Here is a 144,179-nt window from a genome sequence, read left to right on the forward strand (position 1 = left end):
TCTTGTTTTCCTTGTGTGTAAAGTGGAGATAACATGGCCTACCTTACAAGACTGTTGTGAGAATTCTTGAGCTAAAAATTTTAAAGTAACTAACAAAGAGCTTGGTACGTAATAGGTGCTTAATAAATTATGGCATTGTTACACATAAATGTAACTTATTACAGATTGATTTATTCATACATTGGCCTTCTGAGTGTGTGGTCACCTGTACAAAAATTCAGAATGGACAGACAATATTATTTCAAGGAAACAGACAGTGTTATTTCAACATGCACTGTAATACATCAATAAATAATTTATTATGTCCCCATGTATACCCTCTGAGATTCTGAGCATGTAGGGAACTGCTGGGAGCTGAGAAATAATAAGAGTTTAAACATTCAATCAAACGTTTTGAAGACAAAGAACCTATTTTTCTTTGTATCGTCCGCTGCTGGCCTGGTTCAATGACTACACCCAAGAGGTACTTTATAGAGAGATTGTTGCTGTTTAGTCACTAAGTCTCATCTGACTCTTTGTGACCCCTTGGACTGTAGCCCGCCAGGCTCCTCTGCCCAGGGAATTCTCCAGGCAAGAATACTGGAGTGGGTTGCCATTTCTTTCTCCAGGGGATCTTCCCGACCCACGGATTGAACCCCAGTCTCCTGCATTGCTGGTAGATTCTTTACTGTCTGAGGCAGCAGGGAAGCCCTTATAGATAGGATTAAAGAAAGGGATCTTAGAGCTTATTTTGTTCTGTCATCTCCTTTTAATATTAAGAAAATCAGAGTCCAGAGAAGGCCAGTGACTTGTCAAAGTGGCCCAGCACGTAAGTGGCCCAGCAGATGAAGGGCTGGTGCTCAGCTTGCGTGACTGTGAGGTCAACGACTTTCCACCATACCTCTCACAGATGAGGAATGATCTCATCCAGCAGTGGCTAAGTCAGGAGACTCTCATGACGTGAGCCCATACAGGTCTCTTTAATGGGCTCGTTCTGTCTTTCAGAGATTCAGAGGGTGTCCTTGTAGGGACAATACGACAGAGCATGGGTTCTGGAATGGTCCTCTGAGCCTCCTGGATTTCTCTGGGGCCGGCAGTGTTTGCACTGGCCTAGACATTTTCCACCAAACCTCCTGGCAAATATTTGAAGGCCTTGATACAATGCCACACAAATAACCGTATCTAAAGCTCTCCCGTGTAAACAGCCTGGAGTCCTTAGTCAGTCAGCAGTGATCAGAGGGAAAAAACAAAACCAAAACTTAGCTCCTTGAAATAGTTTTTGAAAGGTAAACCTCAAAGACCACCTAAAAGGTGGCACATTTTTGTTGTGGTTAAAGTCACAAATGTTATTTACACTATTCATTGCAAACTGGGAGAGGTGTGTGTTTTCCATGATATAGAAGAAATTTCCTGTGATAGCAAAAGTAGTTTTAAAAAGTAACTTTTTTCCAAATATTTTAACCATTAAAAATTTTTTCTTAACTTTTCATTTTATTTTTATTTTTTTAACTTTTTATTTTATTTTATTTTATTTTAACTTTTTATTTTACATTGGAGTATAGCCTACTCACAATACTGTGATCATTTCAGGCGGACAGCAAAGGGACTCAGCCATATATCCATTCTCCCCTAAACTTGAAAAGTAACTTTAAAACTTCAAAAAACTGTCTCTCATTCTCTCCCAAGCTTTGCATGTACCACACATTAACAACTCCTATCTGATAGGGACAGGGGAAAGACTGTAGAATTAGATTAAATGGAAGAAATTTTTTCTGCTCTGAATTATGAGATGGTTCCTATAATATTTCCCATCTTTGGCAGAGGGGTAAAAAGTTCTGTTTCTTCACATATTAGCAAGTCCCGCAGTAGCACTTAAGCAGCTTTGGACCAGAAGATAGGGAGAAAGTCACGTGAAATCTCAGTACAGTGGTTAAAGTTTAGACCAAAGAAGTCACAGTGGTAACCACCAGTTAGATGTCCCAGGACCATCACCCAGCCTGACTACCTGTCCATTACCACGTACCACTCCTGACTTTTGAAGTCTTCATACAATCATCTCTTCTTCTGTTCTACCTTCAAACCTTGTAAATTGAGAATTCTACTACTTTACTTCAGGTGATCACAGATTAGTCGGATCAACTACCTAACTGTCGTCAGAAGTAGGGAACAAAATAACCTTAATTTATTATTATTGACAATAGTAGCAACTAGCATTTATGAAGGCTCAGTTCGTGACAACACTGTGCATTCTCTAATCTAATCTGCACCAAAAACTGAATTTACACTATGTTATATCCATTTTTACCCATATTGAACTTAGGTCCTAACTAGTCCATTATTATAATTTAAATACATGAAACTTCTTTATAAATAATTGACAGAATTTCCAGATTATACAAACCTTAAAAGATCATATCATCTTATTTTTTAATAATTTTGATTGCTTATTTACTTTACTTTTGGCTGTGCTGGGTCTTCACTGCTATATGGGCTTTTCTCTAGTTGCGGCAAGCAGGGGCTACTTTCCAGTTGTGGCGGGCAGGCTTCTCACTGCGGCGGCTTCTCTTGTTGTCGAGCGCCAGCTCAAACTTGCAGGCGTCAGTAGTTGTGTTACATGAGCTTTGTTATTGCTCTGAGATGTGTGGGATCTTCCCAGACCAGGGATTGAACCCATGTCTCCTGCAGGCAGATTCCTATCCACTGTGCCACCGGGGAAGTCTCATATGATGTTAATCAGTAACTTGTATGTTTCCTTCTCATCACTAATACTTGATTGGGAATAATTCATAAGCTATTACTAGGGTCATACTATAAAAATGTTTGAAACTTTTTTCTCATTTAATCTATTGAAATCTTTCTAAATAAATAAGGACTTCAAAGTGTCAACAGCAGCTATGATTACTGAAACTTGTACTTTTTCCTTTTGCTTTAATTTTTTTACGATCATGATGTATTACCAAGAACACAAAAAAAATAAGAAAATTATGTTCATTCTTGAAAAATAAAAGAAAGATTCTGCTATTGCATGGCCTGTGGCAAAATATTGACATAAATCCATTATCACAATAAGTCAGTAATAATCATTTATACTTGCTTGAGAGCTGTATGGTTTGCAAAGCACTTTTGCATACTATGGCAGTTTAATCCTCACAATAATCCTATGTAATATGAAATATGATGCCCTCTTTCTGGGCAAGGAAACTGAGGTTGGCAGCATTACAGTTTGTATGACTCAAGGTTTCTATAAGGTGGAACTTGAACTTGGGCACCTTGTCTCCAAGTGCTTCACATAATCCACTACCCCAGTATCTTCCTAATATTACCAATCCAAGTGCCTCGGGTCCCAGATATTTTCTGGATACTGCTCTGTCACCTCTTCTTAAAGTTTGCAATATGAGTTTTCCCTCCAAGGATCTACTGTTTTGGAAAGGATATCTGTATTGTAACAGCTGCTCTCGATTGCTGGAAAGATAAAGATATCTTGTTCTTAGCTAGACCGTCTGCGGAAAGATGAAACACATGTTGTAAATAGGCGTTTACCACCTCCAGTGAGGTCCTCCCCCACCTTCCTTGGTTGCAGACTTCCCTGAGCCCTGATTGCTCTCAGAGTCCAGGTCAAGGGAGAAGCTTCCAGAGAACAAGGAATAACAGTGAACCCATTTTCAGATGCAGAAACCGAGCTCCAGAGAGGCTAAGTCCCTTCTCACAGGACGGAATGGGAATTCAGACCCGGCAATCTGTCCCCGCGGCCCGTGGGCTTGAAGTCTCCTCTGGACAGCCCTGGAGGAGTGTACGACAGAAAAGAAGGAACCAGGGACCCTGGTCTGGTTTTTTTTAAGTACACACACAAACACACACACAGACACTCCAGTGTGAGCATGCATGCAGGAAGCAGGTAAACTGAACAGCAAATGCTTAGAGAAAGAGTTGGGGATTGGGAAGCAGGTAGTGAGCAGATAAGAAAGGAGCCTCTCTTTTTACTTTATCCAGTTTTGTTTTCTGTTTTGCAATGTCTGTTAGGTTCTTAAAAATTGTGGTGAAACAAAACGTATCATCTTAATCGTTCTTAAATGTACATTTCAGTGGTATCACCTGCATCCATAGTGTCGTGTAACCACCACCATCTTTCTCTAGAACGTTTTTCATCTGGCCAGACTGAAACTCTGCACCCATTAAACAATCACTGCCCCTTCCCCACTTCCACCACCCCCACCCTGCCTTGAAACCGTCGCTATAGTTTCTCTCTATATAAATTTGATTGTTCTCCATGTCTCCTCTGAGTGGAATCATACAGTATTTGTCCTCTTGGGACTGACTTCTTTCACTTAGCATAATGTCCTCAAGGTTCATCTGTGTTGTAGCATTTGCCAGAATCCCCTTCCTTTTTCAAAGGTGGAAAATATTCCACTATATGTGAACACCACATTTTGCTTATCCATCCATCTGCTCTGGCCACTTGGGTTACTTCCACACTTTAGCTGTTTCTGGTTTTTTTTCTTTTTTTTTTTTGCCATCCTGCATGGTTTGTGGGATCTTAGTTTCCTGACCAGCCAGTGAACCTGGGCCCTCAGCAGTGAAAGCGCTGAGTCCTAACCGCTGGACTGCCAGGGAACTGCCCGCACTGCAGCTGCTGTGAACCTTTGTGTGCGAATACCCCTGCTTTCAGTTCTTTGGGGTACATCCCCCAAAAGTGGAATTGCTGGATCATTGGGTGATGTTTATTAGTTTTGTAACTTAGAAAACAAAAGTTTTTTTTCTTTTCCTTAAGTGAATACTCACATAGATTAGAAAACATGTTTACTAATGAGCCACGGGAGACCACGGTGAAAATGAAGAGCTTCAGGACCAGGGAGTGGGGCTGTTTGGACGCTAGGAGCAGCGGGTCGGGCCGTGCCATTCCTGAGGGCAGGGCTGGCTTGGCAGCCCACTACTGCATTGCAACCCAGGCCAAACACCACACCTGTCTTCTTGTAGGTGCTCAGTACAGACCGTTGTCCTCACAGGATGACTTCACCAGAGCATCTTGGCAAGTGGTAGATCTCGGAGGAGACAAAAAGACAGCTTGGAAAAAGGTGACTGTGGAGCATGGGGCATTGCCACCTGCTTCTGCGCCATGTGACCAGGCACTTCACTTCCTGAGACACCGTCCTCCTTGACTCATCACAGGACTGTCATGAAAATACACCGTTCACTTATTCCTTCACCCAACAAGTATCTCATGCCTCCCCAAGCCAGGGCTAGATCAAATTTGAAACAGAGACATTTCTTTCAATAGATAGTGCTTCTGGCTTCCTCTGGTGTACTTTTGTAAAGCAATTTTGTACTCTTTTTTTCTTTTTTTTTGCTTTCTTTGATTCCAAAGAATATTCTTTTATTCCACATTGAAGTGTTCTCATCTCATTCCTCGTTTTTTTCCCCTAAGTTTTCACTGGGGTAGAATATACATAACTTAAGAAAATACATAACTTTAAGTTAATATACATAGCTTAAAATATACAAAATTTACAGTATTAATCATTTTTTAAAGATTTTTTTTTAATGTGGACCATTTTTAAAGCTTTTATTGAATTTGTTACAGGACTGCTTCTGTTTTATGTTTTGGTTTTTTGGCTGCAAGGCATGTGGGATCTTAGCACCCCCGATGGGGGATCAAACCCACACCCCCTGCTTTGGAAAGCGAAGTCTTAACCACTGGACCACCAAGGAAGTCCCCTAATCATTTTAATTATGACAAAATATATGCTAGATTCCCTGTGTTGTACAGTATATATCCTTAGAGTTTAATTTATGTCTGATAGTTTCTGCCTCTTAATTCCCTACCCCTTTATTGCTCCTTTGCTCTTCCATCTCTCCACGTGTAACCACTAGCTTATTCTCTGTATCAGTGAATCTGATTCTTTTTTGTTACATTCACTAGTTTGTTTTTGTAAGATTGAAATCTATTCCTCTGTTTTTAAAAGCAAATCTCTTATTAAAAAAAAAAAAGTGATTCTCTAAGAGCTGCAGACATGCCTTTGTTCCGATGACTCTGTAACCCAGAAGGTCATCTCCCATGTCTTACGGGAGAGAACAGGTGGGTCAGGAACTTCTGGGAAAACTCGGGTCCCTCTGCTCTCTGAAGGGCCCGCCGGCTTTTCTAATCCGTAATGGTCACCTCCAGCTGCAAGGAGGAGTTAATGAGGTGTGTGGGACAGTGATGGGAAACGGTCAGCCTCTATATCACTCCTGACACCACTGCTGAGCGAGGCCCATGGAGGGGAACTAGCCATCGGGTGAGAGAGATGGACCAGAAAACAACATCCACTTCATTAGCCGGTGATTCTGAATGTGTGGAAAGAGGCCAAGGTCCAGCCCACAGACTGTGACGGAACATTCTTACCAGGCTGAGGTCTGGGCAAAGGCCGGGCGGGGAGAACGCACGCTGCCTCGGACCAGCAGGATCTTAGGGACATTCCCCCTCACTCTCTGTCTCCCTCTATCTGTCCCTCTCCCTCCCTGTTTATTTTTTATTTGCTATTTAATGCCTCATCCCCTGGGGGGATAGGGAAGATAACCAGTTACTGTCTGGGAACCCCGGCCTGTGACTCAGTTCACACCTGGGCACACAGCTCTCTAGCTGCCAGTTCTCCCTTGCCCAGCCACCGGACCAATGCACGCTGCCTGCTCTGAGGCCGTGGAAGTCAAGCCAAGCATCGCTTCCTCCTGGGGCCTCAGCTCCAACCCATGGCAGACAGACACAATCAGCTTGGGTCAGGGATGGCCATTATCATGTCCCTGCAATGCCATGGGGCTCCAGCATGCTCTCCCCACCTTTCTGTGCCCACACCAGGCTCCCTAAGGGTGTCGAGGATGGCGGTGTTTGCCGGGTGGGAGTTGGGAAGAAAGAGGATGGGTGGGGCCTGCAGCTGGAGCCCCGAACCCACCCCGGAAAGGATCTTCCCTGGGTCGGGAAGATCCCCTGAAATGGCAACCCACTCCAGTATGCTTGTCTGGAAAATTCCGCAGACAGAGGAGCCTGGCAGGCTACAGTCTGTACAGGCTACGGGCTCATGAGGAGTTGGACACGACTGAGCATGCACGCACACACGCACATTGCCTAAGGAGAGAGGTTCAGACCCCCGGTCATGGCATCCACTGTTTGCTCATATCAGCCCTCCCTAACTTCCCAGCATCATCATTAGCAAGATCCCTCCATGGTCCAGACAACTCAGCTTGCCCTCTGCCCCCATCACCTCCTCACCTACTTTCTTTCATGCCTGCAAGCCTTTGCTTAATGATTCTGCCTGAAATGTTCTCTGAGTTCTTGTCAAAATTCTACTTACCCTTCAAATGCTCTGAGTCCCCACAGAACTTGGCTGATTCCCCTAGTATTATTGGCATTTGCTTCTATTTATTCATTGTGCCAAGTAGTTTATATATTTATCTTTCCTGCCAAATTCTACACTGTTTTCCTTTTGACCGATGAAGAAACTGAGGCTCAGAGTGGCAGCTTGCCCAGGGTCACATCTGGGAAGCAGCAGAGACAGGTTGCAAACCCAGATCAGCCTGATTCCAAGCCTTACCCTGAGTCTCCTACGGTTGCTGCCTCTCGGCAAGTACAGAAAATGTGTGAAGCTAGGCAACACCAGATCTCAATGTAAATATTGAGCTTTCTGAGCATAAATGGAGAAAACTAAAAGTAGAAGGAATAGTATTATCTCACAGGGCCGTTGTGAAGAATAAATGAGATGCTTTATGCGAAGTGATCAGCACCATGCTTATTGTAAAGCCTGTTCCACCCTGTCTAGCAACAGGAGTGAGTTTATGGAACTTCCCTGGTGGTCTAGTGGCTAAGACTTTGTTTCCACCGCAGAGGACTCGGGTTAGATCACTGATCAGAATACTAGGATCCCACATGTCACACGGTGTGGCCAAAAGCAACATCAAATAATTCAACAAAACATTTTTTAATCCAAAAAAGAGAAGTGAGTGTATATATGTCTATCTCTCCCATTATAAAACCAGCTCTTTCAGAGCAGCAATGGAATCACATTCATCTCAGCACTACTAGACAGCTTCCGGAGTGCCCAGCATCCAGTAGGTGCTCAATAAATGTTTGCTGCGTTGACTCAGCAGCCCTGTGTGCTCCTCACCCTCAGGCCTGGGAGCAGGGTCTGTGTCTAGTCACCTAGCATTAAAGATGACCTTGGTCATCCCTTAGCTGAGGTCCAGTGGCCACTCATGCCTGCGATCACGTCACCTACCTCCTGACCAGACACCATCCGGCAAAGCAGGGGTGTGTCCACCCCACATGGAAGGAAAGGAGACGCAGGTGGGGAAGCACAGGGTGACACGCCAAGTGGGTAGTGGCTTCTGTCTCGTGGACTGGACCCAATATATTTCCTGACACCATTCCAGCTTTCCCATCACTTGAGCATGACCTCAGAACTAGTCAGTCGGTTCAGTTCAGTCACTTAGTAGTAGTGTCTGACTCTTTGCGACCCCATGAATCGCAGCACGCCAGGCCTCCCTGACCATCACCAACTCCCAGAGTTTACTCAAACTCATGCCCATCGAGTCGGTGATGCCATCCAGCCATCTCATCCTCTGTTGTCCCCTTCTCCTCCTGCCCCCAATCCCTCCCAGCATCAGGGTCTTTTCCAGTGAGTCAACTCTTCGCATGAGATGGCCGAAGTACTGGAGTTTCAGCTTCAGCATCAGTCCTTCCAATGAACACCCAGGGCTGATCTCCTTTAGGATGGACTGGTTGGATCTCCTTGCAGTGCAAGGGACTCTCAAGAGTCTTCTCCAACACCACAGTTAAAAAGCATCAATTTTTCGGCGCTCAGCCTTCTTCACAGTCCAACTCTCACATCCATTCATGACCACTGCAAAAACCACAGCCTTGACTAGACGGGCTATCTAGGTTGCTCATAACTTTCCTTCCAAGGAGTAAGCGTCTTTTAATTTCACGGCTGCAGTCAACCATCTGCAGTGATTTTGGAGCCCCCCAAAATATAGTCTGACACTGTTTCCACTGTTTCCTCATCTATTTGCCATGAAGTGATGGGACCAAATTCCATGATCTTAGTTTTCTGAATGTTGAGCTTTAAGCCAACTTTTGAATGGGGGGTAACTCTTTTTACCTTGTCGTTAAATCTTGTATCTGTTCTGGGCTGTGCCTTGTGCTAATCTCATCCTTGCACAAACACAATATTGTGGAGAGGGCTGTAGTCCAGCTTCAGAAGACTCGGGTCAATAGAGGGTGGTATTGGAATCTTCAGTGGGTCTTTTTTCCTCTCTGAGCCTCAGTTTCCTCGTCTGTGAATTGTGAATACTAATGACTGCCTTGTCTTCTTTGTGAGACTGTTTTGAGGACTAAATGAAAGGAGGAAGCTCCTTGCACACCATAAAACACTATACAAATGTTAGAGTTCTTTATGTGGCTGGAATCACCTTAGATAGGAAAGACTTTGACCTCTCTCTCTCTCTAACACATCACAAGATTTCTCTGCCCTGAAACTGTTTAGGGTGCTTCTCTATGCCCTGTCTCTCCCATCCTATTTGGGTTTGGAAGATGCAAAGGAACCAGAAGGAAGGTACTTAATGGAGCACTAGGGAGTCCTTAGTTCAAGGCCAAGGTTCCACTCCTTAACCGTTTGTGGGTCCTTGGGCCAGTTTTTACCCCTTTAGAGCCTCTATTTCTTCATTATTAAAGCAAGACTGATGCTGCCTAGCTCACAGGTTTGTGGGAAGAATACAGAAGAGAGTACCACAAGGATCCCTCACTAACAATTCTTTGACTATTAATCTGAAAACAGATTCCAGGAAATCTTAGTAAAGAGAATTGCCTTTCTTTCTTTTCTGAACACTAGCCTGGCCCATATAGTTGATTCAATAAACACTTATACAGCCCCTGCTGTGCGCTGGGCCCCCTGCCAACCTCACTTTTCATGGGTGTAGTAGAAGGGCTAGATTATTGCTCTAGTGTGAAGGCTGTCTATGCCAGGTGTAGTATTTATTAGTTTAATATCATACTAGGTCGCTCGTTTTTAATTTAATCTTTTACAAGTTCCTGGGAACACCCTATTTCTATAAATGACCCAGCAAGAAGGAGGTGGGTTGTTGAATCAAATGAGAGAAATCTCCGCTACCCTTAGGAGTTTTCCTGGCAAAGATCATCTGATAGCAGCTTGTTTGGGGAAATAGAAGTGCAGAGCTGGAAGGGGCTGCGGTGGTAGGATCTGACATCCTTCTGGAGCCATTTGTCCCAAGCTTGCAGCTGTCCCCAGAGGACTTCACAGGTAGTAGACACTTGGTCGTGTTTGTCAATGAACTTACCCTAGAAGTTGTGCTCTAGGAAGAGGGAAGGAAGGGAGGCAGGAAGGAGCCCTTGAGCTGTGTGCTATGATTGAGAAAGCACTTCATTGGAAACCAAATCCAAGCCCCTTACAAGGTGTTTTTCTATGTTATCTAATTTAATCCTTCCAATAACCCTAGGAGATAGAAATTCCACTATTATCACCATTGACATATGGTGCTAATATAAAGACTCAAATTAAGTAACTTTCCCAAAGCCACACCCACAAACAGCTGCTCTTATTCGACTCCAAATCCAGGATCTCCCAGGTGATCTGTGCTAATATCTCTTGGGAAAGTCATTTCTCCTCCCTGAATCTGTTTCCTCATCCCAAAGACGAAGAAGTGAAGTGAGATGCCTCTCAGTTCTCTTTCAGATATGTAGTTTTTATCCAAGGTTCAGCAAAACTGTAGCCCACAGGCTAAATCCAGCCAGCCAATTGTTTTTTGGTTTTGTTTTGCTGTGTACTGCATGGCCAGGTGGATTTTTAACCACTGGATCACCAGTGAAGTCCATCCAATTGCTTTTGTAAGTAGTTTTATTGGCACAGAGCCACACAATTCATTTGTGTATTGTCTATGACAGCAGAACTGAGCAGTTTTGTCAGAGAATATAAGCCTCAAAAACCTAAAATACTTACTAACACACTGATGTGCTCAGTCGTGTCTAACTCTTTGTGAATCCACGGATGGTAGCCCACCTGGCTTCTCTGTCCATGGAATTTTCCAAGAAGGAATACTGGAGTGGGTTGCCATTTCCTACTCCAGGGGATCTTCCCAACCCAGGGATCGAACCCGAGTCTCCTGCATCTCCTGCACTGGCCAGGCGGATTCTTTACCAACTGAGCTACTAGGGAAGCCACTGGGGAAGCCCAAATGATAACTTAGTAAAAAGCATATAATTGCAAAGTGTAAAATGTAAACAGTGGCAGCCACCTCCTTACTGCCCCCCATTTACAGTTGCTGCATGGCCCTATACATTCTTTCCCATTTGTCATGTATAGTTTATCACCATTGAAACTTACAGAAACTTAGCATTGAAACTTAGCATATTTCAGGGGTGAGCAAACTTTTTCCATAAAGGGCTGGATTGTAACACACTGGTAAAGAATCCACCTGCCAGTTCAGGAGATGCAGGAGATTCGGGTTTGATCTCTGGGTCGGGAAGATCCCCTGGAGAAGGAAATGGCAACCCACTCCAGTACTCCTGCCTGGAGAATTCCAGGGACAGAGGAACCTGGTGGGCTAGAATCCATGGGATCGCAAAGAGTCAGACACGACTGTGTGACTCACTTTCACTTTCAGTGGCTCAGACAGTAAAGAGCCTGCTTGAAATACAGGAGACCTGGGTTCAATTCTTGGGTCAGGATGATCACCTGGAGAAGGAAATAGCAACCCAATCCAGTATTCTTGCCTGGAAAAATACCATGGGTGGAGGAGCCTGGTGGGCTACAGTCCATGGTGTTGCAAAGAGTCAGACAGGACTGAGTAGCTAACACTAACAAAGTTATAATTTATAGCAACATCCACAGATCCTAAGTGTGTAGCCTGGTGATGTATCCACCATCTTGATCAAGATAGAGAACTTTCCCAGCATCCCAGAAATCTCCCACATTACCCATCCCTGTGAATACATCCCCCAAAGTAACCTCAATTTTTTTTTAAGAGGACCATTTTAAAAGTCTTTATTGAATTTGTTACACTGTTGCTCTATTCTATGTTTAGGTTTTTTTGACCACGAGTCATGTGGGATCTTAGCTGTCCAACTAGGGATCAAACTGCACCCCCTGCGTTGGAAGGCAAAGTCTTAACCACTGGATCACCAGGGAAGTCCCAAGTAGCCTCAACTTTCCTCTATCACCACGGATTAGTTTTTCCTGCTTTTTAACTTTATATAAATGGAGTCACACATTACATACCCATTTGGGTCTGGGAAAGGTATTTAAGCTACAACTTCCTTGCTGACAACTTGAAAACTCAAGTATAATAAGGACACAAAAATCTTAATGGTATTGTGCAGGAATGATTACTTGTGCATTTATTCAACAAGGGTTTTATTGAGCTTCTTTTATGAATCAGACACCTCTCCAGACATTGAAGAGTAAGTCATGAGACGGTCTCCATCTTCCTGGAGTTTACTATCCATGGTGTCCCATGTCTAGCACTACTCAGAGTTCCAGCCTGAGCTCATGTACCGTCTGCCCAAAAGTCTGGAAATGGACAACGTGGTCATTCTGGAATTTCAAATCATGGAAACAATAGGGAACTTAAACGACCATTCAGACCAAGTGGTCATCTTTCAAAAGCAGAGTCAGAGAAGGTGCCCAGCCAAGCCTTTTGGGGAGGTGAAGAGTTATCCAGAAAAGAGTGTTGTATCCAGAGATTGAATCTCAGGCTCTAATGCCACAGTCTAGAATGCTCTCTAGACTGCAACGCTGCTCTCTTGACAATAAGGCTTCCAACCTCTTTCAGACTAGGATAGGGTGGTATTCATGCTTAAGTCTAGAGATGCTTTCATTTTGAGACTTTCTGGAGACTCTCCCGAATCAATGTGGAGAGGGGAGCATCAGAGAAGAGAGAGGACTGGGTTCTCCCAGTTGTAAGCAAATCAGGGGAACCGTGGAAAGTAGGAGGAAGACTGTGTGCACCAGTGCAGGAAGGCAGGGCCACCGAGGCTGTGACGTTATGGGAGGGACTGAGTCCACGGGAACCACAAGTGCCATTCTGTGAAATTTCCAAGATGGTGCCCAGAAAGCTTTCACAGGCTAATGAGCCAACTGGATTTTAAATTATCTTGGATCAGGGACTACATTTCCCATAGAAAAATCTTGGGATGTGAACGAGGGGATTCATTGTTTGAGTAGAAGAACCTAATCTGGTCTCCTTAAATTCAGTAACTCAAAAAAGAAAAAAAAAAGCTGGGAATAAAAGAGCCTCCAGAAGATCAGCTGCCTTACTTCTTTGCATGTTTTCATGATGGGCTGTCTCTTTCTAAACATGCCAGACACTTGAACCTGCAGTTACTAACTCATTATTTTTTTACCTTCACAAAAACACAGTAGAGTATTAGGATCATTTTCCACCTAAGGAAGCTGAGGCTCAGAAGTTTATGTAATGCAAGCTTATTCAAGTCACACAGCTGGTTAAGCAGATTGCAGAACCCACATTTAGGTCTGTTTGACACCAACATCTGCCCTCTATTCTCTGATGTGGAATCACAGCAGAATCCCCCCCCCCCCTTTTTTTTTTATTTTTCAGTGGGTTTTGTCATACATTGATATGAATCAGCCATAGAGTTACACGTATTCCCCATCCCGGTCCCCCATCCCACCTCCCTCTCCACCCGATTCCTCTGGGTCTTCCCAGCCCACCAGGCCGGAGCACTTGACTCATGCATCCCACCTGGGCTGGTGGTCTGTTTCACCACAGATAATATACATGCTGTTCTTTCGAAACATCCCACAATCCCCCCTTTCAACTTCCCATCTCCCAACGACGTAAAACTGGAGCCCTTTCTCTTTCATCCTAAAGCCCTACTCAAAAATCCGGAGCCCCAGTCTCAACCCTTCTATTAACTTATTACAGTAGCTCCAAGCCACCTCTTTAAAATGCCCTTCGTCTTCTTTTCCCAGTTCTTTAAAGTGGGGCTACAGTGTCAGTCCACTATTACTTTATCCTGTGTGAAGCATAAACAGGAGTATTTCAGTTATGTTCTGGCTTCCTCTGTTTGGAGGAAGCCTAACCAAAGTGTTTTATGAGATAATTCATTTGGTGAGTGTTTGTAACCCACATCCTGAAGGACCCTCTGCTGGGATCCTTACACTTTTTCTTTCTAAATTTCCATATGAAGAGATAGATGATGGGTCTGCCCACAGATCTGTAGATGCAGTTACTTGGTGAGCATCCATATTGCATCAGGTGCTATATACCGATAGAGCAAGAGGGTTACAGGAAGCTGCTGACTTTGAATAGCCAGATTACCTGGACATGCATAGGAAATTTCCCTGTACTCTGGGCAACGTTCTGTGTGTTTCCATCCGCTGGGGTTGGGGGAAAGAATGGGTTTGCTGACACCTGAATTTTGAGAGATAAGGAAGCTTGAGAGTCAGACGGGGCACACAGCAGTCGGAACTACAAATCAAAGCTTTGTTGTTAAAAGGGAAGTGATGGCTGGTTTTTTAATGGGTTTTCCCAGCTAAACACAGAAACTGATCTTCATTACACTTGACTGCTTCTATCATGATAGCAAGTGAGAGACAGAGAAAAAGCGATTGTTCTCCAGGGACATTTACTCTGAACACTTCATTATCCCTGCTGAGGGGAGCTAGGGAGGCAAAAAATATTCTCCCATTGGGCTGCACTGTGAGGGGCAAGGAGGTGCCATATGTCACAACAAACTCCAAGACAATGAGGTGAAATGAAGAGCCCTCGTTTCTATGAACTTATTACCCCTTTCTCGGGGAAAGACACTGAGATGCTATAAAGGTCACTCAGAGCTCCGTGCATACAACCACCCCTTTCTCGTGGGTGGTCCAGGAGTGCAGAGCAAACCCTGTATTTAAAAACGTCAGCCTAGCTCCTTAGCTGGGCTTGTCTGGTGGCTCAGTGGTAAAGAATCTGCCTGCCAATGCAGCAGACATGGGTTCCATCCCTGAGTCGGGAAAAATCCCCAGAGAAGGAAATGGTTACCCACTCCAGTATTCTTACCTGGGAAATCCCATGGACAGAGGAGCCTGGCAGGGCTTCAGTCCATGGGGTCACAAAAGAGTGGGACACAACTTAGGGACTGAACAACAAACTCCTCAGCAGCCTGACTTGGATCAATCACATCTGGGTTTCAGCTCTGGCACCTGAACCAAGCAGACAGATCTGATGACCCTCCCCATGCCCACTCCTACTGCTGCTGAAATTCCCCTCTTCCTCCTGTCTTTAAAAGATGGGAAAGGGGGGAGACTTTGCTTAGAAGCTCCTTTGCAAATCCCCTGCTCATTCTGAATGTTTGTCCCTAAGCTCCCAGTGCCTCCAAGCCCAGCACTGAATCTGCCTGGTTCTGAGAATCCTGAACCTCCCAAGGGGCCAGATTTTACTACTAGGAACCGGCTTCCTGCCTTCTCAGAGAAGTGTGAACACTGTTCCTGGGATGCAGGGTTTCACAGGTGGGCTCATTCGATGTACACAATACTGCATCCTCTGGGCTTTAGGTTTCAGTATTTCTTAGGTGATGAACCTGAAGCTTAGAGAGGGGAAGCAGGTGTCCTCTGCCCCCAGAAACTATGGGACTGTGAGCCATGGGTCCTAAAAAGCCCCTGCTGCCCTGGGTCTTCTGCAAGTCCTGGGCAGCCTGGAGGTCGGGGCGCACCTCCTGCCTCCGTCCTTCCCCCTGAGCGCCTTGGGGAGATGCAGGTGAAACTCTGAGAGCGCTGAGAGGTTCCCGGCTTCCTCCCTGGGCCAGGCCGGCGTGAACAATCACTTCTGTCCCTCGCTAGCTTGGTCGGCCCCTTCCCAGCTTGGCGTGGGAGTCGCCAGCCACCGCCGCCGTGACCTCGGGCCCGCAGAGATCAGCCTCTGGCCCCGGGAACCGGTGTGTCCTGGAGCTGCAAAGAAGCCAGAAATCAGTGCGCGCAAGACGTGTGGCTTCAATTGTCCAGCCAACTTTCACTGCCAGAAAGGAAGCCCCGCAATCCTGGTTTTGCCCCGAAAGCGAACTTTGATATTCTGGGTTTTAAGCCAGGGGCCCGGGCGCCCCGGTCCCCGCGGCTTGGCCCGGCTGGGTGCTGGTGCGGCCCCGTGGCACCCGGTTAGTCGGCGCCTCCTCTTTCCAAGGGTTCTCCCGGGCCTCCATCCCTCTGGCCTACGCTCTGGGGCCGACAGTTCTGCAAATCCAAGCCGCCAGCCCCGGCGCCCGAAGGCCTGGGGTCGGCAGAGCGGTAACCCAGGTAGAACTCAGCGCCTGCCACCCACCCCGCATTCCACACTCACCCCCGCCCAACACGCCCCTCTTTCCGCGGGTCTCCGCGTCCACTCCCCTGCGGTCAGTTTATTCCTCCGCCCGCCCGGCTCTCCGGGCCCACCGCTTGCAGGTTGGTCGGGACGCGTGCGAGGGCCCCCCTCCTCCGTCTGCTTCTCCCAAGAGCACCCCAGCTTCCTCCAGCCCTCACCTGACCCTCGAGCGCAGTTTCTCCTTCTCTCCGGACTTAAAGCCGAACCCACAGCGGGTGGAAAAGTCCCGGCGCCTCGCACACCAGGCTGCAAGCTACTTGTTTAACGAGTCCAAAGGTCAGCTGAAGTTTGACTGATACGCGGAAGCGGTGCAAGGATCTCTTCAGCCCCCCGGCGTGAATACCCTGGACCCTAGCATCCCCGGCTCTCGGCTCGGGTCTCGGGGCTCTCTCGGGTCTGCCTCTCACACTCCCTCTCTCGGTTCCCCTCCCCAACCCCCCCCCCCCATCCCCGCCGACCATTTGCATCTTGCCGAAAGCCGGGCCCTCCCCGCTGATTTGCATATCTTATATGGCCTAATGGTGGCGATCATGGCAAGTTAGTTTTCTGACTCCTCTCGGAGGAGACTCCGGGACCCCGGGGAGTAACAGGTGTCTGGAGGCTGAAGGGTGGGGGGGGTTCCTGGACTTGGGGTTCGCTTGTGAAACTCCCCTCCACCCTCCTCTCTCGCACCCACCCGCCCGCCCCCTCACCCCCTTCTTTCTCTGTCCTTGGAAAATGGTGTCCAAGCTCACGTCGCTCCAGCAAGAACTCCTGAGCGCCCTGCTGAGCTCCGGGGTCACCAAGGAGGTGTTGATCCAGGCCTTGGAGGAGTTGCTGCCGTCCCCGAGTTTCGGGGTGAAGCTGGAGACGCTGCCCCTGTCCCCTGGGAGCGGGGCCGAGCCGGACACCAAGCCGGTCTTCCATACTCTCACGAACGGCCACGCCAAGGGCCGCCTGTCCGGAGACGAGGGCTCCGAAGACGGGGACGACTATGACACCCCTCCCATCCTCAAGGAGCTGCAAGCGCTCAACACCGAGGAGGCGGCTGAGCAGCGGGCGGAGGTGGACCGGATGCTCAGGTAGGCGCTGGCCGAGGTGCGGAGGGGTGCGCCCGAACACTCGGAGCCCCGGGCCCCGTGGCTGAGCCCCACGGCCCCTTCTGTTGCCAAGCCTGGTTTCCACCAAAGAAGTCCCCCGGGGGGCGCTCCGCTTCTCTCCCAACACCTGGACCCCTCCCAGCCCCTCAATCCGACAGCCCGAGCCCCGAAACTTCGTGAATTCCTGCCCAGCCCAGCGCCCGGACCGGTGGGGCCCTCCCGGCTGGGTTAGAGTTCAGCCTGGGAGAACCGAGCTTGCAGAGCCCTTGCCCACGCGGCCGAAGGTGCGAGTGGGCGCAGTGAAACCTTGGCGATTCCCGGGTGCCGAGGCTCCGGGCCCTCAGCAACCCCAGGCCACAAGCACTCTTCCCGGGGTGCCGTCTCTGCGGAGCCGGCCTGGGGCGCGGCGTCCTGAGGCTCTCGGCAGAGGGACCAGCGGCTCCGGGGCCGGGAAGTGGGGGGCGCCTTCTCCGATGGGCCCTCTCGTCTGCAGCGCCCGCGCAAGGCCCGGAGGTTATCCGGAATCCCTAAAGCCCCTTGAGATCTGCGAAAGGAAATGCTTGCACGTTGTCGGGTTGGAGTGGACTTGCAAGGGGCAATGAAACCGGGTCTTTAGCAAGCGAGGGATCAGTGGGTCCAAGCCTCCAGTTCGCGGTGGATTTGGTGGGAGAAAGGAGAGCGTTCCCGGATCTCGCCGCTGACACCCCGGCGTCCCCGGGGAATCCAGGCAGGCAGACCGCCCGGCGGTCTGTCTCCGGGCCCCGGGTAGTTTGCTAAGCCTTTCCGAGCTGCCTAGGACTTTGACAGCTTTTTACTAATTATCCAAGGAGCCGAGCGGTTCCTCTAGACCGCGCGTCGCTCCCAGCCAGGCTACTCTGGGACCGAGACCCTCGCTTGGCCTCGGACCTTCCAGCGCCGCAGTCCCCAGGCAGGGCCAGGACGGGAGTCGCGCCCGGGACCGGGGCAACCCGGGTCACCCGCCCGCAGTGGCCGTTTGGGATGCGATATGACCTTGCATTTGAATTTGCTACCTGGGGACCCGGCTTACTCTCTAGCAAAACAATCAGGGGAATTTCTAGATTTTTTTTTTTTTTCTAACTTCCCGAAAGTCTGTTGCTACAGTTAGTTCGTAGGGTTTGAGGTTCTTTCTTGCCTGGCGGTTGCCCCCTTGGCGGTGGTTTCTACCCGGCCTGGGCTAGGGGTGCAGGAAGGTGAAAGGGGTCAGAGAGAGAGGCCGGAACGCCGGGGCGGCCCGGAGATTGACCCCGGGTCGGGAGGAATCGCCGATGTCCGGTCGCCCGGCACCGGGGCCCGCGGGGCCTAGGCCCATCCGCCTGGCCGCAGGCACCCCCCTTCCAGCGGGGTTTTGGAAGAAGAATCTGGGGCGTCCCTCGGTACCCAGCCCTGCGCCGGGTTAGACGTGGCAGAGATGTAATATAAACTGAAGCACGTGGAGTTAGGGTGTTATTATTTCTATAAATCATCAACAGAAAGATACACAAAAAGTCGTGATTAGGTTGAACGGAGAGGCGGGTTATTCATTGGTGAAGTTGTAAACGCGGCTTCGAGGGGGAAGGAAAGCAGAAAGCGGACGCGCGGGGCTGTTCGCGGCTCCCAGCACACACGCACGGGCCTGCCCGGCCTTCCCAGGAGAGCCCCCGCGGCGCCCCGAGCCCCCGCGCCAGACCCGGGCTGCCCCGGAGGTCGCCGGCACCGCAGGCCGGAAGGACAGAGAGCCAGGTTCGGCCCTGGGCCCCGGACCTCAGCGCTCTCCGCTGCGCAGAGCTCCGGGCTCCAGGGGGCGGAGAGCCAGGCTAGGGGGCCCAAGACCCCCACCGGAGGCGGGAGTAGGGGATACACAGGACAGGCCCTGAAGTTTCTCCTCCTTTCCCCCAGCGGCTGCTAACTTCCCTCCCCCACCTTCAGGAGTGGTCAGACTTGATTAAAGTAATTTTTCAAGAAATCGCTAGCGGTCCCCAGGTCACTGCGCAGTGGCTGCTACACGCCAGACGCGCGCACTCCCCTTCTGTCCACCCTGCTCTGCTAAGGCGGAAAGAAAAGAACAGGACAAGTCACTTTGGGGAGCGGCTGGCCGCTCTTTCCATCTCCAAGAAGAGCGAGGCGAGAAAAGCAGTTTGGGGCTGCGCGCTGCCGGTTCTGGCCCCGGCTCTAGGCTGGCGCGCGCGGTGAAAAGTTGCAACGCGGGTTGCTCCCCAAGAAGCCCGGGTGCAGGCTTCTTAACGAAGAATCGCGGCGATCTAAGCCGGAGTCCGGGGCCTCTCGGTTCGTGGCATTGTTTGGAAAGGAGCGTGCTGGGCCGACTAGGCGGGCGCCGAGGTCGGGCGCTTGACACCTGTGCCCTGAGGACATGCCCGGCGCCCTTCTCCCGATCCGTGTGTTTATAGGGGTTGCGAACCCCAGATCACTGGCTGTATTTTTGAATTTCAAAACGTAACCGACTCTTGGGGCCCTTCCCGGTGAATCCATGAGAATTCTGTGGTCAGAGCTATAAAGGTGTGACTACGCCATCTTATCCCCAGCTCTGGTCTTTAATGCGGGCTCAAAGATTTGGTATCGTTTATGTGGCTTCCCTGGCCTTTTGTTTTTCGTTTCAAACCTTTCCAGCCGTTAAGCTAATTCACTTTTTCCGCGGAATTATTTACTCCCAGAACATTACACTATTTCAGTTAGGTTTCTTAAACACACAAAATAAATACTAGTTAAAAATTTAAACAAAACCAAAAATGTTAAAGAATCTGTCCAAGCAGCATTACCTTTAAAAACCCAAATACTTATTCTAACTTTCAAAGCTGTTGTTGGTATCTGTGGAAGGTGTTTTTTACCCTAAAAATATCTGTGCAAGAATTTAGCAGAAAGAAACTTTTAAAATGAGTGTTTTAAAATGTTTACACGGGCATGTTCAAAATGTTACATTACTTTCCTCTTACTCAAGGTGAATTAGCCATGTTTGAAATGGACGCAGTTTCTCATTTTTTGTTCCTGTTTTTACTTAAACATTGTTGTATTACTTGGAAGTACCTTTATAAATACTTGAGAAATATATTAAGCTATATGTAATTTTGAGTTTGCATTTATCAAAAACATCTCTATCAAAACTTGTGTTCTCATAAATTTAATATCAAAGACTTGCTAAAATAATCCCAATTTTTCAAATGCTTACAAAAATCTGTTTAATTACTAGGTTAAAAAAATTCATTATACAAACGTGATTTTAGTTGACATAGACATCATCTAGAAATAAATCACTTATTTCATCTTCAACTGTAGCTGTTCTTTGGCCCTCTGTTCTGTCCTCTGAAACTAATTATTCCCTTCACTTTTTTTCATATTTTATCAGGCTATTATATACATCAACATACTGTAAGGGGGTGCTGGGGTTTTTTAAGTTAATGATGTAGCTGCCTTAAACAAATAATATATATGGATATATTGTTCATGAATTTTTTTGTTCTATACTGTGCACTCTTCTCTTAATTTTTGTTTTCAATTAGATCACTCACTTTTAAGCCAACTCTTCAATAAGCAAGAACAGATATTGGCAAAGTTGAAAATATTTGGAATAAATTCAGAGGCACTAATACATTGTTCTTAAAGAGGTTTTTTTTTTTTTTTTTTTGCATTACCTGTGTTTATGAATGATATGAACTTAAATGAAAACACTTAAATGAAAAGTCTAAGTTCTTACCCCAAGCTTGAAATTTATGAGGAAGATTAACTTCCAGACACTCTTACCCTATCCGAGGAGAAATGTAAGACTATAGAAAGAAAGTGGCATTTGGAATCATTCACATCTTTTTCAGAAATCGAAATTATCCATCCGTCTGTGTGGTCTTATTTGGGAGGGGGGTCTGTGAAGAATTTCTTGTTTTAACTTTATTTGCCTCACATCAGTACAGTGATTCCTCAACCCCACAGGGGAGGGACATCATTTCTTAAAAGTTTTCTGAAACTCTGAAAAATTTAACATTTGGCTAAGACGTCCTCCTTGCTTCTCCGGAGGTGGTCACTTAGGTTTTACTGCCTTTTGACACGCAAGAAGCGGAGAGTCCCATCCCAAAGGGAGGTGATGTAGGAGAGGTCCAGGTGAATTTAGAGATGCTACCTCCTATCGTGGGGATCAACCAGCGTGGTTCCTAGCCAATGACACCTCTGCTCTCTGGTCTGCCTCTTCCTTTAAAATCTCTCTCGTTCTAGGGAAGTGAAAGAAAGTAAAACAAACAAACAAAGAAAAACGTAAAATAAAAACAAAAAGAAACACCCAGGAACTTTTCTTTCTGCTTCCAGAGAGAGAGTGCTGGGCTTGCTTTCCTATTACTGAAGCAAGGAAGTCATCTTCCTCTTTATCCTCCCAATCTCAGTTGAAAGGGTTGGAGTACACTATATAGGAGCTTTCATCTCTTTTGTCCAGGTTCTATTTTGGCCTCACCTCTCTCCCCAGGACGTAACTTGGGCAGGAGGAGAAATAGGTAGGGGAAGGTCAGTGTTTTGCAGGGAGTTTAAGTAAAACCTCTAGAAAGAGGATATTTGTCCCCGACCTCTTCCACCAGCATCCTAACCCTCTGCTTGTCTGTCTAGCGAGGACCCATGGAGGGCTGCCAAAATGATCAAGGGCTACATGCAACAGCACAACATCCCCCAAAGGGAAGTGGTGGATGTCACCGGCCTGAACCAATCACACCTCTCCCAGCATCTCAACAAAGGCACCCCCATGAAGACCCAGAAGCGCGCCGCCTTATACACCTGGTACGTCCGAAAGCAACGGGAGATCCTCAGACGTAAGTGCTTTCAACCTGCCTCTGCCCCACCAAGACTGACCTCTGCCCTCACTCTGACCCCTGTGGGGTGCCTCAGCTTCCTTCTCATCAACAAGGGCTGCGTGGCACTTGGCAAATATAAGGAAGCTGTCAGGTGGATTTGGCTGCCCTGCAATGAGCTGGCTTATGTCGTTTTCTTCTCCCAAGATGCCCTAGTCCCCAGCCAGTTGATTTGCCAAGCCCATCGGTGTGTGGCACACCTTGAATATTTTGGTCCCTGCTTCCAACATCTTTCTCTTTTTTGAAACCAAGTAGGTGACAGCAGAATATTGAACCCGAAGTAAGCCAAGCATCTTCTCCCCTTGATCCATGACAATGGATCAGACTTTCCAAGGAAGGCATTTAGTAGCAATCAATAATATTGATCACTGTTATTGTTGTTTTCCTTCTCTCTCAAAGAGTATTAAAAAAATAGAAGGCACTCGTACATATAGATATGTTAGGAACTTGACCCTGTTGTTTGGGAGGATGGGGTGGGGGGTACAGCTGAGTTCTGAAGCAATTTAAGATGCTTATTCACATTTACCAAAATCGGGAGAGCTTTGAGACCCCAGCTGGTGAGCCTGTCAGAGGAAGAGTCTGCTTCTGGCTAAGGCAGGACTCAGTAAAAGCATCTGCATTTGCAACTCTGAGTGATGAATTCTCATCCTTCCCATTGTCTTTCCCAGATTTCCTTTCTGTCCCAAGATTTCTTCAACGCAATAACCCTGAGAGATTTTTGTTTGGAAGGCTAGGGAAGTTTGAACTGCATTTGAATGATAAGAGTATCAGTGACCTAGTGTTTTTATTTTAGGAAAAGTGTACTTTTACATTATATTCTGATTATTTCAATCCAGCCCTCTTTCTAGGAAAATTTTATGTAAGTTTTCGCTCTTCCCACATACTCCCCTCTGGGCTGTGGGCTTCTCTGTCTTTGTTAACATATGAGTTTCCACCACTTTCTGGGCTGAGTTTTTCCCGTCTTGCTAGAGGATTGCTTTTAAAAATCACTCTTGTTTTCTGTCACACACTGCCCTGAAGTGATGGTTTCAGTACTTATTGTCTCAATGTCCATGGGCTGGAAAGGCCTTCAAGATGCAAGGATGTTAGGGGTTCACCTTATATTGCAGTAATTTGCCCTTTTGCTGGTAGCATTAGATAAGTTGGAGCTTCACTGGTGGTTATCAGGTTATAAGAAGCCCAGTGAGAGCTCTTTGCTCCTGAGAGGAAGAGGCCCCTTTTAAACTCTGGGATGATCCACCATCCATGGTGACTATGTCTTTAAGAAATTGTGTGTCTGACATGAAGCAACTCCCTGTAATTCCTGTAAAGCCCAAGAAAAACTTTCAGGAGCCGTAGTCTCCAAGGCCAGAGAACCCTTGGGATATGCTTTCACTCCAATCCAAGCCTCAAGCATCATCTCCCATTTGAGTCACCTCTCTGTATTCTGTGGGACTTCCCTCAGAAAGATGGAGGCAGGAGAGGTCAACCCAAAGCTTCTAAAAGATAGAAGTCCCAGAAAGGTTCTCAAGATGCTTGAGAATGGCATTTTGCAAAAATGTATGACCATCTCTGCAAAGGATTTTTCAATTATTGTTATTATTGTTTTAAAGTCCCATGAGACAGAAAGCTTAAGAAGCATCCCTTCATTCTGTAAATATTATATGGGCACCTATGAGGAGCCAAGCACTTGCTGAGCTGTGAGATACACAGGTTCTTTTCTCCAGGGACTTACAACCTAATGAGGAAGATGAGATGTTTGAATAAATAATGACAGTTTTCTAAGAGCTGTTATAAAAGTATACACAAGGGGCAGCCAGAGGAATTGTTAAATTGCCTAGAGACATCATGAAGGGCTTCCTGGAGGAGGTGTCATTTGAACCAATTCTTGAAGGTTGAATACAAGATATACTAGCACTGGATAAAAAATAGGAAGAGAGATGAATAAAAGAAGGACACAAGTGGACAAGTAACAAGTGGCAAGTAGTAAGAGAGAATCAGGATAATAAAAAAAGACACATGATAACAAATTTTCATAAGCTAAAAGTAATAAATGGTAATATTCATGAGCCTATCTTCACAGATAGAATCTTCTTTTCCAGGCTGGCTCTTGAGCCTATAAAGAGGTTACTGATGCCATTTTCTCCAAGTTATTTTTTATGGGCAACAAACATTTTCTGTGCACCAACCCCCCCCCCCCACCACCACCACCTTACATTAATCTGGAAAGAAGTAGGGGAGATTTGGTGGTGGGTGGAGAATGTGTGAGAGTCTGGCTCTTCAAAAAGGGCAGTCAACAGCCAGAGGCGGCCATCACTCTGTGGGCAGCTGCAAGTGTGCCTCGCACCCACCACAGACAGAACTTCAGGAGTCAGTTGTAGTTGTGTTACCTCCATCCAAGGCCCGTTGGAAGGTTTTGTGGGTGTGTGCTTTGGGTTTGTTTTTAGTGAGAGGTGATGCACATGGGGCATCACCATCAAGGGTTGTAAGTTCAGCGTCTACAGTCTAGGTTCACATCCTGGCTCCTGCCCCTGGCTCTAATTGGTCTGAACCTCAATTTCTTCATCTGTAAAACAGAGATAACAATTCTTCCCAAGAGAAGTGTGAGAGTTAGTTGAAGGGATACATTTGGCGGACTTTGTATAATAACCTCACTGTAGAAACGGTTCATTACATGTTCACTATGATGACAGGTTGGTTATCTCTTCACATCAAATGAGGAACCTTGTATTGATCCTGGGTCCTCGCGATTATCCGTAGTGGCTTTGGCTGTTATTCACGACAACTCCACAGGACCACAGGGAGGAGAGGAGATGCTGAGACAGACACCCTCTGAGCAGGGGACGTCTTTCTCCCCCTCTGATTGTCCCAAACTCCCTGCACTTAGATGGCTGCCGTGAAGACCAAGTAATACAGGAATTGTAAAAGTACTTTGTACAGTAGCACTTCCCTTGAATTTGGGTGATCATCGTTGTCATCACCATCATCCCGACCAGGGGTGCATGTTCTAAAAGACTCTTTAGGGCCTTCAAGTCTTCACCAGGCCCATTCCACAGGCAGAGAAGCCAAGGGACCAGGAATTACAGAACTTGGCTGGGACCCTACATTATCCCATGGAGTCAGTGACTTCCTGCTAGTAGATGTGGCAAAGACACTCTCAGGTATCTAAAGGAATTATTGGGAACTAGTGAAAACAGAGCCCAAAGTGGCCTGAGAATCTTCCAAAGTGGGTGGGGATCCAACCAAAGGTTCCAGTGACATGTTCTGTCTGTCTACCAAGGACGCAGCTCGTTAACTCATCTGATCAATGGACTAGTTAAACAAAGGTCAGCACTACCTGCATCCGGGGTCTAGGCTTGTTAGGGACCCACCACTTCTTGATGGGCCAAAATGGAAATGGATCTTTAGCTTGTTGCAAGTTCCCCATTGCTGGAGGTAGGTAGGTGGAAGGCCTCATGGTAGGGTGTTATGCACAGCATTCAAGCTGTGGCCTGACTTTGGACCTTGAGAGTTTTCTGAGACGTGCAGGGATGACTCCAGGAACCAAGAAAGAAAAACATCAAGGTCCAGAACATGGGCACTGGGAGTTAGGAAATGAATCTGTTATGGGTCCTTGCTCAGCAGGGTGCTTGGCCTCTCTGCTTGTTCATCTGTAAAATGGAGTTAATACTATGATGAACTCTGCTTCATGCAGATATAAGGAAGAGAACAAGGAGGCTGCCTCTTCCTCGAGTAAATATCAAATCTCATGGCAGCCACAGAGGCTAGGGGATCACCACTGGGTGATTTTTGTCTTTCATTCATTCAATCAAAATATATTGAGGGTCATGATATGCCCAGGTCCTGAGAATTGGACTGTCGGCTGCTCCATACCATCTATATTTACTTGTCTCCAACTCTTAAAACATCATTCTTAGGAAAGTCCTGTGTTTGCTATCTCTTGCACTTCCCATCTTTCAAATGTGTGGGCAGGTGTGTAAGACCTTCCCCTCTTGGGCTGTTTCCCTCATAAAGGGACCCCTGAACACACACACACACACACACACACCATTGCCTTTGAGATGATTGAGCTCTAAAGAACTGCTCCTTCTTTTTCCAATACAAAGATCCAGTTATATTTATTTCAAAGCAGTAGTCAAAGGGTTTGGGGTTTGGGGCTTGGGGTTTTACAAAGAGCATAACATAATGTTGATCCCTAGGATCTATGGGTGGAGAGAGCTGTTTTCAGCCTCTGAACATTTTGTCTAAGTGCAAATTGTACTTTTTAGCATTTTTCCCTCTAGACCCGAGACTTGGTGGAACTCATCTCCTTGATATCAAAACACAAGACTTCAGGATTCAGAGTGTTGCTTCATGTCTGAGAGCCAGTGAGCCAATGAAATAATAATAATAATAAATTGTCCTGAGAACAATGGTCAGCCACGTTTGAGCTCCTCCAAAGAAAGGAAAGGGGGTGGCTTTGGTGGAGCCAACAGAAATGGGCAGTGAGGGGCCTGGTGAGCCTGCCGCCACCCCAGCATTCCCACCTGTAGTTAACAGCAGACCCCAAAGCTCAGGGGAGAGACATAAAGGTATTTTTGTCCATTGATCTGTCTGTCTGTCTGTCTATCTGCTGAGTGAAGGCAACAGACTCTATCAAATCTACTCCTTTCTCTTTTCAGAATTCAACCAGACAGTCCAGAGTTCTGGAAATTTGACAGACAAAAGCAGTCAGGATCAGCTGCTGTTTCTCTTTCCAGAGTTCAGTCAACAGAGCCAGGGGCCTGGGCAGTCCGAGGACGCCTGCTCTGAGCCCACCAACAAGAAGATGCGTCGCAACCGGTTCAAATGGGGGCCCGCGTCCCAGCAAATCTTGTACCAGGCCTACGACCGGCAAAAGAACCCCAGCAAGGAAGAGAGGGAGGCCTTAGTGGAGGAATGCAACAGGTAACGCCACCGGAAGCTCCCCCAGAGCAGGCGGGCAGGCACGTGGACCTGAGCTCCACCCCCCAGTCATGGAGTGTTGAGACACTAATGCTTAGTCACTCAGCCGTGTCTGACTCTTTGCCACCCCATGGATGGTAGCCCGCCAGGCTCCTCTGTCCTTGGGGATTCTCCAGGCAAGAATACTGGAGTCAGTTGCCATGCCCTCCTCCAGGGGATCTTCCCAACCCAGGGACTGAACCCAGGTCTCCCACATTGCAGGCAGATTCTTTACCATCTGAGCCACCGGGGAAGCCCACTTATCCAGATAACTGTGGCTAAATCAGGCTTTCCCAAAGTGTGTTCCGCAGAACCCTCATTTCAAGTCATTACTAAGTCAGCCTGAGAAACATCACCTGCATACTTTCTCTTAGGGAGTCACAACGGTACATTCTTATAGTAAAGGCTCTGAGAAGTCCTGCAGTCAAGAAACGCACTTCACTTTGGTGAACTGGTTGTTAACCAGGGGATGTCTTTCCGTGGCATAGCCCTATGAACTATTATCCCAGGGAATGATGGAGAATGATGGTCTAAAATATGCCAGTGAAGGGAGAATCATGCGTTTGATCCCCCTACAGACCAAGGGAAAGGTATTCCTTAGCCACAGACTGGCTTTGGCCTAGACCAAATATGTTGGTTCAAAGGGAAACTAAGCAGGAGAGCAAGAATTGGTCAGAATTCCCTCCACTCTGCCCACGCTGATTAGAGTTGTTTTTGTAGAGTTCATTTGTTTTTAATGACATGGAATTTTTTTAAAGCTTCTATTTTGTATTGGGGTATACCTGACAGTGAAGGGACTCAGCCATACATATATACGTGTATCCACTCTCCCCCACACTCCCCTCCCACCCAGGCTGTCACGTTTTAAAGAAAACTATTTGAAAATCCTCTAGATATCCTTTAGCTTCATTCCTGCCCCATCTGCTCTGATTCCAGCCTTCACTTTAAAAAGAAAAATCTGCTCTTTGCTTGGCTAAGATCTGTGGGTTCTCTCTGTCTCTGGGCTGGACCAGCTCTGGCAGGGAGATGATGCAGCTAGGGAGGTCTGGAAGGGGCCTGGGGAGGTGAAACCATCTGCCCAGACATGTCACAGAGTCCTCAGCTATGCTCTGGCCCCCACTGATGAGAGGGAAGCCCCCCAGTATCCAGTGGTGTCTAAGAATCTCTCTCACACCTAGCACTGGTGTTTCCTCAGCGATGATGACTGGAGACCAGCTATCTCTGCTGCTGTGTCCTCATTTTTCCTCACCCAGTTTGCCCTTTGGAAGTGATTCCTGTTGTGTGAATAAGGAATCTGGCTTCCATGGCACCTTTGCAGGGTGTCTATACCCTGGAAGACCAGAAGTCGTTTCAGAGTGCTATGGAGGGGCTCAAACTAGGCAAGCAAAGGAAGTTGTTTTTTGTAGGACAGGTAAAATAGTCACACACGGTGTCAAGAGGCTCACCTGGACCTTCCGCCTGAGATGCCTGCCCCTCACCTTCCTCTCTTGTTCAGGAGCCACACCAAAGGCTAAGCCCAGACTTCTGGGGCGGTGAACCTACTCAGAACCTGTGTTCCATCCTGCTCCAGCCATCCAGCCATCTCATCAGATAACTACACAGGCTGGCCTTTTCTTAGGCTTCCCATACTTTATCCTTGGCCGCTTCACACTCCTTGCCACTCTTCACACTCCTAACCAGCACCCTCCCTGCTCCATGATAGTATGAGTGTGTGCTCAATCACTCACTCATGTCCAACTCTTTCTGACCCCATGGACTGTGTGTACTTCGCCAGGCTCCTCTGTCCATGGGATTTCCCAGGCAAGAATATTAGAGTGACTTGTCATTCCCTTCTCCCAGGGATCTTCCTGACCCAGAGATCGAACCCAAGTCCCCTGTCTGACAGGTGGATTCTTTAACCACTGAGCCACCAGGGAAGCCCCCCGCTATCGTGTACCTGGGGCCAAATGCCAGCGGGCCTCCCCCCGAACCACCCTCACTCACCGTTTCCCCTCTCTCCTGTTCTCAGGGCGGAATGTTTGCAGCGAGGCGTCTCCCCCTCCAAAGCCCACGGCCTGGGCTCCAACCTGGTCACTGAGGTCCGCGTCTACAACTGGTTTGCAAACCGCAGGAAGGAGGAGGCGTTCCGGCAGAAGCTGGCCATGGACGCCTACAGCTCCAGCCAGACGCATGGCCTGAACACCCTGCTCTCCCACGGCTCCCCCCACCACCAGCCCAGCACCTCCCCTCCAAACAAGCTGCCAGGTAAGCAAGGCTCAGCCCCACCACTTGGCAACCCGACCTTCCGGCTTCTCCCCTAGGGGGTCTCAGGACGTCTCAGAAGAGGAGATGCTTTGGGACGGTCCTAGGGCTGACTTCCTTCTGCTGCTGAAATGTTCTCATGAGAGTAGCGTGCGGCCGTGGTCGAATTTCCTCTGCATCCTTGCTCAGCCTCCAGGGAGCCCTGCTCCCCATTCTTCTCCAGGCTCCTTTCTCCTCTCTGTGTGTGTGTGTGTGTGTGTGTGTGTGTGTGTGTGTGTGTGTGTGTGTGTGTGTGTGTGTGTGTGTGTGTGTGTGTGGCTGCTGACTCAGCAGGTCTCGGCCGCCACCGGATGAGATGGAGCAGCCTGTCTTGTCTGTGTGCCAGGTCCACACCGCCGGCAGAGGGGTCGCCTCCTCCACCCCGTTCGCGTGCATCCCCAGGGCTCTGTCCAGCTGCAGCAGGAGGAGTCCAGGGCCCTCTGGGCAAGGACCCCTCTGCTTGGGGACGTTTGTGCGCTGCCAGAATTAGGGTAGGGTTGGTCACATGAAACCTTGGCAGTGATGAGTTGGTCAAAATCGGCTGAGTACCTACTGTGTGCTGTGTGTGCCAGGCCCCGCCCGGCCTGGATGAGGATGCCCCTGTTCTGGGGCGTGGGCTTGTCGGGAGGAATCCCACACCTTCCTTCCTGGTGGGAGAGCACCCCCACGTGCTGAGGGCTGTGTGGGTCCTTCTGGGAAAGCTGGCTTCCCAGCATGATGTGTTTGCTGAGGTTGGTGTGGTGCCTGTGTAGATAGAGCGTGGTACGGTCTACTGCCTGCTCGGGGAGGGGTTTGCAGAAAGGAGCCAAGCGCCACTTCCAACGCTGGGGATGGCTCTAAAACCACTCCATCCCCTCTCCAGCTGGTTGCCCTTCTGCTGGGAGAGGCCTGAGACCCGGAGCTGACTTGAGTGCCGGGGGCGCTGGCTCAGAGCCCCACCTGAACGAGCTGCAAGCATCCACTCCTCACTGTGCCCCCACCCCCCGCACCGCCGGCATGACCTCCTCGGGGGTCTCTGTCCAGCATGAAGTCTGGGCCAGGGAGGGTTCTTTTCTGGGTGCTGTTGCCACCGAAGGGAAGGGCTCAGCCACATAGGAAGAAAGTTGGGGTCGCTCCTGAGAGGCAGCGAAGCCTGCAGATGAACACTGGCCCAATGGCTAAGTAAGGCAGCCCCTCTGCGGCAGTAATCCCTGGAGTTGGAGCTGGGAGCTGCGGGGGGCGTGGCTGGGGCAAGGGGCGTTATTGAGAAGACAATGGCCATTGTGCTGGGACCTGTGATCTCCACACCAAAGTCAGGGAGCATGCAAGCCAAACAAAGGCCCAGTGGCTTTCTGACAAGCTGGGGTTGTGGTGAGGTCACCACGGGGTCGTCGGCTTAGGCATTCTGTATAGTGACAGGAGACCCAGAGAGGCAGGGCTGGAGGGGCCAGGGCAGGTACTAGGGCCTGGGCGGGGGGCCGGGAAACAGCCCAAGACACCGCCGATCGATCGGTCTCAGAAGGCACGTCCCACTGGAAGTGGATTCCCCGGAGTCCCCGGAAGTTGAGACCATGTGACGTATCAGGGAATGTTAAAACTGGGAGGTACTTGGAAGGAAATTGAGGCCCAGAAAGAAGTAGTAACTTTGCAGAGGTCCGGTCCCTAAGGCGATGGTAGCGGAACAAGGACTAGAACCCAGGTCTATAGAATCTCACCCTGTACCTTCCTACAGCACAGACACAGGTTGAGTGTGGGCACCAAGCTAGTGATGAGTAAGACACGCATCTCTGCCCCTGGGGGCTTCTGGTCTAGTTGGGAGGCTGGCATGGAGCCCCCAGAACTGCCAGGGATCAAGTTTATCTTTGAGAGTTTCGTGCCACTTTGTAGGGAGGAGCTGCTACTTATGGAAGGATCCTTATGGGCCACTGTATATTTTCAGTGCCTACCATTCTCTCTCCCTGAATTTTAACTCAGTTCATCAAGATGATCCACACCCACCAGGGACTGATTCTCTGGACTTAGTTTTGAATCCTGGTTCTAACCCCCATAACCTGCAGCACGGCCAATTCATAGAATTTCTGAGTCTGAGTTTCCTGTCTGTAAAATGGAGATAGGGTACCTCCCACCTGAGGTCCACGTGAGAATTCAGTGAGAGACTGTGTAAACATCGTCTTTCCCAGTAAACCATAACCGTTGTTTGTTGTTGTTTAGTCACTGTTGGGTCTGACTCTTTTGCAACCCCATGGACTGTAGCCCGCCAGGCTCCTTTGTTCATGGGATTTCCCAGGCAAAAATACTGGAGTGGGTTGCCATTTCCTTCTCCAAGGCATCTTCCCACCCAGGGATCGAACACACATCTCCTGCATTGGCAGGAGGGTTCTTTATCACTGGAGCACCAGGAAAGCCCAAACCATGATTACTGTCACCATTATTATTACCACAGAAAGCTGAACAAGTGGTCACGGCAACAGTGAGTTCACTTCAGTTCAGTAGCTCAGTCGTGTCCAACTCTTTGTGACCCCATGGACTGCAACACCCCAGGCTTCCCTGTCCATCACCAACTCCTGGAGCTTGCTCAGACTCATGTCCATTGAGCCGGTGATGCCATCCAACCATCTCATCCTCTGTTGTCCCCTTCTCCTCCTGCCTTCAATCTTTCCCAGCATCAGGGTCTTTTCAAATGAGTCAGTTCTTCACATCAGGTGACCACGGTACTGGAGTTTCAGCTTCTACGTCAGTCCTTCTAATGAATATTCAGGACTGATTTCCCTTAGGATGGAGTGGTTGGACCTCCTTGCAGTCCAAGGGAATCTCAAGAGTCTTCTCCAACTCCACAGTTCAAAAGCATCATTTCTTCAGCACTCAGCTTTCTTTATAGTCCAACTCTCACATCCATACATGACTACTGGAAAAACCATAGCTTTGACTAGATGGACTTTTGTCGGCAAAGTAGTGTCTCTGCTTTTTAATATGCTGTCTAGGTTGGCCATAGCTTTTCTGCCAAGGAGCAAGCCTCTTTGGTGACAGGCAGCAGGAATCTATTTCCTTTTCAATTTCACACATTGGGGCCTTATTGCTAAAAGACAATGAAATGTTCTAGCCCTGGGGCTGGGGTGCAGGATGCTACACCCAAGGAGGTGTCCCCGTCCTCAGCTCCCAGGGCGGGCAGCACAGGAGCAGTGACAGTCTCCAGGGAAGTGGGCCCAGGCCACCCAGAAGACAGGTTGACCCAGCGCTCGGGGAAGGTCTGGTCTGCACTCCTCATGATATACTTACTTACCATCATGGTCCCTGCAACCAAGCTGTGGTCTCTAACCAAGCCCCAAACATACCTGGATGCAGAAAAGAACTCTACGGTGGCCGAGGAGAAACGAACATCCAGACTCAAGACTCGCAACTTCTAGGGATGAGCTGGGGAGACAAAGTCCCCATCCCCAAGCCCCCGCCCTCTTTCCCCTCCAAACTCCAATCCCCGAGCCGGGAGGACAGGAGGCGCCTCGAGACACATCTTCCCTTGACCCTTCTCCCTGGGGAGGAGAGCACCTCTTCTGTACCTGAGCCCCCACCCCCCGGCCATGCTGACAGTGCTGTGGCCCCACTTGCCCATGGTGACCACAGTGTGACCCTGGCCCTGGAATGTCCGGCACAATAGGGGTGGCAGGAGGAGCCCTTTGCCTCTGTCAGCGGCTGATTGGTGACAAGGTGCCCTACAAACACATGGTCAGCAGAATCAGCTGTTTTCGGCGTTGCCCCTCCCGGCTTTACAATCACACGCCAGCATGCAGCCCGGGGTTGTCACGGCTTTGTCTCCCTCTTGCATGCTTAATTGACAATTAAGTTGGGGCTTTGAACAAGCCTGGCTGCCGCTGATGGGCCTTCATCTTTCCAGGGAGTGTCACAGGGGCACCCTTTGTTTGCTCTGCTTGGGGGCCTGGAGTTACTGTAGCCGGCTGCCAGCAGCCATTTATCTTCAGCCGAGAAGGCCTTTATCTGCAGCCCCCCATCCCAGCTCTCGCCAGCAGGAGCTGTCCCCAGTTATAGGCCCTGTGACAGCCCATTCTGAGGCCATTGAGCAGACTCCGAGTGATGGCCCCGACCTCCATTCTGGAGCAGAATCAAGGGAAAGGCCCCCCAAAGGTCAGAGAGCAGGGCTGTGGCGAGGAAGCGGACTGGTTGGAGACTGGTGCCTGTATTGATCCGCCCGAGGAGGAGGAGGAAGTTGGCGTGGGATGGAAGCTGGGCCAGCCTTGGCTCAAGCCCTGGGATCGGCTACATCATCTCTGGTGGCCTTGAGTACTGTCCCCTTTACTCCCGACTGTGGCAAACTCTCCCAGCTGCCTCCAGCAAGGTACCCTGGCCTCCTTGTGACAGCAAGGGAGAGGCAGAGGTCTCCATCAGCCTTCACTCACCCAACACCTGATCTCCTGTATCACCCTTCAAGGAGGTGGAGGCTCATTCTCCTTGAAATAAAGGGAGTCCTAGAGTTGAGAAGAAGCCTTGCAGGATAACCTTTGGATGCCCTGAGCCCCAAAGCCTCTTTACCCAAGAGGAGGTGTGTCTTTCTTTTTTGTTGTTGTTTTGTTACCATCTTACTTCTTTATTTTTGGCTGTGCTGGGTCTGTGTTGCTGCCTGGGTTTTCTCTGATTAAGGCAAGCAGGAGCTACTCTCTAGTTGTGGTGGAAGGACTTCTCTTGTTCCAGAGCAAGGATGCGCAGGCTTCAGTAGTTGCGACTCCCAGGCTTCAGAGCACAGGCTCAATAGTTCCCTGATGGCCCAGTAGTAAAGAAGCTGCCTACCAATGCAAGAGACACAGATTCAATCCCTGATCTGGGAAGATCCCACATGCCGCGGGGCCACTAAGCTCCCTCTCCTAGCCCAGGGGCTGTTCCTGCCCCACCCACGCCATGGTCAGATCAGAGCTAGAGAGCCAGAGAATCCTGCCTCCTGCCTCCCCCTCATCCCCTGTTACTTCTCCTTCTAACTTGCCGGTAGAAATCTAACCCTGGGTCTTAGACTTATCAGACTCTGGGTCAGGACATCCATGTGGTCACTCTGACTTTCCCTGACAGTGAAATCTACAGAATCCAAGGAAATCTCAAAAGTGCCCAGGGTTGTGAGTAACTTTGAATAATCAGAACAGCTAATGCGAATAGAGCCCTTCCTGGATACCAGGTCCTGGGCTATATTTGCATCATCTTATTTAATCCTCACAACTTCGTAGGGTGGACACTGTCTATATATCCTTACCCCATTTTATAATCAAGAAAGGTGAGGTGTTTAGAATGCAAGTACTTTACCCGATTTCCCTGGTGGCTCAGTGGTAAAGAATCTGCCTGCAATTCAAGAGACGTAGGAGACACAGGTTCAATCCCTGGGTGGGGAAAAGTCTCCTAGAAGATGAAATGGCAGGGTTCTCCAGTATTCTTGCCTGGAGAATCCCATGGAGAGAGGGGGCCTGACGGGCTACAGTCCATGGGATCACAGAGTCGAACACGGCTGAGTGAACGTACAGGCACATGGAGTTCATAAGCGGCAGAGGCAGGTTTTGAACGGACTTTCTCTCTTTGCTTTCCGCAGATGCTAAGCGCTTTCAGGCATGGAAAGCAACACTCACAGGATCCTCCTACAGTTCCTTCTTCTCCCACATTCTTACTATTCCTCTTTGAATGACAAAGGGGCTTTAAGGGTGGGGTCTCCTGGGCTGGCTGTTTTGCAGCTTCTCCGCCTCATCCCACCCCCCACTCCCGCAACTGTTGCCCCTGACCAAGGTGGATTCTCTGCCCTGCCCAGGGAAGAAATCAAAGCCCCCTCTTTCACCACCCCATCCCCATCTGGGTGGAGATTTGAACTGCCCTTGCAGTCGGCACTGTCTGGGGCACTAAATGCCTTAACAACTTAATGGGGCTTCGGAGACAGTACAAGCACCTCGGCTCACCTCTGGAGTCCCGCCCACTCCCTGGGCAGCAGACAAGCTGAGGGGGTTTATGAGGGCAGTTGTAAAAATATTCATCTCCACAGCAGCAAACCTCCGCATAGTAAAGAAGCCCCATTGTCCCTCAGTAGAAGATTCTTTTCGTTCAGAAGAGAAGCAAACCCTGCCTTGAGTCATCTGCTATTTTAGAAAACACGTTTATAGTGATGTGGAGTTCCGGCGTGGCCAGGGCTTCAGTGTTCTCCTTGTAGGGACTTTATCTGACTGCCATTTTATCTGTTGAATTCAAAGGTCATTTTATCTTTCGGGTACCACCCCATCGGCTGCCACTAGATTGGGGAAGACAATCAGGATATTAATGAGATTAAGAGGCCCAACCTTCAGAGCATTCTGCTGGCAGCCTCCCCCTGATAGCGGGCCAACCCTGGTCTGCATACAAAGAAGCCCGGCTGCCCAGGTCAGTGGGGCTCCAGCCTGGTCACAAAGGGGCCGAGCAGATACTGGAGTCCTATCGCTGGAGCAGCCCTACCTGCCTGCCTAATCCCCCTGAAGGACCCTTAGGGAATTCAAGGACTCCTTGCTGCCTCCCGTGGGGTCCTGAGGTGGAAGGAAGCTGCCTGCAAGCACATTGCCCCCGCCTGCAGGTTGTGGGAGAAGTGTCCTTGGAGTCTGTTTGTTGAAGGTTTGATGGAAACTGACGAGAACTGGGAGAGAATTAAGCGCCAAAGGTGCAGAGAGAGGCAGGGAGCTGTGCTAGGGTTTCTGAAGCTAACTGCTCGATAGGAAGCCACAATATCAAACATAAATGGGGAGGGGAAAAAAGCATATATAATGTATACATGAATATATGTATATATACATATATGTATATTTGAAATCTAGCCCCCAAATAAAGTCAAACACATTCAGTCCTGGTTATCATCCTAGCTGTTTATAAGAACTCGGCTCCAGAACTTCTCTGGTGGTCCAGTGGTTAAGAATCTGCCTGTCAATGCAGGGGACACAGGTTCGATCCCTGGTCGGGGTAGATCCCACATGCCTCAGAGCAAAGAAGCCCATACAGCCCAATTACTGAGCTCACATGCTGCGGCTGCTGAAGCCCGTGTACCTAGAGCCCATGCACCACAATAAGAAAAGCCACCGCGATAAGAAGCCCGTGTAACACAACTAGAGAGGAGCCCCACTCGCTGCAACTAGAGAAGGCCCACGTGTAGCAACAAAGACACAGTGCAGCCCCTCAGAAAAGAACGCTAGTGTTGAGGTCGGCAAACTTTCTATGAAGAGCCGGATGGTGACTGTTTTAGGCTTCTCAGGTCATACTGTCTCAGTCACAGCTGCTCAGCTCTGCCTTTGGGGAGCAAAAGCAGCCATGGACCTGGTGTGAACAAATGGACATGGCTGCGGTGGGATTAAAATTTTAATTTCCTATGATTTTTGTGTATCACAGAATACTCTTTTTTAAAAAAAAAAAAAACCACTTAAGGATAGAAAAAACATTCTGAGCTTATAAGTCATTCAAAAACAGGCTGCTTTGGCCTGCAGACCACTGTTTACTGACCTTTGTTCTAGGACAATGGTTCCTAAATCTTACCGCACCTTAGAATCAACTGGAGGACTTCTGAAAATCCCAGTGCCTGGCCGTGCCATAGATGCCTGACCATCAACAACACTGACATTTAATATACGCTAACGATATTCCTTGGAGGGAAAGTTATGACCAACCTGGATAGCATATTAAAAAGCAGAGACATTACTTTGCCAACAAAGGTCCATCTGGTCTGGTCAAGGCTATGGTTTTTCCAGTGGTCATGTATGAATGTGAGACTTGGACTGTGAAGAAAGTTGAGTGCTGAAAAATTGATGCTTTTGAACTGTGGTGTTGGAGAAGACTCTTGAGAGTCCCTTGCACTGCAAGGAGATCCAACCAGTCCATCCTAAAGGAGATCAGTCCTGGGTGTTCATTGGAAGGAATGATACTGAAGCTGAAACTCCAATACTTTGGCCACCTCATGCGAAGAGTTGACTCATTGGAAAAGACCCTGATGCTGGGAGGGATTGGGGGCAGGAGGAGAAGGGGACGACAGAGGATGAGATGGCTGGATGGCATCACCGACTCGATGGGCATGAGTTTGAGTAAACTCCGGGAGTTGGTGATGGACAGGGAGGCCTGGCATGCTGCGATTCATGGGGTCGCAAAGAGTTGGACACAACTAAGCGACTGAACTGAAAGATACTCCAGGCTATGGTTTTTCCAGTAGTCATGTACAGATATGAGAGTTGGGCAGTAAAGAAGGCTGAGTGCAGAAGAATTGATGCTTTCAAACTGTGGTGCTGGAGAAGACTCTTGAGAATCCCTTGGACTGCAAAGAGATCCAACCAGTCCATCCTAAAGGAAATCAATCCTGAATATTCACTGGAAGGACTGATGTTGAAACTCTAATACTTTGGCCACCTGATGCTAAAAATGAACTCATTGGAAAAGACCCTGATGCTGGGAAAGATTGAAGACAGGAGGAGAAGGGGACAACAGAGGATGGAATGGTTGAATAGCATCATCGACTCAATGGACATGAGTTTGAGCAAACTCCAGGAGGTGGTGAAGGACAGGGGAGCCTGGTATGCTACAGTTCATGGGGTCGCAAAGGGTTAAACAGGACTGAGTGACTGAACAATAACAAAAAAGATACTCTAGGGAAATGCTGTTATAAATTCAGTGGGCGTAACAACAGAATCATGAGCTATGGAGGTCAACCTGGATTCCAACCTCAACTTGGCCACTCATCAGCTGTGTGACCCTAGGCAAGTATCTGGGATCTCTGAGTCTCAGTTTCTCAATGTGTAAAATGGGGGCATCCACTCATGCAGATGCAGAAGGATTAAATGAGATAATATATGTAAAGCACCGAGGATATAGCAGCCTCTCATAAATGGTACCTGTTAGCAGTCCTTGCAGAGCTTAGTGGTTTGGGTTATTCCTCTTTCCTTCTGTTCCTCTTGTCTTTCGATCTTGACTTTGAGACAATTTGAGTAGTTCTACTAGATACTCATCTTGGTGTTTGCGGCAGACTCAGGCTTTCTTCTTGGAGTAATTGGGTCTGAGGAAGGCTTTCCTGCTTCCAGGAAGGACTGCTCTGTGATAGCCATAGGGTGTTTGCAGCACCATGGGCTTCTCCAATGGCTCAGCAGTAAAGCATCTACCTGCAATGCAGGAGACCTGGGTTCGATCCCTGGGTCAGGAAGATCCCCTGGAGGAGGAAATGACAACCCACTCCAGTATTCTTGCCTGGAAAATCCCATGGACAGAGGAGCCTGGTGGGCTACAGTCCATGGGGTCTCAAAGAGTCAGATGTACATGACTGAGTGGCTGAGCACACATCCAGTGCCACAGGTTTCAGTGAATTGATGCTAAACAGTGAGAGAAAGCTGGGAAGAACCATGGATGGCCATGGGTACAGGCGGGGTCATGACCATGTAGCAAATGGTCAGGTATGTAAGATGACCCTGAATTTCCTCCACCTAATAAGGCATTCCTCTCCTTTAATGAAGGTGGTGAGTACCCTTGCTTGTTGGTAATTAGCCCTGGGAACCTGCCACTTAGAGGGGGTGTGGCGCTTTCCTGGTGGAGGCCAAATCTGAGAAGCTTCGTGACCTTTGTTCTTAGGAAGGAAGCTCCCCAAACTTCAGGCAAAAGAGCGGTAAGAAGGGGTTGGGTGGACACAATTCCCACAGTGAACACCGAAAACCTCAGATACTCCTGAGGGCTGAATTTCTGGAAGCGACATTCCTCTACCTGAGCCATCTGCTTTAAGATACCTCCCTAGCAGCCTCTGGTCTGGCTTCAGCAGCCCTGTCCAAGCCACACCTGTGGGAGTTCAGCCACGGAGGAGCTTGACCAGCAAGGCTCAGTCTCTCCAGCCCTCTAGGGTACTCAAGAGATTTCTCAGGACCTGTACACGGTGTGTCCCTCCCAAGCTGGAGACACACCATGCATATAGATGCTCTTTAGTGTCTATTGACTTTCCTAAGGGAAGTCCACATCCCCTAGGCGAGCAGGTCACAGGCAGCCCCTTTTCAGGACCATGCTCAAGGGGGTGTGTCTGGGTAGCAAGGTGTAGCATCCCAACAAGGTTGGGCTTGAATTGTGATTCTGTCACTCTGTGGTCATATGGCTTCAAATGAGTGACTTAGCCTCTCTGAGCCTTGGTTTCTTCATTTGTTAACCGGGGATCATAACATATATCTCCTTCAGGCTATCATGTGTGGCTCAAACATGATAAAATGCATCCAGCACCCCCACATGGTGCTTGACCCAGAAGGAGTTATTGGGTTGACTCAGGTACCCTCCCGGGCATCAAGAGAGAGGAAGAGCTTTGGTTCTGCCTGAGTTCTGGACAAGGCTGTGGTTTGCAGTTTCACCCTGGAAGAGTTTCCCTTTTCGTGAACCCTGCTAGTCATTTGAGACGTCGGGAAGAATGAAACTCAAATATTAACAAGATCTGTGGTTCTCAGATCTGCTTCCCAGGCCACATCAAAGGTGTCTGGGGAGCTTATTATTATAAAAACTACCTATGTCTTTGGGGCTTCCCAGATGGCTCAGTGGTAAAGAATCTGCCTGCCAATGCAGGAGATGCAGGAGACACGGGTTCGATCCCTGGGTGAGCCCTGGAAGAGGAAAGCCATCTCATCCCACTCCAGCTTTCTTGCCTGGAAAATTCCATGAACAGAGGCATCTAGTGGGCTGCAGTCCATGGGGTTGCAAAGAGTTGGACATAACTAAGCAACTGAAAACATGCACAGACCCCCATCACACCTTTTAGAGTCAGAATATGGAATAAGTACTCAGGCAAGGGAAGTTTCAACGAATCCCTAAGAGATGTGGATGGATAGTCAGGGCTGGACATCACAGGCTAGATGGGGCAAGGCTGGAGTCTAAATGGGTTGGCGGCAGTCCTGAAGGTCTCCTGTCAAAGTAGAAGAGGTGAGAGAGCTGGTCTGAGGGCCCTAGACTAGGATCCAGGAGCCCCAAGGCGCTGAAGAGGAGGGGTGACCTTGGGCCAATCGTTTAACATCTCAGGGATTCTGGCCGACGAGACCTTTCAGCTCTGACAGGTTATTTGGAGATTGGGGCTCCAGGGCTCTGCTGTTTGAAGTTGCAGAGGGAGTTTTGCCATTGTGATATTTTTTTGTTAAGCTCATATCTGTCTCTCTCCCTCTTGGTCACCCTCACTCCCTTTCTCCTTCCCCATTTCAGGAACTGTGTGCCTTCCACCTTTATTAGGGACCATTAGAGCTTTACAGCTCCAGCAGATTGGGTGGGGCCAGTCACAATAAACAGATTTATAATGGGTATAAACGAGACACCTATAACTGCTGAAAATTAACACTTTCAGGGCCTTTGAGTGGCAGCGTGCCTGCCCAAGCCTTCTGGCCCTGCCCACTACAGGGGGCATCTTCTCAGTCGGCACCTGTTGGATCAGGCTGGCCATGAGGCCCAGTGAGTCCTTGCTTAGCAAGGATGGAAAACCTCTGGACAGCATCTCCCATTTGTAAAACATCAGTTTGCCTGGTGGATACAAAATAGGAGCTTAATTTATCTCAGGATGTCTTAGGGATGGAAACAGAAATGAGCCTTTTCCTCCTTCTTTTTGAGACTCGTATTTCCGGGTGGAGTGTAAGGTTTGCATTTCTACCTGTCAAAGACAGAGAAAGATGCCGAGTCAGTCTTACTCTCACCATGAAGAAGGTCATCCCCGAACACGCTAAAAATCCAGTTCACCCAGGAGGGAGAGAGACAGATGATGAGCTTAACATGTATTCCGAATGAGAGAAACATGGGCGGTGCTGACATCTAAGCCCGAGTTGGCTTTTTTCACCATTGAGTTTCCAGCCCACAGCCCCGTGCCTGGCACCTGGTACACCTTCCATGTATTAGTGGACTGACAATATCTCTTATGGAGAGCTTCCTATCCAAAAGCTTCATGCGTAAATGCCTTGCTTTATAAGTCTCTTATTCACTTTCAAGCTGAACATGGAATTACTTTCATTCTATACATAACATATGTACATATTATTACATAAAGCATATTCTCCCCTTTCTAGAAATGATGCCATTCAGCTCCACCTCCATGAATACTGCTTAACTTAAGTATGCTGCTGCTACTGCTAAGTCGCTTCAGTCGTGTCCGACTCTGTGCTACCCCATAGACGGCAGCTCACTAGGCTCCTCTGATTCTTCAGGCAAGAATACGGGAGTGGGTTGCCATTCCTTCTCCAATGCATGAAAGTGAAAAGTGAAAATGAAGTCGCTCAGTCGTTCCCGACTCTTAGCGACCCCAGGCTCCTCCATCCATGGGATTTTTCCAGGCAAGAGTACTGGAGTGGGGTGCCATTGCTAACTTAAGTATACAGTTCACCCAAAAAATCACTCAATGTTAAACACTACCAGGAAGTTTTCAAAGAACTTGTTATTATTCTTTCTCCCTTAAGCTCCTCCTAGTTTGGTGTACTAGATTACTAGTTCAGTTTAGTTCTACTAGATAACTTTCTTTTTAAAAAAACTTGTATTGGAGTGTAAGTTGATTTATAACATTGTGTTAGTTTCACATGTACAGCAAAGTGAATCAGTTATACATACATGAAAAAGTGAAAGTGAAAGTCACTCAGTCATGTCGTGTCCAACTCTTTGCGCCCCGTGGACTATCCAGTCCATGGAATTCTCCAGGCCAGAATACTGGACTGGGTAGCCGTTCCCTTCTCCAGGGGATCTTCTCAACCCAGGGATTGAACCCAGGTCTCCCGCACTGCAGGCAGATACATATCTATTCATTTTTGTAGATTCTTTTCCCATTTAGCCCGCTATAGAGTACTGAGCGGGGTTCCCTGTGCTAAGCAGTAGGTCCTTCTTAGTTATCTGTTCTATATATTCGTGTCTTCGTCAGTCCCAATCTCCCAGTTTATCCCTCCCTCCCACTCCTGGTGACCATAAGTTTGTTGTCTACATCTGTAACTCTATTTCTGTTTTGTAGGTAAGTTCATTTGTACTCTTTTTTTTTTTTTTAAGATTCCACATATAAGTGATAACACATGATATGTGTCTTTCTCTGTCCGACGTATTTCACTCTAGATTACTCCCCTTTATCATCTCTTACCAGCATCCCTTGGGGCAAGAAAGAGCAAGAATCATTCTTCCTGAGTTTCCATTGAGTAACTGAGGTCTAGAAAAGGGATTGGACTTACTGCCTAGCTGTCATCTGGAGAGACAGTAAGGAAACTAAGCAGCTATCAGGTCTTGGGGTGCTCCCTAAGCACCTTACTGGTGCTCCGGGTCAGTGGAAGCCAGTGATCACCCACGTTCCGTGGTCTCAGGGCCCAGCGCCTGCTGCTGCCTCGTCCAGCATCCGCGAGCCTGCTGGGTGATCCGGGGCTGTCTGTCGCTGATGATGGTGATGATGGTGATGATGATAATGATGCTGGAGCTGCCCTCCACGACAGTGAGAAAGAGGCTGGGGTCTGGCCAGGCAAGCTTCCCATAATGAGGCAGTTCTGACACTTGCCAGGCCTCCAGGGATCTTCTTCTCGGGTATCACCTCCCAGTAGGGTCCTGCGTATGAATAGGTCGCAGTGGAAAACCTCTCTCTTCTAAGGCAGTTTTATTAGCCCTTCAGTCACAATACAGATGTCTGTTTATGGGCCCTCACTTTTATGTGGACACCCAGTGGCTCAGTCTGCTGATGACTTTATGGCCCTCCCCATTCCCCAGCCCCACTAGGAGCATCATGATTCTCCCCGTCAGCCCAGCCGAGGGGGCCTTTGTTGCAGCCACATTACCCTGCCAGCAAAGGCAACCTCTCAGAAAGGAAACCCCAGGAGCCAGACTGCGGCAGGCCTCTGTCTGCCCCCACAGCCTTTAGGCCTAACGATGTCCATCGTTAACCCTTCTTAGCTTTACCTTAGACTCCTCTGGAGAAAAAGTCATTTGAGTTACCCAGGTTGCCATGGTAAATCCCCAGTAATTGATCCTCCTGAGCCCCAAATTAACCCAAGGGGCCTAAAACTGGGTTCTAACATGGCAAGACTAAATTTGGGGCTCCTTCCAGCAGCCTGAACCCTTTAGAAATGGTCAGCCCGTGTTAACGGAGGTGCCTGTTCCCACCCTGTTAAAGGCCCCCTGTATATGCTTGGGCCTCAAGAGGTAGGGAAGGATGGGAAGGATGGGGGAGGGAGGGACAGTTAGGGAGGTCGGAATGAACATGGACACACTGCTATATCTGAAATGGAAAACCAGCAAGGACCTACTGTCTAGCACCAGGAATGCTGCTTAATGTCATGTGGCAGCCTGGATGGGAGGGAGTCCAGGAGAGATGGATACACGTTTATGCATGGCTGACTCCATTCAGTGTCCACCTGAGACCGTCACAACATTGTTAATCTGCCATACTCCAGTATAAAATAAAAACTTTTTTTTAAAAAAAGGAAGTAGGGAATGGGTAGGCTCCCCACAGGCATCCCCCTGGCTCTTTCCACTCTGGATAAGGCACTGTCCAGGGTCTCTGGTGGGAAACGAGAGACCTGCTGTGTCATACTTACTCCTTGGCACCCCCACTTCGCACCTTCCAGCATGAAGTTGTTGAAATGCATCAATGCTCTCTCTCCATTTTGATTATATTTTAATCTCTCTCTCTCTCACTCCCCCTTCTTCCTCCTTAAAAATGCATGTGTCCCATCAACCTCAGAAAACGCAAGAGATTCAGAGGAGCAGTTATACCATTGGACTTCTCCACTGCTTGGTCAGGGTTGAAGGGCGGGTCATGCATTCATTCATCATGTCCTCTTATCGAGGGCATAGCATAGTCTGTGCAAGGTTCTGAGGCAGGAGATTGTGGAGAAGACAGACAAGGTCCTGCCCTCATTGGGCTTACGTTCCAATGAGAGATGCAGCCAAGAAACAAGAATTAAAGCAAAGTCATTTCAAACTCTTTGTGCATCATCATGGGAGGCTCAGCGTGTGTGTGTACCCTAGGTCGCTTCAGTTGTGTCCAACTCTTTGCCACCCCATGGACTGTAGTCCACCAGGCTTCTCTGTCCATGGGATTCTTCAGGCAAGAATACTGGAGTGGGTTGCCAAGCCCTCCTCCAGGGGATCATCCTGACCCAGGGATCGAACCCATGTCTCATGTCTCCTGCATTAGCAGGCAGGTTCATTACCACTAGCGCCACCTGGGGAGCCCCGAGATTCAATCTGGGGTCAATGTGTATCTGGTGTCAATGTGTGGCTTTCAGGGAAGGAGAGCGGTCGGCTTTAGAATAGGTCTTCTTTGCTGGGAAATCCTAGGTAAGAGGTGGTGAAAATGACTTCTTCCTCTTTGAACCTTGGCCTTCCACTCTGTCCAGTGGGCATGTGGACCCCACTGAGAAGCAGACCGTGTAAAACACTTAAGGTGTGAGGACCTCTCAGCTTCTCGAGGGTTAGCCCGGGTGGCTTCCACCTGCAATTGCATCTCCAGGCTGCCGTGTTCACTGCAAACCCCCTGGCGTTTGCCGGCAGAAACCCGCTGTCTGCTAAGGGGCAGGCGTGGTGGCCAAGCTGGGCTTCGCTTGGACAGGCGGAGTTCCTGGCGCCCGGTCCACCTCCCCACCTGGGCCATTTCTCAGGTACACATTCGCTTCTTTTCTCAGCCAAGATGCTTTTGATAGAAGCCTTTTTCTTTCCTTGGTTACGTTTGCTTTGATTTTTATAAGAAAACCAGTTTGTGGGCTTCCCTGAAGTATCACTCAACTTTTACTCCTTGAGTTCAAGAATGTTTACCGTCCCTGCAGGTCTATCTGTGTTTCTCCTCTTTTGAATTGGATTCCTAACTAAGCCACCCCGGGGAGAAAGAGATCTGGAATTGAAGCCAGCCCCCTGTTTAAATTGCTTTCATCTTGCCTCGGATTTTTACTCCCAGGCTTTCAGATTTTTAATCTCCTCAACCCTTGGCAAACATCCATCTGTATCCTCGGAGAGAAGAAAATGTTAATGAGAACCGGCGATGGTCCTGTGTGACCAGTGAGGAAACTGAGGCAGCAATGCCAGCCTCTTGGAAAGTTTTCATTTTTTTGAGTTCTCAGTTTCAAGCCGGGGAAATAGTTGACATTCTTTCATCCCCAAGTGAGTGTCTTAGAAGTTCACCAGCCTGAATAATTTGTGTTTCTGCCTCTCTCCTCAAGAAAGGGAACTTCCCAAGACTTCCCTGGTGGTCCAGTGGCTAAGGCTGAGGTCCCAATGCAGGGGACCAGGATTTGATCCCTGGTCAGGGAACCAGATCCCACATGCCACTACTGAGTTCACTTGCCTCAACTCAAGATCCCGCAGGCAGCAACTAAAAATTAAAAAGTTACTCCTCTTCAGGAAAAGGGGGAGAGGGTTTATAAGGATGCGGTACTAGACCCATCAAGACTGGCTTAATTCCTTTCTGTCGCAGCCACTACCCCCGCCAACCCAATGTGTTTTGACTTCACAGGGAAGACAGCTCTGTCTACTTATAATTGATGGACATGGTTGTTTTCTTTTTGGAAGAGCTTTCTGCTCTGCATTCTCGCTCCTGCCTGATTTTTCGATCCCTATTTCCAGAGCCGACAGGGCCGGGCTGCGCTCTGCGTGAGGTTAGGAACACAGGGGAAGAATGTGTGTGACAGGGCCCTGGTCGGTTGAGTAATGTTTACTCTGTTGGTGGCTGGGACGAGCCCTTGAGCTGGCAGAGGTCCACCAGCCAGAGGAACATTCCTGCATTATCAGGGATGGGTGATTGGCTTGGAAATGTCAAGGGTGAAAGGCATCCCACTGGATTCTGGGTGCAGCTCACAGACCCCAGGGAATGGGACCCCCAGGCTTCAGGGTCAAAGGCCACATGGGGGTCAAGCTGAGCCTCCCACTGCTGGGGAGACCCCACCTCTTTGCTTCTTTCTATAAAAGAACAATTCTGGTCATACTTTCTAGACTGACACTGCTCTTCTGTTTGCCCAGCATTTTCTTTTCCAGGAAAACCCAGAGATTCCCTAACTTTATTATTTTGTTTTTCTAACTTCATTTTATTCATTTATCATTCTGGCTTCTGAGGAAGGGAGATCTGTATACCCAGGTTATAGACAAAAATGTTGAGGCCCAGAAATTGATGGGCCTGGAATCATCAGAAAGTCAGAGCAGAGAGATAGAGTGTGAGTTTAAAGTGGCTGGACACTGGTGCCCAGTTGATTTCTAGACTTGTGGGGTTGGGGTCTCAACTGCTCTTTTTTTCACCACTGAAAAAAATTGAAGTGATCTTCCCAGGTAGCTCGGTGGTAAAGAATCTGCATGCTAGTGCAGAAGCTGCAGGCTACACAGATTTGATCCCCAGGTCAGGAAGATCCCCTGGAGGAGGAAATGGCAACCCATTCCAGTATTCTTGCCTGGAAAATCCCATGGACAGAGGAGCCTGGAGGGCTACAGTCCACGGGGTCATAAAGAGATAAACAAGACTGAGGGACTCCGTACACGCGTGCACACACACACACACACAAACTGAAGTGTGAAGAACAAAGTTTTGACAAATGGGAGGACATGGTCAGGTTCGATCCTGCTGCTGAACAGACTACACGAGACAGAAGATGGGGGGCCAAGAGCAGAGAAAGACGGCACTTTGCCCTCGTTCATTCTGAGGAGCATGGAGCACTGGCTCTCTGGAGCCACGAGACTCGGCTTTATGTATCCAGTCCGGACAAGTCCTGCCTACTCTCTTCCTCATAGAGTTGATGGGATGAAAAATGAATCATGGAAGGACTTCGTAAATAAAGGGTACATGGGACAGACAAAAAAAACTTAAGGATAGTTAATTTACAATTTTGTGTTAGTTTCACATGTACAGCAAAGTGATTCAGTAATACATATATATATATTCTTTATCAGTTTTTTCCCCTATAGGTTATTACAAAATATTGGGTATGGTTCCCTGCACTATTCAGCAGGTCCTTGTTGCTTATCTCGTTTGTATTTAGTAGTGTGTGTATGTTAATCCCAAACTCCTAAACTGTTTTTTGAAACTCGTCGAGAACTAGATTACACACAGAGGGCTCTGTGGGGTAGTTCTAAGCTCCTGAAGCACTGGGATGGGAAGTTCCTGTGCTTAATTACACCCTAGGCAGCTCCTCCCCAGGGTCCTCCTGAAGGCAGTTGCATCCATCTTTGAACATAGGGGCACAGTCAGTCCTCTAGAACCCGACATACCCATCATAAAAACCACTGTGCTTTGCAAGATCACACAATAAAATCTGTAGTGCTTATGGGAAAAAAATGGGGTTAAGGGCACAATACTCAAAAACTTCGTCATGACACCTTTTAAAAAAGATAAGAGTCTAATAAAAAAACATTAGCAGTTTTACACCTGTTAAATGCTTAGGAAATACATAAACGCTGTACAACAGTAAATATGGCACTTTACCTTGAGAAAGTTCTGAAGTTTGCCTATTGAAGTGAGTATCGGAAGCGGCGAAGCTGGTGAATTATTGAGGTGGTGGGCAGAGACTTATCTGAAATCGGAAGGAAAGTTGTAACTTCACATGATGTGGACGGATGTGGCTATGGCACATGCAGTGAACTGACGTGTTTGAAGGGTGTGAGAGTGTGTGTGTGTGCACACGTGCATTTAGTAAGTTCCTATGTGAATGGATAGACAAGGCCCTACTGTTTAGCGCAGGGAACTCTATTCAATATCCTGGGATAACCCAGAATGGAAAATAATACAGAAAAGAATGTATATATGTATGTAATTAAGTTACTTGGCTGTATAGCAGAAATTAACAGAACATTGTAAATCAATGACACTTCAATTTAAAAAAAAGATTTAAAAAAGACTGTAGGGTTTTCTATTGTAGCTCCATTCAGCTGGGTGCAGATTTCTGAAATTGATGTTATTTACACTCAAGTTATTCCCTAATATATCAATAGAACTGGAGCCCATTCTTGTGTGTGCGTTAGTTGCTCAGTCATGTCCAACTCTTTGTGACCCCATGGACTGTAGCCCACCATCAGGTTCCTCTCTCCATGGGATTCTCCAGGCAAGAACACTGGAGTGGGTTGCCATTCCCTTCTCCAGGGGATCTTCCCGACCCAGAGACTGAACCTGGGTCTCCTACATTGTAGGCAGATTCTTTACCATCTGAGCCGCCAGGGAAGTCCAGAGTCAATCCATGCTTCTGTTTAATTTGGCCTTGCCACAAAGCTTGCGAGATCTTAGTTCCCCAACCAAGGACTGAACCCACGCCCTGGGTAGTGAAAGCACAGCGTCCTAACCACTGAACTGCCAGGGAATCCCCCCAACCCACACTTTTAGTACCAATATTAGCACTGTATTTTGTCCTGCCAGAAGGGATGCTCCCATGTTTTGGGGCTGGGATGCTCAAAGCACCTGAGGGCTTATTCTGTCATTCAGTGAATAGTCACACATCAGCTGCTTTGCTAGGCTCTGAGGATGCACGAATGAGTAAAAAGTCATCTCTTTCTTTAAGACAGAGAGAGAAGGAAACACATCATCCGAGCATTTCTGTGCAGGTGACCAGCCTCTGCAGTCAGAGTCACTACTGCGTGTAGAATACAAAGGATGAATCAAGGAGAGCTTCATATAAGAAGTGACATTTAGCCTGCTAAAAGGACGGGACATGGAGCAGAAGGGAAGAGCATTTCAGGCAGAGGGAACAGCATAAGCAAAGGCACGGAGGCAGGAGATGGCAGGGTTCTGACATGCCTGCCTGGGAAGTGGTGACAGATACAAATAAGGCAGAATGGAGTTGTAATGGCCCAATCCTGCCAGTCTCAGGTGTTGGGGCTTTTCCAGGAGGGAGTGAAGAGCAGTGGTAAGTGTCTAAACAGGGCAGTGAGATGGTGTGGTTTTGTTCTAGAAAGAAATCCCGACGTGCAGCAATGTGAAAAGTGCCCTGGAGATGGGTGTGGGTGCAGGAATGCAGGGCACGGAAAGTCTGGCTTCTGGAACCATAAGCTTGCAGCCACACTGGATAGAAACCAAGTGATTTGTCTCTGTCCCACGTGCCGTTGGCAATTCGGAAACATCATCATCTCCCATGATGCTGAGTGCCAGGAATAGGCAAGAGTAGATAACTCTTCACCAAGGCCTCAGGGATGTCTCTAGAGACCAGCTTTTTGCTGCTGGACACACTTGCTGTGGTTCTTAGGGCCAGTGATGGGGATGTGGACAATTAACTGAATTGAAACCAGGAACTGAGTGGAAAATACGTGGCCACTTTCTGGCCTTCTCATTGCCCCTGTGGGAGCTCTGTGGCTATCTGCCTGGCACCTTTAGCCAGTCACTGTTAAACCAGAGCATCATATGTTCATTTTCAGAGAAGGAAAGATGCCATTCCACTTCTTACAGGCTTTCTGCCATGGTGCCTCGCACAGGATAGGTGCTCAATGAAGTTCTGAGTTCTGTAAACTCAATCTCCCTAAAAATGTCTTTTAAACAAAGACCATCTCCCCACACGAGGAACAGATGTGTCTCGAGTAACTGTTATATGCCAAACATGATCTGGGTAAATTTCATACCCGTTAACACATCCAGTCTTTTCCCCAGTGACTGAAGAGATGGCAATCGTTAACAATAAAGAAACCGAAGATAAAAAAAAAAAGAAAAGAAAGAAACCGAAGATCAGAGAGGTTAGTTAAGTAATTCCCCCAAGGTCACACAGCTATTATTATGTGGCAGAACCAGGATTTAAACCCCGGTCACCTGGGACCAGAGCCTATTGTACTTCGATTCTCCTTTCGAGCCCTCTTCTGAGTTTGTGAAATACACAAGGACCTGGCCTCTCCATCCTCTAAGAATAGCATATGGCTGGTCTTGCCGGGGTCAGAGACCTTGTGATATACCCTTCACCTCGGCATCCCCTTTTAAGGCGGCTGGCTCAGGAGCCTGAGTGATTGCCAAATCCCTGGTGAGAGAAGCTTCAGGAGGAAAGGTTACAGGTGCCCCTGGAGCAGGTTGTTGCAATATTTGATTATCCATTTGGCTGTTACAGAAAAATCCTTAACTGTAATTGATGTTTGTTGTTGTAATAGTATATTGCCTGTATTTCTACCTCTAGTAATGGGCTTTATGTGCTAGATTTTAATATCTTGAGCCTGGGCAAGTGCACATGCATGGTAAGATTCTTTAGTCACATCTGATTCTTTGCAATACTATGGACTGTAGCCCACCAGGCTCCCCCTCTCTATGGGATTCTCCAGGCAAGAATACTGGTGGGTTGCCATGCCCTCCTCCAGGGGAACTTGCCGACCCAGGGATCGAACTCCAGTCTCTTATGTTTCCTGCGTTGGCAGGTGGGTTCTTTACCACTGTGCTGTGCTTAGTCACTGAGTCATGTCTGACTCTTTGCGACCCCATAGACTGCAGCCCGCCAGGCTTCTCTGTCCATGGGATTCTCCAGGCAAGAACACTGGAGTGAGTTGCCATGCCCTCCTCTGGGGTCTACCACTAGTGCCACTAGTGGTGGAGGTATTTCTACTTCTAGTAATGGGCTTTATGTGCTACATTCTAATATCCTTCAGCCTGGGCAAGTGCGCAAGTCTTTTTAAAAGAAACGTGGTTTCCTTGCACAGAACTGATCAGTTTTGAGAGATCATAAATGCCCTTAAAGTGGTCTTTGTAGGTGTGAAACAAATGGTGAGTCTTTGAACTGGTCCCTCTTAGCAGTGGGTTTCCTGGTGGCTCAGATGGTAAAGAATCTGCCTGCAATGCAGAAGACCCAGGTTCAATCCTTAGGTCAGCAAGATCCCCTGGAGAAGGAAGTGGCAACCCACTCCAATACTCTTGCCTAGAGAGTCCCATGGAGCCTGGCGGCAGTCTACAGCCCATGGGGTTGCAAAGAGTTGGACATGACTGAGCAACTAATGCTTTCATTCTTAGTATATGGTATTGAAATAAGTCTGCTTAATTTATCAGGTCATGTTCCTGCTCTGATTTTATATACTTGTATGTCAATAGACATTGTGATACTTGAAAAAAAATCATCTGCTTCCCACCCCACTTTGCAGTGATAAAAGCCCCTCCCCCCCCCCCCCACCAAAGCAGGCAGTCCTCTGACTGAGAGCTGAAGCGGGGCTGGAGCTCGCCTAATATACAGATGGCAGAGCTGAGCTCAAAACAGAGATTCCCCTAATCCCCAACCAGACACCGTCACTTAACCGGAGGTCCTTCAAGGAGGGCGTGGAGGTCTAGGCCCATCTGCCTTTGGAGAGAGCATCTCCCTGTTACATTTCTCCCATAGTGAAGTTCTGCTAGGGGAAAAGGCAAGGATGGCAGGGCGCCGCAGCCTTGGGCTCTGCCGCCTGGATTCTAACAAATGGCTCTCGCCTCCCTCCTGCCAGGTTCCCATGTAAAGCAGGCTTTTGTTTCCTGTGGATACTTTTGGTTAATTATTTTTAAATAAATAATTATGTAGCCTGGGGGTAGGGGAGAAGTCTCCCCGCGACCCATATTTGATTGTCTGAGGACTGGCTCTCTGTCTTCAGCCAAATTAAATAGGGGGAAGTGAGCGTCTGTTTGACTTGAGACCCAATCGATGATGGGGACAGGCTGGGAGGTGAAAACACGCCTGACTCCCAGCGTTATCACCACACTCTCAGGAGCAGAGCATCTTGGGGAGGTAAATAGCTGGCCAGGGAGTCAGAGGAAGTACGAGAAAAGCAGGCTGAAGTCCATTTTCTCTGAAAGAAAAGAACAAGAGGGCAGGGGCCAGGTCTCCCTCCCAAATTGCTTCCAGGACCAAGCATCAGTGATTACAGCAGAGTCGGTTTCTTTGGGAATGATTCTCCGTGGGAAGGCAATTCCATTCAGGACTTAGAATCTACCCTCCATTGTCCAGAATTCTGGAGTCTTAGTACAAATATCTTGGAGTCCACACCTACACCAGCTCCCTCCCTGCAGGATCCCGAGCCGTGGGTGCTATTTATTTGACATTGTACGAGGCGTTTCCTAGATGTTATTTCTGATCCAGACTTAGCCATATTAAGGAAGCAATCTCTTAACTTTACAAGAGGAAACTGAACCACAGAGAGAGAAGTGATTTCCCCAAGATCACACATCTGTTAAGCGCAAAGTTAGGATTGAAATCCGAGTTTGTCCCGCTACAGAGCACACAATCTTCCCCTTAGCCCCTCTCATTAGAAAACCCTTCCTTTTACTGATTTGAAATCTGCCTCCCCGCTTTTCCGGTGGACCCCGCAGCCTTCTGAGCTCACAAAGTTTCAGATCTCTCTTCTCCTAGGTAAGCGTCCTGCTGGGAACCCAGGGGCAGATATGAGCAAAGCCAGCGGACCTAATTTAACCCAGTGGGATGGAGTAGAGGGTAGTGGCGGTGAGACCTAGGAAGTGCAGATGGGTGCAGAGGCAGACAGACAGGACGGGGCGGGCAACGTTGGTTTGGAGATGTGGAGGTCTTCCTTTATTCCTTTGAACTTCATGGCTCCTGTTCCCCCTAAAATATAGTGCCCCAGCCCTATAACTACTGAATTCCAGTGTTGTCCTGCTGCCGACACCACCCCATCAGCAGCCCCTTGAATCAAAGGAAACAACTCACAGAAGAAGCCCACACACGGAACATGCATCAAACCACTTTGTAACCCAACAAGCTGCTCTTGAAGGTTAGACTCCTGCCCCAGCATGTGTTTGCTTTCTCCCCACCCTTCTTAAGCTCTAGGTCATTTCAGTCTTGGGAAACGTCCTTCGAACAATCCAAGGAAAACTGGCTTGGGTCTCCTCTTGGCAAGCTCCGTCTTGGTGAATTACAGGCTACTGATTATGGCAGCCCTGCCTGGCTCCCAGGGGGACTTTTGTAGCCTCCTTGAGCAGGTGGGGCTCCCCTGGGGGGCTGGAGGCAGGGCAGGGGGTGTGTGGACCAACAGAACTTGGACGCTTGATGCAGTGATGTTTCATCCTGGGGAACTGGGCAGAAGGAGAAATGAAGGAGAAGTTGGCCCTCCATGCCAAATGATTCCTTAGGCATTTGGTCTCTGTCTCTTGCAAGTAGGAACTGGGTCCCCTAAACCTTTCTGTCAAATCCAAGCTCAAGCTGCCCTTTCTCAGCTTTGAGCTTAGGGCAGGATGGCCCAGCTTCCCCCTCGGCTTTGTCTCTGGCTGTTTCACGGGCACATCAAACAGGACTTGAACTCTGCACACTGGACCAAGTTCTCTTCCTCCTTCAGCTTCCTCCATTAGCTAGGTCTCTGCCCAGCACTGCCCCTTTCCTGAGCATAGACTCGCATTTTGGTTCCTGAGCGAGAGGGAGAGTCAGAGCAGCGAGGCTGTACATATGCTTGCTTCTCCCCTCCCTTGCAGACCAAACAGCAGTGGTCTACTAGGCATTCACTTCCTGCCTATGGGTGCCGCCTGCCCCACCTCCGGGCAGACACGCCTTCCCCTGGACCCTGGAAGTCAGCCAAAAGGGACCCCACTGAAGGAATGTGAGTTCTGGGACCAGAGTCCTAGCTACAGCCCTGGCTCCATCCTGCTCTGCTGGTGTCCCCTCGGTCACTGGGGCTTGGCCAGAATGGTGGTACACAGAATGATGCATTTTGTTGTGGCTCTTACAAGGGTCCCGGCTTCTCTGATAGCTCAGTTGGTAAAGAATCTGCCTACAATTCAAGGGACTCCAGTATTCTTGGACTTCCCTTGTGGCTCAGCTGGTAAAGAATCTGCCCGCAATGCAGGAGACCTGGATTCAATCCCTGGGTTGGGAAGATCTCCTGGAGAAGGGAAAAGGCTACCCACTCAGGTATTCTAGCCTGGAGAATTCCATGGACTACAGTCCATGGGGTCACAAAGAGTTGGACATGACTGAGCCACTTTCACTTTCAAGGGTCCCTGGGCCAGTGCCTCTCTGTAAAACCTGTCAGCTCATACTCTGCAGCCCTACATAGCCAAGCAATGCCAGGGAAACATTTCTAGAAGGCATTTTGAAGAGCAAAAGAAATACTCCAGCTGGGAAGGGAAAGCCCCTAAAACCTAAAAGCGCTATGTAGAAGCAACAAGAAGTAGAATCCATTCATTTGTTCGTTCATTCATTTGACATATTTATCAAGTGGCTACCAAGAGGAGGGGTTTCCCAGTTGGCTCAGTGCTAAAGAATCTGTCTGCCAGTGCAGGAGACACAGGTTCAATCCTTGGATCAGGAAGATCCCCTGGAGAAGAAAAGGGCAACCCACTCCAGTATACTTGCTTGGAAAATTCCACAGATAGAGGAGCCCGGCAGGCTATAGTCCGTGGAGTCGCAAAAGAATCAGAAACGACCTAGGAACTAAACAACAACAACCAAGAGAGTACAGCAAGGAACAAAACAATACAGATTAAAAACGTGCTGCCCTCATGGAGCTTCCATTCCAGACTGTAAGCAGAGGCCGAGCAACCTCTGCCCTAGAGAGCGACAGCTGATATGTCTCATAGACAGACAGGGGAAAGAAGGCAGTGTTTTCCCGCGTCGTCTACCCTAGGAAACGAGTGACCCCGGGTCAGGTGGCACTAATACTCCGCTGTTGGGTCTGCCTTGTTTTGCAGGAGTGCGCTACAGCCAGCAGGGAAGCAATGAGGTCACTTCCTCCTCAACAATCAGTCACCATGGCAACAGCGCCATGGTGACCAGCCAGTCCGTTTTACAGCAAGTCTCTCCAGCCAGCCTGGACCCGGGCCACAATCTCCTCTCACCTGATGGTAAAATGGTGAGTACACCTGGGCCATTGTAGCTCTGGAGCTGATAAGATAAGAGGCAAAACAAACACAACTTCTCACAAGGCCTGCCTGAAACAATGAACCATTGTAGCCCCACAGGGGAAAATGGGGGCCGTCCAGAGTTGGAACGGAAAGGTAGAGCCAGTGACCCAGCCTCCGGCGGGTGGAAGAGGTGTTCGGTTTGAACCCAGCCAATAAATCTGACAGAGCCCTGCTCTCATTTTATTGATTGAATGCCTCATAAAGGAGCAAGCCGGGTGGGACCCTGTTTGTTTTGGGGCTGCCAGTGACATTTAAGTTGATAAAATGTTCATTCATCCCCAACCACCCCCCAACCAACCCAGGGCCTCCAAACCCAGATTTTTTAACCCAGAGAGCACCTCACTTTGAAACAAGGCCCCCCCCCCAATCTCTTCAGCACTCCCCTGATGCTGCCCAAGAGGGTGAGTGAAGTCAGGATTGAGTGGGTGGCGGGAGATGGCGAAGCTTCTGGCCCTGGGGTTTTGAAGGACCCTGGGCGGCAGTGAAGATCATAGCACAAAACGGTGGGTGGGGTGGGGCAGTGCTTATTGGGGGTGCGGAGTGGGAAACACCGACTTTGAAGTTTGCAATGACCGGGTTCCAATCCCAGCTCCGGCACTTAATAGCCGTGTAGCCTTGGCCAGGTTCTAAGCTCTTTCTTTCTCGTCTATAAAACGTGGGTAATAACACTAGGGTTGTTGACGGAACAAATATGATAACATGAGAGGTACTCAGCTCTGCGTTTGGGACGGTAAATATTCAGTGAATGACAGCATGCTGGTTCTTAGGTGAATATCAGTATTATTTTCCCCTCAATGACGTTTCCTCTAGCGGTCACCACAGCCCACCCTCAGATGTCAGCTGAGCACCCCGGTGAGGAATAGTCTAGTTGATGCTGAATTTTCAAGGTTCTAAGCCACAAGGGGAGGGTGGCTTCTGAGACAACACGAGCGTGACGACACTGGGAAGGGTAGGACGTGGAAAACTTGATTCTTTGGGTCATGCTCTGTGTTCCAGGGGAGGGAGGAGCTGCGGATTCCTGGCTCCCAAGCCCGAGGTGGAGCCCTGTACCCTCAAGGTGTCTGACCCAGAGGCAGGTGGGGGCCGGGGTGGGGGGCGGGGCAGGGAGCCGATGCCATTTTAGACCTTGACGTGTGCACCGTGTAGGCAACACAGGAATGGTGAGTCACAGGTGATTGAGTCTCCAGCTCCCTGGAGGAAAAACAAAGTGTAGTTTCCGAGGGGAGTGCCAACTCTAGTCTGGGGACCTGAACCCACGGCTTCCTGGTCCTGGCCTCTGCAACAGGAGACAAAAGATGCTCCCGTGGGAGGCATTTTGCAGCCCCCTTGCCCACCCCTCATCACTTAAGCTTCTTTGGCTGCCTCGTGAGACCCAAGGATTGCCCAGACTTCCCCGGAGGAGAGGTGGGGCCTTGAGGAAGAGATCATGTCTTCCCAGTGGAGGACATCTGGAGGGAGACCTCTCCTGTTGCTTGAAAGCCCTTGGTGTTGCCCTGTGAGCCCTTCTTTCCTTCCTCCTGAGAAGCAAACGGCCTCACCCAGGCTGGGGCGCTCCACAGGCAGCCTCAGGACACGCTCCTTTCTTCCTCTTCTGCTCGACAGCGCCCTGATGGGCAGTCTGTTATTGGATTGATGATTGACCAGGACAGCACACCTCACCGTTAGCAAACACCTGGAAGCTTGTTTGCAGCGACCAGCTTTTCACTAGTTTCCAACACCCTGGCTCGTATGTTATGTCACTATCGCTGGATGCCCAAATTCAGGAGTCTGTTTTTGGTTAATATGTAACAAGCCCATCACAGATCTTGGTCCACCAAAGACAGAAGTGGAGAGTATGGTTAAAAATAACCTCGGCAAGGGAACCAGTGTGCCCAGGTCTTGGGCTGTGTTGTTTATCAGCCGAAGGATGGATGTTGCCTAATTTGAGTTTCCTCATCTGGAAAATGGGGGCTAACCATGCCTGCGTCACTAGGGTGATGCGAGGATCGCCTGTAATTCTGCTGTTTGGGGGGTGAGCCCCAGTCAGGGAATGATAGTCCCTTTGTGCTGGCTTCAAGTAGAATGTGCATTTGAAATCATCCCCCAGGGGTTGGTTTTGGAAACAAGGGTGACCCATTTGAGCTTTCTTTCGCACTCCAGGGACTCCATCCCATTCCGGAGTGGTACACATCCGCAAAGCGCTGGCCAGCTTTCAGGTTGCAGTCTGTGCGTGTCAAACCTTGTGTTTTAGAAAAGCCCATGCCAGATGCTCTCACGGCATCAAAGCAACAGACCCGCATGGTGAAAAGCTCAGCCCGAGAGGTAGATCACCCGCTCTTCATGGCCACTCTGCCACTTGCGCACATTTCTTAATTTCTCCAAACTTCCGTTCCCTTGTCTGCAAAGACGGGGTAACAGTATCAACCTCGTAGGCAGTAGGCATGTGAAGCACATAGCAAAGGACAGCAGAAGGCAACGCTGATGCTATCCAAACTCTCCAGATCACCCTGTGAGGATGGTGACTGATACTCTTGGCAGCTCTCTGTCTTCCATCAGTCCTGGAGGCAAAGAGGTGATGGTTGCATTTTATTCTCCTTTAAAATTTTTTTTTTAATATATAGATCATTTTTAAAGTTTTTATTGAATTTGTTACCGTATAAATTTTTTTTTTTTTGACCTCGGGCATGTGGGATCTTAGTTCCCCAACCAGGGATGGAACCTGCAACCCCTGCATTAGAAGGTTTAGTCTTAACCACTGGACCACCAAGGAAGTCCCAATGGTTGCATTTTAGAGTAGGAAGAATCTTGACCAAGGTGACCCAAATAGGAAGGAGATAGAATTTGGGGTCGAGCAAAACTGGGTTTGAATTCTTGCTTCCTTGCTTACTAGTCAGGTGACACAGAGCTACTCTCTCGACTCTTTTGAGGCTCAGTTTACTTAATCTGTGGCAGTGGTTTAGTTGCTCAGTCGTGTCCAACTCTTGCCACACCATGGACCGTAGCCTGCCAGGCTCCCCCGTCCATGGGATTCTCCAGGCAAGAATACTGGAGTGGGTTGCCATTCCCTTCTCAGGGGATCTTCCCAACCCAGAGATTGAACCCTGGTCTCCTGCATTGCAGGCAGATTCTTTACAGACTGAGCCACACAGGAAGCCCTTCTTAATCTGTAAAACAGGGCAGTAATCATAATGCCTTCCTACATGTGTCCTTATCTATTGAGGACAGCCAGTGAAGCACTTCAGAAACCTTAAAGCTGGGGGCGGGGCAGAGAGGCTCAAGAAGGAGGGGCTATGTGAGTACTTAGAGCTGAATCACGTTGTGCAGCAGAAACCAACACCATAGTAAAGCAATTATCCTCCAATTGAAAATAAAATTCTGCTTTACATGAATGATTTAAAGAAAAGAAACACTAAAGCCATACACGCTCTAAGTTGTTTTTATTATTGGCACCCACTTTTCTCTTTCACCATTGAAACCAAACATTGAAATGGCAGAGATTACTGTCACTCCATTGACTTTCTGCAAAAGACTGCATTACTCAAGAGAATCTGAAGGCAGGTCACTGATTTTTTTTTTTTTTAATGACTCTGACGTTTTGAAAAACAAGTCCGGCAAACAAGCTGGTTCTCTCTTGTTTGATGTGGTCAGAATTCCTTCTTGGTCACGTGACCCCTAACTCACAACGTGATGCTTATTTTAAAAACACAAACAAATCTGTTTGGGTTTTTTTCTTTCTTTCTTTTTCAAATTCACTTTGGAAGCTATGGGATTGATCAGAAGGGCAGGCAGGAGATAGGGTCTTCCAGGGGTACTGGTGTGAGAACTATAATCTGAGGAGCTCTGGGTCACAAGGAAAAGGCAACTCAAACATCTGATGTATGTATCCCAACCCTAAGTCACCTGTGAGTATTCCTGGTGCCATCAAGAATGTCTGGGTTAGTTCAGAGTGAGGGGGGAACAGTCCTTTCTTAGTAATAATTTTTAAAATTATGTTAAAACCACAAAAAGTAAGCTACTTAATCATGAATAAAAGTATGTTGTGTATATGTGTGTGTTGTGTGTGTGTAAAACTGAAAGCTCCTTATAATTCATGGGGAAATAGTGAAAGTGTTTCTAATGACATAGAATCAAATTAAGCATGTCTATTACATCTGTTACTGGTTAATACTATTCAGAAAGTTCTAACCCATGCAATATGACACATAGACGTATTACCACTAGCAAGGAGGAGAGACCTTTTTAGCATTATATGCTTGTAATGCCATTATATATACACTTGGGAAAATGGCAGTCATTAAGGAAAACACAGTATTAGGAATAAATGAAAGGATTCAATCCTTAATAAAAGGAATCAGAGTGGCCTTGGATAAAATACACAAAACTCAGTAGCTTTCTCTTATTAATCTGTCATTAAAATATAATGATGAAACAGTGTGGGAGTACCTGGGACCAAGCCTTATTTAGTAGCTTTGTCATTACGATAGTGGCTCCTTGAAAGAAAAAAAAGGGGGGGTTTTGTTTGTTTTTTTTTAATGTATAGTAGAGATTTGGGAAAATTAGAGAAGCCCAATAATGGATAATGACTGATCTCCCCCAGACAGACCTCAGTAATAATTGCAGGGAAAAAGCCCTCTATAAAAAGTAAGAACTTGAATTTTAGAGTCAGACAGACCTAGGTTTGAACACCGGAGGTATTGTTTATTAGGTTGTTGGTTGTTGGTTCTCAGGCAATATGCATGTCTACTCTGAGCCTGTTTTTTCATTCGTGAAATGGGAGTAGCAGAAGCATCTGCCTCACGGGTATAGTGAGGTTTGTGAGTTAATAAATGAGTAGTGTTTCCCAGATCCTATACTCAATGAAAGCTTTCATGCACTCTGGGCCCTAGACCTGGACCCTAATCTGCTACACTTGGGAATCCCAGGGCATTTCTCCAGTTATTATTTGTAGCAATCACATATTTTTAGCACCAATCATATAGACAGCATAGAGCAGAACAGAAGATGCTTTTTTTTCCTTTTTTTATCCATTTTTAATTTTACTTTTAAAACTTTTTTATTTTACATTGAAGTACAGCCAGTTGACAATGTTGTAACAGTTTCAGGTGGAGAGCAAAGGGGCTCAGCCATACATATCCATGTATCCTTTCTCCCCCAAACTCCCCTCCCATCCAGACTGACCTGTGACATTGAGCAGAGATCCCTGTGCAACATGGTAGGACTTTGCTGGTTATCCATTTTAAACAGAGCAGTGTGTACATGTCCATCCCCAACTCCGTAACTGTCCCTTCCCAGCATCCTCCCCTCCTGAAAACCATAAGCTCATTCTCTAAATCTGTGAGTCTGTTTCCAGAACCATTTCCATCATGAACCAGTGACAGTCATATCATACACGTGGGCTGAAGAATCTCTAAGGCAGGCTAGTGACTCAAAGGAAGTCAACAGCAATGCACATGAGGGAAGGGATTATGGTCGATATTACTTACCTCTCTCTCCTCTGTTTCTAGAACAGTGCCTGTCCCTCAGTTGGTGCTTAATAATTGTTAATGAATGAATGCATGAATGCACCAATGAGTTAGCTGTGCCAAGGAATTGCTAAGTGATGTCATTTTGGACACTGCTCTTCGCAACCTGGGTTCCACTCATGCTGCTCTTGTTTTTTCTCTCCAGCAGATCTCGGTCTCGGGAGGAGGTTTGCCCCCTGTCAGCACGTTGACGAATATCCACAGCCTGTCCCACCACAATCCCCAGCAATCTCAAAACCTCATCATGACCCCCCTCTCTGGAGTCATGGCCATTGCACAAAGTAAGCTCTGTTCTTGGTCAGAAAACTTGGGGGCAGGGAGGAGTGCTTTGGGAAATGAGTCAACCTGATTAAAAAAAACAAAAACAAAAACAGTAAAGAAGATATTCTTCCAACTCATCCACCACTTATAGATTTGATTCAACTCATTTCGTTCCTTATCTCTCTCTTCAAGATTTGGACTTTTCAGGCTAAAATTAGAAGAAATTAGGGAATGGAGTTGAATCTGGGTCATAGCTCACCAGCTGTGTGTCTTGGGTCAAATCATTGCGTCTTTATGAGGGTCAGTCTTCTCATCTGTAAAATGGGTTATTGGGACAAGCCAATGACTGGATATGTAGACATGCTTGTACGTTGATAAAGTATGAATATGTATAATATTGTAGCTTATATTTTTGTCCAGTGTTTGTTCCTATCCCTGAGTATGTGGTGGGTTTTCCAGGAGGTTGGGTTGTACTGATTTTTCTTTGTGTTGTTTGAGGTAGAGTAAGACATGAGGTGGAGTAAGACTTGATGAAAGTGAAAGAGGAGAGTGAAAAAGTTGGTTTAAAACTCAGCATTCAGAAAACTAAGATCATGGCATCTGGTCCCATCACTTCATGGGAAATAGATGGAGAAACAGTGGAAGCAGTGTCAGACTTTATTTTTGGGGGCTCCAAAATCACTGCAGATGGTGATTGCAGCCATGAAATTAAAAGATGCTTACTCCTTGGAAGGAAAGTTATGACCAACCTAGATAGCATATTAAAAAGCAGAGACATTACTTTGCCAACAAAGGTCTGCCTAGTCAAGGCTACGGTTTTTCCAGTGGTCATGTATGGATGTGAGAGTTGGACTGTGAGGAAAGCTGAGCGCCGAAAAATTGATGCTTTTGAACTGTGGTGTTGGAGAAGACTCTTGAGAGTCCCTTGTACTGCAAGGAGATCCAACCAGTCCATCCTAAAGGAGATCAGTCCTGGGTGTTCATTGGAAGGACTGATGCTGAGGCTGAAACTACAATACTTTGGCTACCTGATGTGAAGAGTTGACTCATTGGAAAAGACCCTGACGCTGGGAGGGATTGGGGGCAGGAGGAGAAGGGGACGACAGAGGATGAGATGGCTGGATGGCATCACCGACTCAATGGACGTGAGTTTGAGTAAACTCTGGGAGTTGGTGATGGAAAGGGAGGCCTGGCGTGCTGCGATTCATGGGGTCGCAAAGAGTCGGACCCGACTGAGCAACTGAACTAAACTGAACTGAAGACATGAAGGGCTCCCTTCTTTTTTTTTAGATATAATATTTAGTAATTGATTGATCTTATTTTGGACATGCCCCCATGACATGGCGTGTGGGATCTTAGTTCCCCAACTAGGGACTGAACCTGTACCCCCTGCAGTGGAGGTGCAGAGTCTTAACTGCGGGACCACCTGGAAAGTCCATGGGCTTCCTTCTTAATGGGGAATTCTGTATGGTCAAATGAGACCTCTTTGGCAGGTGGTGAAAACATACTGAGAAGGAACTCTGCAGGAAACTGTCATAGCATCTCTGAGCCTTGACAGATTTAAAGAGAAATAGATTTTTTATGCCCAGTCCTGTAGATAGAGCGAGGCATCAGGTCCTTCCCCCCCTGGGGGCTCACCTCCCACAGCCAACCTGTCCCTATCCATCACAGATGGGCCCTTGCAGCACAAGAAGGCTGCCATGGGTGTGCCTGTGGGTGCCACTCTCAGAGTAATGATGTTGAGGCGTATTCAGTTTATTTTCTGCCTTGTGTTGACAGCTCAGGCCAAGTCTTCCCTGTGATCCAGGGAGCATCCATGAGAGGTTTTGGGGGAGAGCTATGGGAGGTACATTTCCCATCTTTCTTCTACCCTGGGGATCAACCGCTGTCTTTGTGGCCTCCCTGTGTCCAGCGCCCACATGAACCACTTATTAATTTGTTCCTGCCTTTTTCGCTTCTCTATCCACTCTCCCTAAACCTTATCTAGCCTCAGATCACTTCTGAAGGGATGGACTTATGTGCTCCTTGAGGGCAAAACAGAGCCAGGCCCATAGGAGTCACTTGAATTTATTGAATGAGTACATTTGGCCCCCTCTCTGTCCTCAGCTGCTGGGAAACTGATGCCCTCCCCACTTAGCTTTATAAAAGGAACCTTTAGAGGTCTCACAAAATAAAAAAGGTGTTTTAAATTTGCTGCCTTTTCATGGGGCCGTCTCCAGGAATATGGTAACCACACTAAAACCAGGGTTTGAGAATGAGATCAGATTCCTGAAATCAGCTTGCTTGACTTCTAGGAGATTTTACTAAAAGGCCCATGGATAAGATATTGCATCTCTATTTCTACAACCAAAACTATACACAAACTGTCCCACTTACCATCTTTCTTCGCACCTCCAGCTTTGGCTGACACACACAGTTCTATATTTTCTTAGGCACTATGTGAATTAAAATTTTCCCTGGAGCTGTTACACATTTTTTTTCATTTTGCTCCTCCTAATTTTTCACACCTATCATTCTCTACCTTCTCACAATAATCTTATTCTCCTATTGCAGACAGCCGATACCAGAGTGTACTGACCTTAGATGGGTGTGTGTGTGTGTGTGTGTGTGTGTGTACTTGGAGTGCGGAAAGCACGAAGCATGATGAGAGGGTCACCAGCAAACATTGCTGAGACACACAGTCCTACCCCAGGGAGTGTCAGGATGAAGAATCGGTTATGGAGTCCAAGCTTGTTCTGCTCTCTGCACCACAGGCCAGTAAATCGAGAGATGAGTTGTTGAGCAATAAATAGCCAACTCCTGTCCTGTTGAGTGGGGCTTCCCAGGTGGCGCTAGTGGTAAAGAGCCTGCCTGCCAATGCAAGAGACATGAGACAAGGGTTTGATCCCTGGGTTGGGAAGATGCCCTGGAGGAGGGCATGGCAACGCGCTCCAGTATTCTTGCCTGGAGAATCCCTTGGACAGAGGGGCCAGGTGGTGGGCTGCACTCCATAGGGTCGCAAAGAATCAGACACGACTGAAGTAACTTAGCACGCACATCCTGTTGAGTATGTGGGCCCTGCTTGGTCACTGCAGAGGTCCAAGGAGAACGTGATAACAGACTCCCAAGCAATGCCAATTCATCATTCCCTACTCACCTTTTGGACTGGATAACATGCTTCTTAAGCAGGAACCAGTGCCCAGAAAACAGATGGGGAAGCCAAGAGTCACACTCCGCAGGAGCTCAAATGACATCAGTGGCTTTCCATCCTGGAACTGAGGCACTTTAGGGGCACAGCCTGTGTTGAAAATAAAATTCCTGGGCCTCACCTCCAAAGGGTCTGACTCATTCTGTCTTGGGTGGGGCCGAGGAATGTGTATTTCTTAAAGGGCTCCTCAGGAAAACTCAAAAACAATAGGCTGGTTGCAGAACTAGGTCCTCCAATGTCATCCACTCTAGATGGCATCATTTGCTTTTCTAGGCAGAGACTTCCTGAAAAGAGCAGTGGCGATGGGCTTGGGGAGAAAACAGCAAATCCATGGGGCTCCCTCGGAGTCTGAGACCTCATGGGAAAGTTAGGAAACAGGAGATCAAGGTGTCAGGCCTGGAGGAGAAGCTGAGCCCCTGGGGAGTTAGAGATAAGTTGTTCTGAGTGATCAGAGGACCCCCTCCTTCCCAGCCCCACCCAGGAGAGCCAGGTGGGGGCTTATTCCCCTTCCCTTCTCTGCTCACCTTTTAGGTTTCTGATAACAGTATCAGCTAAAGCTCTGCGCAGGCCATTGTTGAGGCCTCTGTGCTATCCCCACGGAGCATTGCCCCCTCCTGTGAGCCTGCTTATGGAACCCTCTCCATCTCAGGAAAGGCTCTTAGGCGTCTTTTCCCGCATCTGCCTAGAAAAGAGATCTTTTTTCTGGGTTTCCATCTTCAGCTTGTTCTACCCCTCCCCCCCACTATTTCCCAGAAAAAAAGTGAAACAAAGTGGAGTCACTCAGTCGTGTCCGACTCTTTGCAACCCCATGGGCTGTAGCCCACCAGGCTCTTCTGTCCATGGCATTTTCCAGGCAAGGCTACTGGAGTGGGCTGCCATTTCCTTCTCCAGGGGATCTTCCCAACCCAGGGATTGAACCGGGTCTCCCTCATTGCAGACAGGCGCTTTACCATCTGAGCCACCAGGGAAGCCCCCCCACAAAATGAGGTCAAATCAGGAACCTTGGCAACGCCAAGAAAGAAGTTGGGAGTATCTTTCCCCTCATCCTCCCATCCCCAGCCCCACCCCACTTCAGCTACCTGCCCCAGAATCCTGCCCAGGGAGCCAACGGAGGGTGGGTACCAGGGACCTGATCTTGGCAGCACTGGCCCCAGTTCTAAAGAGACCTCAGGATACAGACACAATACAGAACCACAGAGGTCCCCGTCCTCCAGAACAGAAAGATGGCAACACCTACTGTAACCACCAGCCTTCAACTTATTACTTCCTCCTTCCAGTAACATGGTCCTTCCATTGCCACCAGCCCTGTGCTGCCAAATAAGACACACTCACTTCACAAACTGGCTGAGTCGCTGTGTTTTATCCCCTCTCTGCTCTAGTTAAGAGAATGAGCATCTGACCTCTCTCAGGTCATTGCACAGCCAGCCGAAGGAGGGTCTTCAAGCTGCACACCTCTAGGACTGTGGAGGTTTTGTTTTTTATCAAAACATGGGCCCCTGCACACTGCTGCCCCCTGCTGGACAGACATATCTGGGCGGTAATCTGTACCTTAGAGTGGACGCCTTTAACTCAGTCCTGAGTGCACCAGGGCAAGCCTCCCTCGGAGCCAGGCATGGATGAAGTGGGCAGATACGCTGCTGTGGTTGTTCAGTCGCTCAGTCATGTCCGACTCTGCAGCCCCTTGGACTGCAGCACGCCAGGCTTACCTGTCCCTCACCGTCTCCCAGAGTTTGCCCAAGTTCATGTCCACTGAGTCAGTGATGCCATCCAACCATCTCATCTTCTGTCATCCCCTTCTCCTGCCTTCAGTCTTTCCCATCATGAAGGTCTTTTCCAGTGAGTGGGCAGACACAGAATGCTGCAACCCCAAGGGGGCTAAATTTGGGAGTTCAGAGGACAACTCTGGGGAACCTTCAGACCTCAGTCAGGTCTGTTGAAACCCCATTTCCATCTACAGCTATCTGTGGAATGTGGGCGAGTCACCTTATCTCTCTAAGCCTCAATTTTTCGGTCTATAAAATGGGTCTATAAAAATCACTTCCTGGGCAATCGCTTATGTAATAGTCTCAACCCAGTGCTGGCAAACAGCCGGAGCTCTGTTGCTGACCGTTCAAGTCTGTTCGCCTTTGCTCACCCCTGAAGCCGTCTCTGGTCCTTCCTCTCGTTCCCACAGGCCTCAACTCCTCCCAAGCTCAGAGCGTCCCCGTCATCAACAGCGTGGCCGGCAGCCTGGCAGCCCTGCAGCCCGTCCAGTTCTCCCAGCAGCTGCACAGCCCCCACCAGCAGCCCCTGATGCAGCAGAGCCCCGGGAGCCACATGGCCCAGCAGCCCTTCATGGCTGCGGTGACGCAGCTGCAGAACTCACACAGTAAGGACCCGGGCATGTCGGGGAGGGAGCGCCAAAGGGCCTCAGCAGCCAGCGTCTTCACTCTCTGGGTCTGAGTCATCTTGGAAACTTCCTGATTTGGTCACTTTTCCCTACCTGTGATCAACCAAGACAATTTCTTTCTTTCATTTTTTAAAAAATGTGTTTGGCTGCACTGAGTCTTCATTGCGGTACATGGGCCCTTCAATCTTTGTTTCAGTACATGGGATCTTTAGTTGCAGTGTGTGGGGATCTAGTTCCCAGACCAGGGATTGAACGTGGGACCCCTGCATTGGGAGCACGGAGTCTTAGCCACTGGGTCACCTGGGAAGTCCCAAGACAATCTCTTAAGCACAACTCTTACACGATGCTGTGCCTTTTCTGGTCCTCTTCTCTACCCCTGGAATTCCCAGGAGAGATTTTGCAGAGAACAGTTAAGGCCGATATGGGAAGAGAAGCTAGAGATAGCGATCTGGGGAGGTAAGGTAAATGTGGAACGAACCCATGGCCCCTTTCCCACCCTGGTTCCCATGAAAGAGATCCTCAGGCAAGCACACCCCTTTTCCCAACGAGCCTCAACTTAGCCTTTTCAGTCCAAAATTCCAGGCAGCTGTTATCAGATGATCAGACTTGGCATATAACTTGCCTCCTAACTGTCTTCTCTGAATTTGAAAAATCTTCCGGAGTCCCCACACTCTCCGATTTCCACACCCTAAACATGTCTAATCGAGAACCATCAACATGGGTGGAAAAAACCACCTGCACATGGAACATTAGAGTTTCTGCCCCACACAGAGAGGCTGCTTCCCACCCCCGATGTTTTCACCTCCCCTAAGACTACCTTTCAACCATTTAGCTTTGGGGGTGCTTTTGCCATACTGAGCAGCATGTGAGATCTTAGTTCCCCAACCCGGGATCGATCCTGTGCCCCCTACCTTGGAAACATAGGATCTTAACCACTGGACCCCCCCGGGAAGTCCCCCTTTCAACCATTTACCTCCCACCCACCCCTAGCCCCCATTTCTCCCCTCCTGAGCCCCAGAGCCCCAGCCCTCTGGCTATGTCAGGCTATAGGCCCTTGCCTCCGAGTCTGGGGAGAGAGCATGGGGAGGATGGTTTTCTGTCTTCCAGCACAACCCCATGGACACACTTGGGCTGCCTCTGGAATAGAGCAATAGTCTTGCATCAGACAGGCTTAGGTTTAAATCGTGTCTCTGAGCCTTAGCAGCTATGTAGCCGGTGGTAATTTCCTCAGCCACTCTCAACTTCAGTTTTTTCATCTTAAAATGGAAATAGTGTGCATGTGGAGTCACTATGAAAGTGAAACAAAAGGAGGTATGAACTGTGTTTGGTAACCATTAAGAGTTCTTAAAATGTGGACTTCCCTGGTGGTTCAGTGGTTAAGACTTCATGCTTCCAAGGCAAGGGGCGTGGGTTTGATCCCTGGTTGGGGAACTAAGATCCTACATGCCATGTGGCCAAAAATTTTGAAAAATAAATATTTAACAAGAGTTATAAAAATGCAAACAGTTATTTATTAAGGGTGTCTAATAGGAGGAGGCAGGGGTAGGAAAGAGGATTTCAGTTTCTCTTCTGGCTGCGAGTCTGAGGGGCAGCGGCTAAGTTCAGCCTCCTTTTACGCTCGGGGCTCCATCCCGCCCCAGGCCTGCAGAGCTGGTTTCTACGTACCATCTCACATTCCAATCACATTTTCGTGGCTTTTAAAAAATCTGCCACAGCCTGCAGCAGAGCCTGGGACCACATGTGTTACACTGTCCTTCCTTCCCGGTCCCGACAGCGTGCTCCCCCCGCCTCACCTGGGCAGGATTCCTCAGCGGCGAGGCTCGGGTGGGACAGTCAGAGAGGGGTCACCAGCGACCTGTGGACTGCCAAGGCCCTGCTGTCCTGGCTGGCTCTGAAGAGAGAGCTCGTGGGGCCCCAGACCAGGAAATAACCAGCCTCCCACCAAGGGAAGGACAGGCTGAGACGGCAGGCTGTGACCTTCACCCCCATTCCCTACTGGAGGACTCCTTGGTAGAGCAAGCTGGTCCCTCCCTCAAGGCCAAACATCCACATGCTTTCTGGGTGGGTCATGTGACCTGGAATTTACATGAATCTTGTGGATGAACCAGCATGAGTCAAAGGTTCCAGATCTGGTGGACACATACTGGAAAAACAAAAAGTGAAAACCACATGCTTCTGGAGCTTTTATTGGAATCTAGGCTCAGGGAGCTTCCCTAGTGGCTCAGACGGTAAAGAATCCGCCTGCAATGTAGGAGATGTGGGTTCAGTCCCTGGGTCAGGAAGATCCCTTGGAGAAGGGAATGGCAACCCACTCCAGTATGGAGAATCCAATGGTCAGGGAAGCCTAGAGGGCTACAGTCCATAGGGTCATAAAGAGTCGGACACGACTGAGCGACTAACACTTTTGTCCATTGTACTTCATTTGTGTGATGTCATAAGGCATTTTAGTGCAAACTGGGACAGCCCAAAATCATGCAAGTAACGACACCCATGTCTACTTAACAATTATTAATCAATCTACAATTGCTAGCGTGAGACCTGGGACTTGAGTCACTACAGAAATAGTAAGCAAACAGGCCAGCTCCTTCATTTTGCCAGCTACTAAGAACTTTTTCACTTAAATTCTCAGCTGCACCACATACGCCCCAGTATCAGTTGTGTTTTGGGGTTTTATTTGTTTGTTTGTTTTTGAATATTTATTTATTTATTTGGCTGTGCCGATCTTAGTTGCAGCATGTGGAACCTGGTTCCCTGACCAGGGATCGAACCCTAGCCCCATGCATTGGGAGCATGGAGTCTTAGTCACTGAACCACCAAGAAAGTCCCAGGATTACTTGCTGTAACCAGGCATCCAATACTTTGAAAGTCAGGGGGAAAGAAGTGCTCCCACCACAGAAGCACTGTCCACCTCTATGTACCAGGCACTGTGGAAACCTATCTATTTGGTAAAGTGCTTTAAACATGGTCTCTTTTAATCCTACAACAGGTATCATTCCCATTTTACAGAGGAGGAAACTGAGGCTAACTGAGTTGATTAAGGAGCCAGGATTTAAACACATGGCCATTCTTTTTGATCACATCACACTGCCTTGCCCAAACATAACTACCGCCCACCACCACCCCCCTTTTACCTGCCTGGGGAGAAAGGAACAGTAGTGTGGGATGAGGGATGGTCTGTAGCTGTGCTTACAGTCTTGCTCCTTGATCTTGTCTTCACTCTCTCTGCAGTGTACACACACAAGCAGGAGCCTCCCCAGTATTCCCACACCTCCCGGTTTCCATCTGCGATGGTGGTCACGGATACCAGCAGCATCAGTACGCTCACCAGCATGTCTTCCAGTAAACAGGTAATGCCGGCAAGAAGGTAGGGGCAGGGAAGGGATGACTATGACTACTGATGTGCAGAGAGCATGACGAGTGTGGACTCAGCCTCAGTGTGGTCCTTCTGAGGCTCCTCTGGTACTTTCTAAAAGAATCCCTGAGGTCACAAGGCAAAGAAGATGGGCCACAGGCTGAAGGGGCTTATTGTTCCCCTAGCATCCCTAACAAGAGCACAAGAGAAGCAAGTGCAATCAGCTGCTGGAGACTGGATTATACAGAGCCTGTAGGCAATGAGGTTGAGGATCCCCAGTGGACTGGTCATGATCCATGGACAGGGTGTTTCCGAGGAGGACTCAGAAAGTCAGACCCTCTGGAGTCTCATGCTTTGCAAGAGGGATCCTTGAGGATTTCCCATCAGTTAACGAACAGAGAAAACGAACAGTGAGTCAGAGGTCCCGAGTCTGATTCACCCAGTTCAGAACTCATCCTGAACCCCCAATTGCTGTAAGCTCCAGAAAATGACCCAATTCTGCCAACCCCCAGGGACTCCCCAGTAGACAGTCTAGCCTTACCAGGGGCCCGTGTTCACTTGGTGCTTTATAGAGAAGCTCAGAATCAGTTTCCTGGTGCATTGAAAGTGGGGAATCCAGAGGCTTAGTCACCATTTCAGTTGATGACTAATTCCCACCTCCACATACCTAGAGGGAGGGGATGAGGGTTAAGATGACCTATGGTGAAGCCACAGCTTGGGCAGCTGGACTCAAACGAGACGCTGAGAGTTAGGAAACAGGACAAGACGTCTGAACACAGGTCGCAATTCCAGAGTAACACAATAGGACCTTTTAGTAGCTGGGGTCTGTGCAGCGTGGGAACTGTTTGGCCTTTATTGATCGCTAGATAAGTTGGTGACAACCTTGAACTTCATGTCAGAGGCTCTCGGCAGCGTTTGGTCCTGTGGATGGTCTTTTCTTTCCCCCATCAAATCACACTTCATCCAATGCCATGTGCTCCTGAGCAAGTTCTTTCATGGGCTCAGCCTTCTCTGTTCTTCCTTTGCCCCCATCTCTTCCTGGTCCTGTAGTGTCATGAAATAGGTGGATTCAGTTCCTGGCTTTGCCACTTGCTCAGTGACCTTGACCTCCCTGAGCCTTCACTTTCCTCATCTCTAAAACAAGTCGTGGCATCTACTTGTTCTGTGAATTTGATGATGCTGTGTAGATTAAGTGCCTGGCACATCTTGGGTGCTGAAACACACATGACCTAGTCCTTCGGGCTGTAGAATGAGATGGGGTAGGGAGGGAGAGGTGTGTGAGACCCACTTTGCTACCCTTCTCTCACCCATTGGAAGATGAAAGGACAGCCCCTGTTGCCCTGCCCTTCGACTCCCATGCGATTTCCCACTCTTTGTAGTGAGCAGGGAAAACATTTATCTGTGCTCACCAATCTCAATCAGGGGGGCAGCCAGGCGCAGCAGCCCTGCTTGGGAATACCTTCCCCTTTGAAAGGTTTATCAATCCATCTGCCGCTTGGGCAGCCCTGGACGGGGCTGTGATTAATGATTCCTGTCTTTCCCAAGTTGACTTTGATGCTTACTTGTTGAAACAAGTCCTCTGCATTCAGGAAATGGCCTCTTAATCAAAACGCTTCGAGATGCTCTCTGAGATGCTGTACCAGCCCCCAAACGGGACCAAGTGGCCAGCTGACCTTGATGCCACATGAATGACCCTCTAGAACTACTGTGAAGTCATCTCGAAACCCCCAGACGTTTCAGGAGTCTGACGATAGACTCACAGTTCTATAGGATGATGACAATGACTTTCAGTAAGGCTGACACTCTTCATGTAACGCTGTGTGGTTTATGCTTCTCGTGAACATTATCTTGTTGTTTTCTTTTTGCCAAAACCTCCTAAGAAGTACAAAGAAGTAAACCAAGGCTCAGAGATGCAGGGTAACCTGCCCAAAGTCACAAGAGATAATATGCTGGGACTGAGCTTCCAGACTTTTGGCCTTAGATTCTAAATCCTGGACTTTTCCCACTTAAACAGTACTCGTCTTCCAATACCGATCTTTCTTAATTTTCCCTGCACTGGGTCTTCATTGCTGTGCACAGGCTTTCTCTAGTTGCAGCGAGCAGGGACTACTCTTCCTTATGGGACAGAGGCTTCTCGTTGAGGTGGCTTCTCTTGTTGCAAAACATGGGCTCTAGGGCTCATGGGCTCTGTAATGGAGGCGCAGGGACTTAGTTGAGCCAAGGCTTGTGGGACCTTATTTCCCAGACCAGGAATCAACCCTGTAGCCTCTGCATTGGCAGGCGGATTCTTAACCACTGGACCGCCAGGGAAGTCCTGGCAATACCCGTCTTTAAAATGCCCATGGTAATCACTGCTCTTGTGGTATGTAACAGTCAGGAACAAGAGTAAAAATTAAACCTACATAACTATATTCCAGTCAGGAAACTTTCTTCCTTCAAACAGCAGGAGAAGAGAGGCTAGGAAAGATGGAATGAAATGAGGAGGGTGAAGATGCTGCCTCCTCCTGGCAGCAGGAGGGACCCAGGGTGAGGAAAAGTTGTACAGGCTCTGTTCTGAAGGCAAAGGGTCAGAAGTGAGTTTCAGAAGGGAATTGGTGGCAATTCTGCTTTTTTGTTGTTTGAAAATAGTCTTTTCCAAAAAGAATTTCAAGACTATTGCTAGGAATCAGGGGCCTATGACGTAAGGAGAGGAAGATTCCTTGGCCAAATGTGTTGTGGGAATAGCTGGGTTTAACAGAAACCCCACAGGACAGGACTTCTCAGAATCTCTCCTGTGCCAATGTGGGCATTGAACCGGGTCCCATCCCGGGCAGGGCTGCTTTAGAGGCATCATGGAATGCTAGGAAAAGCCAACTGGTCTGAGCCAATCCTGACTCCTTCATACCTGCTCCATGACCTTGGGCAGTTAATTCAGGGCTGTGAGTCTGTTTCTTCATCTCTGAAGGGGAAGCTCCCCCCTCCCTCATACAGAATATTTAAAGTGCCTGAAGATCATGCCTGGTACTGAGTCATGTGCTCGAAGTGACAGCTTCCTCCCTCTTCCTACCCCTTTCTGTCTGTAATCCCTTAGAAGGCACCTTCCATTAGCTCCTTCAGTATTGAACTCACTGCTTGGTCTGCACGTGGTCAAAGGCGGTTCTGACAATAACATGTCTCAGGGTTAGGACCATCTCTCTGGCGCATCCTGCCTCCTGGGCCGGGGCTCCAGATCCCTGCTTCCCACTCTCCTGCTGCACAAGGATGCGCTTTCACCCACCTCCCAGAAGGTCCTGGGAGGGCCAATCGTTCAGGGCCTTTCAAAGCACCCAAGCCCTTCGTGTATGGCCAAATGCCTGGGCTTTAGTAGATGTTCAGTAAATATGAATGAGTGAGTGAATGAATGAGTGAATGAATTCAAATCTAGCATTCTTTTTAGTACCTCCTATTTGCCATGTAGCACTCCAGGTGCTTTTCCATCTTACCTTTCCTGGCTAACCCTCCTGCAAGGTAGAAATTTTTATGCCTAATTTACAGAGCCAAAAACGGAGGTTCAAAGATGGGGCGGAATCTGGCTAAGCATACAGGATGGTAAATCTGGAGCTAGAGTTCCAGTCTTTGGTTCTTCTCACTCCAAATCCACTCAACGACACTCACCTTCTAAGATCCATTTTTAAAGTGCTCATAAAAATGACTCAAGGTTATGCTGACCTGAGGGTAAAGCCAGGATTTGACCTGGTCTCCCAGTGTTTTCCAGCGTCAAGACAGGCATGCCGCAAGACCTTCTGGGTCATGTTTCAGAAACCTCAGGCTGGAACTTTCTCGCTGGGAATCCTTGGCAGCTACTGCCCTCTGTCCTTTCCAGAGCCTGTCTCCCGCCCCCACCCCCAATGAGTCCTGGCGAGTTACCCTCTGAGTGGATCTCTGCCTGAGCCTCCTGCAAAAACAACAGCCCTCCAGCCTGGAAACCAGACCACAGCAAGCACCAGCCTTGGCTAGAACAAGTGTGGGCAGGCTGTGAGCAGACTCCTGTTTCCACAACTCTACCCACCGCTCCACTTCCTAGTTTATATAGAGAGAGGTCAGGAGAGGACCACCCCCTCACCCCACCCTCTGCCCAGAGCAGTCACCCATCAGGGGTGCTGATGAGAAGGAGGTGGGCAGCTTCATCATAAGTCCCCTGAAGCTGCACCCACCCTGCCACCCCCTCCTACCCCTTCCCCATCCACTCCCAACCTTCCCCACTGGTGTGAGGCAGTGTGGGCTTGATGGTGAAGAGTCAATGTGGGAATTAGACAGACCCCATCCCCAGCTTCTGCCACTTTCTACCCATGTGACCAAAGGCGAAGGTCCAGCCTCTCTGAACTTCAGTTTCCTTACCTGTAATATGAAGATAACGATTCCTCCTTTGTGGGATCATTGAAAGGGCAAAATGCAATAAAACTTGTAAAACACTCAGCTCAGTGCTTGACTGGGAACACCCAGTCTGTGGCAGCTGGATCAACGTCGGCTTTCCCTGAGGGTAACCTTGGGTTTCTCTCGAGCTTAGGAAGGAGGATTTTAAAAGGCAAAGGGCATTTATTTCCCCCTGGTGTCCCACTCAGAAGATAAAAGGCAGTAATCTTACATAGTGGGTTTTCTGTTGAGACATCCTGGGCAAGTCACTTAAAATCTCTCTAAGCCTCAGTTCCCTAATCTAAAACACTGGAAGTATAGTCATTACTTGTAATGAACAGAACTATCATTAATCTAACTTAATAGATTATTAATAATCATCTGTATTCACTGTCTCCACTTCCTCACTCCCATTCTTCTTATTTTTATTGAGGTATAGTTGCTTTATTCTTGGAGTTTCAACATAGCAATTCACAATTTTTAAAGGTTGTACTTCATTTATAGTTATTATAAAATATTGGCTGTATTCCAGTATCCATGCTGCACATTAGATCCTTGTGGGTTATTTATTTTATTCATAGTAGTTTGTACCTCTCAATCTCCTCTCTTGTCCCACCCCTCTTCCCTCTCCCCACTGGTAACCACTGGTCTATTCTCCATATCTGTGAGTTTGTCTCTTTTTTATTACATTCACTAGTTTGTTGTATTTTTTAGATTCCACATGTACTGACACAGTACAGTATTTGTCTTTCCCTGTCTGACTTATTTCACTAAAACATGATGCCCTCCAAATCCATCTATGCTGTTGCAAATGGTGAAATTTCATTCTTTTTTATGGCTGCATAGTATTCTATTGTATATACCCAGGGTGGGGGGCTGGTGTACAGAGACCTGTACACCCCCACAGTTCTCTCTTGAGAGCATTCCAGGCTGGCTTTTGTCCCCACATTCCTGAAACCCCTCTTGTCCAGCTCATTAATATCTCCACGTTGCCAGATCCAGCGGTTACTTCTCAATCTCTATCTTTGACATAGCCAATCACTTCCTCTTTTTCACTCTTGAGTCTTAGAACATTACCCATTTTTGGTTCTCCTCCTGTGGCACTGGCCACTCCTCATTTCCTTGGCTGCCAGCTCATCTTTGCAACATTTACTAGTTGAGGGGCCCTGGGACTCATCTTTTGTCTCTTCTCCTCCATGTTTATTCCTGGGTGATCTCCAGTCCCATAACTTTGGATCAGATGTACACGACCATGGGTCTTATCATTCTATCTCCAGTACTGACCTCTCCATTCAGGGCAGATTCACAAACCCGGTGCCTCTTTGGCATGTACAGGTGCATGCCTAATATACCTCATCAGCATCTCGGATCGAATCTGCCTAACACAGCAGCTCTTCATTTTGCCCCAGTTTCTCCTGACTCAAATTGCTTTCTGCTTGGACTTGTCCATTTCCAAAAATGCCATCAGTTATTCAGGTGAGACTCCTGAGAGTACCCGCGATCATTTCACACCCCGCATCCCACATCCCGTCCATCAACAAGTTCTGCTAAGGGTCCTTTAAAATGCATCCTCCATCTGACTGCTTCTCACCCACCCCATTGCGCTCCTGCAGGAACTCCCCATTCCTGCCCCAATGGGATGGTTGTGCTCTGTTCTCCGCTCAGTGGTCTCTGAGAAAGGAAAGCCCATCATGTCACCGCCACCTCCCCGCCCTGTCAAAAGTCTCCACTAGCATCTGGTTGTAACCAGACTGAAACAGAGACTTCCAAGACCCTATGTGGTCACACTGAAGCCTCTCCTTCCTCTGTCCCCCGGCTTCAGCCAAACCAGAGCTGAAGGGCTCCCACCACAGGACTTCTGCCCCTGCGGTACCTTCTGCTGGAATATACTTTAGTGTGCATCTTTGCATATGCTTGTTGCATTCAGCTCAAATCTCAAAGAGTGGGGGAATCACTTCTCGACCCCCCCCTACATAATTTCTTCCCTCTTTCCTCTAGTCTTTGTGACCTTTTACCTTGATTATTTTTTGAGAGTGTTCATCTCTTCCTAAACTTTTATGTTATGCATTTCTTAACTCATTCATTGTTCAAAACGCTCACTAAAATGTCAGCTCAGTGGGGGTGGGGACAGAGTCCTGTTCACAGCTGCATGCCCAGCGCCTGCGAAAGTGCTGAGCGTAGGGAAGGCCCACAAAACCGTGTTAAATGAATGAATGACTATTACCTGCCTCAAAGGCATGATGTGAGAATTCTGTGGAATGATGCATGTCAAGGCGTTCCTTAGCAATGCAGCCTGACACACAGTAGGACCTTGGTGAGTGTCAGCTCTTCCCATTATGGATCAGATCTTCTTAGGGCGAGGACGTCCTTAAGAATCCTCCAGCCGCCCCACCCTCCGGACGGAGGGCTCTGTAGTCACTCAGGGACCCCCAGGCAGGGTCCCCACGGGGCTGGCTGAGCCGGGCCCCTGTTCTGAGGGAGCCCAGCGCACCCCTTATCAGATGTTTGTGTTTAGACTCTGAAGGGGGCAAATAACTCTCGTTCCTTTGACAACATTTAGGGCTCTGCCACCATTTTATTATGTGAGCAAACACTTGATAGCTGGGAAGCCCATCCCTAATGACAGGTCATAGAATCTCGCTGGCGTCTGCTTATCTGTTCTTGGTGTTTGCTCTTCCATTGAAACCTGTAAGGTCACAAGCCGTTTTCTCTCTCCTCCACCTGAAATCTGAAAATTGGAAAAAGCTTGATAGTGAGGAATAAAGAGATTGGAGAGAGCAGGGGTGGGTGGAGGGAGGAAGAGGAGGCAAAGGATATCAGAGGACCCTGCCCAGGGGCTCAAGAATGCAGAAGGGCCAGAAACCTGTCTCTGCACATGGACGCAGCACTCAGCCCCATTCTGAGGAGCACTGGGGGGTCGGGGGGTGGGGTGGGGGATGGGGAGCAGCTCAGACCGGGGCACCCCAGGCAGCTTAACAAGGACAGTTGTACCAGCACCATGGGGAGGACGGCATGACTAGCAGCCCATCTAATCCCTCAACGACCTTCATTATAAAGGTGGGGAAACCAAGGCCCAGAGAAAGGAGTTTGGACAAAAGCAAAGCTCGTAGGGACTTTTCCCTAGAGGTCCAGTGGCTAAGACTCCACACCCCAAGGCCAGGCGCCCGGGTTTATCCCTGGTCAGGGAACTAGATCCCATGTGCTGCAACTAAGAGTTCGCATAATGAAAAAAAAAAAAAGAGTTCGCATGCCGTAGCTGAGACCTGGTGCAGCCAAATAAATAAACATTAAAAAAAAAAAAAAAGCTAATAGAAAGTTCTTAACCTCGGTGTAATGTAAAGAACACCAGCTGGGAGGTCTCCCAGAATTGGTTTGAAACTCTGGCCCCACACTCTCCTAATTCCAAAACCTTGGGCAATTCCTGGTCTCTCTTTGACTTTGCTTTCCTAATCTGTAAAATGGACATAATAGCAGCCCCATACAAGGCTATGGCTGGGAGAACTGGTTAATGGGATAATAGTGGGATAAGAGGCCTTTAACAGTGTGATAGATGTGTGAACATGTTGTGTGTGTGTGTGTCTGTGTGTGGAGCGGGGAGTGACTGAGGGGGGGAGTCTTGAGAAAATGAACCGTTAAGTCAAAGGGCAGAAGCTTCCTCTGAGGTGACAACAAAGGGGAAAGGGAAGAAAGAGAAGCAAAGCAGGGGAGAAGGGACTCCCCGGAAGGAAAACGCGAGCTCTAATCTTCCATGATAGTTGAGATGAGCAAGGCCCATGGCTCTGGGAGTGGAGGCTGCCCCACATGGGGGTCTGGCTCTTCTCAGGGACTCCTCCACGCTGGGTCTCCTGCCCCAACCTACCCAGAAGCCTGGTTTCAGAGGCCTTTAGCCCTTAGATCCCAGTCCTCTGATTTCTTGTCTTGCTAGTAGCAAGCATTATAGAAAGCACTTTGCAATTTCCCACACTTCTTCCGGGTGTAGTGTTAGTACGTGGTGATTTTCTCTTGTGCTCTGTGGCCTTGGGGCTGATCATAGACCGGCAGCATCAGCCCAGCCTGGGAGTTGATTAGAAATGCAGGTTCTTAGGCCCACCCCCTGCCCACTGAGTCAGAATCTACCTTTTAAAAGCATCTCTGCTACTCCATTTGGGAAGGGGTCTGGGGGACCCCTGCTCTTAGAGGTCTTAGGAAGAAACCCTTACTTCCTTCAAAAGCAAAAGCTCCCCATCCAGCTGTCATTGCCACCAAATGAGCAATTTATAAAAAGCACTCTTGCAGGAAGAGGAGTCCCATTTCAGGATAAAGGTCGGCAAGTTATGACTCTTTCAAGGCCATTGGCAATTCACTTCTCTCTTCTGAAGTGGCCAAGGAATCCGGCTCCTAGATGTTTCTAAAGGGTGTGTGTTTCAGAACCAGCCCTGAAGGACTCTGAGGGGACGGGGTCCCCACATCTCCAGCCTCCAGCTCTCTGCTGCTTGAGTTGGGTCTCAGCTCCCCCAGACAAGCCAGACGCTAGGGGCCTAGGTCCCCGCCAGAGGCACACAGCTGAGCTGTCTCTCCTCTCTCTCTGCAGTGTCCTCTCCAAGCCTGGTGATGCCCACACATCACTTACTTTGTGCACAGCGACAAGGACCCTTCTTTTCCACACCATCACCCTCCGGGCAGCTGTCATGGAGAAGCGCAGCGACCCGACACGCAGCATCTGCGAGAGGTCCCTGCTCATCTGCTGTCCTGCCGGCGCCTCGGACGCTCGCTCTGAGAGGCGCAGCCCCTTCTATGCAGTATTGTCACGATGCCTCTCCCAGGAAGTCGGGTCTGTCCTAGAGGCAGGAGACAGAAGCGGCGGAAGAGGAAGAGAGAAAGCCGTAGCGTCTGCATCACTCTCTTTCATCGAACAAACTGAAGTGAAAACTTGAATCTGTTACTGAAATGAGAAGAGGAGGACAAGTGCTGTTGAACTGAGCCAAACACTGTAAATATCAGCCACCGCCCCCTGTCCCGCCCCCCTAATCCCGGCTGATCTGGAAATTTCTTTTAAAGAAGTAAATTTGTCCAATGGGTGTAAACTATAAACTACTGTAATTAAGTGCAATTTCCACCCTCTACTTCCTCTCCCCTCTGCCCTGAATATAATACTAAAGCATCTATCAATTTTCTCTGTAAAGGTCAGAGTTGAATTCTCAAAGTGATTTGCCCCCTCTCTCGTCCCCCACGGAGAAATACCTAAGGCAGAAGTGAAGCCCTTGACCCACATCCTCGGCCCTGGACACACACAGAGACTGTGTAGTTTGGACTGACTGCCAGCTCACTCTGATCTACTGATACCAAGACACACCTCTGGGTCCCCGGAAGGGCTGAACAGAGTGTCAGAGTAGTGTCTTCGCTTCCGGAAGAGTTGGGGGACCAGCCAGGACAGCCCCAGGAAACCCCAAGGCTGGCTGTTTGATAGCACAAAAAAAGTTGCCCTTTCAGAAAACCTCCCATTAAAACAATTTATTTTATCATGGCCCAGAGTCTCGTATTTCTACCTCTGATGCTTTCCCTGCCTTGGTTTCTCCAAGAATTCCTGGCCCCTTGTCTTCTTGGAATTTTCCACTTACTCCACGGGGCTCCCTGCTGCATGTCCCATTGTCTTTAGGCCGGCCTTATTGCTGAGGTAAGAAGTTTTTTCCCCCAGTCAGACTCCAATACTTTGTCTTTCTGTGACTCATCAGAGTAGACATGGAGCCAGCTCTCGGTGACTGTTGGTCACAGGAACAGAGGAAAAAGTAGGAAGTGTGGAATCACCATCATAATCAACATTGTCAGCTTCATTTTAAACATGAACTCCAACCTTTCTTCCCTCCCATAGGGCTGTTAGTCAGGAGAATGGCTCCTGTGGGTATCACCTCCTGCCTGGGTAATTGCCTCCAGTGAGGATGCTAATGAAGACAAACAGTCCAAAAGGTGAAAAGCCTAAACACTCTCCAGCAGGGGCTTTGCCACAAATAATCCCGCGTTGACTCTAGGAAGAAGGAGGCTGGACCTTTCCTCCTTGCCGTCTCCAGCATAGACCTGCCAGCGTGTGAGTTCTGGCTTCTAGACAGAGCAGTTCCCAAGCTGGCTATAAGCGAGGGCATCATGCTGAAGAGGTCCCAAGCAACAGGTTTTTCAAAATCTCAAAGTAGTAGAAGATGCAGTTCTTAGTGAGCCAGGCAAAGGTACTGAGAGCCCAGGGCAGGGATGGAGACTGTTAGAAATGATGACCTCTTTTGGCTCCTGGCTCCCCTCCAGACAATGTGATTTGGGCTAAAGTGGTCAAGAGAGAATTCATGGACGGGTTGAAAAGGGCCGGGGTCAAAGCCGAGCACCTTGTGTCAAGAGAGGCCAGGATTTGCTGACTCTGGTGGAGATGTCTTATTGGTTGGCTCCTGTGAGTTCAGGAAGAGGAAGGGAATCTAGGTCTTGAACTCCAGCCTCATGGACTAGAGCCCTATGTTTGAATTCATGTTGTTTCTGGAGCAGTAAGTATCTGCATTTGATAGATTTTATGTCTTGTGTTATTGTAATAATCCTGAAAATCCAGGAGATCTTAATCACTCAAGAAGTGGGAGTGTAGAGGACTTAGGGAGGGGTGGAAATCGCTAGGAATTTTTTGTAACTAGACCCTATGTGCACCAATACTCATACAAGGTGACTCTGGTAGCTGAGAGCACCTCCCTCCTAAATCAAATCTCTCTTCTCACTGACTCTAAGAGAGGGAAGGAGGCCCACTGTGCATGGATTCAGGTGGGCATTACCCACTCCAAAGATTCATCTGCAACTAAAGGCCCCCATACCTTCTTCCCTTATGGACCAGTCCCTTGGGAATTCCTACCCCAAGCAACAGGTTTTTCAAAATCCTGGTGTAGTGGGAGTTGCAATTCTTAGTGATGCAGGAGTCTCAAATGCTGTCTCAACCAGAGACAGCAAATCTTGGTCCCTTTTGACACATGGTACTTGGCTTGGCCCCAACCCTTTTCAACTCAACCATGCGTTATCTCTTGAATGCTTTAGCCTCAATAATATTGTCTGGGGGAGCCAGGAGCCAAAAGATCAGTTCTTTATGGACTAACATTTCCAGAAGATCTCTTTACACCCTGAGCTCAGGCTAATAGACAATTCTGTTTTCACTATGACCTGCTGTGGTTTCTTGCGTGAGCTCTGGGGAAGGCAGATTTAACTTTCACATTGTGGATAAGAAATGAAATCAGTCATGGAAACCTGCCTTAAAGTGGATTTGAATTGTCCATGCCAAACAGTGAATTATTCCCCGCAAAGGCAGAGAGAACTGGAGTGTTAACTACTGGATTCAGGTGGATAAGAACACAGTGTAGACAGCCAGGGAATCTGAGCTCTTGGGTTGGGGGAAAGGTCTTTGATGTTCTTTTTTGGAGCCAGAATGCCTGGATTAGAATCTCCAACATCACCACGTAACCCTGTCCTCATTGTCCCCCTACGGAAAATTGGCTGATTGTAGTAGTACCTACAGTATAGGATTGTTGAGTAAATGAGTTCATACTTGGTTAAGTGCTTGGACGTGGGCCTGGTACGTGATGAATACTGTGTGTTAACTATTCTCTCATCCCAGAGCGAGTGATAGTTGCTCAGTTCTCTCCAACTCTTTGTGACCCCATGCGATGACGGCCTCCTCTGTCTGTGGAATTCTCCAGGCAAGGATAGTGGAATAGGTTGCCATTTCCTTCTCCAGGGGATCTTCCCGACCAGAGATCAAATACAGGTCTCCTGCATGCAGGCAGATTCTTTACCATCTGAGCCACCAGGAAAGCCTATTATTAAGAGACATTTTTAAGCGTAAAGACAGGTCAACTTAAAAAGTATCATCAGAGACATGCTTGACTTTTTCTTATAATCTATAGACAATACATGAGAATATGTAATGAATCCATACACCTTTTCTAAAGGAATACCTGAGATAGAAGTAGCAAGAAGGTTATAAATGACAATTCCAGAGTGCCTTCTCATATATTCTCTGGACCTGGTTGATCTTTCCAGATACCCTCATCACAAATGTGATGTTTGGTAAAGAAAACTGCCAATAATTGGTGAAATGATTTTGCTCATGTCTATGGAACATGTCCAACCAAGCAGTGAACCAAGGATGAGTCAGGTAGAAGAGGTCTGAGGAGAGAGAGGGCAGGCTTGACTGGGGAGTCTGTCTCTTTAGGGGAAGAAGAAGGTAAAAGGTGGGGATGATCGGGAGGAGATGACAGAGAGCCAAGAGGATAGGACTAAAGCCAGCTACCAGCTCCTGAAGGTTGAGGGTGTTGGTGGGGGGGGCGGTGGTCATGGAGGGGAAATACAGGGATCTAGGAGCAGTGGGTCAGGAAGAGGCAGGGGTGAACTTTCTCCCAAGGACAGAGCTGAGGTGTCCCCTTTGAATGAGGAAGTAATTCAAATAGATGCCACTGAAATCTGTTCTGGACAGATTGCCAATAATGGACCACACAGTGGATTTGCTACACAGTGACAAATCCATGTTTTTTAAAATACTTTAAACACTTCCCAGTTGTTTCAAACAGACTGAATGTTTACAAGAAGTTGCAATCAGCTAAATAAAATGTCTATAAAGCCCCTCCCTGTCTCCCTCCTTCCCTCCTCTCTGCCTCTCTGTCTCTCTCTTTCATACAGAGGTCATTCCAGCTGGGCAAATACTAGATTGTCAGATAAGATTTATAACATGACAGTATTTTATTAATGAATCTTCGGGGTATGCAGACCTTCACACAGGCCTGGATGACCAGTTTTTTCCCTTTCTTTTCAAAGTCGCTCAGTCGTGTCTGACTCTTTGCGACCCCATGGACTATACTGTCCATGGAATTCTCCAGGCCAGAATACTGGAGCGGGTAGCCTTTCCCTTCTCCAGGGGATCTTCCCAACCCAGGTCTCCCTCATTGCAGGCGGATTCCCACTTTCTAAGGAAGAATGAGCAGAGCAAACATGAGGGGGATGGCATCAAAAGCAAAAATCATCAAAGCAGGTTTTTTGCAGCCTGCATATGTATGTGTATGTCAACAGACCACCCAAAATTTCTTTGCAGTTTCCACACACTTAATTTTCTCACTAGATACATACTGGGATATCCTCCAAAGGCTGGTTTCCTTCCTGAGCTCTATTGTTCAGACATCCTTAATAAATCAAATATATTAAATGATTTCCAATTAATTATGAAAGGGATAAAAAGATAAAGTTGGTTTTTTAAAAGACAAAAAAAAGTCACACTCTAAGGAAAGCATGCCTGATTTCCTAAGCCATTATAAAGCCTCTGTGTAACCCTTTGCATTTGGAAACATCATCTAATCCAAAATAATATTTCTCATTTATATATTCAAGAAATACTTACTGGGACTTCCCTGATAGTCCAGTGGTTAACGCTCTGCAGTTGCAATGCAGAGAATGCGGATTCAGTCCCTGGTTGGGGAATTAAGATCCCACATGCTGCATGGCCAAAAAATAAAAAAATTTAAAAACAGAAAAGAAATACTGACATCCACTGTGTGTGTGCCAGGCACCATTGTTCTAGACACCAAGGATACATCAATGAATCAAATAGATAGAAGTTCATTTCCCCCTGTGAACTTCACATTCTGGTTAAGGAGACAGGCACTAAGTATGTGAATGTGAGTATGGTCATGTCAGGTGATTTTTTAAATCTATGAAAAATGCAGCAGCGAGACTGGAGTAGCTATAGAGCTGAGTGAGAGGGAGCATGGGGGTCAGGGTATGAGCCGAGTGCTGGGTGGGGGTGATGACCAATGACAACGCGTTTGTCACCTTTGTAAGGACTGCTATAAGCTACTGGAAGGACTTATTCTGAGGGAGCTGGAGGCCATCAGGAAATTGTGAGCAGAGCAGGGGCAAGATCTGTCTTAGGCTGTTTTGCTTTTTTTTGACTGTGCTGTATCTTCATTGCCATGCATGGGCTCTTAGTTGCAACATGCAGAATCTAGTCTTCTGACTAGGGATCAAACCCCCGGCCCCCTGCATTGGAAGTGCAGCATCTTAACCACTGAACCACCAGAGAAGTCCCTGGCTTATGCTTTAAAAGGATCCCTCTGGCTGCTGAGTTGTAGAGAAGGCCCAAGAGTGACAGCAAGGGGACCGTCAGGAAGTTGTTGCATCACTGGAGCCTGGTACCAGGGGCTGGTGGTGGAGGTGAGGAGAGCCTGTCTGATTGTGGATATAGTTTTAAAGGGAGAGGATCTGCAGGCACTAGGATTTTCTGATAGTTTATATGTGATATCAAAGAGGATTCCAAGGTCAGGGGCCTGAACAAAGCAGGAAATAGAAATTGATGCTACAGAAAACAGTATTACCTGGACAAGACTCTGTGCCAGGCGTTTTGTATACTGGCACTTTAGGAAGCATCTGGGGAGTATGTCATGCTGTGATGTCAGGGCTCTCCAGGTGACAGTAACCTGACATCTGATATGCATCCAACAAACGTTTACTGAGTGCTTATTACGTACTCTTCTGGATATGGAGAGAAAAGCAGTTTAAAAAATGTTACTCTTCCCATGGGGCTTAGAGTCTACTAGGAGGGAGCCAACAATAACGAAATAAGCAAATTAAACAATATGCCAGATATTGATTGATAGGGAAGGAAGAAAACACAAAGCTGAGAGAAGGAGGTGGAGGTGGGAAAGGAGGTGGAGTCCTTTTGGTGGGGGGAGTCCCCTTGCTTTCCAAGACAGGGATTTCTTGGAGGCATCTTGACTAGAAACAGAATGTATGTTTTTTTTTTTAATTGAAATGTAGTTGATTTACAATGTTCTGTTCATTTCTGTTGTTTAGCCCAGTGGTTCAGTTTTTGTATTCTTTTCCATGATAGTCTATCACAGGATACTGACTATAGTTCCCTGTGCTACACAGCAGGATCTTGTTGTCTATCTCATATATAGTAGCTTCCATCTGCTAGCTCTAACCTTCCATGCCACCGCTCCCCCAACCCCGGCCCCTGGGCAGCCACAAGCCTGTTCTCTGTGTCCATGAGTCCGTTTCATTTGCGTCATATTGAAATTATTTGTTTATTTTTGACGGCACTGGGTCTTTGTTGCTGTGTGCAGGCTTCCTCTAGTTGCAGAGACTGGGGGCTCCTCTCTATTTGCAGTGTGCAGGCTTCTCACCGTGGTAGCTTCTCTTGTTGTGGACCCCAGGCTCTAGAGTATGCAGGCTTCAGTAGTTGCTGCACGCTAGCCCAGCAGTTGTGGCTCCCAGGCTCCAGAACACAGGCTCAACAGTTCTGGCACATGCATGTGGCATCTTCCCGGACCAGGGATCAAACCCATGTCTCCTGCATTGACAGGCGGATTGTTTATCACTGAGCCATCAGGGAAGCACTGTGTCGTATTTTAGATTCCACAAGTCATGTCATGTAGTATTTGTCTTTCTCTTTATAACTTACTTCATTTAGCTTGATACCTCTAGTGGCATCCATGTTGCTGCAAATGGCGTTATCTCGTCCTTTTTTCTGGCTGAGTAGGATTCCATCATACATAGGTACCACATCTTCTTTATCCATTCATCTGTTGATAGACATTTAGGTTGCTTCCCTGTCTTGGCTATTGTGAATAGTGTTTCTATGAGCATAGGGGTTCATGGATCTATTTGGATTAGAGTTTCATCTAGATATATGCCCAGGAGTGGGATTGCTGGATCATATGGTAATTCTATTGGGTTGACCAAATAGTCACTTGAGTTTTTCCATAAAATGTTATGAAAAAGCCAAATGAATTTTTTGGCCAACCTCAAATTTTTAATTTTAAAAGAGAGCATAATTCTGAATCACCTACACTGGTGGTCAAAGCTTTGTTCTCCCTGCTGTCTCCTTCTCTAGAAGAACTGTATTAGTTTCCTGTGGCTGCTCTAACAAATGGCCACATGCTCAGACATATATACTCTGACAGTCTGGGGCTAGAAGTGTCAAAATCAGTGTCATTGCACCCAAGCCAGGTGTTGGCAGGGCCACCTCCCTCCAGAGGTTATAGAGGAGAATCTGTCCCTTGCCTCCTGCAGCTCTAGCATCCTCCTGGTTCCCTGGCTTAATGGCCACGTCACTCCAGTCCCTGCCTCTCCGGTCACATTGTCTTCTCTCCTGTGGTCAAATCTCCCTCTTCCTCCTCCCTCGAAGGATGCATGTCATCACGTGTAGGGCCCACCCAGACTATCCAGGATATTCTTCCTTCATCACATCTGCCAAGACTCTTTCGTTTTAAGGTGAAGAGTCCTTGACAGTCCTTGACAGCTCCCAAAGATTCACACCTGATGTTTTGGGGGAGTTGTTATACAGCCTAATGGGCTGCCCAGGTGGCTCATGGCTTAGAGAATCTGCCTGCCAATGCAGGAGATACAGGTTCGATCCCTGGGTCAGGAAGATCCCCTGGAGTAGGAAATGGCAACCCGCCCCAATGTTCTTGAATGAACATTCCATGGACAGAGAAGCCTGGCAGGCTGCGGTCCATGAGGAGCCACAAAGAGTCGGACACAGCTGAGCCACTGGACACATGACATGCACACACACACACACACACACACACACACACACACACACAGAGTCTAATACAGACTTTACCACAAACCCAGGAAAAGAAAACTGAAGGTGCTTGTTTCTTTGGCACAGCTTTATCAATGATAATTCATGATTACGTTTGTAAAATAGCTTGCCTTGCCCAGGAAACACAGATGGTGAGGAGAAAGATACTTCTTTCTTCATCTTTATGAAATCTGCTTTCTATGGAGTCACACTTTGGAAAAGCCTGACACAATTAGTAAATGAAAAATAAACATGGTGCTCACGTTTGTATCATGGAAGCAAAACAACAGGCTGCCACTGTAGTGATGGTTAACCATTCATCCAGCCCTTTGTTCAACTGGTAAATATTTACTTCTGCCATGCAGAGTCGTGATGAGGAGCTCAGACTGGGCGAGTCAGGCAAATTGAAGTTCAAATCCTGGCTCTGCCACTTACCAGCTGTGTAATCTTGGGAAAGGTGCTTAACTTCTCTGAGCCTGTTGCATTATCTGAAAATGGGGTTGTTGTAGGGATTAAATGAGATACAAGGTGGGTCAAGTCCTTCACCTGATACATGAGAAAGTCTGCAGTAAATGTTAGTTATTTGCACCCAGTTTTTCTGGACCATGTGAGAGAGAACACGATGTCCCCCATCCCCATTGTCAGTGAATGCCTGCCCCTAACAAAGTGTAAGTTCTGTGATACTGGGGACTTAAAGTTTTAGTCACTGTTTTGTCCCCAACGTCTAATACCTGATATGCATTAGGTGCTCAGTAAACACTTTTTGAGTACATGCATGTGTGTATCTATGTCATAGAGTTTACTCGTTGTATGCCTGGAAAATGACCCCAGTGTATACCTACCACCACCTCTGTCTGGGCCTCCCAAGCTTCAAAAGAAGGAGCAAGTTCATTGTTATTACTGTTATAAATGGGGGCCACAAAAAAGGAAAGAGATGAAAACAGAGGTCCTAGGTAATGTCTCATGGCCAGTTCAGTATTAGGGTTAGTTAGACCAGCTTGGAACCCATTTTGGCTTCTGAGCTGACACTCAAAAAGGAAAACCAACAACAAAAACAAACCACTTCTGTCTACGTGTGAGTCTGATCTCTCTACATGCATGTGCGCCAAGTCGCTTCAGGCATGTCCATTTCTGACCCTTTGGACTATACCCTGCCGGGCTCCTCTGTCCATGGGATTCTCCAAGCAAGAATACTGGAGTGGGTTGCCATGCCCTCCTCCAGGGGATCTTCCCAACCCAGGGATTGAACCCAATTCTCTTGCATTAGCAGGTGAGTTCTTTACCACTAGCACCACCTGGGAAGCTCTCTGATCTCTATACCTTTGGCAAATATTCCTATCACCCAAAGAAATATAACCAAATTGCAGATTTCTCAAGGACAGAAGATTATGTCTCTCTTTACTGGCTTGACCCAGAGTTTCATACCTTTGACTATATTCTTTATACATGCTCCATATACAAAACATCTTAAGTGTGGCAGAGAGATACACAATAGATGCCCATTCATTCATTCATCCAACAAATGCCTTTTGCACATTGACTTAAGCTGGGCACAGTAGTGGGTACTGCAGATTCCAAGATGTCTTGAAGGAGTTGCCTGCCTGGCTGGGGAGACAGAAAAATTAGCAAGTTATCGTGACCAATGTCAGTGTCACTATGTCAGTGTTAGAAGACAGAGTGGTAGGACAGTGGAAGAAATCTTGTTTGGGTGGAAATCAGAGAAGTTTCCCTGGAGAGCACTTGAACTGCGTCATGAGTGAATGTCAGTTCACCAGGCAGATGGTGGACCAGGGGGCGGGAAAACACCTCAGACCGACGGCCCAAAAAATGCAAAAAGAAAGTCCAGATCTGTTTCAGTATGGTCTCAGCCCAAAACTTCTGTCTTCCATGTGCCCAAGTCCCCCCTGCCTGAAATTCTCTTGCCCTGGCTCTGCAAATCGTGATCTGACACAGTGAACTATGTTCTCCAGGTTGCAGGTCCTTGGGTCAAGGTAATGGGTCACTAGCCAGTCAGTGCCTCTGAGAAATGAACTAAGGCCTAAGAATCAGATACGTGGGCCCCACATCTCAGATGAGCAGAGCTGAGGCATGGGGTAAGGCATGTGATGTTTACGTTCAGAAACTGCAAAGCCACTAGCTTGTAGAGTGTCATTACGTCTGCAGGTGGAGGGTAATTTTCCTGTTACTCAAGGACTCCTGATCAGGCTCTGATTGGTCTCTGGGGAATTGTTTTATGACCCAGAGCCAGGCAGCGCTAGATAGGAGATGTGGTTTGCTGGGCAGAAATTTACAAGGCAGGAAATTGCTTCACTGGGCACAACCATTCATAAGAAACACCTCTGGGAAAAGGAGCCCCGGCTCCTGGCAGGTCTGTCCCAGGCCATTTGTTTACATCAGCAACAACCCGTGTTCCTGGTTACACAATGTGGCAGCGTCACTTTGAGTGGGGGATCTTTGCCCCTTGGAAGAATAAACACATTCCTCACTTGCAGGGGAATTAGCAGACCTCACAAAACTTTTCAGTGGCTCCCCTGGAGGTCTTAATGTCATAAGAAGGTGACTCTACACATGATTAGCTGTACAACCTAACTGACTCTGGATTTGGTTGAATTGTCCTTTATAGGGCAGTGCAGGCTAAGATGCAGAGAATCTGGTGTTGAAGGGTGTAAAGTGTGGCAATCCAAGCAGCTGCCAAGGCCACAATAGATTTCTTACGAACAATCCAGGGGTTTAGGGGTCATTGGTCAGTCTTCAGGAAGGAGGGGACAGACTGTGGGGTTGTTTAGATGTATTCCAAAGTCCAGGTTTCCGTTGTCCACCAGCTCTTGGCCAAGTTCTAGAGTTTAGAGCTTTTAGGATGAGAGCCATCAAACCTGAACAGGTCCTTGGGAGAAAAGATAAGCGTCTGTGGTTAGAGTCTCCATAACTATGGGCATCTGTCTGGCGAGTTATGGGAGGTTCTAGTCCAGTGCTGTAAAGTACAGTCAAGAGTCATGATTGGGCCCCACTCACCTCCCCATGTAAACCCCATCCCAGGCCTGGCCTGGTCAAGGGGGCTTCCATAGGCTGCATCCCTTCTCCAAGGCCTTGGGGTCTGTGTCTGTGACATGGAGGAGAGCCTGGTGCCACTTCACGTGGCTGCTCTAATGAGAGGATTATACGAAACCATGAGTTTCCTCACTCTGGGGTGTGTTTCACACTTAGGGTTGGGTGCATTGTCTCTGGGGCAATTGGGCAGGTCAGGAAACTTGGAGGGAAATTTCATTTTATGTTTTTTTAACCTTCCTAGGAAGAGTTGCAGGCAATTTACCCTTACTCCGACTTAGTTCCAGACCGTCTCACTGTATCCTTATGCTGTTAGTGTGACATCCAAAGCCAGTGGCAGAAACCCTGGACTTGGTCCATCTGAGCTCATTCTACTTGCTTCCTGGAGACCATTTTGTTCTGTCTACCACCAGCAAGTTCCAAGAGGGCCCAGACCATGTTGTTCTTATTTACCACCGCACCTCCAGTACCTTGTGTGGTGACTGGTACACAGCAGATTCTCTGTAAAGGCTTGTTGAATAAATAGCAACTTCATGAATGAATAAATAAATTAGTGGCACTTCTTTTGAAAGTTGAAATCCATTGATATAGTGAATCCATGATAAGTCTACTCTGAACTTGAGATCTCCTAACTTCTGCGTCATCACGTAAGCAGGCAGCCTTGATTCCTAGTTTCCTTGTACAGTGGAGCAGTTGTGTCAGGGTAAGCAAAGCCTACCAAGGCCATTGCAAGGACAGTCCCTAGCCAAGGACCTTTTAGATAATGAGTTCATTAAGGATCCATTTTACTAGTTATTTTCAACCCCGCTCAGGATCTCATATATACTGCCCTGCTCTTGCTCTGTGAAGGAGATTGCAAAAAAGTTTAGAGCCATTGCCTCTAGACATCTGAAGAATGGGGTTACTGGTCACCATATCTCCAAATTCTGCTAGAAGGACCAGGATAAATCCAGAGGTGAAGGGATGATCCCCCAGGGTCAGACTGGAGGAGTGTGTGAATGGGGCAGCATAGGACAAACCCAGGATAGTGGTTTGGGATCAAGACTGTAGGCCATCCCAGTGTGTTAGAGGTCCACTTTGGGTTGGAACAGGTGTCTGGGTCTGATGTCCTGAAAGGCATCCTTCTTCTCAAACTGGGAGATAGGCCAGTAAGTCAGGGGGTCCAAGAAGCGATAGGAAAAATAGCTCATCTTGGAGTATTCATTTTTTATTCAGAGATAAGTAATTTTAACCTCAAAGGTCATGGTAGAAAATACAAAAGTTACATGCATTTTTAAGATCAAATATGGGGCATCAAAAAAATTTCCTGTTTCAGTGACCTAAAGCCCCAGGCCCGATAAGAAGTGTGAGGTTCACTTTTCTCTGCCACTAATGTTACTTGAATTGAACTGTTTCAGAAACACTAGTGTAAAAGAGTCACACAGAAAATGCCACCCACTGTCCCTGCACACTGCTAGACCCTCAGTCCATGTGGTGAAGATGCCCTTGATGAGACAATGGCATCAGTCCAGCAATGGGCCCTCACATTGTCTGGCCCCTCTGGGACCCCAAGAGATTAACTTGTCCTCCCAGGCTCTTGGAGATATAAAGTCCTCTGTCCAAGAGGAGGAGTCATAACCCCACTATTGTTTTCTCTTTTCTTGGTGGCCAGCACAGACGTGTAGTGTTGTGTTGTTTTGGGATAGCCTGAACTCCAGACTGGTGCCTCCATCTCCCCCTTCCTTTCTCCAGAGGGCGGTGGCAGCTCTGGCCTCAAAATCCCTGGGGAGCTCAAACCAAACAACACAGGCAGAGCTCACAAGTGTGGCTGTGGGTGGGGTCCCTCGGGGACAAGTTTCACTTCCTTGGTTCTCAGGACTAAATGGTTGAGAAATTCTTCCCAAGTAGAGACTCTACTTTTTAGGTATTATTCACTTGTTTGAGACAAAGTCACAGAATCACATAGGGGAAAGTCAGACATGTAGCTCATCGGTAAGGGAACAGCTCCACTCTGGAAAATACAGAGATGCGCAGTGAATGGTTATCTGGGTCTGGGGGCATCCACAGTAAGTTTACGTTTTGGCAAAGTTTGGTGACCAGATTCCCTGGGGTCCCCAGTTCCAGCCCCTGCCCTTTACTCTGACCTCCTAGCAAGTGAAGATTCTCTGGGTCTCCCTGACTCTAGCATAAACCCTGGGAGTGGGAATGAGGTCTCATTCATCTTTATACCTACTACTGCTTAGCGGAATCACTGCACAGAAGTTGTCCTCAATAAATATTTGCTGGTGATGAGTTTGACAAGCATTAGGTTAAGTCACTTACTAAATATTTATGTCATGTGCAGTCTGCTGGGCATAGGGATTTGGTGATGAATAAGAAATCATCTCTTCCCTCAGGGGCTCGTGACTTAGCAGGGCAGGCTAATATCAAAAACGATGACTGTGCGACAGAGCAAACCCGAGCGGCAGCATCAGTTCCCCCTCCACATCCCCAGACAACGAGGGTGCTGTGTGCTCTCTAGCCGGTGGGCTCAGTGGCTGAAGGGAGGTCTTCTAAGTCCACTGAGGTGGGCTCGGCCTCCTGCAGCTGAAGTCGGCAGGGGGACCAAAGGGAGGGTCACATCTGAAGGTGGGTTTTTGCAATCACAGGAATGCCCGGGGTGGGGGGGCCCGGAGGTGACCTCTCCATCACCCTGTAGAAAAGTGAGGCCAGGCTAACACCTGTTGAGACAGGTAACTCCCATTTGCTCATTGTCCCGTGTTTGCAGAAGAGGAGCAGGGGGCTCTGGGGAGTGAGAGGGGATGGGTCACAACCGGGTGAGCGGTGGGTGGCACCACCAACATTAGCATGGAGATAGAGTGGCCATCCTGGAAGGATTTATAACTCCAGATCTCCAGGTCTTATCATAAACAAGCTTTTTCTCAATCTCCACATGTCAGGGGTTGGGGGAGTGGGGGGGAGAGGCGGGGAGGGGCAGGCAGGTAGGGATGGACCTGAGAGCAGTGTTGGAAGTGAAACTCCAGCAGACGGGACCCTTTGGCTGTAGCAGAACAGGGGCATTCAGAAGGAAAGAAAGAGAGACAGAAATGGAGCTGTTGGTGACTAATGGTGTATTGGTCACTGAACTGGTTAATAATAATGCTTAATTTCTTGTCTCGTTCCCTGTGGCTCAGGCCTGAAAGGTCACAAACATGCTTTGGAAATCCTAAGGCAAGCCCTGAGAGTCAGCCCAGTGGGAGCATTGTGTTGCCCAGGCTTCTAGAAGCTTCTCCCCCTCCTCCCACTGGAGTTCCTCACCCAGTGCATTTCGTTGTTTGCAGGAGGAGCTGGGGGGCAGTGTCTCTGGTCATACCTAGAGTTTCTGAGGCAGGAACACAGCAGTGCTGTCCCTGAGGTGAGGGCAAACTAACCCCCTGTACTGTTTTCGGGATGGGGGGAGAAAGGGTGGGGTGTGGTAGGGGGAGTCAAGGAGGCAGTTGGTGAAGGATGAAGATGGGGAGAAGGAGACTGACTGCACGTGGGACCCTCAGGTCTACGGCTACTGAAGGTACCAGTGCTGCCTCTGTCGTCTCTTTCTGCAAGTCTCCCCTGGCCATTCATTCTCACCTCCCGCCACCTGAAGAGAGGTATATGGGCTTCCCAGGTGGCTCAGTGGTAAAGAACCCGCCTGCCAATGCAGGAGACAGGAGTTCAATCCCTGGATCGGGAAGATCCCTTGGAGGAGGGAAATGGTAACCCACTCCAGTATTCTGGCCTAGAGAATCTCATGGACAGAGGCACCTGGCGGGCTACAGTCCATGAGTGTCGCAAAGAGTTGGACACAACGACTGAGGGACTAAACAACAACCTAGATAGATACAGCACCCAAGGGAAGCATCATCCTCTGCCTTCCGCCCTGGACCACACCCTGGCAGCCCACCTTGCAGGGAAGGGCCTGGGTATTCCCCTCCATCACAGGCCTTCCCCTGTGATGGCTCCTCTGGACTCAGGCCTGGTCTGCATTCGGCTCAAAGGCAGGACTGCAGGCTCAGCAGGAGTTGAAAGCTGTCCCTCAGAGGATGCCTCGGCATGCCTCCCTCCTGCTTCCCCTGAGACATCAAACACCCCAGGCCTGGGCAGCCGGGCTGAGTTAACAAACACAGCCAGGCTCAGGGGAGGCTTGAAAACCTCTCCTTCAAGCTCCCCACTCCAGCCTAAGCAAATCCCCCGCTGAGACTTCAAAGCCAGCTGCTTGTTTGCCCGGCCACAGGGCAGCAACAATGCTTTCCCTTTTGACCTAAGACAGCATCACTGCGGAGGAAGGCGGGCTAGGCGCCGACCTAGAACACAGGACCCTGCGTAAGGGCTGTGATGTGGGCACTCAGCAACCCGACCCGCCAGTCCAAGAACGAGGGGTAGGAACTGTCCCCAGACCCCTGGATGAGCCTTTGGGAAGACTGTCCCAGCTGGGACTCAGTTCCAAAAAGGCAGGCTCCACCCCACTATAGCAGGGAGTAATAGGCCACATCAACGAACTGGGGGAATGGAGACCACAGAACCCATGAACTTGCGGCTCCCCAAACGCCCACCTTGTCTCCCGGGTCTGCGCATCATAAATGTGGTGGTGTGATGTGTGTGCTTGTCTGGGCCATGTGTGCACAGAAATATACACGTCTCTGTTCCCAGGCACCAGCCCACAGTTCTCCAGGAAGCATGCCCCTGACTCGAATTCTGAAAACAAATTCTTATGCTCGATCTAAAAGCAAGAGCAGAGAACAGTGTATGAGAAACAGGAAAAATTTTTATAGCAAAAATTATGAAACTTTATTCAAAGATGTATGCATATATTTTTGAAGTCTAACTGATGTACAGTGTGGTGTTAGTTTCAGATATACAGCAAAGTGATTCAGAATGTATACATATATTTTATATATAATATATATATCATTTTTCTCATTCTTTTCCCTTATGTGTGTATGTGTTAGTTGCTCAGTTGTGTCCAACTCTTTGCAACCTCATGGACTGTAGCCCACCAGACTCCTCCCTCCACGGGATTCTCCAGGCAAGAATACTGGAGTGGGTTGCCATTTCCCTTGTGGGTTATTACAGACTATTGAGTAGAGTTCTCTGTGCTATGCAGTAGATCATTATTGGTTATGTATTTTATGGATGTGCCATACCATGCTTAGTTGCTATGTCAGACTCTTTGCGACTCCATGGATTGTAGCCCTTCAGTCTCCTCCATTCATGGGGATTCTCCAGGCGAGAATACTGGAGTGGGTTGCCATGCCCTCCTCCATTCTACATATAATATTGTGTATATGTTCATCTCAACCTCCTATTTATCCTTCCCCCCACTTTCCCCTTTGGTAACCATAAGTTTGCTTTCTATGTCTGTGGATCTAAGAGAAGTAAATTGATTCAACCCATCAGCTCCAGAGATGAAGAAACCTGTCTTAGGACTTATTTACTTACTTGGGCTTTATTTACCCTTCAGTTTACTTCTGCCAGGTCAATGATGAAACACTCCCATTTTCAAGGACCCTCACTTTCGAAGCCTGAAAAGTGATCCCAGATTGTCAGGTTCAGCACCAGTTGTCATTATCATTATTATGATAGAATCAGTTGTCGAGCTCTGCCCAGAGTTCTGAAACATTTTATTGTCTGTAAATTACACTTCAGTATGAATGAATAATGAAATGGAAAGAGCATGTGGCATAAAGGAGCTTCAAAATTAAGTTTTGGATAGAAACTCGTATCACTCTGTGACCCTATCGTGTCCATAATGTAAAGCTCCACTGTGGGTTGGAGAGCCAGTGTTCGTAGATGGTCTATGTGTCTAGTGTATTTTCATCCTTTTATCTGCTTCCGAGTCCATGTGCAATGGTACTGGAGTGATGGTCTGTTTCAGAACTCTGGGCAGAGCTCGACAACTGATTCTACTAAACTACACAAAAGTTAGAAAGAAAATTCGCAGAACTCAGACCTCATCTTGGCCAACTACCAACTGATCCATGAATGTCCCTCCCAACATTCCTGATGAAGGGTAAACCAGCCAAGTGCCTGAGCGCCTGCACCGACAAAGCACTCTCTCCTTCCCAGGAATAATAATGATAATGACAACTGGCATTTACTGAGTACTAACACTGTACCCTGCAACTGCTTTAAGCCTTTTGGATATATTGACAAGAGTCAGCTCCTTCCAAATTTGGAGAGCCTTTCAGTAGAAGCTTCAGACAGGACTCCAAAATTTCCCTCCGATCCTCACAGCTTTCTTAACTAAGAGGGAAAGAGAATTTTCATCTTGGAATGGGTTGCCCATGAAGGAGAAAGAGTCGATATTCATTGTGTTATGTGTTTATCACCATAAGCGCAGTCTATGCTGGGCTCTGAAGAAATAACAATAGTAATAGTTAACATTTATTGAAGCATATGCTCACCTTACATGCATTTAGCTCACTTAATCCCCATAACAACCCTGTTTTTCTACAGATGAGCAACTTGCTGCCTTGAAAGTTTAAGTAAGGATTGTAAGGTCCCAAAGCTAGCAGCCAGCATTCTAGCTCAGGCTGTCTGGCCCAGAGGCTGAGCTGTTAACCAGTCTGCTCAGGTTTTCAAAGTTAATAGGTTTCTGAGAAGGATGTCATGGAAAAAAAATCTCCAGCCCAGGAGGGAGAAGGCCTGAGCTCTGCTCCCTCCTCTATTCCTTTCTCTGCGAGTTTGAGCAAATTGCTTTCCTCACTTCCATGAGTCTGAAATGAGAGTTGGACTAGGTGATCCCCGAAGCCCAGACCTAATTAATTGCCTGTGATCCAAGCTCAGGGTGGATCCTTTCTCATCTTATGAATGTGCCCAACATAACATTTCCTAGGGCATCCAATTAACATATGGAGATAATGATGACAATGATGATGAAGGAGGAGGAGGAGAGGAAAGAGAAGGAGAAGGGGAAGAAGAAATGCATGCATGCATGAATGAGTAAAGTGGAACCTTCAGCATTTTCCTTTGCAGAAGGAAAAAGTGTTCCTGGAAAAGGAAAGAAGGTCCTTATCTCACTTGCTTTTCATTGGCCTGGAATCTCGGGACATAAAAAAAATACAGCCAGCTTCCACCCTGTCGCTTTGCCTCCAGGCCCGGCTGTAGGCTAGAAGCAGAAAGTGAATATGCACAGAGTGGCCAATTAGTTCCCTGAGTGCCCTCCTGACCTCTGACCCCCGCTGGGCCACCCCATCCATTAGCTGTCCTCTTCCCCCCTCCACCCTCCTCTCTCTCAGTTTGAATCGCTGTCCGGCCATTCTCTTCCAGCAAAGAAACATGCTCAGGCATTCAGCCAGCCGCTGCCACTTTCTGTTCTTTTGTCTCCTCCCCCTGTTGCCCTTGTTGCTAACCTGGTCACCACTCCTTGACCCTAGGCTGGGCTCTCTCCCCTCCTAGGATGGGGAGCGGGCAGTAACTGGAGGCAGGGCTGGCTGGGAAGAAGAAGATGAGCTCTGGCTTTTCCTTTTCACCGGGGCTTCATTCCACAAACTTGAATTTTAGTCCAAACCTCATCATAAGAAAGTCCCTGTAATACTTTCTCCAGGATGATGATCTCTTTCAAAGGCAAGCACTTTGAAAATTTCATGTGGGTGAAGGCAGTATTCTGTTCCTTTGAGATGTTAGCTATTCCTCTATGAGGTTGGAAGATCAACAAATATTTATATTCCATTGATGAGGAAGGGAAAGGCTAGTTCAAGATTATGGGTGTGTGAGTACATATTTGTGAAAAAAAATACAAAGCGATCACCAGAAGAGGAAAATAAAGAACTTTTATTGCACAGAAAAGGGGCTTCCCCGGTGGCACAAGTGGTAAAAGAACCTGCCTGCCAATGCAGGAGACATAAGAGATGCGGGTTCAATTCCTGGGGTGGGAAGATCCCCTGGAGGAGGGCATGGAAACCCACTCCAGTATTCTTACCTGGAGAATCCTATGGACAGAGGAGCCTAGCGGGCTACAGTCCCTGGAGTCGCAAAGTGTTGGACATGACTGAAGCGACTTAGCACACACACGCACACATTGTAACAGAAACAACCTTCCAAGTGTTGATTACATCTACTAGTTCCTTAGAATTCTAGCTCAGAGAGCAAAGGAGCTGGTGAGTGAGTTTAGCAGAAAAGGGTAAGCACTTAGGAGTCAGAGCCATCAAATCCAGGTCTTGTCACTTGTCGATTGGGTGACTTTTGGTAATAAGGGTGACTCCTGTTTTCTGAGTGCATTCCTTGTGCCAAGCATTTTACACACATCATCTCATTTAATCCTCATAATAAGCGTGAAGCAGAAATTATTAGCAATCATCATCTCCATTTTACAAATAGAGAAATGAAAGCTAGGAGAAATCAAATTATGTGCTCAGGGTTGTATACATGATAAATGGCAGAGAAGGAATGTGAATGAGGTCTATTTGACTCTAGAGTTTTTAAACATACTGCCATACTTCCTCCAAGTTATAATGTACCTAAGTTATTAAATCTTGAGCTTTGGTTTCCTCACCTATAAAGCAATCATCTGTGAAGCACCTAATAGTGATGACAAACAACTCCTGAATGCTGACTATATAGCCAGGCAATTTCTAAATGCCAACATACCTCATCTCATTTAATTCTCCCAGTATCCTAAAGAATAGGAACTATTTTTATCCCCATTTTACAGAAGAAACTGAGGCTTAGCTGTGCTAAGAAACTAACCAGGTCACACATGGCTATTGAGTAGCAGAGCTAGGATTCTGATTTGAGCCTGGTTGGTTCCAGAGTCCAGGCTTTTTTCACTTCCCACTCTATGTCAGCTGCATCAAAAAGGCCTATCAAGGGACTTCCCTGGTGGTCCAGGGACTGAGACTCCATGTTCCCAATGCAGGGGGCCCAGTCTGGGATCCCTGGTCAGGGAACTAGATCCCACATGCTACAACTAAAGATACTGCATGCTGCAACCACAACTAAGATCCAGCACAGCTAAATAAATAAATCAGATAAACATTTAAAAGAGGGGTGAAAGGCCTACCAAGAAAGACACACAGTGCATGCACAAAGAGAGGGCTCCAGGGATGTAGGGAGAGCTGAGGATGTCAGGGTTGGCTTTATGGAGAATGTAGAGGAGACTGACTTGATAGAAATTTATTTGCATGCCAGAAAGGCTCAGAAGTATTTCTCTTTCACAAAGTGAAGCACGCACCTAATTATGTACCAGCATTTATGCTGAAGAAGGGAGCAGAGTCCTTGTCATAACCATGTCCAATAAATAGTAAGTCAGGGACTCATCCTGGTCCTACTTCCCCACTCCCCTCTCCTCCTAGCCTGATAGCATCTAGAATGGCGCCTTGCACACAGAGGGCACTCACTTGATGGATATTTCTTAATGAAGAGTGGATGATACCTCAAGAAGGATTTGGCTGGGGATAAATGGCTTTCCCAGGTCCACAGGCTGCTCTAGCCTACTGCTGGAAGGCTCTACTCCCACTCATCTTTCTCCTTGCAGCTCCCCTGACAAGCCCACAGGCTGAGGGATAAGGGGACCCACTGTACCAGAGATGATTTATGGTTCTTTGTTAGACAAATTCTTTCACATTCCTCCCCCATCTACTTGTTGTAGCCAATTCATCATGATATTTAAATGAAACTTTAGATAGTGAACTATGGCTCATAGTCATGAAGACAATTGTTCAGGACACCCAGACGATAGACCTAGTATTCAGATCTATAAAAAGACCACTTCGCCATGGGCAATTATCTTAGATTTCCCTGCTTTTCCCAAGGACCCAGGGAAATGCCTTTATTTCTATCTTAAAGAATCCCAGATAAAACAGATAACTAGTGAGCACCTACTGTATACAGCAGGAAACTCTACTCAGGGCTCTGGTGACCTTAAATGGGAAGGAAATCTAAAAAAGAGGGGATGTGTGTATATGTATAACTGATTCACTTTGCTGTACAGTGGAAACCAACACAACATTGTAAAGCGATTCCACTCCAATTAAAATATAAATTAAATAAATAGACAAAGTAAAATAGCAGAGGCCCCAAGGAAGATATTTCAGTTTGGGCTGCAGAATAACTTTGCAGAGACACCTCAGTGGTATTTCCCTCAATGCTCCAGGAACCCCAGATTTGTTGAGTCAATCTGCCATTGAAATGAAGATGACAAAGTGAAATGAAACTTTCTTTGATTCTTTAAACTGTAACAACGAGCTGAAGTTACACTAATCAAAATGAACCCTTTATCGTGGCCATTGGAATAAAACAGGAGTAAGCATTTCCTTCCATCTGTTATTAAGCCTATTTTCATCATATCATTCATGGGATACACTGGCATTATCTTAACTATGAACTTCCCCTGTGGTTCAGCAGTAAAGAATCTCCCTGCAATACAGGAGACCCAAGAGACGTGGGTTCAACCCCTGGGTCGAAAAGATCCCCTGTAGTAGAAAGTGGCAACCCACTGCAGTATTCTTGCCTGGGAAATCCCGTGGACAGAGGAGACTGGTTGGCCCCAGTCCATGGGGTGAAAAAGAGTCAGATATGACTTAGCGACTAAACAACATCTTCACTAGGTCAGTACAGTCAATAGAATCGAGACTTAAATTCTTGGACAACAATCACATACACTAACTCTTAGTACAAAATCTCGTGGAACTGGGCACTTTAGAATTTTATTTATTGATTGTTATATATCGTCACCTTATTGTGAAAAGAACTATAGTTGTTAGGTAATAAAATGCCAGATGCGATTTTTAACACGATTTTTTTTACAACCCAAATGAGTAGGAGATGCCTTTTCATTCCTGAATCAGTTCAGATCAGTTCAGTTCAGTCGCTCAGTCGTGTCCGACTCTCTGTGACCCCATGAATCGCAGCACACCAGGCCTCCCTGTCCATCACCAACTCCTGGAGTTTACCCAAACTCATGTCCATTGAGTCGGTGATGCCATCCAGCCATCTCATCCTCTGTCATCACCTTCTCTTCCTGCCCCCAATCCCTCCCAGCATCAGGGTCTTTTCCAATGAGTCAACTCTTCGCATGAGGTGGCTTGAATACATGATGCTAAATAAACTCACTGCTTCTCTCTGTATGTCGTTTCCCTCTGTTGACAATTAGGAGATGAATTTTTACTTCCTATCCTCCTTAAAAGACAGAAAATTCAAAATGCATGCTTTCTCTGGTGGTCCAGTGGTTAAGAGTCTGCCTGCCAATGCAAAGGACGTGGTTTCGATCCTTGGTCCAGGAAGATTCCACATACCCCCAAAGCTACTAAGCCCATGTGCCACAACTACTGAAGCCTGTGGACTCTGGAGCCCCTGCTCCACAACAAGAGAAGCCACCGCGATGAGGAGCCCACACATGCCAACTAGAGAGTAGCCCCTGCTCGCCACAACTAGAGAAAGCCCATGTGCAGCAATGGAGAGCCAGCACAGCCAAAAATAACCAAATAAATAAAAATTTTTGAAAAGAAACTCAAAATGCAACATAAACAGCAGACATATTTTTTCAACTAATACGCTAAAAAAATTCAGCATTCATTTTAATATCAGTGAACCACATCATGCTTTAGATGTACCAAGGAATCTTAAAATAATACTCTTGTGTAAAATAACACAAGATAAATATTGTGTAAAATAACACAATATACCCCTGTATAATGGTTTAAAACATTCAGGTTTTCAAGTAACAGATTTGCTTAAGAGAGAGGTTCAGTTAAACTTGCAAACTTCCTTGAGTTCACTCTCTGTGCTTGGTAGCATAAAATATTTTTATTACATATATTATCAGCTAAACCATTTATCATGCACTGTCCTTGCTCCCCACTCCTTAAATGCCAGCATTTACCTTTGACCTATATGATGTGAACATTTTATTGTTCATTCCAGATGATTCTGTTTCTGTTTTGTTATCTGCAAAGTAGAAGTCTATGCCTTATAATCTATAAAAGTATTGAATCACTATATTGTATGCCTGAAGCTAATAAAATATTGTAATCAACTATGTTTCAATAAAATTCTTTTTAAACATTCTATCCTAAAGCAGTCAGATATAAACAAAATAAAAAACACACATTGAAGAGATACATGGGGAACAAGATTTGTAAAATATCAACTCTTTCTTCAATTTGATAATGTTCACACCACTCTGATTTTGATTTTCCCCTAAGAATTTTTGTCTGCCAAACTGAGTAATAATTCTGTGTTAGATCCACAGTTCTCAAAATATGCCCCAAAGCACTGTAGAGTGCCATAGCAGCAAGTTAATGTGGCAACATAGAATATTTTAGTTTCAGGGGCAACACAGTGATACTCAACATCTGTTTGAAACCATGTGAACTTCTAGTACACCAAGATAGATCATGGTTCCAGCATTAGACTATTATCCTTTTGATAATGGCATGTCTTTTCTTTTTTTTATAATTTTGTTTATTTATTTTTGGCTGTGCTAGGTCTTCGATGACCACAGGCTTCTGCAGTTGTGGTGTGTGGGCTTGGTAGTTATGACATGTGAAATCTGGGATCTTAGTTCCCCAACCAGGGATGCAACCTAGGGCCCCCCCACCCCCGCCCCGCAGTGGGACTGAGGAGTCTTAACTACTGGACCACCAGGGAAGTCCCAGTGATGTCATGTCTTTGAGAAGTTGGATTTTCTGCAGTTGTGATGAAAAGCAAGTACTGCATGAATATCAGTGTGGAACAGGAAATGAGTGTGGCAGTGTCTGATCTGAGCTCAAAGTTTTCAAAGCTGGTCAGAATCTGCCTGCCAATGCAGGACACCCAAGAGATGTGGGTTCAATCCCTAAGTCAGGAAGATCCCTTGGCGTAGGGCATGGCAACTCACTCCAGTATTCTTGCCTGGAAGAAGAGCCTGGTGGGCTACAGTCCATGGGGTTGCAAAGAGTTGGACATGACTGAGTGGCTGAACACCCCCCCCCCCACCCCCCCGCCACACACAGCACTCAATAGGCTCATCCATCCCATTAGCAATGGACATGAGTTTGAGTAGGCTCCGGGAGTTGGTGATGGGCAGGGAAGCCTGACGTGCTGCAGTCCATGGGGTCACAGAATCAGACACGACTAAGAGACTGAACTGAACTGATGATTATTTAACAATAGAATAAGAATATATTTTCTCTTTCAGTTTATATGTATTTTTAATGGCTACTAAGTGGTGAAATCACAGAGAGATGTTAAGATAGTGCTAGTGGACAGTGAGTTGCTCAGTCAAGTCCAACTGTTTGCGACCCCATGGACTATACAGTTCACGGAATTCTCCAGGCCAGAATACTGGAGTGGGTAGCATTTCCCTTCTCCAGGGGATCCTCCCAACCCAGGGATCAAACCCAGGTCTCCCACATTGCAGGCAGATTCTTTACAGGCTCAGCCACAAGGGAAGCCCTGGTGTTCAAGGGAAGATGCTAAGATAGTTGGCCCTAACAACTCTGTTAATGGAATTATTAGGTATTGGCCTGAGTTGCCATGAAAAAACTACTGAGACACTAAGAGCACAGTTAATCAAGAAAGTTTGAGAACCTTGATTTTCTCAATTGTAAACTGAGTCTAATAATAGTGTTTCCTGCTCTATTAGACACTATTAGACAGGGTTGCAGTGACATTAAATGGATTATTAACACATGAACAATATTTAGAACAGTGTCTAACGAGTCATTGCAGTAGTAGGATTTGTTTAGGACAGTTCTTTTCAATGATCTTCGACTTATCTCTGTGTGATAGAAAAAAAACAGTTTGGGGGTATGTCTCTGCATCAGTAACATCAAAGCTTTATAAGTGCCATCATAATCAGAAATCTCTATTAAATCTGGGAAGAGAACAGAAATTACTTCATTCTAAATGCCTTAAAATCTCTTTATGTTTCCTGGAATTTAAATCTGCGTCTAGTTATTTAAAGACTAGAAAAAGAATTTGTCTCTGGTACATAGTAGAGAGTTTTAAATTTTATTTATTTAGTTTTTTGAACATCACGATTTTTATTTCAGTTAATTACCAGCATTTTAGTGTGCTTTTCTTTTTATACAGTATTTTGCGTAGTAGTCTTTAAATGATTATAAAATTCTCTTGCTTAGATTTTAAGTACAGAAAAGCTTCATTTTTAAGTAGTTACATATTTTATTATTTTATTTTATTTTTATTGAAGTATAGTTGACTTACAATGGTGTGTTAGTTTCGGGTGTACAACAAAATGATTCAGCTATATATACATATTTTTAATGGCTATCAGAAACTCTTTTTCAACAGGTTATATTATTTCAAAAATAATTTTTAAATATCACTCAAGGGAACATCTAATAAAACTTTTGCCCTCCTGCCACACCCTGCTGCCCAACAATGACTTTCCATAAACTAATCTGCCAAGGAGGCAAGCAGAACTAACTTCCTATATACTGATTATTACCTTTGTCTTGCTATAGCCTAGCAAACACCTCAAAAGTGCTTTAATTACCTATTCTAACCTTTTATTTTTACATAATCTCAGACTTACAGAAAAGTTGTAAAAAATAGTACTCAAAATTCCTGTGTATGTCTCACCAAGATTTCCCAAATATTGTTATTTTATTAATTTGCATTATCATTTACTTTGATCATTTTGTTAACATGGTGTCTGGCAATTTCTCCACTCTAAATTCACTACTTTTCTCTTTGTAATTAATAAAATCTTGTGATAACATACTTTGTCATGTAAATGTCCTGTTTCTCATCCAAATTTCACCCACTCTAAACCTTACCATCCATCAATGATTCGATTATTACAGTGACAGTTGCCAAATAGTGATTTTTTTTCTTTTGTGTATGTGTGATTTTTTAAATTCCATCATTCCTTCTATGTTTATTAGCTGACATTCTACTGGGACTCACTTTATCTTCTTCTACATTATTTACTCTTTTCCTTTATTTATATGTTGATATATTCTTATTTTACTCAGTGGGTTATAATACCTGACTTTCATTGTTTATTTTATGTTTAATTGTCCCAGATTTGGCTCGTACTAGTCCCCTTTGGTATAGCTCTTTTTTTTTCTTTTGCCTTGAGGCATGCAGCATTTTGGTTTCCTGACCAGGGATCTAATCTGAGCTCCCTACATTGGAAGCCTAGAGTTAACCACCAGACTGCCAGGGAAGTCTCTCTGTGTAGCCTTTTTTGTCATTCTGATATGTCCCACCATTTTTTGAGCATTTCCTAATTTACTCATTTAATACAATGAGTTCAAGGTTCATCTTGTTCTTCGAAATTTGAAATTCATTGTCCATAAATATTTACCCAATCTCAAATACACCAAAGGTAGTTTTAGAATTACTACCAAAAAAACCCCAAACAAACCCAATCCCCAACCATTGCAAAAACCCAAGCAAATTACAGTTTAATATTTAGTTACAGTTCATTTTGTCTTTAATCTGAGAGCATGTAGCAAAAAAATGTATTCTAAATTCCTTGGGTTCAGTTAATTTTCTGTCTCATATTCATACACCTGCTTTTCCAAGTGATTGCATTATTCATTTAAAACCATTAGAGTGATTTGTTTGCATTCCATTTTAGACTTTTCCTATATTTGTGTGTGTGTTCTTTCCCAGATCTAGCTCTAGAATCAGCCAATCCTTTAAGGAGCCGTGGATCTATTTATTAGCAAACAGAATTTAGAAGCCCAGTTGCTCCTACGGTGACACTGCCTCTGGACTTTCTCACTGGAAGGGATGTCATGTTCAGTTCTGATCCAATACTATAGAATTCATTCTACTCTTCTTTCTTTCCATATTTGTAAAAGTCTTTTCTCTCAGTGAGAGACTTGAACTCATTGTCCATAAAATATTTATATGTTTATTTATTTACCCAATCTCAGAATACACAGAAAGTAGTTTTTTAGAATTCCTACCAAAAAAACCCCAACTGTTGCAAAAAACCAAGCCAATTACAGTTTAATGTTCATTTACAGTTCATTTTTTCTTTAGTCTGAGAGTATATAGCAAAAATAATTATATTCTAAAGTTCCTTGGGTTCAGTTAATTCTCTGTCCCATATATATACACATGTTTTTCCATGTGATTATTCATTTAAAACCTAGGCTGAATTATTTGTATTCCATTTTTAGGCTTTTCCTCTTTTTGTGTGTATATGTGTTCTGCTTAATATATGAATCGTTAACATTGCTCCAAAAGACAGAACTATACAAAGGGGAATATTCAAGAGAAATATCACTTTCTGTCTTCTACTCACTGTTTCGACCTCATTCCCAACCACTTCCTATAAGTAACAGTAATCTCATTAATTTCTGGTTTATCCTTCCTGGTTTGCTTCTTGGTCAAAAAAGTCACCTGTGTATTTTCTCACTTCCTTTTTTTTCTTACACAAAAGGTAGCATATTATAGATACTGTTTTGTTCTTTGCTTTTTTTTCACTGAATTATATATCCTTGCAATTTTTCCTTGTCAGTTTATAGACATCATCTTCAGTCTTTCTCACAGATATAGAACATTAAATTTTGTGTTTGTGCCAATAGTTTATTCAATCTCTTTCCTCTAATGGGCACTTACAGAGTCCCATATTTTGCAAATACAAACAGTACTGCAATGATTAATGTTGTGCATTTGTATTTTCATATTGTTAGAGATGTATATTTAGGATAACTTTTTAGAAGGAGAGTTATTGGACCCAAAGTAGACACACCTTTTAAGTGTTTTAGGTGCCTAGCAAGGTTTGAATATAGACATTTAAAATAGTTTTTGTGATGGTATTTATTACGCATTTGTTAGAATAGGTGTTTTGTTTTAGATTTTGAGTTACAGACTTTTATGTCCTAACAAATATATTCTAGTAACTATAAGCAATCAAATAGCAAAATTCTTCCTAAGTATTATTAGATTTTGCATGTAATTACTTAATTACATTTTAGCTCTGAGAGTAATGGGCAAAAATAATGGGGTAGGGGAGGAATCCGTTAGGTCTGAAAAACAATACTAATACACAGATGGGTCACATTCCGCCTGTGGGAATGATCAGGGAAACAATATTTTTACATCTCTAAGGAGGAGGTATTTCCTACCAGCAGAGCTGATGATCTGAAGTCACTGGAAACGTGATGAATAGTGAAAGAAGCTGGTCGGCTGGTGCTACAGGGCTGGTTAATTATACTGTAAATCATGCAAACACTGACACGTTGAACAAAAAGCTTCTCTGAACATCTTTTCCTTCTCCCTAGAACAGCTCTTTAAAGGAAAAAAGAAGGAAAAAAAAAAAGCCAAGCAAATTGGTCATTCTATTAGGGTGATGATGTACAAAATGCTCACATTAACCCCTAGAGAGGCAGAGAAGCTTTTTGGCTTTGATGTCCATAAGGCATTTAAAAAATGCTGTATAAATATGATTGGACACTCTTGATTAAGCATTGTAGGAGTAAGGACAACTAACTCCCACCTCTGCTGTCTATGGTCAGTACAATAATATTATCCTGGAGTTTTATTATTTGTGTCTTTCACTTGGGAGTCTTCCTTTATATAGTCTAGGATTCACCAATAATTCTCTACCCCTTAGAAAGGTAAATATTTCATTTGAAAACTTTCGTGGGATTTGGGCTTTCACAGATGAAGATCAAAGATAGAAATCAGTCCTCTCCTCCACTGCTGGCCAAACAGGTCAACAGCTCCTCCCAGGACCCTAGTTTTTGCCCCTGTGAAAGGAAAAGAATCTCTCTATGGCACAAATACTGGTATTTTACTGCATGTGCTTTCTCATTTCTACTTCACGGTCTCAACATACTGGCTAGATTTCTCCACTGTAAATTTGCTATTTTTTGGTTTATAATTAATAAATTCCCCATGGGACATATTTCATGACTATGTAAGTATCTCTTTCTTATAGGTGGTGAAGAGTTTCAGGAAGAAGCCTCAAATTCACAATAGGGATACTCACTGTGTGTGAATGCTCGGTTGCTTCAGCCGTGTCTGACCTATGCAAACCCATGGACTGTAGCCCTCCAGGCTCCTCTGTCCATGGGATTCTCCAGGTAAGAATACTGGAGTGGGTTGCCATGCCCTCCTCTAGGAGATGGTCCTGACCCAGGGATCAAACCTGTGTCTCTTGAGTCTCCAGCATTGGCAGGTGGATTTTTTACCAACTGAGCCACCAGGGAAGCCCACCAATACATGTAGCTATTTATTATCAATTATTATTACATAATAATGAAGATATTATTTTGGTTAGTTGTGAACCCTGGTGAAATTTCTTTTTTGGATGGAGACCTTCTACCATATTATACCCTATGTGCTGATCCAACCTTAGATCATAGTGGATTAAAACACACACACATCCTTCCCTGTAAATTCTCCCAGAAAGTTTAACTTTGAGGTCTGTGGACACAGAATTTATGCCAGTTCTTTACTTCAGTGTGGACCGTCCACTTAGAGGTGAATAGGATGATGCCAGAGCCCTTTACTCCAGTAAGACTGGAGTGCCACCATGAGGTCAGCTTTGGTCCTGGCAACACCTACTTGAATTCTGGTCTGATTACAAGCATATCTGAGTGCTCATATTTACACTGCCTTTACTGTCATTAAAGGGCTTCCCTGGTAGTTCAGCTAGTAAAGAATTTGCCTGCAATGCGGGAGATCCTGGTTCGATTCCTGGGTCAGGAAGATCCCCTGGAGGAGGGCATGACAACCCACTCCAGTATTCTTGCCTGGAGAATCCTCATGGGCAGAGGAACCTGGAGGGCTGCAGTCCATGGGATCACAGAGTCGTCCGGACACGACTGAGTGACTAAGCACACACATTACTGTCGTTAAAACCTGAAAAGTACATTCCATTCTTTTGATTCTTAACATTTTGTACATTCAACTCGATGGCTAAACAGAAATGTAAAAAAGTGTAAGAATCTGGATCTCTTAAGCCCTCGATTTGGATTTCTAAAGGACTAGAGTATTGGTCAGTCTTGAGAATTTGATACTGAAAAATTAGCCCCGGGGAAATGGAGATTTTTGTCTGAGTCTGAAAGGCTGCAGGTTTACCTTAAAAACCTGAAGTTGTGATCTAGAAGTTTCTAACTCCCTTTGCAAAGAACTAGTAATTCCTGTTTCCAAATGATCATTAGAAACTCCACTTAGCTGTTTCAGAGAAATCTCAAACTCAATTGTTCTCTAAACTTTAGGACTTCCCCGGTGATACAGTGGATAGGAGTCAGCCTGCCAGTGAAGGAGACACAGATTTGATCCCTGGTCCAGGAAGATTCCATGTGCCTCAGGGCAGCTAAGCTCATGTGCCAGAACTATTTAAGCCCATGTGCCTAGAGTCTGTACTCAGCAAGAAGAGAAGTCAATGCAGTGAGAAGCCCAAGCACCACAGCTAGAGGGTAGCCCTGACTCTCTACAGCTAGAGAAACCCTGGGCACAGCAACAAAGACCCAGCATAGCCAAAAATAAAAATAAATAATAAAATAAAACTTTATTTCTCTAGTTGTGACAAATGGGGCCTACTCTCTAGTTGCTATGCACAGGCGTCTCATTGCAGTGCCTTTTCTTTTTTTTTTTTTTGCAGTGCCTTTTCTTGCAGGCTTCTTGTTGCAAGGCTCTTGGGCGCACGGGTTTCAGTAGTTTCAGCACATGGGCTCGATAGTTGTGGCACATGGGCTTGACTGCTCTGCAGCATGTGGGACCTTCCCAGATCAGGAATCAAATCTGTGTCTCTTGCATTGGCAGGCAGATTTTCTACCACCAGGCCACCAGGGAAGCCTTACAATAATTTTTTAAAACATTAAACTTTACTCTACACTCTACCATGTGTGAATAGACAGTGGGAAGCTGCCGTATAGTCCAGGGAACTCAGTTCGGGGCTCTTTGATGACTTAGATGGGTGGGATGGGGGCAGGGAGGTCCGAGAGGGAGGGGATATATGTGTACATGTAGCTGATTCACTCCGTTGTGCAGCACAAACTAATACAACGTTGTAAAGCAATAAAAATAATTAAATGTAATTAAATTTTCTAAAATTAAACCTTACTATATTGCTCTTACACTATCCTAGCCCTCCACTATTTCCCATCCCCGTAAACAGAGCCCCCCTCACCCAGTCACCAAAGTTCGAGACCTGGGAGCTGCTTCTCTTTCCCTGTCTTCCTACATCCAGTCACTAAGGGCGTACGATCAACATCACAACCTTCACGTCCTTTTGATCTGCTTTCTCCTCTTCCCTTTTGCTACGGCCTTCTTCCCTCACTCGACTATTACTGCGATGTTCTTCTGATCTCCCTGACTCCAGACTTCCATGTTGCTGCTAACGTGATCTTTTCAAATTAATACGCTGTTTATATCACTGATTTGACATCCTTTAAGGACTCTCAGTGCCTACAAGATCAACTCCAAACTCTTTGGCGTGCTCATAAGGTGTACAGGAGCTAGTCCTTACCCCCCTGCTCGGCTCCATCTCTTGCTGCGTCATCCACTTCTGGTTTTGTTGAACCACTAGTAGATCCCCAATTTTAGTAGATCCTAAAATAAAGCTTTACTATATTGCTCTTACACTATCCTAGACAGTGTATCTAGTGGAGCTAGATCTACTAGTAGATCCCCAAACACAACAGGCATCATCATGACCCCTTACATTTGTTGCTACTGTTCCCTTAATTCAGAAGAGCTTTGCCTGTCGTCTTAACTCATCAACATCCATTTTTTAAAGGGTTGGCAAGCTTTATCTCCTCTACAAACCTTTCCTAGTTTCCTATAAAGTCCACCCCGTCCTGACACCACAGCCCAAACACTCCCTTACCTCCTATAACTCATATTACAGTGCTTGCTCTGTTTGAAAACAGGTTCTAACAGACTTTAGTCACTATCCTTAGCAGACTTTAAGCTACTTGAAAACAAGAACTATATCTATCTCTGCATCTCCAGACCCAAGTCCGTGCCAAGCACACTGTGAAAACAATAGCAAAGTTTGTTGAATGAGAAGCAGGGAGTGGAGGAGAAAAAGATTTTCAAAAACATACTTTTAGGGCAGGCAGTGGTCACTCTGTCCAAAACAACAAGATATCCCAACCAAATCCACTGCAGTGTTATACAAAGTTTGTGTACTCACTTGCTACAGCTGAGAAACCATGTGTGTCTACCAGTCAGACCATACTGGTTTTTGGAGAAATTCCAGTTATACAAAACCATGATTCAAAGTCCTTACCACTTTTATTGACGATGGTTTCTAATTGTTTTGTTTTTTCTCAAGAGGAAATGGTCCTTTAATGAGTCAGCTGGACATTGTCACAGTAGAAAATGGTATCAGTCTGACAGTTTTCATTTGACGTTATTCACTCGCTCAGTCACAATTTATTACAAACCACTAAGCAAAAGATATAGGCTCTTTGCTGAATCCACAAGATTGGCAGTTTCAGGAATCTTTGTCTATTTTATTTCACTTCATTCATTCAATAAAATTTATTGATCACTTCAGGATGAAACAGTATCTATGGTAGGCCAACATATTATGAAGATAAATAAGATACAGGTTCAGTCCTCAAAAAGCTTACAGTCTGGTATGTGATGACGTGGAAAACATCTACAAAGTGGCATAAGAACTCATAGAAAGACGGACTATGTCAAGAAGGGGACATTCAAGGTAAGCTTCTTAGCAGAGAACACAAAAACTGATTTTTTAGTTGACGTATAGTTGACTTACAGTGTTTCGGGTATATAGCAAAGTGATTCAGTTTTATATGTATACACACACACACGCACACACACACACATATTCTTTTTCAGAATCTTTTTTTTTTAGTTTTTTTTTAACATGGGTCATTATAAGTCTTTATTGAATTTATTACAATGTTGCTTCTGTTTTATGTTTTTTGGTTTTTTGGCCAGGAGGCATGTGGAATCTTAGCTCCCCAACAAGGGATGGATCATGTACCTCCTGCATTAGAAGGTGAAGTTTTTTTTTATTTCTTCTAGGTCTTTGTTAAACATTTCTTGCATCTTCTCAATCCTTGTCTCCAGGCTATTCATCTGTAACTCCATTTTGTTTTCAAGATTTTGGATCATTGTAAGGTGAACTTTTAACCACTGGATCACCAGGGAAGTCCCAGATTCTTTTTTATTATGGGTTATTACAGGACATTGAATATAGTTCCTTGAGCTATACAATAGACCCTTGTTGTTTGTCTAGTTTACATACATATACAGTATATATATATATAAAATACATGTTAATCCCAAATTCCCAATTTATCCCTTCATGCCCCCCCACCCCTCTGGTAATCATGAAAGTGAAAGTGAAGTTGCTCAGTCGTGTCAGACTCTTTGCGACCCCATGGACTGTAGCCTACCAGGCTCTTCTGTCCATGGGATTTTCCAGGCAAGAATACTGGCGTGGGTTGCCATTTCCTTCTCCAGATCTTCCCAACCCAGGGTTTGAACCCAGGTCTCTCACATTGTAGGCAGACGCTTTACCGTCTGAGCCACCAGGGAAGTACTGGTAATCATAAGTCATAAAACTGAATTTTGAAGATAAGGTGTTCACCATAGTTCAAAAAGAGAGAGGACATTCCAAGAAGAAAGCAAAATAGGTACAAAGGTTCAGAGTTAGAAGAAGCATAGCTGAAATTAGATGATAAAATTAAAGCTTAGAGAGGATAAGTAACTTGCCTAAGATCACACAACTAGCAAGTTAAAGAACTGGAGGCAGTTGAACCCAAGGCAAAGTTATTTATGGGAGTGTGTCATGTGTCCTGAGTGTTGAGAATCACTGCTCGGGGCCTAGCATACATGCCACACGAGCTCAGACCACATTCAGTAGATGACAGGAAATCATGAGAAATCTTTATTTATTTATTTATTTATTTTCAATTATTTTTATTAGTTGGAGGCTAATTACGTCACAACATTGCAGTGGGTTTTGTCATACATTGACATGAATCAGCCATGGAGTTACATGTATTCCCCATCCCAATCCCCCCTCCCCATGAGAAATCTTTAAAACTGGGTTTATTTATTTTTGGCTGTGCTGGTTCACATTGCGGTGCTCGGGGTTCCTCTAGTTGCGGCGAGTGGGGGTACTCTTTGCCGCAGTGTGCGGGCTATTCTTTGTGGCGCTGAGCAGCTTCTCCGTGCTGTGGCTTCTCTTGTGAAGCACGGGCTCTAGTCTAGGTATGCAGGCTTCAGTAGTTGAAGCAAGGAGGCTCAGTAGCTGCGGCTCTAGAGCACAGGCTCAGTAGTTGTGGCACACAGCCCAGATCAAACCCGTGTGTGATTGGCAGGCAGATTCCTATCCACTAGACCACCACAGAAGTCACGAGAAATTTTTAAGCAGAGAAGCAACATAGTCTCACTTGGGCTTTAGAAAGATGACTCTAGCAATGATTCTTAATCCTGACAGCAATTAGATTCACTTCAGAAGCTTTCAAAAATTACAGGCCAGAGAGCTACTCCAGAACAATTAAACCAGTATTTCTGGGGATGGGACCCAGTTTTTTTTTGTTGTTGTTTTTTAAGTTCCTCAGGGTATTCTCCTGTGCTGTTAAGGTCAAGAACTATTGCTTTAAAAAAAAAAGAAAAAGAAAAAAAGAACTATTGCGTTAGGAGAATGGACTGCAAGAAAGATAAGGACTGATATTTATTAAGCATCTACTGTGTTTGAAATTTTGTTCCAAAATCTTTATATAATAAGACACACATATATGTAATATATATTCCTAATATAGACAAATATAGATACATAACATAGATAAATAGACAGGTATATAGAAAGATAAATGATAGATGATTGACAGATACATAGATAAGAGAATCCTGAGCCAGTTCTTACCATTTTAGCTCTGTGTGGTGAACCAATATTACTCCTAGCTTTCAAGGAAGGTATTATAATCCTATAATCCTCATTTTACCAGTGATGAAATTGAGGCACAGAGCAGTGAAATAACCTACCTAAGAAGATCAAATTATTAAATGATTCACAGTCTTTCTGACACCCAAAACCCATGCTCCTTCCACTATATACCATGCCTTATGAGTGCTGCTTAATCTTCATAACAATTCTGTCATAGGTTTCATGATCCTCATTCTACAAATGAGGAAATTAGACCAAGAGAGATTAATTTGATCAGGTCACAGCTAATAGGCAGAGAGGCTGGGAGGAATTTAAACTTAAGACTTAACTCCAACTACGTGCTTATGAAAGTAAAATACATATACTCAACACTCAATACAACTCTTTCCTCTGAAAGAAGGGAAGCAAGTTAGTTTGTTAATATAAAGCAGAGTATTATTCTTAATAAAAGAGACCCATGCCTATGCACTTCCCCTTCCTTCTTGGTTCTCAGGAGGTCAAACCTTTGTTGACTATCAATCCCAAGGGACTTTTGTTGGCGGAGAGGGAGTACAGGGTTCTGCCATAATCTTCTACCACATACACCTGAAAAACTTTAGTCCTGGCTAAAGCCAGCAATACAACTTCTTCACACTTTCATCTAAGCAGCTAAATCATGCTGATTAGTCTCTTTTTTTAATTCATTGTCTCCAACTCAAATGGGCCTTCTCTGCCCAGAGGTACTATGCTTTTCCCCAGTAGAGAAATCTTCCCATTCTTAGAGAATGCTGCTGCTGTTGTTCAATCCCTTAGTCGTGTCCGATTCTTTGTGACCCCATGGACTGCAGCATGCCAGGCTTCCCTGTCCTTCACCATCTCCTGGAGCTTTCTCAAACTCACGTCCATTGAGTTGTTGATGCCATCCAACCTTGTCCTCTGTCGTTCCCTTCTCCTCCTGCCTTCAATCTTTACCAGCATCAGGGTCTTTTCCATTAGTCAGCTCTTCACATCAGACAGCCAAAGTATTGGAGCTTCAGCTTCAACATCAGCCCTTCCAATGAATATTCAGGACTGATTTCCTCTAGGCTTGGCTGGTTTGATCTCCTTGCAGTCCAAGGGACTCTCAAGTCTTCTCTAGCATATTTCAAAAGCATCAATTCTTCTGTGCTCAGCTTTCTTTATGGTTCAACTCTCAACACGCATACTCTCACATTCATTCATACATTCAAAAACCATAGCTTTGACTACATGGAATGTTATTTCATATCACTTCCTCCTCCTTAGCCCTCCTCTACTCCCTGAAAAAAATCACATCCCATGTCCATCCCATTATTCTCCTCTTCTCTGTTCCATCAATAATTTCCATCTTTTCACTGCATCATTCCTTGCAATTTACAAATTTCCTTTAGCACCCATCTTTAAAAACACTGAACACAAAAAGCAAAACTTGCTTTTGAACCCCTATCTGCCTCTAGCTACTACTCTACTCCTCTGCTTTCCTTCTCAGTTAAACCTTTGGAAAGAGCTGGCTTCATCACAGTCTCCAGTTCTCCACCTCTAGCCACTCATTCATTTCCATCCTCCCTGCCACTGAAATTATCAGGTCACTTAGTGACCGCCATGTTGCCAAATGCAGTGATCTTTTTTGTTCATGCTCAGCCTCTCAACAGTTTTTTAAACAGCTGATCACTACCTTCTTTCTGAAACTTTTGTCTAGCTGCCAGAATACCACCTTGTCTTCCTACATCACTGACTGCTTCTCAAATTTTTATAGTTACATTCTCCTCTACCTGATCTCTAAATGTTGGAGTACACTAAAGGTCAGTTCTGGGTTCTCTTCTCTTCCCTATTCACAGAATTTAAGTGATTACATTTATGATCACGCTTTTACATATAGGTTTGTCACCACTTACACAAAGATTGGGTTGTAAAGTCAGCTCATAAAGAAAAAACTCATTAAATGTAACTATTCTTGGAAATTTCTTAAATCACACATAAACTACAGCAGTTGTGGTTTCATACAAGTTGATTTTACATATATGATTGTGGCCATATTTACGTGCCAAATTGAAGACCAATACTCCATTTCCTAAAAACTCAGTCAATTTGTTTCCCCTCCTGTGCTGAGATAAATTGTTTTCATTGAGCAATAGATGAAAAAAGTACTTGAACTTTCACATTTCATGAAAAATACTTATTTTTAAAGAGCAGACACAACTGGAACAACAAGCTGCTCCTGCTATGAGAGAATTAGGGACCAACTCCATCAGAGGGTACAGCAGACTCTCAGCCCTCATCTCCTCCTTACTCCGCATTTGCTTTTCTTGAATGTAAAGGAGCCACACAATTTAAAGTATTTCTCACACTCTATGGTTGAATATGTATACCTCAATTAATAAGTTAAATGCTTGTTTGATATGATCCCATTGTACCATTTACATTTTGATGACTCCTAAATTTATTGTCCTAGCCCTGACCTTTTCCCCTGAGCTTCAGACTCATGGAATCAGCTACCCACTTGGACTTAACCACCACTTGAAATCTATGAGGCATCTTAACATACCCAAAACATAACAATTAATTTCCACCTTCCATGCCTCATCCTCACACAAAATAGCTGTTCTTTCTTCAGTCTTTCCTAGCTCAGTAATCGGCATGTCACTTACCCCAGATTTTAAAACAAAAACCTAGGAGTGATTCCTTCCTCTCACTCACATGAAATTCATCAGGTGCACTTAGATCTGCCTCCAAAACATATCTCAAATTTACCCATTTACTTCCATCAGCTCAGATACCACCCTAGTCCAAGCCACCACCATCATTTCTACTTTGACTGACCTCCCTGTTTCCATTCTTACCCTTGTCTCATATCACTCTTCTGATTCAGGAATTATTTTGCTTGATTGTTAACATCTTCTATCTCCACCAAAATGTAAGTTTCCTGAGGTGAGATTCGTGGAGTGTTGTTTACCAAACTATCCCTAAAAGTCTAGAACAGTGAGTGCCTGGCATAAGAAGATCTGGATAAATATTTTTTTAATCAAACAAATAACATCAAACCGTAAGTCAGTAAACCCTCCAGACTTCTCACAGCTAGGAGGCCCCGCCCTCTCCCCGAGCCACTTCCGCTCGCCCTAGGCCTTCTGGGAGAGGAAGTTCTCTGCGCAGGCACTGTGAGACCGCGGAGCTTTCTGGGTAAAGATGGATGCTCACGATCTGTTTCGCCGGCTCGGCGCGGGTGCCAAATTCGACTTGAGACGCTTCTCGGCGGACGCAGCTCGATTCCAGGTATTGTGGGCAGAAGCGCGAGTAACTGAGTAAGGAGTGGGAGCCGGAGAAATTGCCGAATGCTGAGGGAGTCCTCACTCGGAGACTCCGAGGCCTGGTTGTGGGGCATTTCCCCTCCTTTGGCGTTCAACTTAGCGCAGCCTTCTGAATGAACCGTTTACCTGTCCTAGACTTGGTTGGGTGTAGCCGGGAAACATTTCACCTCCACTCAGCTGCCCTGGCTGTTTTTCTGAGTTTACTCAAAGCACCATTAGAATCTTACTTTCAAAAATTATCTTTTCTCCAAAACTGATGGAAGAGAATTTGAAAAACAGCAACAACCTCAAACGGAGAGAACAGATTATTTCCTGGTGATTTTCCCGTTTGTCTTGACTTGCGTGGGCATGGTTCTTTTTATTCCCGCTACTCCACGGCGTATTAAGTAATGAGAAGAACGACTTGAAATGGGCGCTCTTACAGAGGGAAGTAGTGAGTGATAAATCGAGAGAAGTTGGGCCCAGTTGTGGAAAATCTTGAATATCAACTTTGGTATTGGGACTAGAGACATTTTTGTGTGTGTGCCTCACCTGTGTTTCTTCTTTCTCTGACGGTATAGTGTAGTTGTTAAGAGTTTGAACTCTGGAACCAGATGATTAAAGTTCAAATCCTGGGCCTTCCAGTTACCAGTTTTGAGACCGTGGTGAAGTTAACGTGTTAATGCCTCGATTTTTCTCATCTGTTTTGCTGTTTACCTTGTTAGGGTTGTTGAAGGAAGGAGGAATTTAATATATCTAAACATGCTTAGAAATCTGTCTGATTATGCAGTGTTAGGATTATGCAGATTAAGCATAAGTGTTATGCCTCTAGGTGTTAGTTGCTATTATGATTATTATTATTACTGTTAGAAGGTCAGAAAAGGTATCATCTTGGATTCCATTTGCCGGAACTCTTGTCAGCTCAACAGATATTTGGTGAAAGACAAAAAAGATTGGGGAGTCATTGTACCCACATCCTTATTGTCAGTGCTGCTAGAGTGATAACAATGCCAAATCTGTCCATAGATTTCACTTAAAATTTTTTTGGTTTCAGATAGGAAAAAGGAAATATGACTTTGATTCCTCGGAGGTGCTACAGGGACTGGACTTTTTTGGAAACAAAAAGTCTGTCCCAGGTGATTGTGGAGCATTAAGAACTCATCAGGAGCTACAAGATGAAGAGAAAAAAGAAGAGAGCCAAATTGAAAGGAAGAGGGAGCAGAACAGGAAAAAGAAAAAGAAGATGACTTCAGGTTAGGGCTCGATTTATGGTTTTTGTCTTTAATTTTTTTTTTCATTTACAGAAATAGTAGAAGCTTATGGTTATATGTCAGACAATATATTGCTGTTTGTCATTTGATAGCATTTAAGTTGTTTCAAGGTATTTGTGATTACAAATATTGTTACAGTAAAGATACTTGTAAGCATATCTTTTTATACAGGTGCTGTTATTTCTGTAATTAGCATCCCCAAAGTGGATTCAGTGGGCCAAAGAGCACGCACAGTTCTTTCTTTGAACAGATAACTGCAAAATGACTTCCCACAGCCATGACAATGATGAATACTGTTGGTCTTTTTTTTTTCCCTCCCTATTCTAATGAGTGAAACGTTTTTATTTATATTTTCTTGATAACTGGTGAGATTGAACATCTTTTCATAGTCTTTACTGGATATTTACATTTCACGTTTTGTGACTTGTTTGTACTCTTTGGCTATTTTTCACAAGGTGGTTTTTTTTTTTTCCTGTACTCAACTGTAGGAATATTTGTCTTTTTCCTTGTTCATCTATTAAGTTTCCCAGCCATTTTACCTTTTTGGTAAAATAAATACTTACACATGATTTTTAAAACTTATTTAATCAGTTTCTTAGATATTTTTATAGAGATAGTCTATTGACATGAATTTATACCTCCCTTAAAAAACATGAATGATTGCATACTCTATGTGCTGTTCTTTTCTGAACCTTCCTTCCCTCTACCCCCTTTATAACAAGATATAACAGTATATCTTGGAATTTGTTATGAATGAGTAGGAAATGCGCTGCCTTGTTCATTTTAATACAGCATCTTATCCCATTATACATTCCATTATTGATTTAACAAGTTCCTGAGTGGTGGGCCTGTAACTTGTTTCTCTGCTTTTGCTTTTACAGTGTTGCAGTAAATGTTATTCTACTTTGGGTGTATGTGTGGCTATATCTGTCTGATAAATTCTTAAAAGTGGGATTTCGCAGTTAACAGATAAACTTATTTTAAATTCAGATATTTGGGAATTGTCCACCAGAAACGTGGTATCATTAGGAAGTCTACTGCTTTGTTCATTGAACCATAGCATAGTATACTGTTATATGTTGTAGGGATGTTCCATAATTGATTTGACAAGTTTCTGTGTTAGGAACATTTACTTTGTTTCCATACTTTTGGTGACAGTGTTGCAATAAAAGTCATTTTACTTTCCTGGCTACAAGCAAGTTTAATAAAGCTTTCCATCAAGATGAATTCTAAAAAGACCTGACACTAGCTTAGGAAAAAGATTCAAATATTTGGCAACCAGAGACACACAGATATGTCCTGTAAGCATTTAGTAGCAAGTGCGGATAGACATAAAGAGTTTTAATTGGAGAATTCAAGGTCTTGTGGATTTGTAATAATTCAGGTCTGTTAATGCCAACTGTCTCCTCATAAAAGTGAGCATAATTTTTTATATTTTTAAAAAATCATTCCAATTGGTGATGCCCACCAGCAGTGTATGAGAGTTTTCTTTTTCTGTTTTTATAATTTACCTCCTCAGGTAGTATTGCACTTTTTTCTATTATACTGTTCATCTGTTTCTTCTTAATTTGTTAGAGAAATTAGCTCTAGTCTAGCATACTGTGTTTACACATATTTTCTAGCTTATCCTGTCATAATCTTATTTATTTTTGCCGTTTTATGTGTTAACTGTATCTTTTCCTTTGTAATTTGCTTTTGCTTTTGTGTCCTAAGCATTAAGCTTAATTTTTTTTTTATTCTCCCATACTTTCTTATTTGTAGTTTCATTTTGTTATATTGAAATCTCTGGCCCTCTGGGATTTTATTTGGTGTAAGGAGTGAATAAGGAACTAATTTAATTTTTTTTCCAGATGTCTAGCCGATTATCTTAATATATTGATAATCCATCTTCTCCCCATTGGATTTAGATACAGCTTTTATTGTAACTTATTTCCCATATATGTTTGGGTCTTTGGGTTCTGTTCTATTGCATTTACTTCTGATTCTATATTCATAGACCAGTACAAGCTTGTTTCAATTAACGTGGCCTTATGTTATAAATGGGCTTCCCTGGTGGCTTAGACAGTAAAGAATCTGCCTGCAATTCAGGAGACCCGAGTTCAATCCCTGGATTGACAAGATCCCCTGGAGAAGGGAATGGCAACCCACACCAGTATTCTTGCCTGGAAAGTCCCATGGACAAAGGAGCCTGGGGGACCAGAGTGGTACACAGCTGAGCGACTAATACTGTGTTATAAATCCCAGTAGAGTAGTGTGGCATACCATGTTTATTGATTGAGCAACTGGATCCTTTCTCCCTAAAGTGAGCTATAGGATCAGTGCAAATCCAGTTAAAATTCTAGTAGGCTTTTTTGGTAGAAATTGAAAAGAATTAAAAAATAATAATAATAAACTTTCACTTACCATGTGATCCACCTGTTCTGCTCCTAGAACTTACCCAACAGAAAGGAAAAGCTGTGTTCTCACAAAGACTTGTATACTTGTGTTCATAGCAGCTTTGTTTGTAATAGCCAAAACTATGAAGTGACCCAAATGTCCTTGGACAGTGGAGGATAGACAGATTGCATATCCATAGAGTAGGATACTCCCTGTAAATAAAAGGTTTAAAATTATCGACATATGCTCCAACATAGATTGGATGGATGAATCTCAGGATAACTATACTAAGTGAAAGAAACCAGACTAAATTTAGTACATACTATATGATTCCATTTATATAAGATTCCAGGAAAAAAATTAATTAACAATGAGAGAAAAAGGTAGTTGCCTAGGAATGGAGTAATGCATTATAAGGGGCTACAAGGAATTTTGGGAACTGATGAAAATGGCCTTAAATGTGTTGATGGTTTAACAGGTGTATTGTTGCTGTTTAGTCACTCAGTTGTGTCCAGCTCTTTTGCAACCGCATGGACTGTAGTCCGCCAGGCTCCTCTGTCCAGGGAATTTCCCAGGCAAGAATACTGGAGTGGTTGCCATTTCCTTTGCCGGGGGATCTTTGCAGGTCAGGGATCAAACCCATGTCTACTGCATTGCAGGTGGATTCTTTACCACTGAGCCACCAGGGAAGTCCAACAAGTACATACATATGTCAAAACTCCTCAAATTGCATACTTTAAATATATGCAGTTTATTGTGTCTATTGTGCCTCAGTGAAGTTGAAAAAATTTTCAAAAAATTCCAGAAGTAGTCTTTACTAATTACTATTCTTAGAATTTTTTAGCTATTCTTACATATTTATTTTCCCAGGTAAACTTCAAAGTCAGCCAGGCCAGTTACCAAAACTGTCTAGTTGTATTAACTGTTACATTTTCTTTCAGTGTGAAGGTGTGGCCTATTTGTGCCACCTAAGAATGTTGCAGTTAAAATCTTTTAATTTTTTAAAAAATATATTTTAGAAATTACTTCTCAAGAAGAAGTTTCTACTATACAGTGGATATCATCTGTGGAAGCAAAGATTGAAGATAAAAACATTAAAAGAGAAAAGAAACTAACTTCAGGAAAGTTAGAGCAGCTAAGAAAAGAAAAGGTGAGAAAAATATTTTCGCCCTAATAGTTTTTCTGGCCTTGTGCCTTTTTCACTGTGCTTGGGTTTTTCTGTTCATCAAAGTGAGTATGATTTTGTTAAGATAGAAAGTTATTTATAGTAGTCTAGATTTTACTTTAATGAAAATTTAAAGTAACCTTTGTGCTGTGGCTGAAATTTTTAAAGTTTAAAATTCTTGAAAGTATCTTGAAATCTTGAAACTTAAACAGGGTCAAATTTGATAATGTGTTTAGAATTAAATTTTTTAAATTTCTCATTTCCCTTTAATAAACATAAAATTGGCCCACTTTATCCTTTATGTTAAACTCCCTGGTTTTGAAGAATTTCACATGACAGGGATTTGAGAGTTGGAATTCTTAAGAAACCTGTTTTGTAACTTGGGATTAGGAGGAGTGGAATTCAGAAGAGACAACAAATATGCCATTGTCGAGTTTGCTGCACTCCTGCCATGTTGCAGATGAAGTATCGTTCAGCTCCCTTGGTAATCCCGAATCCAGAATTTGGCTGTCTGGATCAGAGAGTAGGAAAAACCAAAAAAATAAAAAAATCAACATCACTTGACTTTTTTAGTGGCATTCAGTCTTAATAAGTAGAGTTTAGGGTAGATCGTTAAAAAGCATTGGCTCTTGTGTGCCAAGTGCCATATAAAGCAAATAGATTGATTCAGTGCCTGTCTTCTAACAGTTTATATAAGATTGTGACTATGACAGTAGCACATGTATATGAATAATGTTATTCATGGCATTGACACATTAAGTGTGGAAAGTGTGGATAGATAGGTTTCATTGTTAGGAAGGTCATCTTTCTACGAAAGGGTGGAAATTGTTTGTAGTGTCTGTCTCTTTTAGGGCCTGGATTTTAACTAGATGGCTTCATATGCTACTAAAGCTTATTTGAGAAACTTACTACTGCTTTACAACTTCTGACAATGTATTTTACCAAATCCCTTTGTTTTACTTTCAGCTAAACTTCTTCCGGAATAAACATAAAATTCATGTCCAAGGAACTGATATTCCTGACCCAATTGCTACATTTCAGCAACTTGACCAGGAATATAAAATCAATTCTCGACTGCTTCAGAACATTCTGGATGCAGGCTTCCAGATCCCTACACCAATCCAAATGCAAGCCATTCCAGTTATGCTGCATGTGAGTGTGTGTGTGTATTCATTCTCTTTCCTCTGTCTTTGAGATCTTCCCGTCTGCCTTATTTCCCTTTGTTGAAATCCTTGCCATCCTGTAAACTCCATCCCTAATGCCTGTGCCTCCATACAGTTTGTCTTGATCACTACTGCTTGATGTGATCTTTTTCATTTACCAACAAGCACTCTTTCCCCTAACACCCAGTTCTCCATGTGTTTTCTTTTTCTTGCAACATTTATCTTACACTTTATACTACTGTGTATTTGCACTAACTACACTTACATTTTCCATTTAACGAAAAGTGTTCATCTTCTGAGGATAGGGACTATGTTCTGTTTATTCATCAATGATTTGACTTATAATATCTAAGAAGTATTTCAGAGGTACTGAATTCTTGTATATAACTTGACTTTGTTTTTAATCCCAGTGCTTTAAAAGTTTTTGGTCGCGCCATGCAGCTTGTGGGATCTTAGTTCCCCAACCAGGTATTGAACCCACGCCCTCAGCAGTAAAAGCACAGAGTCCTAACCACTGAACTGCCAGAGAATTCCCATATCCCAGTACTTTTTATTATTGAACTATATTTAAATACTAAAAAAATACATAGATGTCAAGTGCACAGTTTAGTGAATTTCAGCAGTTTCATACCCTTTCCCTTCGGTCCCCACCCCACCCTCACCCAGAGGTGAGCACTCTTCTGCTTCCTTGTGTTGTTTAATCTCTCAGTCCTGTCCGACTCTTTGCAGCCCCATGGACTGTAGCCCACCAGGCTCCTCTGTCCGTGGGATTTCTCAGACAAGAATACTGGATTGGGTTGCCATTTCCTTCTCCAGGGGATCTTCTCAACTTAGGGATCAAAACCACGTCTCCTACATTCCAGGTGGATTCTTTACTGCTAGCCACCAGGGAAGCCCTGTTCTGGTTCTTACCGCCATGTATTATAGAATTATTATATAAGTGGAATCATTCATTATGTATTCTTTTTTTTTTTTTTTCTTTTTTTTTTATTTATTTATTTATTTATTTATTTATTTTTTTAAAATATTATTTTATTAGTTGGAGGCCAATCACTTTACAACATTTCAGTGGGTTTTGTCATACATTGACATGAATCAGCCATACAGTTACACGTATTCCATTATGTATTCTTTTATTTTTGGTTTCTTTCTTTCACTCTATGTACCTTTTTTGAGATTCCTCCATGTTGCATATATCAATTTGTTATTGATATATGATAGGCTGAGTAGTATTTTCTTACATGAGTATACCATTATGTGTTTATGCACTGTTGACAGAAGTATGAGTTAACTTAGATTTTTGAAATTAAGTTTTTCTGAGTTTCTTTTTGTAGTGGTGAGAGCTGCTTTTTTGTCACCACATAACCAAGACGGCCTCCCAGTTCTAGTAGCCAAAGGGTATGAGTTACCTCCCATCTCATCCATATTAATCCTTTTCATTTTCTTTGGGAACTGAAATAAGAATATATTTGAAGGATGTTTTTGACTGATGTTATAGCAAATTTGCTTTTAATTTTCATTAAAGTGTTGTATGTGTAGTGATCTTAGCTGAAAGTTTTAAAAAGCACAGTGACTTTTTGAAGATCGTCACCTATAAATGATTGTCATTGGTGTTATCACCACTTTTCATTTTACTTTTAGTCCTTTAGTTATTTATTAAAATTTTCCATAAGGATGGAGCAATGCAGATATCAGGACCAAAAGTTGGTTTTCTGATTTTGTTTTGATAAAGAGGTTTAGGGAAAAGGAAAATAGAAATAATGGGAATATGGTTGTGAATTATCTTTGGATTTTAGTTATCTGCTTTCTTTACCCAGTTCAAATTAACTTTAGTGATAATGCTCAGAAACTCCATTGGGGTGGTGGTAGCAGAGGCGGGTGGTGTTAGAAAAGCAAATATCGTGCAAACCAGAAAAAGAGACACAGATGTGCAGAACAGACTTTGGGACTCAGTGGGGGAAGGCGAGGGTGGGGTGTTCAGAGAGAACAGCACTGAAACAAGTAAACTGTCAAGGGTGAGACAGATCACCAGCCCAGGCTGGATGCATGAGACAAGTGCTCAGGGCTGGTGCACTGGGAAGACCCAGAGGGATGGGATGGGGAGGGAGGCGGGAGGGGGGATCGGGATGGGGAACACATAAATCCATGGCTGATTCATGTCAATGTATGGCAAAAACCACTACAATACTGTAAAGTAATTAGCCTCCAACTAAAAAAATAAATGAAAAAAAAATGAAAAGAAAAACAAATATCGGAGAAGTTAGAAGAATGATGGGAATGTGAGTGTCTGAACTTATTATATATGATTTTATTTTTATGGCTGGTAGTGTTATTTGACTGGCACTGGAAAATGTATGTACTCTTCCTTGTACTTAATATACTCTGTTTTTAGGGTCGAGAACTGCTGGCTTCTGCTCCTACTGGATCTGGAAAGACTTTGGCTTTTAGCATTCCTATTTTAATGCACCTGAAACAACCCACAAATAAAGGCTTCAGAGCCCTGGTTATATCACCAACACGAGAACTTGCCAGCCAGGTATAACCTGTAGTTTCTGAAGAGAATGTGTTTGTGTTTGCCAGTCATCTTTCTTATTTGAGGGTAATAGAAAGGTCCAGAAGAGTAAGGCCCGTGTCTTTATCATGGTCAAGTATTGTGTACAAAGCACACTTCTTGGTGTCTTATTGCATAAAGTCTTACAGTTTTCTAAAATATGATGATCTTAGCATTTATAGTTTGGTATATGCTCTAAGATCCTTGTAGTTGGAAGGCTACTGTAACATGTGTGTTAGTCACTTAGTCAAGTCCAACTCGGCAAGTCCGTGGTCTGTAGCCCACCAGGCTCCCCTTGTCCATGGATTCTTCAGGCAAGAATTCTGAAGTGGGTTGCCATTCCCTTTTCCAGGGGGTCTTCCCGAGCCAGGGATCAAACCTGGGTCATATGCATTGCAGGCAGATTCTTTACTGTCTGAGCCACCAGGGAAGTGGTCTGTAATATATAGTTCCTCTTTAAAACTTTTTTCCTCACCTAGAAAAAAGAAACCTCATCTCAGTTTTTGAGAAAGTAAAACTATACTGTGATCCATTCGACTCTCCCAGCGTGAGAGTGGGATGTAAATACATGTAAATACATGCCACGTATGAAACTGTTTTGAAACTGTACTCTATTCTTAAAAATAATACAGAGTTCAAGAGTTTTGATTTTTTTCTCTTGGAACTGGTTTACTAGACCTGAAGAAACTATGAATCTTATTTGGCATTGGAGTTCCAAAATGCCAGGATTCCAGGTTACTTTCAGTTATTCATGGATTGATACTAGATTTATTTTATAAATACTAAAAAAGTGAGTATACATCTTATCCAAGTGTTTCAGCAGCTGATGTTTTTTATCATTTCTGTTTTAGATTCACCGAGAGTTAGTAAAACTATCCGAGGGAACAGGATTCAGGATACACATGATCCACAAAGCAGCAGTTGCAGCCAAGAAATTTGGACCTAAATCATCTAAGAAATTTGGTAAGGGATTACCAGGTGGCACCAATTGTAAAGAATCCACCTGCCAGTGCAAGAGACTCGGGCTCGATCCCTGGGTTGGGAAGATCCCCTGGAGGAGGAAATGGCAACTGACTCTAGTATTCTTGTCTGGAAAATTCCATGGACAAAGGAACCTGGCAGGCTACAGTCCCTGGGGTCAGCGAGCCTGACACAACTGAGCATGCATGCCAGAGGATGGAAGTTGTAAATTCAGTTCAGTTCATGCTTGAAATGTAAGGGATTTGGAAATTACAAATATCTGAATTGCCATCTAAAAATTCTTAAAGTGTAGTTAGTTTGATTTTTAGAAAAACTGAAAGAGATCTCCTCTCACTCATAAATAGTTACATAATAGTTACATAAATAGATACCAGGGGTTCTCTACCTCACCCTCCACCCCAAGGATATTAGGCAGTATATGGAGATACTTTGTCACAGCTGGGGAGAGGTGCTACTATTGGAGGGATAGAAGCTGGTGATGCTGTTACACGTGCTGCGATGCACAGAACAGCCTCCTACAGCAAGGAGTTGTCTGAGTCAAAATGTAGTACTGAGGCTGAGAATCCCTGCTTTATTCTATTGATGGTTAACCTGCCATGGGAATATTCTGCAGATCAGACTGGCTTACATCCCTGCTCTTAACATCCACCAGAGAAACTTTTACTTGGCTTTTATCTTGAGCTTCTGAATAAAGTTCCATTTAAGGAAAGTATTTTCCTGAAAAACAAATGAATGTTTGAAAAGCAGACTGTTGGATTATTATATTCCTGCCTCTTAGAGGCCAAGAAGGCAGGTCAAATAGAAGGAGAGTAAGGACTTAGTAGTTTGTGCTATGATGGATTAAAAATATATGTACATTAGTTTGTTGTGTTATTGGTATAGTGCATATCAGCACTTCTCCCCACTTGAGGTTATTAACTGAAATACAGGAGGCTTAATCCTCTAGTTTAAGACGGATGAATGTTGTTTTGCAATTTGTACCATTTGTTTTTCCTTACAGATATCCTTGTGACTACTCCAAATCGACTAATCTATTTATTAAAACAAGATCCTCCAGGAATAGACTTAACAAAGTATGTTACTTTAATAATGTCTTTTATGTGTGTTTTTCATTAAGTTGATTATATTTTGTCTTCAACTATAATATAATACTTGTATTATTGCCCTTTGGAGCTTGCTACCTGCCAGCTTTCAGTCAGTGTTGGTGCTGAGAAAAAAGTAACTATCTGGTCTGGAATAAAGTTAACAGATTCTGATAAGCAATTAGTATAGAGTTCCCCTAGAAATTTTCACATCTTTCAGCAGTGGTGATGGAACTCCATCACCAGTGCCAGTGGAACTTCTGTCGTTGTCAGTGGAACTTCATATCCTTTGGGGTAATGGAATAGGTACATTAATTTATGTTGATCTTCTTTTACCTTTTTATTGCTTATTTTTCTTGTACCTTTTTCTGGTACAGTATGTGGATCTGAGAAGCATCATTGTGGTTTGACTTCTTCATGTGTCCCTGCAGCTTAGTGACATGTCCTGGATCTTTCAGTTCAATAAACCACAAATTTTTGTTGTTGTTTCTTAGTGTTGAATGGCTGGTAGTAGATGAATCAGATAAACTGTTTGAAGATGGCAAAACTGGGTTCAGAGACCAGCTGGCTTCCATTTTCTTGGCCTGTACATCCCACAAGGTGAAGAGAGCTATGTTCAGTGCGACTTTTGCCTATGATGTTGAACAGTGGTGCAAACTGAACTTGGACAACGTCATTACTGTATCCATTGGAGCAAGGTAATTCCTCTTCCATTATCACACTGATTAAAAAAAAGTCATTATTTTATTTTATTTTATTTTATTATTTTTTTTTAAAGTCATTATTTTAGACTAAAGGAGACAGGTTGTGTGGCCTAAGATTAATAAAAGAGTTTTACTGAAAGAAACATATTCTTTAAAGTCAAGTTTGATTAAGGATATTCTATGTTAGAATAATCTAAAGGGACATTCTCATATTGTCATGCAGATATTACTATCATCATGCATTTAGTTGATTTTTCCCTTCCATAAAGTATTGCCATGAGTTCTGTGGCCACCCAGAGGATTTAATCTCTTTGATGGCTTAACTCAGTTGGGCTGAGAGAAGGAAGCTGATGTTACTGAGCCACTTGATTTGTAATTCCTTTTTAATAATATTTTGGGGTACATTTATGCTAAATGCTAGAAAAAAAGTTTTATGAAATTATAATACTGCCCCTTGATATACTGTAGTGCAACCCATGAAATGGAACGGAGCTTCCCTGGTGGCTCAGCAGTAAGGCAGGAGACCTGTGTTCAGTTGCTGTGTTGGGAAGATTCCCTGGAGAAGGGAGTGGCAACCCAGTATTGTTGCCAGGAGGATGGAAATAGTAAAAGTGAAGATCATAGCTGTAGAAGAAGTGCTTGTAATACCATGTTAAGTAAAAAGCCAGATGAAGTTATAAAGAATATCCTATCTACTTCCAACTTAAAACTCCTGTGTATAAAAAGAAAAATAGAACAGGTTCACCATAAATATAATTTTGAAGGAAGATAACAGAATGGAGAAAGTATTTATACATAGTGTAGTATATTACACTGGCTTATACAGTGTTAATAAAACCTGTAGATACCTCACTCCCAACTGTCTTGTCTATAAATAAGCCTTTGCTAACATTATGAAAAAAATTTAGCCATATGAAGCAACCTTTAAAATGTTCTCATTTTACTCAGTAATTTTACTTTTAGAAAGATTTTGTAAGGAATTGGAAACATGAAAATATATGACTGGAACACAACAAAATATCAAAGTTTATTGTAAAATGGTAGAATTGTGGGCAGCTTATTGTTTACGTCTTTATTTTTTAAATTGAAATAACATTTTAATAATCGGAACAGAACATTTAAAGACTTAAATAGACATTTCTCTGAAGAAGGCATCCAGATGTCCAGTAGGCACATGAGAAGATGCTCAACATTACTAATTATTAGAGAAATGCAAATGAAAGCTACAATGAGGTACCACCTCACACCAGTCAGAATGGCCGTCATCAAAAAGGCTACAAAGAATAAGTGCCGGAGAGGGTGTGGAGAAAAGGGAGCCCTCCTGCACTGTTGGTGGGAATGCAAATTGGTGCGACCACTACTGAGAACAGTGTGGAGTTCCTTAAAAACTAAAATTAGAGTTGCCATGTGATACATCAGTCTTACTCCTGGGCATATATCCAGAGGAAACTAATTTGAAAAGATACATGCACCCCAGTGTTCATAGCAGCACTATTTATAAAAGCCAAGATGTGGAAATAGCCTAAATGTCCACTGACAGAGAAACGGAGAGAGATGTGATGTGTGTGTGTGTGTGTATACACACACACACAATGGAATGCTACTCAGCCATAAAAAAGAATGAAATGCCATTTGCAGCAACATGGGTGGACCTAGAGATTATACTAAGTGAAGTAAGTCAGAGTAATAAATATGATATCGCTTATGTGTAGAATCTAAAAATGATACAAGTGAACTTATTTACAAAACAGAAACAGACTTATGGACATAGAAAACAAAGTTACAAATACCAAAGAGGAAATTAGGGGGGAGGGATAAAGTAGGAGTTTGGGATTAGCAGATGCAAACTTCTAAAGGGAAAATACATAAACCACATATAATTACCTATAATGGAAAAGAATTTGAAAATGTGTGTGTGTATGTGTGTGTATATATATGTATGTATATATATATATATATGAAACTGAATCACCAGAGACTTTGGCTTAAAGCTCAACATTCAGAAAACTAAGATCATGGCATCTGATCCCATCACTTCATGGAAAATAGATGGGGAGACAGTGGAAACAGTGTCAGACTTTATTTTTTTGGGCTCCAAAATCACTGCAGATGGTGATTGCAGCCATGCAATTAAAAGATGCTTAGATAGCATATTAAAAAGCAGAGACATTACTTTGCCAACAAAGGTCCGTCTGGTCAAAGTTATGGTTTTTCCAGTGGTCATGTATGGATGTGAGAGTTGGACTGTGAGGAAAGCTGAGTGCCGAAAAATTGATGCCTTTGAACTGTGGTGTTGGAGAAGACGCTTGAGAGTCCTTGGACTGCAAGGAGATCCAACCAGTCCATCCTAAAGGAGATCAGTCCTGGGTGTTCATTGGAAGGACGGATGCTGAAGCTGAAACTCCAGTACTTTGGCCACCTCATGTGAAAAGCTGACTCTTTGGAAAAGACCCTGATGCTGGGAGGGATTGGGGGCAGGAGGAGAAGGGGACGACAGAGGATGAGATGGCTGGATGGCATCACCGACTCAATGGACATAAGTTCGATTATACTCTGGGAGTTGGTTATGGACAGGGAGGCCTGCTGTGCTGTGATTCATGGGGTCGCAAAGAGTCGGACACGAATGAGCCACTGAACTGAACCGAACTGAACTAAAATTTAAAAACTTTGGTATAACACAGGGAGCTCTATGACAACCAAGAGGGGTAGGATAGGGAGGGAAGAGACATGTGTATACTTAATTGATTCACGTTGTTAAATGGCCGAAACCAACACAACATTGTAAAGCAATTATTCTCTAGATAAAAGTAAATTTCAAAAAACTTTGTCTTTAAATAATTAGGTAGTTATATTGACAATGGAAAAAGTCATTCTGTTGGAGTTATGTATAAAGTTTTTCATTTATTTAAAATTTATGGGGAAAAACAAAGATTGGCTCTCACAAACTGCAAGGTATGTTTTTTCCCTCAGGAATTCTGCAGTAGAGACGGTAGAACAAGAGCTTCTCTTTGTTGGTTCGGAGACTGGAAAACTACTTGCCATGAGAGAACTTGTTAAAAAGGTATATTTGGGCTGCATTTTCAAATTTTGATGAAGCTCACCAAGCCTTTATTACTAACGGGACGCTGAGCACGTTTTCCTGCATCGTGTTTAGTAATCCAGTGGCAAATCAGTAAGAAGCACGTTGGAGCAACTCGTCCCAAATGGGAGAGGCTCACCTCTTAAAATAAAGTTGAGTTTTCTGTTCCCAGCTCAGGGTAGGCTAGGAAAAGACCTAACTGATGTCCTGAAAGCCTCCTTTTTCCACACCTGTGAACTGGTAGACCTTAGAGATACTGGGCGTTCAGTTCCAGACCACCACAGTAAAGCCAGTATCATAATCAAGTGAGTCACAGGAATTTTGGGGACTTCCCAGTGCATAGGAAAGTTGCATTTACACTGTGCTGTAGTCAAGTGTGCAATGGCATTGTCTGGAAAAAAATAAACAATGTACACACCTTAATTAAAAATACTTCATTGCTAAACCTGCTAACCATCATCTTCATTGTGTTGTATCAGTAACATCAAAGAGGACTGATCACAGCTCACCAGGGCAAATATAATAATTATGAAAAAGTTGGAAATATTGCAAAAATTACCAAAATGTGCTACAGAGACAAGAAGTAGGCAAATGGTGTGGGGAAAAAAATGGTGTCAATAGACTTGCTTGAATATAGGGTTAGCCACACACCTTTGATTTATGAAAAACCCATTATCTGAAAAGTGCAATAAAATAAGAGTATGCCTATATATTGAAATCTCCCCCCACCACTCTGCTGCTTTCATGTAGAACTGTGGCCTTACATGAGTAGGACACTAGAGTGGGGTTTTTTGTTTTATTACTGAATTAATATAAATATACTACTTAGAATAGTGCTTGGCACATTGTGCTATATTTGTTAGTTTTGCTAATAATGATATCACTTGGCAATAGGAAATGGAAAGTTTTCACAGATACTTACGTAGGATTATACTCCAGGGATTTTTAGCCATGTATGAACTTGAGTTTTGTGAATCTTCTGAAATTGTGTGAATGTCTGGTTGCCTATTAGACAGCTTCATATCTTTCATTAGATTCTGAAAGGATGTGTGGACCATAATAACAAGGTCAAGTCCTAATGCTGACAGTTGAAAATAGAGAAAGCTGGTTTGAGAGAGAAACAGGGTTTGATGATACAAAATGTAAAAATCATTTGCTTAGAGTTGGTAGTTATAACTTAAATTTTGTCTAACTTGATAAGATAAAGATTATTTTGACAGAACTGAGAACCAGGGACTAGGCTTTGGGGAATACCCACAGTCAGGATAAATAATGGATTAAAGTGACAATTATATTTTAAGAGGATAATAATGGATTAAAGTGACAATTATATTTTAAGAAGAAACAAAAATGTTCTGAGGCACAGAAGCAGCCATGATTATTTCAAGGAGTGGACATCCATTGCTGTAGAAAGGTGAAGGAGGATTAATTAGACAGGAGTTTTGGAATGAACAAAATGGAGAGTGCTGCTCACATTGAGTAGGAAAAGCCCATTGTAGAGAATGGGTGCTGAGGAAGACGGAGGCAGACTTAGACCACAGGTCCGAGAAATTTGGCAGTTTCTAAATTGAAATGAATGAAAATCTTATGAAATGATGCAGTTATACTCTTAGTTATGGGTTATGTGTGCTTTCTTTTAGGGTTTCAATCCACCTGTTCTTGTTTTTGTTCAGTCCATTGAAAGGGCTAAAGAACTTTTTCATGAGCTCATATATGAAGGTATTAACGTGGATGTTATTCATGCAGACAGAACACAGCAACAGGTAAAGTCAAATGTAAACTTCGAAAGCAACAAAGAACAACTAAGCATTGGCATTTATGAAGCACTTGTTTTTCATTCCCAGACTGGTACTAAAACATTTGTTGTATGTTCTGTTGACCAGAGAGATAATACAGTCCACAGCTTCAGAGCAGGAAAAATCTGGGTTCTTATTTGTACAGCCTTGCTGGCCAGAGGGATCGATTTTAAAGGTGTGAACTTGGTTATCAACTATGACTTTCCAACCAGCTCAGTGGAATATATTCACAGGATAGGTGAGTCATGTGTCCCCACCCCCACCCCCCACTCATCTGTCTTAGCATGTCTACCAGAGTCCCTTCAGCATGTTCATTTTCAGTACTGTAAAAGTCCAGTGACTTGTATATTTGAATCTTGAAAGTCCCGTTCCCCTCAAAAATGAGTTTTTTTGTTTGTTTTTTAATGGTCTGATTTCTCTTAGGTCGAACTGGGAGAGCTGGGCATAAAGGAAAAGCTGTTACATTTTTCACTGAAGATGATAAACCATTATTAAGAAGGTAAATTAGGAGAAATAGCTTAGCATTAAGCTGGCAAAATTGGTTCATTATTCTTATACACAATTAATAGATAATTACAAAATGGCTGTGTCCCAAATTCTGTTATTTACCTAATGGCTGTGTCCCAAATTCTGTTATGGTATTAGTCAACCAGATGTTAGCCATGAAAGAAAAATGATCAAAAGGCTTCCTTTTTGTCCTTCCATTGTTAGATTTTGGAAGTATTCACAAGAGAATATTCATTTAAGTTTCAGACTCACAGAATTGTCCCAATAACATCACTTTATATTAACCACAAGGTTATATTAAGGTTTTTGGATTAGTGAATAGTTAAAGTTAATCCCTGAATCTCTTACGTTACAGCCTAATCAAAATGATCTCTTAGCATGGTGCATTCTCCCATTACTCTTAGGGGCAGATGGACTTTTATCTTTAGTCTCAGGTCACCTGTCATAGAGGAAAAACTGTTTTAGTAACACAATCCAATATTATTCAGTTGTAGCCCCTTGAAGCTGGGTAACCTATGATAGATACATTTTTAGAATCTCATCTTAATATAGCCCATCATCATAGAAGTTAATGTAAAGGCTGAGTTATATTTCCTGCACTTGGGCTGCCTACAGAAATGTTAGGCTGATGATAACTGACAGCAGTTCATATTTCTAACAGATGAAATCAAGCTGTGGATGGAGGTGGTTTGTACATTGACCTGTTTCTCGGTTGTGACAGATTTTGATTTGTGCCTTCTGAGCCTTGGCTCTGTCAACCTTGGTTTTGTCGTGAGCAGACTTTCATGTGATACATAGGGGACTATTTCAGCAGCCTTGATTCACCTGAGTTTCCTCAGCAACCCTAAGCATGTGACTCTGATGACCCCGCATGTCAGTGTGTGCACTTCAGTTTTCTTTTCCATCTGGGAAATGGGAATAATGATGATATTTACTACAAAAGCTTGTAAGGATTGAATAAGTGACTGTACATGAGAAGTTCAAGTCAGCCAAGCCCTGTGATTTAAGAAATTTAAGTGTGACTCTGACTTCAATGTTTCCTCCAAGACTGGGCTGTGTTGGCTAGGGCTTGGGGCATGTTGCGTAGAAGCAGCTGCTATTAAAATTATTCATCAGTATGTTGGTTTCAGTCCAGCAGACTGTTCTCTCAGTAGTCCGATATGATTGCTCCTGGTAATAATTGGTAATAATTTACCAGAACACTTCACTGGATTACTTTCTTGTTTGTGTACTCTTAGTTCCTCTTCTATTGTGCAGAGGGTTTAAGTACATAAACAACAGTTTGACAAGATACAAATTTATGTTTACCGGTACCTTTTTCAGTGTTGCCAATGTCATCCAGCAGGCTGGATGTCCTGTCCCAGAATACATAAAAGGTTTCCAGAAACTGCTAAGGTACAGTCTTAAATTTACTTGGGAGTTTGTCTCTCTTTGCATGTACATTGTTACTTTCACACTGGTACATTATAGTTCTATGAACGCTACTATTTTAGAACATTTTAAAGTAAAAACTTTCCTCTTAAATATTTGTGAATACGGTGTGTTCTTTCCCTGTCAGTTTTTCATCCTTGAAATTTTAAGTACTCAGATTTTTAAAATATTATTAAATGTGAGTGAAATATGCTTAGATTTTAATTCATAAAGCTAGTAAAAAGTAGTTAATTGGCCAGAATGAGACTCTAGTGCTTATTGGCAGAGACAATATGAGAATGACACATATTTTAATCATAATCAGTGCCTTTTTAAAACTTGGTTGAATTTATCATCTCTCTGGATTAATGCTCTGGATACTATTAGGTAAACTAGTATATTAAAGTGGATACAGTGTTGTCACTGTAAACCAGTAAATAGATAAACAAATTTTGTGACCAAGAACCAAAACTAGTTTTAGTTTTAGCTCTCTAAAGTAAGTTGCACTTAATTCAGTTCTTTCTTCTCTTTGTAACTTCCAGTAAACAAAAGAAAAAGATGATTAAGAAGCCCTTGGAAAGGGAGAGCATTAGTACAACTCCAAAATATTTTTTAGAAAAAGCTAAGGATAAACGGTAAGTATATGGTAAAAGTTAGTTTGACTCTGTCATATTCATATAACTTGGGCATTATTTTTCCTTAGGATAGATTTTTAGAAATAAAATTTGATAGGTCTGCAGTCCATTATGGAGAAGGAAATGGCAACCCACTCCAGTATTCTTGCCTGGAAAATTCCATGGACAGAGGGGCCTGAGGGGCTACAGTCCATGGGATCACAAAAGAGTCGGACACGACTGTATTGACTTAAGACACGTGCATGCACTGTCTCCACACAGCCTGCATCTGGACACACTGCTGAGGCTGCTTGTTAGGACTGTCAGCTCACATCAATGGAGTCTTTCTTGAAGCTTTGTATTCTGGGCAGGATTTCAGTAGGATTTATACTGAAGCATGTTGAAACATCTCTGAAAAGTATGATTTGGGTAAATTATAAATTTATTTATATGTAAATTATAAACTTATGATTTACATATTTATATGAAATTATATGCGGATTTATTTATATTTCTTTTTTTTTTTCTTACAATGTACACAGGACTACCCTTTTTGCCTGTCACTACTGGGAAACCATGATCTCTTAGGGGTAGACTGAAATATTCTCCATAGTACTATTCTTTCCACTGTTTAAGGAAAAATGACACTTTACATTCTGTCAGTACAAGTTAAGATATAACATATATAAAATATGGGAATTTACCAAGTACTTACTGTCCATCTTTAGCCTTACTGCATATATCTGTATTATATATGTACTGCATACATAATATGTAGTAAGGTGTACAAAGGATGCAAAATGAGACCCCTTTCCTGAAGTTGGTGGCTCAGAGGATAAAGCATCTGCCTGCCATGCGGAAGACCTGGGTTCGATCCCTGGGTTGGGAAGATCCCCTGGAGAAGGAAATGGCAACCCACTCCAGTATTCTTGCCTGGAGAATCCCATGGACAGAGGAGCCTGGTGGGCTACAGTCCATGGGGTCGCAAAGAGTCGGACACTACTGAGCGACTTCACTTTCACTTTCCTGAAGTTAGGGAAAGGAGATTAGTATACATGAAAAAAATAGTTAGAAAATATTTTTAAGTAAAATAGAAGCTAGAGAAGGGGAAAATCATTATGAATTGGTCGTTTACAAAAAATTTTACAGAAGTAGAATTATCTTCAGGGATAGGTAAAATTTAGGCACGTAGAAGGAACAAGGTGAACCCAGGTGAGAAGACTGACCTGCACTTTCTTTCTGAGTGAAAGAGTCAGCCTGACATTTTGTATTAATTATGGGAAGTCATGTTCAACCCCAGTGCATGGCATGTAAAGAGTGTCCCAAGGGTTTAGTGGTTTTAAGCTTTAGTAACTTGGGAGGAATAAACGTTACAGTCTTACGAAAATACATCACTGGAAAAAATTTGTACCTAATCAGTTTTGTGCCTTCTTGATGCATTTTGTATTTTTCGTCTTTGTGGCAACAGTTCCTAGGTGGATTGGTAGAGGATTAGTAGACCAGTGCATTGCTACAGGAGGTTGCCCTGCTTTGTCACCTTATCTGTCTCACTGGACTTTTTCTTGCAATGAGCTGCTTCTGAATTGTTGCATGTACATCAGAACCTCATTCATGGGTGATCGTAAAGCTAGGATTGAAAGTGCAATCCTTTCAGGTACTGACTAGCAGCTGAGGAAAGTTTTTACAAAGACGGAAAATCAACTAGAACATAAGATCATGGCTCTGTTGAACTGTAATAAGAAATATGGATATTTTAAATTATATTTTAATTGTTGATTTTTTTATGCCTCCAAGTTATTAAAACTTATGGCTGCACTAAGACTTTGAGGACACTTGGTATAAATCTGTCCCTAGCCCCTGCTTAAGATGCTTTGGTTGTCTTATTTTCTTCACATTTAAAAACCATACTTCTTAACATAGCCTACACACAAGAGCTGATCTGACACCAGCTTACCTTTCCACTACAGATGTTGCTATAATGATCCTACCCACACCTGTGGCCTCAGCTCTATGCTGATTACTCTTAAGTCCATATCATCAGACCCTGCTTCCCAACTGAGTAATAAACCTAAATCTTGTTACCCAGTGGACCTCACTTCAGGCACTGCAAACTCACCCTGGTGTAGTAGAGGGTGGAGGAGACTGGATTTGGAGCAAGAAGAACTGGCTCTAATATCACCTCTTCCTGTGTGAGTTTGAACAAATCACATCTTTAAGCCTCTTTCCTCCTCTATATAATGGAAATAAGTATATAAATAACAACTCTGCCACTCACTGTTGGTGAAGGATTAAGTGAGTTGATTTGCATTACTCTTCTGTAGTATGCAAATGTTGTTTCTCAAAAGTTTTTTTGTTTGTTTTTGTTTTCTCAAAAGTTTTTTCTTGTGTTGAGTTAATTGATGGCATTCACCATTCGCCAAGCTCTAAAATCAGAATATCGGAGTTCAATCCTAATATTATCAGTGTGTGATGATCTGCAAGTTACTCAACCACTCTACCTCATTTTCCACATCTGTATAATGAGGATACTAATAGAATCTTCTTCCTAAGTTAGAAGATCTGAGTTGATACATATAAAACACTCGTAACAATGTCTAGCACTTAATCAATGTGAACTCTTTTTATTGGGTCAGAATCTTTTATGCCATGTTGTAATGTAGTTTATTGTGGTATTTCTGTCTCACTTAGGCGGATATGTTTTTCTAAAGGGCAGACACAATTTTGTGTTCCTGATGTCTCACATACTTGATTATGAAGATTTCAGTAAATGTTTATTAAACTGGTAGAGCTTTGGAAAGTACATATATTTAAAATTTCTAATTCAGCTTTCCTTTCATTGTCACAGGAAAAAGGTCACTGGTCAGAACAGCAAGAAGAAAGGAACTCCTGAGGACAAAAGTTAAAAACAGACTTTTAAAAGAACTATATCACAAATGTAATTTTATAATTTCAGCATGAATTTTTTTTTCATGGCACCCGTACCAAACATTTGAAGTCAACCATAAGAACGTGGGACTAATGAAAAATGATCCTAAATTCTCAGTGTATCATGTCAAGTTTTAATTCATAGGTCATTTTTAAATGATTATACAATGGAAAAAACATTCATTGACATCTGTGTGGTTTGAATCCAGAGTGATACTTCTTATAGAAGAACCAAAGCTTATACTAAAAGTCACAACACCCAAATGTGGTGAGCTGGATTTTTCCCTTCAAGTGTGAAGGAACGTGTTGCATATGCTGTGGAGAGGCATTTGGAACCACATTGCAAAGTAAAGTCTTGAGATTGAATTCCCCTTCCTACCCACTTTTTTTGGGGTGTGGTGGGAGGGAAATGGACAAGAGGCAACACAAGCTGTCTACCAAGAATAAACCTACTCATCTCTCTATTTCACTGTTTCTAAATTTGTTGATGGCTTTTTGTAGTAGGAACCATAACAACGAGATTCCTTTTTTCCTCCCATACAGCAAATTCCCACTGGCTATCTATTTTACATATGGTAATATAAATTTCCATGATACTCTCTCTGTACATCTCACAAGCTCCTCCCCTCTCCCCATGTCTGTAAGTCTATTCTCTATGTCTGTTTCTCCTTTGCTGCCCTGCAAATAAATTCTTCAGTACCATTTTTCTAGATTCTGTATATGTGTTGATATATGATAATTATCTTTCTCTTTCTGACATACTTTACTCTGTATGATAGGCTATAGGTTCATCCACCTCATTAGAACTGACTCAAATGTGTTCCTTTTTATGACTGAGTAATATTCCATTACTCAGAACTGGACATGGAACAAAAGACTAGTTCCAAATAGGGAAAGGAGTATGTCAAGACTGTATATTGTCACCCTGCTTATTTAACTTACGCTGAGTACATCATGAGAAATGCTGGACTGGATGAAGCAGAGCTGGAATCAAGATTGCCAGGAGAAACATCGATAACCTCAGATACGCAGGTGACACCACCCTTATGGCAGAAAGTGAAGAACTAAAGAGCCTCTTAATGAAAGTGAAGGAGGAGAGTGAAAAAGTTGGCTTAAAGCTCAACATTCAGGAAACTAATATCATGGCAACTGGTCCCATCACCTCGTGGCAAATAGATGAGGAAACAATGGAAACAGTGTCAGACTTTATTTTTCTGGGCCCCAAAATCACTGCAGATGGTGATTGCAGCCATGAAATTAAAAGACTCCTTGGAAGGAAAGTTATGACCAACCAAGACAGGATATTAAAAAGCAAAGAAAGACATTGCCAACAAAGGTCCGTCTGGTCAAGGCTGTGGTTTTCCCAGTGGTCATGTATGGATGCGAGAGTTGGACCATAAAGAAGGCTGAGCACTTAAGAATTGATGCTTTTGAACTGTGGAGTTGGAGAAGACTCTTGAGGGTCCCTTGGACCACAAGGAGATCCAACCCATCCATCCTAAAGGAAATCAGTCCTGAGTGTTCATTGGAAGGACTGATGTTGAAGCTGAAACTCCAGTACTTTGGCCACCTGCTGTGAAGAACTGACTCATTTGAAAAGACCCTGATGCTGGGAAAAATTGAGGGCTGAGGGCAGGAGGGAATGACAGAGGATGAGATGGTTGGATGGCATCACCAACTCAATGGACATGAGTTTGAGTAAACTCTGGGAGTTGATGGACAGGGAGGCCTGGTGTGCTGCAGTCCATGGGGTTGCAGAGTCGGACAAAACTGAGCGACTGAACTGAATATTCCATTATGTATATGTACCACAACTTTATCCATTCATCTGTCGATGGACATCCAGGTTGCTTCCTTGTTCTAGCTATTGTAAACAGGTTGCAGTGAACAATAGCATACGTGTCTTTTTCAATTTTGGTTTTCTCAGGGTGTATGCCTAGGAGTGGGATTGCTGGGTCATATGGTGATTTTATTCCTAGTTTTTTTTTTTTTTTAAGGAATCTCCATACTGTCTTCCATAGTGGCTGTATCAATTTATATTCCCACCAACAGTGCAAGAGCATTCCCTTTTCTCCACACGAGATTCCTTTTATGTGGCTGGTTATTCAAGTTCCCTAGGGTTTTAAATTCTTTGGTCAGTTAAATATCTTTTTACTTCATCAGTAACAGCTCAGACCTTACCTGTCACAACGTTGTAGCTACCAGAATATGGTCAACTTCTCCTTTTGTTACTTCGTTTTCTGTCATTTAACCATGTTCTTCGCTGTCTCTTTCCATTCAAGATGACTTTGCTAGAAAACTGATAAACATTTTATCCTGGTAAGGTAGAATGTCTCTGTTGCTTGATAACACCACTGGTACAATTCTCCTACAGCTTATCTTTCCTGAGGCTTTATGGCCCTTCATTCTAGTTAGTATGCAAGTCTCTGCCAAGGGTAAAGGATTATGATTATAAAGTGCTACAGACTGTTGACTTATGCAGATTTTTCTCAATTGCTAGTTTTGTACAATTGGGCCATAGGAAGCATCACTGTGAACAAAACTAGTGGAGGTAATGCAATTCCAGTTGAGCTATTTCAAATCCTAAAAGATGATGCTGTGAAAGTGCTGCACTCAATATGCCAGCAAATTTGGAAAACTCACCAGTGACCACAGGACTGGAAAAGGTCAGTTTTCATTCCAATCCCAAGGAATGCTCAAACTACTTTACAATTGTACTCATCTCACACGTTAGCAAAGTAAATGCTCAAAATTCTCCAAGTCAGGCTTCAACAGTATGTGAACCGTGAACTTCCAGATGTTCAAGCTAGATTTAGAAAAGGCAGAGGAACCAGGTATCAAATTGCCAACATCTGTTGGGTCATCAAAAAAGCAAGAGAGTTCCAGAAAACATCTACTTCTGCTTTATTGACTATGCCAAAGCCTTTGACTGTTTATCACAACTAACTGTGGAAAATTCTTCAAGAGATGGGAATATCAGACCACCTGACCTGCCTCCTGAGAAATCTGTGTGCAGGTCAAGAAGCAACAGTTAGAACTGGACATGGAACAACAGACTGGTTCCAAATCGGGAAAGGAGCACATCAAGCTGTATATTGTCACCCTGCTTATTTATATGCAGAGTACATCATGAGAAATGCTGGGCTGGAGGAAGCACAGCTGGAATCAAGATTGCCGGGAGAAATATCAATAACCTCAGAAATGCAGATGACACCACACTTATGGTAGAAACCAAAGAACTAAAGAGCCTCTTGATGAAAGTGAAAGAGGAGAGTGAAAAAGTTGGCTTAAAACTCAACATTCAGAAAACTAAGATCATGGCATCTGGTCCCATCACTTCATGGCAAGTATATGAGGAAATAGTGACAGATTGTTTTGGAGGGGGGCTTCAGAATCACTGCAGATGGTGACTGCAGCCATGAAATTAAAAGACGCTTACTCCTTGGAAGGAAAGTTATGACCAACCACAACAGCATATTAAAGAGCAGAGACATTACCTTGCTAACAAATGTCCAGCTAGTCAAAGCTATGGTTTTTCCAGTAGTCATGTATGGATGTGAGAATTGGACTATAAAGAAAGCTGAGCACCGAAGAATTGATGCTTTTGAACTGTGGAGTTGGAGAAGACTCTTAGAGTCCCTTGGACTGCAAAGAGATCCAACCCGTCCATCCTAAAGGAAATCAGTCCTGAGTGTTCATTGGAAGGACTGATGCTGAAGCTGAAACTTCAATACTTTGGCCACCTGCTGTGAAGAACTGACTCATTTGAAAAGACCCTGATGCTGGGAAAGATTGAAGGCAGGAGGAGAAGGGGTCAACAGGATGAGATGGTTAGATGGCATCACTGACTCAATGAACACGAGTTTTAGTAAACTCTGGGAGTTGGCAATGGACAGGGAGGCCTGGTGTGCTGCAGTTCATGGGGTTGCAAAGAGGTGGACACGACTGAGTGACTGAACTGAGTTTTGTGCAGTGGAATAAAAAATTGACTTCATACATATAAGGTACTTGGAATGGCACCTGACATGAATGTTGGTTATTGTCATCAATACTATAATAAACTTTCCTTGGCAACATTTGAATTAAACATTTATTTCCTTTATTCAGTCTTTTATTCTAGAGTCAGGATGGGTAGACTCCAACTTAAAATATTTCAGATGGGACAAAAATTGTTCATCTTCAGAATTTATGTAAGTGGAGACCTATTGCTGCGAGGTCAAGAAATACTTCAACAAGCCTGTGATGTTTTTGTTTGTTCTTGCAAACAGATCCTTGACTCACAATATATTCTGGAGGTGGATGTACTGGTGCCACCTATTTGCCAGTCTTTTTTTATTACTGAAATCGAGGGTAATACCAACTATGTCTCGAGATTAGAAACACTTAGCACTGTGCCTGACATCACAAAAAAATATTCTTTAAATAAACATTATGTGTTTGGTTAGGAATACAAAGCTTCATAACACAGTCCCTGCCCTAACAGTGTAGTGGTGGGGATAAAGTAAGGGAACAAACAATGTGGTAAATGCCATGTTAGATATAAGACCACAGTGCTGAAGCATCACATGAAAGCACCTAACCTGAACTGGAAATGTCAGGAGAGGCTGATAGCTGGAGTCTTGTAGCACCCATCACGCAAAAGAGAACAAAGTGTTCCCAGCAGAAACAGAAATTATGTCTTGTATGATCCTTGAAATACTCCCTTCATTTGACTTTCTTTTAAGTAGTTTCTCCTGTGTAATCACCCATCTTTTAAAGTGGCTACATAAGCCTACATCAACTTGATTTGTCAATGGGTTTATATGGAGTTTGGTTGTATCAGTTTATATCAAATGGACCATCTGCTACACAGTTCTATCTAAAGAAGGGGAGGAATGAAATTTGTGGACATGGGGGAAGAAACAAATAGCACACTGTAGTTGAAATGAGCAAGGACTTTGAGGTTAAACACTTGACATGGATCCTGGTCCTGGTGTTTTGCATCTGTGTGGTCTGAATTACAACTTCTTTTAACCTTGGTTTTCTTATCTGTGAAATGCCAATAGTAACTCTTAGGGACACTGAGGATTTGAAACAATACAGTAACGTTTCTAACCAGTGGTTTGTGCCCAATAAACGATAACTATTATTACAAACTGTTTCCCTGTAAAAGCCCTGAGGCAAGAGTAAAAGATAAAGCTAACTCTAATGTTACTTGTTCAGTGGCTAAGTGCCTCTGACTCTCTGCATTCCCAAGGACTGCAGCATGCCAGGCTCCCCTGTCCTCCAGTGTCCCAGAGTTTGCTCAGATTCATGTCCATTGAGTGGGTGATGCTGTCTAACGATCTCATCCTTGGCTGCCCCGTCTCCCTTTGCCTTTACTCTTTCCCAGCACCAGAGCCTTTTGCAATGACTCAGCTCTTCACATCAGGGAGCCAAAGTATTGGAGCTTCAGCATCAGTCTTTCCAATGAATATTCAGGATTGATTTTCTTGGGGATTGACTAGTTTGGTCTCCTTACAGCCCAAGGGACTCTAAAGAGTCTTCTCCAGCACCACAATTCCAACGAATTACTTCTTCAGTGCTCAGCCTTTATTGTCCAACTCTCACACCCGTACATGACTATTGGAAAAACCATAGCTTTGACTACACGAACCTTTGTCAGCAAAGTGAATGAAGTCTCTGCTT

The 144,179-nt window shown here is 45.1% G+C and overlaps 2 protein-coding genes across 11 annotated transcripts; both read left to right on the plus strand.

Annotated features, from left to right (window-relative positions):
• The first annotated feature begins 16,867 nt into the window (after positions 1–16,867).
• On the plus strand, positions 16,868–79,731 carry HNF1B (HNF1 homeobox B). 9 transcript variants are annotated; one of them, XM_065908955.1, is made up of 10 exons: positions 16,868–17,378; positions 21,993–22,192; positions 26,872–27,136; positions 29,181–29,416; positions 54,939–55,099; positions 57,291–57,452; positions 60,798–60,933; positions 66,274–66,468; positions 69,718–69,836; positions 78,783–79,731. In XM_065908955.1, the coding sequence occupies exons 1-10, from the start codon at positions 17,035–17,037 to the stop codon at positions 78,801–78,803; spliced, it is 1,839 nt and encodes a 612-aa protein (XP_065765027.1). In that variant the 5' UTR covers positions 16,868–17,034; the 3' UTR covers positions 78,804–79,731. The 9 variants fall into 9 exon arrangements, with proteins under 9 accessions (XP_065765027.1, XP_065765028.1, XP_065765029.1 ...); XM_065908956.1 differs by having other exon boundaries at positions 60,801–60,933; XM_065908957.1 differs by having other exon boundaries at positions 26,950–27,136.
• Positions 79,732–116,774: 37,043 nt separating this feature from the next.
• DDX52 (DExD-box helicase 52) lies at positions 116,775–138,974 on the plus strand. Of its 2 annotated transcripts, XM_065909696.1 has the most exons (15): positions 116,775–116,874; positions 117,943–118,141; positions 121,555–121,685; positions 122,667–122,852; positions 125,256–125,399; positions 126,266–126,377; positions 127,396–127,468; positions 127,972–128,175; positions 131,152–131,242; positions 132,901–133,023; positions 133,144–133,294; positions 133,480–133,555; positions 134,887–134,958; positions 135,516–135,608; positions 138,433–138,974. In XM_065909696.1, exons 1-15 carry the CDS (start codon positions 116,788–116,790, stop codon positions 138,488–138,490), a joined length of 1,800 nt encoding a protein of 599 aa, XP_065765768.1. In that variant the 5' UTR covers positions 116,775–116,787; the 3' UTR covers positions 138,491–138,974. The 2 variants fall into 2 exon arrangements, with proteins under 2 accessions (XP_065765768.1, XP_065765769.1); XM_065909697.1 differs by lacking the exon at positions 122,667–122,852.
• The last annotated feature ends 5,205 nt before the right edge of the window (positions 138,975–144,179 follow it).

Source organism: Muntiacus reevesi, chromosome 18 (genome assembly GCF_963930625.1).
Source record: "Muntiacus reevesi chromosome 18, mMunRee1.1, whole genome shotgun sequence".
Lineage (NCBI taxonomy): Eukaryota > Metazoa > Chordata > Mammalia > Artiodactyla > Cervidae > Muntiacus > Muntiacus reevesi.

Coding starts and splice junctions, on each gene's coding strand:
- HNF1B (XM_065908955.1), top strand. CDS start 17,035: ATGGTGTCCAAGCTCACGTCGCTCCAGCAAGAACTCCTGAGCGCCCTG. Junction 29,417..54,938: donor CCCTCCAAACAAGCTGCCAG/GTAAGCAAGGCT, acceptor CTTGTTTTGCAG/GAGTGCGCTACAGCCAGCAG. Junction 57,453..60,797: donor TGAAAAGCTCAGCCCGAGAG/GTAGATCACCCG, acceptor TTTTCTCTCCAG/CAGATCTCGGTCTCGGGAGG.
- DDX52 (XM_065909696.1), top strand. CDS start 116,788: ATGGATGCTCACGATCTGTTTCGCCGGCTCGGCGCGGGTGCCAAATTC. Junction 127,469..127,971: donor CCAGGAATAGACTTAACAAA/GTATGTTACTTT, acceptor GTTGTTTCTTAG/TGTTGAATGGCTGGTAGTAG. Junction 134,959..135,515: donor GGTTTCCAGAAACTGCTAAG/GTACAGTCTTAA, acceptor TGTAACTTCCAG/TAAACAAAAGAAAAAGATGA.